The sequence below is a fragment of the Argopecten irradians genome, chromosome 5, assembly GCF_041381155.1.
Source record: "Argopecten irradians isolate NY chromosome 5, Ai_NY, whole genome shotgun sequence".
NCBI lineage: Eukaryota > Metazoa > Mollusca > Bivalvia > Pectinida > Pectinidae > Argopecten > Argopecten irradians.
Window position 1 is genome coordinate 37,329,437 of NC_091138.1, and position 111,479 is coordinate 37,440,915.

Sequence of the window (111,479 nt, forward strand, 5' to 3'; positions counted from 1 at the left end):
TTATCATATTCACAAGATTCAATGATAATAATTGCACAGGGCAATTACTCTTAATTGAATTAAAGTTGAAACAAGCTTATTTCAAACTTGTTCCAGATATTTCCAATGTAAGTGTATATGCAAAGTTTCATTAAACTCGGATCATATTTACTTAAGTTATTATGTTCGCAAGATTCAATAATTATAATTATAAAGGGCAATAACTCCGTAAGTTACATTTTCAAACTCGTCTGAGATCTTCCCAATGTAAGTCTGCATACAAAGTTTCATTAAGCTCAGTGAATATTTACTCAAGTTATCGCGTTCACAATTTAAACTAATAATTATTAGTGCAAAGGGCAATTACACCGTAAATTAGCGTTGAATTAAACTGATTTTCGAAATCATCCCAGATCATTCCAATGTTAGTCTACACAAAAAGTTTCATTAAGCTCGATTTATATTTACTTTAGCTGCAATATTGTATCTCAAAAGACTTTTAGAAAATGTTGTCGTCTTTAGAGCTACAATTGGTGCCTATTACTGCTAATGGAGCAAAGTAATGGTTATGCAAACCATTATTTAAACGTTTGCATGCATTTTATCGTACTTGTTTTATATCGGTTACCTACTAGGCAATAAAACTGAACCATATAAAATATCAAATTCTCAGCGAGACATTTTGTTTTAAATATACATATGAAGACCTTTCCGCAGTGAATTTATACAGCAAATCTACAAAGTATGAATTTGACGTTTTGTGAGTGGTACGGTAGATATTAAGAATGATAGTTATGTTTGTTATCGACAAAAACGATATATAAATGCTTGTATACGCACAAAATACTTGGAAACCTGCAAAAAAGTATAGAAAATTGTGCCCGAGTGATTTCCGGAGGCACTGCTGCACTAGGACACATAGGGACCAATTCGTACTTGCTCCATTTTTGGTCAAACTTTTTATTGCCATTTTTCATTCGGGCATATTTTCAGAGGCCTGGTCAACTGGTTCTATCACACTAGTTTTTAAGAAAGGTGATACTGAAGATATTAATAACTACAGTGGAATTACTCTTGTTAGCTGTATGGGTAAACTTTTTACATCCATATTGAATGAGCGTTTAGTAAAGTTGAGTACTGAAAATGATATTATAACAGATGCTCAATTTGGCTTCAAACCGGGCTATTCAACGATAGATGCAACATAATTAATGTATGTACTTCAAACCTTAATTAACAAGTATTTAAGTAAAAAGGGCGGGAGATAGTATTGTTGTTTTTGTGGATTATAAGTAGGCATTCGATCGTATTAATATATCTCAGTTATGAAGTAAATTGATTAAACAGGGTGTAAGAGGGAAAATGTTGCAATCACTAAATAGCTCGGTCAAATCTTGTGTTAGGCAAAATGGTATTATTCAGATTTTTTTCCAAAATACAATCGGTCTCTTCCAAGGAGAAATTCTCTCCCCGATTTCGTACTCATTATTTCTAAATAATTGTGAAATGCACTTAATTAATGAATGCTGTTCATCAATTGAACTTAATTTAATAAGTATTTTTTTTCTTTTAATGTATGCAGATGATACAGTGCAGAAACACCAGAGACATTACAGCAAATATAAGATGCTCTGAAGTCTTTCAATAATGAACATAGCCTTAATTTGAATATTGATAAGACAAAATAGTTGTGTTTAGGAATGGGGGCATTATAAGAAACAATGAAAAGTGGTTTTATAATGAAAGCGAATTACAAATTGTTGACCGAATCAATTATCTTGGAATGCTTTTCAATTATTAAAGGAAATTTTATGTGACTCAAATACATGTTGCTGAACAAGGCAATAAGGCTTATTATGCAATCAATAGTAAGTTCAAAAGTTCAAAAATCATCAATTTAAGTACACAATGTTCTGTATTTGACACATATATAAATAGTATATTATAGTGCGAAAGTTTGGGGTTTTCATAAACCCTTAGATATAGAAAAGTTTCATTTAAATTTTTGTCAAAAAAATACTAGGGGTAAAAAGAGCACTTGTAATAATTTAGTATATTGTGAACTCGGAACATTGCCATTGTCAACATTAAGGAAATTACGTATAATTAAGAATTGGCTTAATATTTGTTACTCAAATAACTGTGTACGATCTGATGACAGTTGGATTTTAAACATACGGGGGGGATATTAGGATTGACATATCTCTGGATTAATATGACAGTAGATGATAAAGTTACTTAAAAAATATTGAGAATAGATTTTCCTATGTTTATAGACAAGAACTAATTTCAAATATACAAACAATATCAAAGGGGTTTCTCTATAGACATCTTATAGATAAATTCACTCTTCAATTTTACTTAACGAAATCAATTAATAATTCACATAAGAAGAATATTGCACCTATAAGTCTAAGTTCACATAACTTAAATATTGAACAAGGGAGATATAGGAATCGTCAGAGAATTCAAAGATTGTGTGAGGTATGTAATGCTAATGACATTGAAGATGAATTTCACTTTATACTTATATGAAATTGTTACTCTGAATTAAGAAAAAAAGTATATTAAATCATAATATTATAGACGTCCTAGTGTGTTTACGTTGGTACTTTTATTATCAAGCCAGAATATAGGGGAATTAAACAGGTTAGGACAATATACAGATTTGGCTTTAAATCTACGAGATAATTTAATTTCTAATTTAAGTTGATTAATATTGCAAGGTTTTGAGATGTGCATTATAAATCATTGATATTATGTCTTATAAAATGGTATATTAATCATACAATGTACCTGTTTTGTAATGCAAAATGTAGTTATATGTTTGTCCAACACTGTCTGCATTGTTATATTGTATATGTTTATGTCAACTCTCCGATGTGTTAAAAACAAAGAAATAAAAGAATCTGAATTTGACGCACGACGGACGACGTACGACGACGGACAAAAGACTATCGCAATAGGTCACCATGACCTATGGTCAGGTGACCTAAAAATAGCACGGACATTTGTATCTCACGAATATAACGTGGTTAAACAAAATACCACGAACATATGTATCTTACGATAATAAAGTGGTTAAAAGTATATTTCTGTGCAAAATGCCGTAAAAACATACATGTCATAGCAAAACTTATCGCATTTCACGAGAATCAAAAAACCCGGTCAATCACAAGCCTACGGAATCTTCATTTGAATAATGTGAAAAGAGCAACGCCAAGCGTCAAATCCTGATACTGCATACCGGTGTAGTGTTATTACTTCAAAAGACCAAACTATCTGTCTCATCTGTTGTTGCACACGTAACCTTCAGCATTGCTATGCCATATTCTATGGTGGATATATTGACAATGATGTAACCCCTGGAGTATCGTGGATAAGAATGTGGATAATTTAACCTTACTTCGATGATGAAGAATTATCAAATTTGCTTTCGCGGTAGTGCATTCTGGTGCCGATATAAAGGACACATTTTTTTCGAATGGTAACCTCCCATTGATATAATACCCCGTGTGTAGATTGATCATGAAAGTGAAATCACACCCATATACATATCAATTTCTTTTAAATTTATTGGAATTACAGAATACTTATAAGACACCTAATTTCACTATTTTTTTGTGGCGGTTAATGAGTCAACCCCACTTAGGCTAGCATTATTTTGATATTTTTTATCGTTGATTTGGTAGTGATTTGTAGTTGCTAATTGTATGGTTGCAACTACTTTGCAAAGACAATCGTAATTTCTTGGTGGGTTATTAGTAATCAATTTAAATGTCAAGCTATTTTGGGTGTCCATTTCAATTTCATTTAGTTGTTCTTGATATGTGTGGAAAGGCATATATAACGCCTATAGTTTATGTCCATCAATACTTGACACCAAACTGACACATATCTGAATCTGGTAAGCTTCGCAGTATTGCGCCGTAGTGCATTACATAGTATACTTTATCACATAATCCGCCTGACATCCAGTGATTTCGCCCGTGTTGCAATACTTTTGCATATGTCACTAGTGTTATATGACATGAAACTATTTTATATGCTGAAAATTCATTGTGACGACAAGACAGAAACAATAAAATGACGTCAGGAAAAATGACGTGATGTTATGATTTCGAGGACGGCGGGACAAAATGGCGGCCTCCGATAGATTTTTGCAAACATTTTGACGTGAGATTCTTTGAAATGTAGGTTTTTGTAGTTGTGTGATAAAAACATCTTAAATTTGTGTTCATTTCATTAGAGATTTTATGAAACTTGTCTCGAAGTTTTAATTTTCGCTTGACAAGGCTCGCAAAGATAAAAACTTCTTAAACTCGTTCATAAAATTTCATATAAAATGAACACTCATATAATTAAGATCTTGTATTTATATTTGTTGGTGTTAGAATGCTTATTTTTGTTCGTTGACGTGATATATGTTTTTTTATATCATAGAAACGTAAAATATGTTTTGCCATGATATACTGAAGATTTTGTTGTAAATATTTTTTGTTGTTATCGTGGTGGACGATTGTACATTGTTGTCACTGAATGCTGTGTATTTGAATAGTACACTTTGTATTTTTTAGCGGTAGATATTTATTCGTTTTGTTTTGTACGTTCAGTTTAATCTTGCAATTGAATATTGAAGCTTTGTATTTATGCTTTGATATATTTTTTGGTTTGTTGTTGCTATGGAATATGCGTGTATTTCTTAATTGTTTTTTTCTGCTTGTTACTATGGTATATTTTTTATTTGTTTATCGTTTCTTAGGTATAATCAATGTTCCTTGTTGCTATGGTATACAATTGTACTTTGTATTTGTTTTTGTTCAGCTATGTATTTGTGCTTGATGTTCATATGGAATACTTTGTATTTGTTTTTGGTAAGGGATACTTTTGTGTTTTTTGTTGCCTTAGCATTCGTACTTCATCATATACCTACATATTACTGATGTAGGTCAACTATGCCCCAGCCGCGCTCGCTCTTTGTGATACTGAACACGATTTACTATTTATAGAAGCGTGTGCTTACATAAATACTGTACCCAGTTTCTAAAATTAAATGCATGATCGTGATATCCAACACAATAGAACAGTATGATCTCTGTAGAAAAATATCAGTACAGTATCAAGTGTTTTAAACTGAAAGGTGAAAGATACAATGATCGAGGACGGCCCCTTGTGACACCTCTCTAAACATGACTAAATGTGAACGATTTCTAAAATGTCAAGTACATTAATTCGATTATCTTTTGTTGATATTAAAAGACCAAATACTAAGGAAAATGTTTTTTATTCATTACAATTTTGGCTATGTATAGATAAGTACTATAGTAGTAGCAGTCTAAAATACAATCTAGTGATTTTTTTCTGAACTAGAAACAAAAAAAAACAAGCAAACGAACAAGAATCAGATAATAAATCAGATAAAATGTAAAACAATGTTGTAACTAGGTTTTTATGTTTACAAAGTCGGTGCTGAGTTCGATATAAGTAAGATCTTTGTCAATTACATCTACATGTTTATATGTAAATGTCCAAATTGAGGATTGTAACAATTTTAACACATTCATTTCCTTTCTTTTGCTATTTTTAGTATAACCAACAATCGATTTTACAAGCATTTGACAAAAAACATCAAATAGTACAAGTATGGACATAATCTGATATAAGTAAACCTATTGCTAAAAGTAACGATTACTGACGGAGTGTAACGAAGGGGGTAACTCTAACAGATTATCGATCATCCTTAAAATTGAATAACCCATCTTTAAGTTTATAAGTTATACCTAATCTATAGCTACTGTTGTAGCGGAAAAGATATCACCTTCTGACTGAGTTTTCAGTCAGACATCTTTTCCGCTACAACAGTAGCTACATAATTTGTTAATTATTGCACTGTTACAACCTAGCTCTATTTCAAGATTCATTACAAACAAGCTATTTTACTGATACATGATTTGTTCTTTTCAGACTAGATGGTCCAAATAAAGTGTTTGGGAACCATTGATTAACCCACAGTGGTGGATAGTTTATCTAATATATTAATACCATCCAATCGAACCCATGATGCATTGTTCAAAGGTGAGAATGTTTATGTTTTGTTACCACTTAAATACAATTGAAAATGTGCTTTACTTCATCTGATTGTTAAAAGCAAAAAAGCAGTATAAAATCCAAATAAAAACTTAAAATCAGTATTTCCATACCTGCATTTCTGGACACTTTTAGTATTGTAGGTGTATTCAGGGTATTATTTAATTCGTGCCTTAGCATTAACCGTTTGTACAGAAATAAATGTTCCTAAAACAAGTAGGCCTATTGTACAATATCCAACAATTATCAGTGCTTACAGTAATGCAGTGATATTTTTCAAAATAGTCTATACATAATGAGACAGCATTTTGCTAATAATTTACCCTTGCTTCTCCCTTTTAACTCGCACTATCAGACATCCTCTTTCTGGCTCATTCCACACCATTACTCACACCTCCAACGCTCACATACCGATTTAGTCCGCTAAACCTGCCTATATTATTAGGCTTTTTTATTTATTTTTTTTTTGCCTAATATATATATATATATATTAGGCAAAAAAAAATTTAAAAAGCCTAATAATATAGGCAAGTTTAGCGGACTAATACCGATTCAGCATCATCTATCATATTTCAAGCTCACTCGTCAGCTAATAGCCGACAAGGCACTCGTACCGCACAAAAAACGGGACTCCCAAAAGGAAACAATCGCTGGTAGGCCATGTGTCCAATGAGAAGTCAACTAGCCATACCATATCGATCTCTGATCCACCCACCAACGAAGGAAATGCTCAAACGTATATGTAATATAGTATTAGTTAGACCGAATCATCTGTCTCTTAAAATGAGCTTATTTTCTTTTTGTTGTCGTTTATTGATACGCTCATTAAATGAGGGTATCAATAACCGACAACAAAAAGAAAAAGTGGTTCATTTTAATTATCAGGACAAAGATACGGGAAGGGCAATCAATTAGGTTTAGGGGAGCTTTGATTACACCTTGGTACATTATGCACCTGTGTTTGAAAGAAGAAAGAAGCACAACACCAGGATTGAACTTCATTACATATAACAACTAAAATCGATCTTTTAAAATATTGATATTTTAATACATATATTTTTGCAAATCTGTCCAAAATTAACGTTGAACTATATATAACAGAACACCTTGAAGTAAGTTTAGAACATTCATAAATTAATTTGGATTTATATTGTCACTTACAAAATAGACTTGGGATTTCTTCGTTTCATATTATTTCACTGTGAAGGCAATCCCGGTAACTCTGATTTCTTTCTACTGTACCTGTATACCTTTGTGTTCTACTGTACCTGTATACCTTTGTGATACTAGTGATTACTACTACTAACACCTGTAATTATCGCCACCGATAGCGTCGACAATATGGGACGCCGTTGTACTATTTTCGCTGCTTTTTGGATATCCAAAATTCGAATTCTTGATATCGAAAATTCGATTTATTGATATTCAAAAGGATAATAATTTCTTGATATCAAGAATTCGAATTTTGGATATCAAGAATTCGAATTTTGGATATCAAGAATTGATTTTTGGATATCAAGAATTCGAATTTTAGATATCAAGAAATGTTTGATATTTTTGGATATCAAGAATTATATTTTTGGATATCCAAAATTCTTTTATTGATATCCAAAATTCGAATTGTTGATATCAACAAATGATTGGGTTTTTTTATGTAAAAAATCAAACTTTGGATATCAAGAAATTGAATTCTTCTTTTACAAAATAATAAATTCTTCATTTTTTTACCTATGTTGAAACGATAATTTTGGATATCAATAATTCGATTCCTTGATATCCAAAATTGAAATCTATTTATTGATATCCACAGTTCGAATTACTGATATCCAAAATGTGTTTCTTGATATCAAAAATTCGAATTTTGGATTTGGATATCAATAATTTGAATTCTTGATATCAAGAATTCATTTTAGGATATCAAGAATTCGAATTATTGACATTCAAAAATGAATTCTTGATACCCTAAAATGAATTCTGAATATCAAGAATTCGAATTGTTGATATCAATAAATAATTTAGAATTTTGGATATCCAAAAATGGAATTTTTGATATCGATAAATCGTATCCTTGAAATCTAAAATCTGGATATCCAACATTATGCTTTTGGGTATCAAAAAATATTTTGGATATCAATAATTGATTTTTGGATATCGATAATTCATTTTTGGATATCAAGAATTCGACTTCTGGATATCACTAATTCGAAATTTGGATATCCAAAAAGCGGAGAAAATAATACAACGGCGCTCCATACGACAATGAATTAAAAAGCTCCGTGATAGTTCGGCTTGTTACAATGATGACATATGATAAAATGTTCTTGTACTTATACATGTATATTATATATGGAGAGTTCACTAAAAATCTTGATTTACGTATATCATATATATATATATATGAACTGTTTCAAGAGGAAAAAGATTACACATTAATGTATACTGTACATGTACACTGTAGATACATGTACATGAAACATCACACAGAAGTCTAAATTTGGTAAAATATAAATCAGTGATAGACTAGTTAAGATGATAAAACAATTAAATAATACACCAATATCCACCAACAACAGAGATGATGAATGTGGTTGGTAATGTCTGTACCAGAACGGTTTGCCAGAATCGGTTGTGAAGGCAGAAACCACGAAAAACTTTGAACCGTGTTCAGTAACTGATACTTTTTTGAACCTCAAATGTACTTTACCATTCACAGCATATAATACAATGTATGTGTATTATGGCTTATGATATGAACATAGAGACTGTCAGCCTACGTCCATAATTTTTCAATATGTAGTACTGTACAGTCAGTACCATGTTGTATTCTCTGCCGATTCCCTATCGAACCCAGGTACCCAGCCCTGCAAATTATAAATAGTATTTTTCTAATCCTTTCTCTAGCAATTTCATGGTATTACTTCATCTGTATAAAGTTCAATATCATGACAATTTCAATTCACACTTTGTCGGTATAACATGGTTATCATCAGAAACATATATAGGGCCTATATATGTTTCTGTTATCATACATTAGGCCTATATATATATATGTAATAACGTGTCAAAAATCCACGACTCTCGAATGTTGTAAATACCAAATATTTCAAAAACAGTTGCATATGATTTTTATTTCTAAGCTGCCGACAACATGAACACATATATCGAGTCTATATTAAATGCAATATTATTAGTTACACGCATATTTTTAGCAAGTGCTTTTACTCGAACGCACCGGAAATGACGTCGACGTCCATAGTAGCCAAATTGTTTCAAAATGGCGGATGGCGTACAGTCTCGAGTGGCAGGTGGTGGCTTTTGGAGTCAACCACAAGTTCAATACAGCAAACAAACACATGCTTTGCTGAAAGGTTAGTGTAATTTGTCAGTTCTACATACATGATTTTTATTTTCGGTCATAAACACCTCATGTATTACAGTACATTTGATTTGATGTCAGATCGCGATCGGCTTGTAGGCCGAGAACAATGTAACATTGTACGATGTCTACTGAAATATTGATACAACAATTTATATAAATCCACGTGAGTAAGTTACTGTAATATCTATGCTTTAAATAGATATTTAAATGGAAATATTTTAAATAATCTTAACTATTAGGTTTGTTATCTTTTTACGTGTGCGTGTAGTATTGTGACAAACATTATTTCTGTGATATTGACAATAACTTTGAAATTAAAAACAATGAAATAACAGTTATTTTATATTTTTGTATATAATAAGCTTATGTCACTATTATTTCACAGAAATCGTATAAGATATAGTCACAAGGATTTAATAATGAACACTACTATATATCATACAGTACTAGTAATTTACAGTACACGTACTTTAATATGCACGACATCACCGACAAAGAGTATAAACGATACCCATCACTCAACAATAACTGATGACCAGTAATGATGTATAATAATGTTTATATGTGGTTTAAGGCAAGTGGCATATGAAATTATTTAACAAGTTTGATAAAGTCAGTAAATCACAAGCTCTAACAAACCTCTGGCCTGGGGATCAACAAATTTGCGTTGTTATAAAAATTATACACATATTGCAAAGATGTAAGAAGCTTGACAAGGAATGAAGATTACTTACTAGTATATCAAACAACTATAATTGTTTAAGAGTGTTCGTTTAAGACATTTTTCATTGTATATATGTTATTGTGTGTATTAGAATTTTTACTTAGAGGTAAAAGGTTTTGTACAAAGTACAATATTATAAATAATTTTTTTCATTTAACATGTATTTGACTAGCTATAAATAACTGTTGGAAAGTGCAAATCGGGCCTGAGTTTATAGATAGATTTCAATTTATCATATGATCATTATGATCATTATGATGCAAGCTGTTACATGTAAATTGTTTGCAGTGACAGCTAGTTTAGACAGAAACATGTATACATAGTCTTATAGAGATTGGCAACACCTCCAATTTTACGATCGGCAGATGTACCTCTGTATGAGCTAGGGGTTTTTAGATAAACTCTTAAATAGTTGAATATAAAAGAATAACTTTGATATGTTATAAAAGTTAAGTAATTTTCAGATGGTTTTGAGTACGATTTTGGGAAGAAAAAATGATATTTTAACTTGTATATTAATAAAACAAAATGCACTTCCGGTTTTGAATGCCTGATTTTCGAAAAACCAGGTAAAATTGCTTATTTTCAAGCTTTCAAAAATCATGTTAGATAACATCAATCGGGAAAACTAATCACATCAAACCATGATATAATGTTTAAACTTTGTTTTGATGCAAAAATATCATGTTTGAAAGAATACACTTAAAAGTAGTTAGCCAAGGCAAAATGCTTATAAACCGGAAGTCCATCTGCCTGTCAACAAAGACAAAGAAGGAGTTTCCAATCTCTATGTATTTATGTTTCTGGTTAATAGACCTACGTCTTTATGCAGATTAATAGAATGCATGTGGATGTATCTCAAATTAATTTTTACAGATATGATGAAAGAATCAAAACTAACAAATTTTCAGCAGCGACATCTGGAAAAAACCTTGAGAGGTAAGTGCATTTATAAACTCACTACCTTAAAATTACATTGTGAGTCATCATTTGACTCCAAGTACCATGCTTCATTTGGTATTTTCACTACATATGTAATTTTTTATGTATATATTTGTAAATGTTATAATTTGATATACTTTGTGCTTATTTTTTTTCTTTGATTGGACTTGCATAATTCTCAGTAATTGCATTACATAGCTCACTGTTAGACATCAAGTTGATCCTTGACATGTGTTTCAAACCAAGAGTCAAAAACATCCTCTCAGGCCAGTTAGGGGTCTACTGGATGACCTTCACAAGCTTGGATTCTTTTACTAATGGGACTCATTCACGTACCGCGAGATACCCGATAACGTTTGTGCGGGACTATTATTTCCATTGGTGATGGAATGACGTCAAATGACATTTTCACGGGATAACGTCATTTCAGCAGAAGATTACAAAGAGTTCCATTCCATCACCACTGGAGATACTAGTCCCGCACAAATGTTATCGGGTATCATGTGGTACGTGAATGAGTCACATTGCCAATGCCTCATGCAGTCATATACAAGAATTATGACTAATGCATGTACATATGTAGATCATTATACATAATGACATGTCATTTATATGCATTCATAGCAACAGAATAATGTTATTTTTTCTTGATTCCTATAAATTATTTTATTTATGAAAATGTTGAGTACTTATTAAGATATCTGCAATAATAAATGTGTTCAAAGAATTATGGGAAATACAAAGCTATTACTGTATAAATGAAATGAGAAAACTGAGGAATACATGTATTTGTTTAGGGACGAAATCTAAAAAAAAAAAGATACCAGTAATCCAGAAAATACCCAAATACATTGTACATATATAGATCTCAATAGAACATATGACACGCTACATAATTTTGGGACATCACTCTATCTGTAAGAGCCAGCTGATTTATACATTAACATTGTTTTAACAGGTGGAGGTTCACTTCCTTCTGCATGTCCTCCAACACACAGTGCTCAAAGGAAAAAGACACCAGTCGCTGCTCCAGCTCCCCGTAAAGTATTCAATGCAAGGTATATAGTTATGACCTGCTGTGCCCACTGTCCAGATAAATGATGCATTTCATAGACACAAACTTTATAAATGGAATCAATAAAAATTATTAAAGAAAAAAATCATACAGGAAAAAAAAATGTTCTCATTCTGTAATTGCACACATACGTACTGTATGATCAGAATATATTTCATTTATATATTTCGACATTGATTGTTTGTAATTTCACATTGACATGCCACAGAAATCTGATCCTTGAAGTAAAATGAAATATTTATTAGACTAAGTATAAGTTACTTAACTCCTGTAGTCAAAACATTAAAATTTAGAAAACTAAAATCTTAAGGAAAGAAAACCCTAAATTCTCCTTAATCCTACTGTATCTAAAACTTAAAACTTTATAAGAAATTTTTTTAAGGTTTACAATTATATTTTGCTTGTTTTTAATACCTTAGAAATTATAAAACAACTGTCAGAACAAGGGAACAGATGGAGAAAATGGGAGCATTCGAAAAACCAGACTACACTCCAGCTTACAATAGCAGTAAGTTATTTATTTTAGACTGAACATTTGAGATCAATTAATTGACTTGAATTAATTGTATAGTATGTTTTATGTAATTATTTTAATAGTAAAAAGTTAATGGCTTAAGCTGAATAGGCAATTTATTTAATTTAATTAAAAGAAAACCAACTCTATCACTTTAAAGCTGTAGTTAAATCAGTAATTCTAGTATCAATCTTCTGTGAAAATTAAAAACTATTATACTCATTTCAATTTTCTGTTAAGTGAACTGTTATATTTATGTAATATTCACACAGAAAATATTTTGAATTATAATGTTTTCTAACGCCTGTCTATCAATTGTGGTTTCATGTTTACAGAAGGTGCCTCAAAAGAGAAAGAGAAATTAAGACTTGCTAACATTATGGAGTTTGGCCAAGACATTCCACCACCTGATCAACGCAAACAGAAAATCATAAGGGAGCCAGCACCAGAGGTTGACAGATTTGAAGAATGTGAGTGTTTTACAACTTTCTGTTCAGTTATGTGATTTCATTGTGTCAAAAATACTCTAAATAATGAAATGCTTAAAGATGCTCCACCGCCAACAGAGCATAAACAATACTCATTATTTGAACAATAATTGGTGTTTAATCGTGTATATATTATATGTGTCTAATTAACACAAAAAATAACAAAGACAAATCATTTTGTTTGCCTCTGGTGCATGCACAATCAGTGCTTCATTCCATATAGGACATAGTGCCACAGTATTTTTTCGGGATGCAATTTTTGATAGTTTTATCTTGAAGTAAAATTAGAAGCTCAAATTTTTCAAAGGTGGTAATTGTGTAAAGTAAGTAACTTTTGTAACTGAAGAAAAATACTTATTTGTCTGCTCCTGTTTTTAATAGAGAAAAAATACTTTTTGTCAGCGTTGGACCATCTTTAAAGGTGCCACATCACCAATGAATGTTAATATTTAGGTTACCTGACCATATAGGTCTTGGTGACTTATTGCAATAGTCTTATGTCCTTCGTCGTGCGATGTCCATTAACATTTCCTTGTGAACGCCATAACTTGAGTAAATATAAATCGAGCTTAATGAAACATTGTTTGAAGAATAATATTGGAAAGATTCCGGAAATTCGAAAACCAGGTTGATTAGACAGTAATTTACAGAGTTAATGCCCTTCACACTAAAATTTATTATTGGACCTTATTAACACAATTACTTGAGTAAGCGTATGCACCAAGCTTCATGAAACTTAGTATTTAGACTAAAATTGGAAAGATCTCTGACAAGTTTAAAAATAGGCCTGATTAGATCATACCTTACAGAGTTATTGCCCTTGGCAATTATAATTATTGCTTGTGAACATGATAATGTGAGTAAATATGAACCGAGCTTCATGAAACGTTGTATGTAGACTAACACTGGAAAGATCTTGGATGTATCTGAAAATCAGCTTGATTCAATTGTAACTTATGGAGTTATTGCCCTTTGCACCTTTGGACCGTGAACATGATAACTTTCCTAAATATAGGTGCTGAGCTTAATGAAACTTTGTATGTAGACTAACATTGGAAAGATCTCAAACAAGTATGAAAATCAGTTTTATTTGACGGTAATATACATAGATATTGCCCTTTGCACAAATAATAATGATTGGACCTTGTGAACACGATAACTTGAGTAAATATGCACCCAGCTTTATCTTAACTTTGTATGTAGACTAATATTGGAAAGATGCCGGACGAAAATCACTTTTATTCAACTGTAACTTAATTTCAGAGTTACTGCCCTTTGCAATAATAATTATTGAACCTTGTGAACACGACAATGTAAGTTAATATGCACCAAGCTTATAATGAAACTTTGTTTGTAGACCTATTAGATCTATGTTCCTATTTCATGAACATCAGTAGCCAGGCTAGTAAATGACATAACTAATTTGTATAAAAAATCAGGGGACTGTTAAGGCCCATGGGCCTTTTGTTATCTATTAATAACAGGAACAGCTGCAGACAAATTAGTATTTTCTTCAGTAATAAAATTGACCTACTTTACACTATTAATATCATTGAAAAGTTTGAGTTTCTTATTTTACGTTAGAAAAAAAGTATCTAGAATAATTAATTTCATTCCGAAATTAATCCATGACATTATGCCTTATCTGGAATGGGGCACTGATTTCACACAGACAACAAAAGCAAAATAAACTACCGGTATTTTATATATAATTTTTGTGTTAATCAGACATTTTTATATTCTGTTGTAATTGGAGTATCTGTAATATTATTGTTTAGTAAAATTATATAAAACTCAAATTTTAAAAATATGTGTTACGATGATTTGTTTATGTTGCAGTGCAATCTGAGATAGAAGAGAGGCGATCTTTCCTGAGGGAAATGGAAGGATTGGGAAAAGGTGCTCAGTTTAGGACTATAATTGCTACAGAAATATCTCAGGTAAATTTCTACTGGTGTTTTATTACCTTGTAATGCGTAATGGTATTGATTTTAGAGTGTTCAATCTTCCTTTAAATCAACAAGAAAAAAATATAGACTAAATGTAAGATATTCTTAGGCAAAGAAGTATCTCCTGTAATCTATTATCTTGTCTGAGAGAAAGAGGAAAATATATTGTATAATGTATCAGATCTTTCATAGGGTTGTATTGAGATATGCATACATAGTGTATATGACTATTACAGCGTATATACATACCGACGTAGAAGGAAATTACTATTCTATGAAACTAAATGGGAAAAAACGGTTCCAAAATAAATTTCCCCTTTCTTAATGTAGCATCAAGTTTTAAAATTAAATTTCAGCATGTTTAATGTTGCAGTTTACTTATATATATATATGTTGTATTAATTTCATTTATAGCTTATTAGAGAAATGGAGGTAATTGACAGTAAGAAATCAGCAGAATTGGAAAGACTTATAGAAGCAGAGAACAAACGAGCTCTAGCGAAAGAGCAATCCTGATGTAACTTTACACAGACTGATAAGTATGTAAGGTTGATGCTGTCTGCTACACATCCTCAACATTCCAGGGGTTACCATCACTCATGTTATATACATCCCTAGACTATGTCGGAGTAAAACTGAAGACATTTCAGGAGAAAATAAGACAAATCACAGACTTAAAGTGTTTTCTTTCAAAGATCACAGATAGCGACGTCCAACTTCAAAGCCATACATATACATTATACTGTTACCAAACTACTTGTGTCATCTATCGCCACATACAGAGCCTTCAGTTTTTCTATGACTTAGTCAAGGAATTCATATAACAACAGTGATAGTAACTGTTGGAATATTGAGGATATCTGTTATATAACAGTCATGCACAGTGGTATAGTCTTGTGTTCATCCAAACAACTCACTCGTCCAAGTGAAACTTTGTATTATACACTCCAGTTCAGTATGGCATAGTAACTTTATCTTGGATGGGTGTTATACACTCCAGTTTAGTATGGCATAGTAACTTTATCTTGGATGGGTGTTTAAAGTAATAACAAATCTACTACAAGTTGTAGATTTTAAATGTATGGATGTTGAGATGAAAATTATCACACGCAAACTTAATCAACGCGGTAACAACATACTTTCTATCATACAAAATTATTTGGACAACAAAAGAAAACCGGATGATTTGGAAAAAATGCTTTCTATTTCTTTATTTTTTTTTAAATTGTAATATCAACCCTTTTAAGATCACTAGTTACATCAAGTGATTTAAATTTTACTAAATTTATCAACAAAATAACGTTTAAATGATAGCTTAAACCAGTGCAGTTTTTGTTTTTCTTCCATTTTCAAAAAGCAGTAAGGAAACGATTACATTATTTTCATACTTAAAATTCTCATTTTGTGTTTGCTGTAGAAAGAATAAAATATGAATCATTTATTATTAAATACATTGCTAGTGGCAGTTTGTGTGATTGGCAATATCAAGAAGAAATTAATCTTGATTTAATGCACTTCCATTTTTTGTGATAAATGTTTCCTCTTTCCGTCCATTTTTCTATATATTATTTAACATGTATTAAACTGTACTGGATGCTTTATTGCAAACAGATTTCCAGCTTTAAGTTTTAAAGTGGGTATTCAGAATGAAGTATATGTACTTGATGAAAAAGCTTTCATCTGTAATCTGATTATATTCATTGACACTTAGTACTTGTGTAAAAATGGCATGCATTATGACAATAAGTATACCAATTTTACACAAGTAAAACCATACTTCAAATATCGCATTGTTGATCAAAATCGATTGTCCAAACATTCCAGCTATTTCATTTCTGAAAATGTTAAAGTTCTGTCGATGTCAATGTTAATGTGTACTTTGTCTATTCATTTTCATAACCTTCTGTAATACATACAGTATAGTATAACAAAGATGAAAAATCAAACAATATGTCTGTTGATGTAGATTGCTAACACATGTGGTTTAAACTTTCATACATTTTGAAGGATTGTGTAATCGTGACATAACTTATTCTAAGTACATTCATGTATTAAAGCTATTCATTCATGTTTTTGAATGTCATATCTAATTTGATACAGTAATATATGTATATTGAAATAATTTATTCATAAAATGAGAATTGTCTATGTGATGCCGATTGTTAAATTTGAATTGTAGTAATTTGAAGCATTGTGTTAATTTTGCATATTATATATATATACATGTATATGTTATTTTTATTATATACATGTAATTGCATTCGTTACTCAGTTCCAGTAACTTTGTAGCTTACATATCGATTTTGCATTGTGTTTACTAAAATCATGTGTATAATGTTTATCGTAATTAAATATGATGTGATAATTTAATTAAATATGATGTGATACTATTGACCAATAACATGAATACAATGTATTTTTCTTATTAATATGTTGTAGTTATAAATGGGGGACTTTTTCTTTTCCATTCTTCTAATAGAAAAAATAACTTGCCTTACATTAAAGATGCTCCACCGTCGAGGGAGCATAAACGATACACATTATTTGAACAATGTTTAATTGTGTTTAAATGTGTCTAAAAAAACACAAAGATGCATATAAGATAATTTCCTTTGCTTTTTGTACATGCGCAATCAGTACTTCATTCCATTTAGTGTCAAGGATTTTTTTTCGGGACGCAATTAATTGTCTTTAATATTTTTATTTTGAAGTAAAATAAGAAGCTAAAAATTTGAAATGGTGGTAATGGTGTAAAGTATGTAGTTTTTGTAACTGAAGATAAAATACTAATTCGTCTGCTCTCGTCTGCTCCTGTTTTTGATAGAGAAAAGATACCATTCGTCAGCGATGGAGCATCTTTAAGTTGTTTGATTTCAAAATTATGTTAATTAAGTGCAATAAATAACACAAAATTGATGTTTTATGAGAAATGGGTTTAATTCTGCATTTTGCTTTAACGTTTTGATGATATACTGGTATGGAAAATATGTTTTTTTTATCTAAAACAAACGATAAATGCATTAGCCTAATATGTATAGAATATAAGGCATATGTATAGAATATAAGGCAGTCGCCAACACATTTTTCTTCTTTTACATGTACGATCTTGACATTTGGCCAAAACCAGAAATGATTCTATATTCATGTATACGAGGAAGAAAGATCGTCTCGAGATGTTTTCTAGAAATATTTGTCATAAACAAGTTTTAGATGATGTGTGAGAAAACGACATCTATACTTCGAAAATGTAAAATAAAACCGTCTGTCTCGAATCTCATTAATTTGAACCGAAATAATTAGAAAGAAGACCATAGGAATGAAATCCAAATTACGATTTTACATGGAAGATATCATTTATTTTATAAATTCAATTATGCACTCATTTGTTTGAATGTGTGTATAAACCTCATATGCCGTCCTATTCATTAACGGTTGAATTGTTTTATTTGCCAGTTTATGTAAACTGAAAACAAAGTGTGTTGTCTAGCACAATAAATATTAATCAGCCACGTTTTTTAGTTTGTATTTAATTACACCTCCGCAGCTTTAACGAAGTTGCCGTGGGGATATACCAGAATCTTTATTCCTCGAACAACTCCAAAATTACGGGATCAATTTCAATGTAACGTCACTGTAGTGTTGGGGGTCGACCATCTGAAGATGTGTTTAAAGGTTGTATTTTCCGTTGTTGTTGTTGCTATGGTACATGTAACTAGGTCACCATACACCGGTATGTAAAACTGGTAAGTAACCGCATTATGACACTTTTTTTTAGTATGGATGGTTTTTGTTTAAACTTGATCAATTGATGTAATATGGATGACTTATATTTTACACATGGTATGGTATGATAACGTTTACCATGTAAACACAACGGAGCTTTCTTAAAAATAGGCATTGTTGGATTAAGCGGGATATTAGTTAACCATTGGCATACGGGTCTAGTTACCCTTGAAATGCGTTGAATATATACACAGTGTTGATATTAGGGTTTTGAGGAATGACATACACAATGATAACTGCGGAGACGTTGGCGGGACTTTGTGACATTTTTTATGATTTAATGAGATATCATCTTTGAGAGAGGCTGGACACATTATCATTGTCCCTTGTAACGGTTACAGTTTCAGATTCCAAATGTTTAATAAGGGAAGTTCTTTCATTGATAACTAGATTAGCTCTCTTGTTCTGGAAGTATGACAACCCGGGGTTCAGCAAGTTATCCTGAAATAAAACATAAAGGACATATTTACATAATTTCTTTTTTTTTCAAGTTTCTCTTGAATATTAAACTCACAAAAGAACTGTCAGGTTTCATTTCCCGTCAAGGTTCCCAAAATATATCTGCATTATCTGTATAACGAACTATGCTTACAACGAAGTGATATTTTGGCCTTTTAGAGGTTCTTTATAATCGAGTCTTACTGTATGCTATCAAAAGTATTCAATCTGCATTCACATGTCTTATAGATTAAAAATACATCGTAGTTGTCCATTTAGTTGCATAGACACGTATACAATGTATTTTTTTCTTACCAGATTAAATCTTACTGATCCCTGATGTATAGATAGAATGAGAGGAAACATACTGCAAATAGTCAATTACAGATAGTATAGCGTGACATGTACACTGCATAACGGTTTATAGACTTACCTGCTTCATATCCAATGTATTGACAATGATACTACAAACCGCAGATAAACTACACAGACCCAGTAGTACCCAGAACATGATGCTATAATTGTCAAGTTGCTCTGTCTTGTCTAGGCTGTGGCAGCAAATAAACACACAGTGGAAAATCGTTAAGACAGGTTATTTACAATTGTTGGTGTTTTGTAAACAATTTTAAAATGACCACTAGACAGATTGTACTATAGCATGATCATACACATAGTGTTGTGATTGTAACTGTATTGTCATGTCACCATGTACCAATGCTTATTTTTCAATTCATCATATTGGCAGCAGGCTTAGGTCTTGCAACCAATAAGTACATAATACACGATGCATAATAATGTTGAAGAAAATGTAAGTATAGTTTCTGATCTATTCGATTTACTTCCCTTTACTTCATTCAGTCTGTATTGACGGAGTGACACGAAAGGAAACGGGAGTCAAAAATAAGATTATCTAAATTAATTTTTGACAATATTGTTTCTCAATTGTTGTTGAATTCGTTTTGACATTAAACGTCTTTTCAAATAAGATCACAAGCACCATAGCCTCTTTCATATTTTCTTATGTAACTGCTTTTTACATAAAGACTTGATTTAAATTTGACTGGGCCAAAGTGGCAGCCTGAACATTTGACATTTTGAAATCTGCACCTGATGAACACATACCTTTCTGTACTGCCGAGTATCTTTCCTATCCCCAAGTTAGTCAATCCTACACCTAGTCCCTGCATAAAGATGGTGATTCCCTGAGCGGTGCCCAATATGTCTGTTGCTACGAGAACGGAAACCGACGGCCATAGACATATCTGTAGGGTGGAGAATAAATTATAATGTTCATAATTCAGTATACCGGGGTTTGAGCATTTATTTGTTAGAATTGATCTTCGGCATTAGTTTAAAGAAAACGACGTTCCTTATACAGTATACATAATGACGTAACAACCAATGATCATACCCAAGCATTCTCGATACATCAAAGAGTTACTTTCACAGTTGTATATTCACGCCTGTACTATCTCATAGAAAAAACTGAAGATTACAGAGTACAGAGAGTGACACTTAGCTTCAAATCAACACAATTAACTATAGTTTACCGTTATTCGATTGTTTTAACGTACATCAAAGGGAATCTCAGCAGGCGTGTAAATGTAAAATTGGTCAGGTTTTTTTTCTTCTAAACTGCCTTCAGATTTGTGGTGGATAGAGAAAGTAACCCCTGGAGTATCGAGGATGGTAACCAAGGGAATATAGAAATGTTTACAAAACGAATAAACATTATTGATGGGATATCAATTAAAATGTTTTAGCATACAGTAATTTAGTATATAAATCTTTGTATAAGAACTTTCTCTGTAAAATGGTTAAGTTGATGAAATGAAAGTACTGTTTTATAGTGTCAATCATTTGCTAAAACGGCTTTATATAGAAAAGAAATACTTACAGCAAATATGGTATAGGTTATGCCCAGATACACTGTCAGTATAAGTGGATGTATCCCCGGACAGAATGAGAATAAAGGGAATATTGGAACAGTAAGTATAGCACAACAGGACATCACAATTCCCGTGATATTGATCTTCCTCTGTCAAATACAATACGTCATGACATGAGGTTAATTCACCATATTCGTATCGTTTAGTCTCCCCTAAGTTAAACATAAGTTTTTTTGTGTGTTTTTTGCTATGCCATTCTGTTATTTCTAAGTGTTTTTTTGTGCTAGGCCATTCTGTTGTTTATAAGGTTTTTTGTGCTAGGCTATTTTGTTATTTATAGGTTTTTTTTGTAAAAGGCCGTTCTGTTATCTATTTTTCGACCGCGAGAATATTATGTTAACTAAAGCATTTATCACTTGAATGATAGCCTCATTATCTTGCTACATAATTACGTTTAAAACATCATGTCGATATAAATACATCGCTCGATGAAAAAATTACCATATTTGTATCTTATTGTCTCACCCGGAATTTTGGTTAGTTATATTTTAAAAGTTTTTTTCCTGTTTTATGCCAAAATCGAGAAAATATTCGACCCATGATAATAACAGGCTATTCAGTATCGTTTGATCACTTGAATAATAACCTCATTCTCTTGCTACATGATTAATTTATAACATTATATTGACATTGTTCATAATAAGTTAACAGATCTAACCAATAGGATCCCCGCCAGTGGCGATATGAGAACGGACACGTCGTATACGGCTCCATTGAAGTAGGAGGATGTCGTCTTGGAGTAACCATATCTATCTTGTATGTATTTACTGTAATCGAAGGAAGACACTTAGGCTATAAAATAAATCTTGATACTTCTGCAAAAAACAATATATAACTTTAACTTTAAACAAATATGACCAACCAGCTTATGAGCAGGTTTATGCACTAGTCACTTTATAAAGTACTGATATGCGAAATGAAATGGTGAACCACAACTTGGCTTCTTGTTTTGCGAGTACACTCATTTTACTATACCGTAGACGTAAATATTGGCAATATTGGCAGTATTGCCGAATTCATTTTGAATTTTTATTGGACTTATTAAGTACTAAGTATTATAATTCTCAAAATGTTGTTAACTGTTGGTCCTGAATAACATGAATAGCTCAACTTGATTCGTGAGAGTCCAAATTACGGCATATACAAAATATAACAAGTCATAAACAATACATTGCTTTTTAAGACACATATTCAGTTCATTGATATAATACGCACCTACCGTTTCCTATCAATGGGAGATAACAGGCGTAGAAGGCCATAATCACAATACAGTGAAGCCAGTAAGCTTTAGGAAGAAGTCGGATCTCTTCGAACGTCTGCAATGTTTGAAAGCAGTTACATATTTTATCTATTACAAGATCAATTATTTTTATATCGTGGCCAGAAATATAAATGTAATTATGATAACATGCAGAAATGAATAGGAAATATATCCAACCGGATTTCAGTATCATGAAATAATATTTGGATTATATTTTAGCTTAACAAATTAAAATGACATCATTCTTATAACCTCATTTGGGGTTGGCTCAAAAAATCTATTTTCAGTTTGAGATCGTTTCAAGATCTTTGAGTGTGATATTTTACAGTTTAAGTGGTTTATGTTAATCAAACGTCAAATAATACCAAGCAACACAGTAGTTATACAATAAACTTACTACAAAATTTGACCTCTTGTCTAATTTCAATTCAACTTTCATTCGAGATTGTCCATAATAATCTAATGCTGACACTGATATCGCACACACGACACTCAGGGAACAAATAGCAGCAGCTAAGATGATATATAAGGCCAATAGTTAGTCATGAAACAATAAGATTTTTTTTCAAACGTAATACATAAACATTCAACAACCAAATCTCCCACAAAGTTATATCAAAACGTTAATGTTGAAAACAACGAAAATAACTTTGTAATATCCAAATAAAAAGATGTTTTAAATGTAAATGAATATTTACATTATAATGTTGATTTATAGTTGTTTTAGGTGTAAAAGGTGTAGTAAATTATTTCAATTTATTAGATACATATTACTATTTTTAAAATGTTATCTTATTATCCGTATATAAAGCAGAAGAAATAATCATACTTATCCATAAAGTTGTTGACAAGCCGATCAAATTTGCCATGTTAGTAGTGAGGAAGAAGTTAGAAACATTACCAAGCCGTAAGACAACTACCATCAGACTAAATACTACCAATAGATTATCAGGAAACCAGGAGGCTAGAAATCTATTCTGGACAACTGAAACATAATAAAAGGGTCATTGAAATCTGGAATTAAAATTAGGTGCATTGTCCACTGTTTACAAAAATTTGTTAAGCCAAAATAACAGAGGATCCTTTTCAGATAATTTCTCAAATTTAAGAACCGAATTGTCACGTTTATCATTCAACATATATACATATGATACTACTGCTGATTCGTTTGATACTTGTACTGTAACCATGGAAGTTTACACGAAAAGAAATTTATGTTTTTTTATGCTGAAATTTTCCCTGCGTGTAATATTTTGTTATCGTATGAACTGTGTTGCTAAACTTCCAAAGTTTTTTTTTATCTATCACGAAAATAACAAAGCTGCGAAAGGTCTACACCTGTAAATTACAAAATTCAGCCCTTACGAACAAAACCATGTTTACAGTATAGCATATGGTCTTGGACAACATTCGATCGTTCTAAAAGAGCGGAGAGTAAATTTGCTCATTGTATCACGCATGAAAATAGGAATTTATTATCAAGTGATGTCATTGTTTGTTTGTTTGTTTGTTTGTTTGATTAATATACGTCCTATTAACAGCTATGGTCATGTAAGGACGGCCTCCCATGTATGCGGTGTGTTGCGTGTATGTTGTGCGAGGTGCGTGTTTTCGGAGACTGCGGTATATTCATGTTGTGTCTTCTGGTATAGTGGAACTGTTGCCCTTTTTATAGTGCTAAATATGACTTTATGACCTGAAGAGTAAGACCAATTCTAGGATCGCTCGCTTGAAATAATGGTTATTCCCGCCATTCAAGCATCATCAAATGACAGAGCAGTTGGCGTATTGAAATAGAGAAATTGTTTCTTTTACAACAGGGTGCATCGGATCTATAGTTTATGACCAGTAAGGATCATGTTTTGCGACGAAAACCTCTTATATATTAAAAAAATGCAGTAAGAAGCTGAAAAGTAGTTTAGTAGTTTAATAACATACTTAATGAAAGCACATTCGTCCCTTTATGAGAGCTGGACTCCCGATACTTGAACTTACTAAGAGCAGGACTTGTTCCGGCCCCAAGGAGTAGACGACCACAGAACATGAGTGGAAACATGGCAGATGTGCTCCTTATAGAATCAGTGGCAGACACTGCGAACATCAGGGTTCCTAGGCATGCGACTGATGTTGTAAGAATTGATGACCCTACAAGTTCATATGTAACAGAGCTAATTATTTGATATAAAAATAACCCGTTCCTCCGCCAGGGATTGAACTCGGGACCTTTGGATTACTAGACGCTCAACTGATCAACCTAAAGAGAAGTTCCTTCAAGCCGAGATGTATTTTGCAGCTACGATTCACCAGGGTTACAGTTGTAACATATTATTGAAAAGCATGCGTGTGATAGGTAACCACATACATATCAAGCTTACTCTTAAAGTTATCATATTGAATAAGACATATCTTACCTCTGTTTCCAATTTTGTCGATGAAATACCCTCCAGGTAAAGCGCTCACTGCATTCCTGAAAAAAGGTTGTGTTGGTATAAGGATGGATGCCAAATATTGCACAAAGTGGTGTACTTCTTCTGCCAAATCTATTTTTAACAGAAATCGGTCACGTTGTTGGTCAAGTCAATCAAAAGGAACCATTTGATATGATAAATTTATTTGTTTAACAAATCAATTTGTTTAACAAATCAATTTGTTAAACAAATTATTTTTTGGTAGCAATATCGAACTCTTATACTTTTACATCAACGTACGCGTAGTTCTCAATTAATGTAAGCACTAATATGGGGTAACTTTTGTCTATGTACATATTTCAATAATCTTCAACAGAAATAAAGTTTGTTTTAGTGCCAAGATAAGCTATACATACATCCATGAGTACGCGGCATACAACTGGTTGTAACGGTCTGGTCCCAAACCAAGACAGTCAGTGCAGCACGTCGTATTGGCAGTGAGGCTACTACAGTTTTCCGTCTAATTGGGTCCAGAAAGCGAGTTCAGTTTTTGAAGCTGGGAATTATTTAAAAATGCAAGAGGATGCTACCAAAGATAGCATTACTCGTAACTGTTTATTTTTGATGACAAGTGATGTGCTCACTATTTTTTTATTCCTCATTTCACAAGAGTTGTCTGTACAAATGAACTCTTAAACTTGATGGAAAATATCAATGAAAATATCATTTTGCTGTATAATTTGAAAATAATTTTATTTCTGTTTGTGACTTATGCAACTGTTACAAAAATATTGAAAATACGATATTCATATTGTTTTGTGATGCAGCTAAAGTGAATATATATCTTACAACTTACATGAACACCCTGTAGGTCTTTTTGTAATGCACCCAGGACATCGATATTGAAGTAACAACCAAAGGGAAGGAAACAGGCAAATACAAGCAAAACATAGCGTGTTCTCCCTGATAAAATGATAACACATATGTACAAATAGGCACAGACTTTTACCTTTGCTCTTTAGTTACATGTTAGTTTCCCGAGATATAATATCAGGAGGAAGTTATTTTTTTCGATATATTTTTGTGTCTATAAAATAATAACTTTGCGTCACATAACGCTATATTCTTCATCTCGCAGGACTCTTCATACATTCATTTCAGTTAATGTTTTGCTTTCAGTATTCTCTTTTTTAGACATAAAAAACCATCACCCTTTATCAAATATACTGTCATCAAATTATTGAAATTGTTGTATTTACGGTCTTTGGCCACAATGAGGATTGTTCAGACCAGCTTCGATATCACCTCAAGTCGTTTACTCATTCAATACAAAGTAATACATACTCACATTCTGTTACATCCATATCAGACCTGAAATCAAATCAGTACAGTGTACTTGATATAGGGTAATGACGTTTGACTGATCGAGCACTGTTAGCAACCTATTAGGTACTTGACACTGAGGGTCAAAGACGACCAATGCAAGTGACCCAGGGTGCGGTGTTCATGACCAAGCCTCTTTGAACTTCGGTATCATCTACCCAACAATTTGAAAGTGGCTATGCATCACCTGGAAACTGGGCTTCGTGAAAGGAAATTGTCTGATCCATTATGATACTAAAATGATGTGGTATTTATTATGCATTTTAGGAAGAATGTAAAAGTATAGCGATAAATATTAGGATAAATCAAATAAAATGGTAAAAGTACATGTATTTGGGGTTTTTTGTTTTAAATTTAATTGATAAATGATGAACGTGAACTGATAGCCTCTATGTCCATAAGATATATTACACAAATTATATAATGACAATGGTAAAGTAAAATGGAGATTAAAAAACAAAATAAAAAAAATGCATGAAAGCTCATGAATACCCAAAGGAAATGCGTGCTTCCTACATCCGTATCCAATAGGCAGTGAACTGGTAATTAAACACGTGCATGTGCAATTGTATATTGTACTGTATATTTTTCTATACGGAGAAGGCTTTATAGGAATGACCAATCAGACAGTAAGATAATTCTTATATGAAATTCACTCACCTTGAAGTCGGAAAATAGATGGCTTCAGTATTGTCTTTCTTGGGGAAAGGAAATATTTTAGTAAGATAGTTATTTGTCCATTGATCAAGAGTAAAATTAGCCAATAATGTTCTATTTATAGCTATTTCATAGATAGTTAATCAGGTCAACCTTGTTATTTGGTATCTATGATTATACCTTTGATTATACATTTGTTTATTTGTTCACTGATAGTTATCGTTCGATGGTACATGCGCTTCACAAGTGATTAAACAAATAAAAGCATAACGAATTCAGAATTTGCAAAAGGTGAATTCCACGTCCTACTGTGTATAGTGTTATGTTCGTTGATAATAAAAAAAAACTTACCTCATATAACCGTAAAACTGTAGTAAACGGATGTTTGATTGTATGACCTTTGTCGTGGTCAATATTTAGCAACAGATTATTTATGCATTCCCATGGTGTCTAGCTCTTAGAAAAACTATACTGTTATCAGCCAGAATTAGATTAGAAGTTATCCACTACAATAAGATGTGTGACATGGGATTGTAGTTCTACGGTTAAAAATAATATACAATGTGTCTCGTTTAATTTTCTTATTTCAACCCGTTCTCCCTTATTACCGTTTTGTTAGATTTACATCAAACTGTGAACTAGCAAGAATGCTGAAGATTACCTTCAGTAGATAAAGTGTTTGCATTGTAAACAACCGTGGTGATTGATAAACCAAGAAATTCAAGGTCACCTGAACGTATTCTGTATGAGTTCTTACCTTGATCCTGACTTACAGCAAACCCTGCATGTAATTTATAACGTAGTTCAACCGTATTGACATAGATTTCAAAATATATTTCCATTACAATATTGCTATTACAGTTACCTGAACCTTACTTTTTTATAATCATGGACGGAGGAGAGCTATCAATATGTTATTCAGCACCAAAAAATCCTCTAAATTTGCATACGGCATACAAGAAAGAACTATGCATAAAGTGCATAAAGTATGTGTGTTGTGATTAACGCTTTTAAGTCATACATTTTTATTTGCCCATTTGAATGATTTACACGGCTCAATTCATCAAACCTTATGGTTTTTATGAATTAACGAAGTAAAATTAGCTTGTTAAAATGTTCACCCAGTTATGGTACATATCACTTAAACTGTTTTGAATTTGTTTTTATCAATTGGCGTGTGACACGAAAATATATTGTTTACACTTACATTTGCATTAAAGTCCTCATATTCCATATTTGTGACATGGCTTCTGGCTGGGGAATTACAGTAACGTACCAAAAGTCTTCGTAATTTTTATTTTTTTCCCATATCTTCTTTTTTTACATTTTTTCTTTAATTTAATTAAGTTTTAATGTGCAGCCGTGACATTCAGTATCTTTAAAAGCAATACAATAATTCTTCTTAACCGTTCTTATTCTGTAGCGGTTTGTCCCAAATTGACGAAGAACCACATGGACACTAAATGAGTTAAGAATTCTGTGAACTTTCCCAACCAATCAAATATTGTTTTTTATTTTTACAAAATACATATGTGAATCGACCAATAAAAACTACTTTTACATGGTGGTCAGTAGCAACCGTCTGTAGACCATAAGCGACATGCCAATAACTGTTTTGCACATTCTCAGTGTTACCTTCAGTTATTATTATGTAAATAAACTGATCACGAGACTCGTTAATTGCAGTATAGATAAAAACAGTTCTTTCAAAAATATCCCTGATACGCATACCAATACAGTGCGGCTTACGGAATACTCTAGACACTGGACAGCGTAGATCACTGTTTTGTTTTATTCTTATTGAATAGCTTATCAGTAGAAAACGAAGTAAATTCTACTTTAAACCTGTGTAAAAAATATAACATCTTTCTTTTTATTTTATTTGAATTTACTTATTTAAAACTTAAAGTGTAATTTACAATGTGGCATTACTAACAACCGTACATCCAACAGATACGGAATTCAAGATGAACTTACAATCTAGGTTTTTCCCAACATTCAAAATTATTTTCCTTGGATATGTTAATTGCAGAAAGAACGGTTAAAAAAGACTGTAGGAAACGTTTTATGTCTATTTTTATGATTTCATCGAGAATCATATCTTTTAAATTACTGAATGAAATAAAATAAGATTTGCTTATGTGGTAGTAATATTTATGAATTCTACCCACATCTCTTTTGCAAATATGACAAGCACGGATTTGTCCTAGGTTTGTATGACGTGTGTCATTGACAGAGTAAAGGACGCTGACACTTCTGAAACGCATGTGTTATTCTCCTTGTATTCTCTGTACAAGGCTTTTACCATTTTGTCTTGTTCAAATCTATTTTAGAAAAAGAAGACAACATTTGGTTTCTGTGTTCGTATACCTTATTTTTTCAAACGGATAACACACTGAAAACACACATATACTAAAACAAAAACTGATTTGTTCTCGGATCTGTCAGTGATGCCCATGGCTACAATCAAATGTGAAAAAAAATAGTTATTTTAAATTTGAAACATTTTTCTGACTTTTCCATGTAGTGATATCAATCAGACCTGAACTGGCACGTGAACATGTCGCATTCGTTTATCCATTTGTTTATGGTTTTTAGATTTGACAAACTGAATCATCACGCAGTATGTGTGAATATAATTACATGTGGTATTATGATATTGCATTCGTGTGGAGGGACATTAATATGTTATGCTGTATTTATTGCCTTATGTGGTATCGTAACCAAGCTTTGAAATTAACGATTAAATGACACTCAATCATGAACAGCGCAAAAGGATTTACCCTCCCATGACTACTAATGACTAATATTTCAATTATGGTGGCAATGAATGAAAGTCCTTCACAGAGTCAACTTTTGTTCACTATATTTAATTAAAGTTAAAATGTACTGTAACGTCTTTCTCGGTGGATTTTCAAGATTGAAGTAATTTCGCAAAAGTTTTTATCTTCAAATTGATTAAAACATTACTTTTGTTGAATAGCATTTCAATTCAACTTCTATTCCTCGATATCCTATTTGAACGTTCTTGTTTTTAAATGGATATCACCTAGGAAGTTGACTATTTTACCGTGTAGAATAGTATTGAAATTGCATTATATATTAGTATCTAAGGTCAAACAATGTATGACAATGATTTACATCCCCTTATACATGTTATTAAAATGTATCGACTACTGTATGTTTTATTATTGTTATTTCCCAACCCCCTATACGGCGTAGCTTATCACACAACCGTGCTATCCCTAGTTAGATTGCCTAACATGATAGCTCGTGGTCTCCCTATCGGTACACAATATATGTCATTGATAACCCATCCGATTGCATCTATAACGCTTACAGTAGCTCCGTCCTGTATACAGAAATAGATTAAACCTCTATTTATTTTTTTCTGTGTTGGTCACTTGATTAGTAGTTTAAAAAATTGTCGCGCATAGGCAATAAGAATTTGCGAGTAACAAGATGAATTAATATAGAAAAAAAAAGTGAAAACGCGAAAGTCACCACGGAAACAAGTTGATTTACAATAATTAGCCGTTCCAGGTCATTAGTTAAAGGACTTTGCCGGGCATGTGTTCCTTGTTTAACATTTTTGCATGATAGTTTTATTCGTGCATGAATTAATTTATGTGAAAAGCATTAAAGACACATACAAATTTTACCAACAATATGCTTCATTTCAAAATTTGCACCAACATAAAATATTGTTGTTATGTGTGCTTAAATAATCTGTCTAAAATAAACAAATGACACAAACAAAGAAAAAGAAATTCCTACTAAAACACTTCAAAGAAAGACAAAAACAAATAGCAAAATGTATGCATATTAAGTGAATAAATATAATGAACGTTACCATTGGTCTGAATGCTACAGTCTTAGCTTGTTTCCAACCATAAACATGTTCATATACAATGTAATTATGAATGGCGCCGACTCCCTCTGTAATTTCAAATTACTTAATTGCCCTATATATACTTATCTAAAACACTCATCTTTATAGTTATTAGCCATTTCTTTTATTCAATGTAATATAACATGCAAAGATATATTTTGCAGTACAATATCATGGAACGTAAAATACACGAATAATGTGTAATGTCCATTCGGGTTAGAATAAACTAAAACGTTTAAATTAAAATAATGTCTTCCTCTAGATCACTGCTAAATAGCATAAGTGAGGGAAAACTAAATCTAAAATCTCACAAAAGGAGTCTGATTTCACCGTTCCACACATTTTTACTGATACGTGCCATTTGTCGAGCAATTATTGTCAAGTGTTGTGGTATCATACCGTATGATTGTTATAACAGCCTTCACTGACTTTAATGAATATTAGAAGTTTATCAACATCGAATTCACTACTGTATTTGATGAGAGTTGTGTATATACTCATCAGTTCTCTGACACTATGGTTATCATAAAATTCCATACGGAGTTATATTCCATGCAATGTTTACAGTATGTGGTAGGGGTTTTTCCAGGGGTACATCATTCCTTCATCTTTGTACTAATTCCATGACACAAAGCATATATGATTTGTGTGGTGAGAGGTTCAGTATATAGTCTGTATCCACTGCTAGGTCCTTACTGTATCCCTGGAATAAGATCACTACTACTAGCGTCTATGGAGACGTAGCTCTGTACACTAGGGGCATCAGTCATCAGTGACGACTTCTCATCCACGAACGTTTTCATTTCTTTGGCATTCTTCTTTGCAAGTCGCCTATTTAATAATCTTCCCTGAAAGATAAAATAAACGACGCATACACTTATACTAGTATTTAGATGTAATTTGAAAATAATTTTAGTGGGAATTATTTACCTGGTGAAAAGTGAAATGAATGGTTTAAAGAAAAGAACTACGGTATATATAGTTGCTAATATTCGCGGGGATTTAATTTCTTAAGATTCGCGGATTCACCTAAGTTCTCAGAATTTAATACATCGCGAAACTTTTCATAAAGATGATTTTATATTTAAGCCTCTTTGAATAATTTGAAATCCACGAAATTTAAAAACTATTCTTTAACTAAGTGTTGTATAATATTGAATGATGCGGATGTTGGAGATGGATTTACATATTATTGAGACCAGTTTATTATAAAATGGCAGGGGTGAAACTGTGCTACGCATGGTATTTTGTTAACGCATGAACCTGATTAACTGTCTTCATTTAACTCATTCACCCCTGAAGACACATTTAGGATCTTCTAAATCAAAGATCAGATCAATCTAATATTAAATTGCAGGGGTGAATGAGTGAGCTCCTCAAAGAACCTACCTTTGATAGATCGAAGATGTTTAGGGTAATAGAACACGCTGTACAGAAGAGAAGCATTCCTAGCAACAGCCAAAGCATCGTCTGGTACTTATGTATAAGGGATTCCCTATTGGGACTGCAAAACAATGGCGGTAGCAGTGCTTAGTATGCATAAGGGAAAGAACAAGAACAAGAGACAGCTAAGATACTCATTCTTATTTTTCTTTTAAACTTTAAATGAATCTAAGATATGTCCTTAAAGAAAACTATGCTTCGGTGTAAATATGGCTATCGTAGAATTTAAATAACGCGATATCTTCATATAATTAAGGGTTACAATTTTTCTTATATGAGAAAATAACAACAAAGACCGTACATACTGCTGATTTAGGTTAGTTGTATATAATGAGGTAGTACTTACTCTTCTGTAAAGCCGAGAAGCTTTCCTGTGACTAAGTTCGTTAATCCAATACCCAAACCTTGGACAAACGTCGCAATGCCTATAGCTGTGCCTATAGCTTTCTTTGGTACGACAATCATGATACACGGCCATAGACACACCTGGGAAACACGATAGGGAGGATCCAGAAATAAAAAAAAATGTTTGACAATGTTACATAAATATATATGCACAATACATTTAAGGTTTTAGGGTCGACCAAGCATAAATATATATGGAATGACATTCAAAGTTTCCCAAGTTGAACGTCAAATTTCTGAAGTCCTGAAAACAGTCATTCTAGCTTAAGTACACCTTTACGACGTATTTATAATAAAAGTACAAAACTACAAAAGTATGAAAGATTTTTTATCGAATTTACAATACTCATCCGATTGTTTAATCAAATTCCAATTCTAGTTGTTATGTAAATGTACTTACCCCCGCGAATGTGTAAGAAATACCAATCCAGACTGTAAGTATTAGTGGGTGTAGTTCTGGGCAATACGACAGCAATGGAAAGACAGGTAAGGTGAATATACAGACAGCAAAAAGGACCATCCCGTGGCAGTCTATGGCTCCCTAAAACAACGTATTGAAAGCACAATAAGAAAACATGAATACTTAAAATTTTTGAATAGTACGCGAAAAATGATCTTCGGGATTTTCCGTTTTAAAGATGCTCCACCGCTGACAAAAAAAATTTTCTCAATAAATACAGCAGCAGAAGAATTAGTATTTTTCGTCAGCTACGAAAGTTACTCACTTTACACCATTACCTCCAAGGAAAAATTTGAGCTTCTTATTTTACATAAAGATAAAAATATTAAAAATAATTAATTACATCCCAAAAAAATCCCTGGCACTATGTCCTATACGAAATAAAGCAGTGATTGCGCATGCACCAAAGACAAAATGAATTATTTTAAATTATTTTTGTGTTAATTAGACATGTATATACATCATATAACGTGATATAAGTATTATTTATGCTCTGGCGGCGGTGGCGCATTTTTAAAGTACTTAGTATATCTTTTTGTGTAATAATATTTATATACTGTACTGTTTATTTAACAAAATGCCCTGTAGAAATGTTTTGTCAAAAATCTACTAATATCAGTTGAACAAACTCACCAACAAACTGCCAATGAGAGGCGAAGTAACTACTGATGTGTCGTATATAGCTCCAGTAAAATAAGAGGAGGTGGTTTTAGAGTAACCATACCTATCCTGGATATACTTCCTATAACAATACATCGAAGGATACAGTGGTCTTAAAGGGGAAAAATATGTAAATATAAAAGATATTATCCTAATTGATAAGTATAACTTAAATTGTCTCTTGTCAGCTAAAACATGTGGAACATATATATAGATGTACTATATACCAGAATACCATCATTACTAATTTAAAAGATCAACTTAAATATGTTAAAAGATATTTTTGTCATTTTCCTTTACACGTTACGCAAATATCGACAATTTAATGCCTTAAATGAACTGAGATAATATCGTACTAAACCTTCAGACGGATCCTTATTTTAAAATGCTTACGTTCCGTTTCCCACGAAGGGAAGGTAACTGGAGTAATATGACATTATCATGAGGCAAACTATCCAGTAGGTCACCGGAAAATCCCGAATGTCCTTCCGAGACTGTAAACGTATCGAAATATCATGTTTATATTAACTATTCAAAGAAATTATTCACGAGGTTTTCCTTAAACCACAAATGTTTTAGGACTTATGCAGGAATGAAGGTAAGACCATGTCATCAGCCTTTATTTCAACAAATTATTATTATTATAGGTCAAGGTCATCGACGACGTCCTTGTGATAATTATCAGAAATCCCAAAAAATAGAAATACTGTACATTATTTAAAAGGAATTTATATGGAAAACGCTTTCCGCGTAGATATTACAAAAAAAATAAGAAGGTAATAAAAAATATTTTAATATAATTTTTAATATTCAACTCACCACAGGCAAAGCTTTCATATTTATTTTGCAGTCATCATCGAGTTGCTTTGTGCCGTAATAGTCAACCACGGCTAGACTAATAGCGGATATGACCCCTATCACACAAGCTAGTGTTCCTGTAAAACAGTGCATACATCTTGACCATTATAGAAGCTATCGTACTAAAAGATGTCTTATGGAATAGGACAATAGTTAGTTTAGAGCATTATTTTTACAAAACTTCTAACGTGAAATTTTGTCATATCCATACAATTGAAAAACGGGGATAAAGAAAAACATATATAGCTATTCTGTATTCTACAGTAATAAATACTTATCTCAATACCAAAGTCAACTAATTACATAGAGTGGCGTATTATTACATGGAGATAATCTTTTGAGTTAAATGTGTGTATTATTATTGAGACTTGTAAAATTGTTATGGATTATAGACATTAGTCAATCAAAATTGAATTGGTTTTATGTATGTATATTACTTACTGGTCTGAATCACTACACGTCTAATAAGATAACTTACCCGTCCAAAATGCCCATCTTATTCCATAAGTTTTCGCTATGTTTGCGGTTACGAGATAATTTGAGACGTTCCCCACTCGTAATGCAAATATCACAAATCCATATACAAATGAGATTCTGTCTTTGAACCAAAAGGCAACAACACGATCCTGAACAACTGAAAATATAATAAATTAAACCTGAGATAAGATAAAGCATCATTAAAAAGGACTCCAGTTTATGCATCCAAAATACCATTGTCTGATAAATCATGAACCGTCCTCGATTTCCAGGGGTTACGGTCACCTACACCACTGGAATACCACAGGAAACGTAGGTACTCTGCGTGCGATATCGGATGAACAGCTAAGTTGGTTCTTTCATGAATATCAACAGAATCGAACTGTGGTACAAAGTATGGCTTTGATGTTAAACGTCGCACTTTGCAAATCTTCAAAGGAATTATATGTAGGCCTGTGATTGGACAATTTTGTTTTTCTCATGAACTACCTTCAGTTTTTTTCTATATGTTCCAGGGGTAAATAGATCGTAAATGATCGTAACCCCTTGAAATCGAGGATGGTCACAAATACGCACGACTCTGTTCAGGTACAAAAGTCATTGGAAATAATTCTGGTATTACAATGTACCACTTTTTCAGAGAAGGAGAAAAAAATAGATTTTTCATAATTATTACACTTTTTGAACGTAAAATATCTGCAGTATTTGTGTGGTTTATATGGAACCATTAATTAACGTTTTGTGTTACATTTCTACCAATGATGCATTTTAAACCTCCAAAATACATATAGAAAAGTATGGCATATAGAAATGTTCATGACCAGTAACGGTAGCCCCTGGACTAACGAGGATGACAGGTGCCTAGTTAACCTACTTAGTGACGATCCGCTTCCTGCACCGATTAACAAACGGCCACATATCATCAAAGGGAACATGGCGGTCGATCCTCTAATTCCCTCCATGGAAGAAACAGCAAACAACACTGAACCAATAGTTGCCATCGATGTCACGATAATCGCAGATACTGAGAAAAAATATCAACCATTCGTTTCAATATCAAATCTGAAATTTAATTTTTGTTATTTTTATTGTATATTTAGGTATTGTAATTCTATCTCCAGTTTATTTTGCGTATATAATCTTGAAAGATACGACTTTTTTTAGTCAAATGAAATGTGTGAAAATCTGTACAAGTGTACAAGGTACATAAGGCACATGGAAACACCAAATTGTACAAACAAAAATTTAACCACACCCCATTTTGGCACAAAACGCCAAATTTTTCTGACGCCAAAGTATACTAATTTACGCTAGCGTTAATCCTGACTGATTCCGTATGAAAAAAAAACAACAAAACATACAACTTCTATTTTTTTCTATGACTGCGATATAGATATTATTTTATATGCAGCATTTCGCTATCATATTGCACTTTGTTATATGCCTATTTTCATTATCAGTTCAAAAAAGTTTTTTTCATATTCTACGGTTAAAGTATACTAATTGTTATCAAGAGCATGGTATCTGTTGTTATATCAACTGATCGCTCGCTCACATGGGATTGGTCGATCGCGTGTAATTACAGTGCACCTTGTCTAAAATTCATGTCACCCGCGGGACCGGCATTTTTGACCAGTAAATGTTGGTTTAGGTTTATAAAGGTTTTAACACTACAAATAATTACAATAAATCAAGACGGAAAATGCCATACCAGAATATACAGGGTCGATTTTGACAAGCTATATACTATATATTTTGTAAACCTCATGATCAGTTATATACAGTATATACAATAATTTAATTACCGCTGATTTTTACCTCTATTCCCGATCCTGTCAATCATGTATCCTCCCGGTAAGGCAAACAGTGCATTCCTGTTTACAACAGAAAGTTCACTCAGCAATCATCATTTATCTTATAAGACAAAATTAATATCAAGTCAAGGTTGGCACTGAATAACATTTCGCAGGGAGACACCATCGAAATATCCCATTGGTGCTCTAACTCGCATGGATAATTGGTTATGCATTGTCAGTTTCTAAGATTAATAAGTCATAAATGTTATACCTCATTCTACTTTTTTCAATTTTTATCTAAATTCACGGAAATCATTTTGACATCGAAAATAGTTACTTTCTCCAGCAAATATCCCGTAAAATAAAAAAAAACCTCCAGTGCACATTTATGTATAAAGTATAATTTTTGTCAGAAAATTATTTAAGATGCAAATTGTTGTTTCGGTTATGTTGATGGGATATGTTCTATAGTTACATTATACGTACATCCAAGAATAAGCTGTGTACAACTGGTTATATCGGTAGGGGCCTAGCCCCATACACCCATCACAACAGGTCGCATTGCTAGAAATATTCATACAAGGCCCAGTCTGGAGTTAAAAAGAAAACCAATTTTACAAATAATTAATATATACTTTTTAATACAAGATTACAAGAACTTAAAGTATTTATGTGAAACTTGGTTGATACGAACTCGGGTAATTCGACAACCCGGCTTAATACGAAGTACTTTGACGGTCCCGGCCGAATTTCCTCTTTATATTTGTTAATAACTCGGATAATTCGAATTCGGAAAATTCGAAGAACTCGGATAACACGAAGTAAATTTTGGGTCGGAATGATAAAAATCATACATAAAACGTTCGTATAACTCGAAATGAGATTTTTTGAACAACGAGATCGCCGAAAATGCCGATTTCTTTTTCATAAATCTGCCGTAGACCGGCTTTTCAAAATATATATCTAGATTTTCTTGTTATAATTTTGCAACTACAATCGGTGATTTTGACATCTCTCTTTTTCGCATCGTTTTACGACATGAAACTAGTCTATATATACCAAAAGAGTAAAGAGATAGTCAGTGGACATAAGAACTCGCTTAATTCGAACACTCGGATAACTCGAAGTTTTATCTCGGTCCCTTCGAGTTCGTATTAACCGAGTTCCACTGTATCTATTATAGCATACTCATGATAAATTCTATTAATGTAAGCATTATAAATATATAGATAAGGCCATAATGATGACATCTAAAGACGATGACGACGACGAGGATGATAATGACAATGATGAGAAGAGGATGTACTCACGTCCTGGCCCTGTATATCCGCCTGAACGGCACTAATGATATCAATGTTGAAATAACATCCAAACGTCATAGAGCAGTCGAACACGAGGATCAGATAACGCCATTTCCCTGTAGAATAAAGAACACAGTGATCAGATAACGTCATTTCCCTGTAGTATTTAACAATAGGATAAGATAACGTCATTTCCCTATAGAACACAAAAACGTGCATAAAATGTAAATTACACAATTCGTTTTGTATACAATAGATATTATTAACAGAATAAAAATTATCGACCATGTGCTCCGGAAGACAAATGCTTCTCTGCTACCGTCTTGCAAATATTGATTAAACGTAATAAAGCTACAACCTCAAATAAAAACTGAGTGTTGACATCGGAACTACACAAACCCACATATATGACCTCATTGTGGAAAGACAATCGGAATATTTTCAAAATATATTATTATTTTATAATGTTGACCAAAAAGCTTTCCCTCTGTCTTCGTTAACCAGGACAAAACATGGACTCAAGATAATGGTTATATGGCCTTGAGGTCATCACAAGGAACATATTAGTACCAGTAACATTTCGTTACTTTTAGTGTAAAAATGTCAACTACTTACAATCTTCGACTTTCATTTCGATTTGTGAGTACTTCACCACGCAGAAAAGACATCATCCTGTAGAAATTATATAGTAACGTGTATAATGAACCAAGTTCGAAAAGTATTAGGATCACATATGGATGTATATCGTTATGTTGAAAAATTATGTATTTCACGGTTCAAATTTTCATTTGCATATGTTTCCTTTTTTCCACCATGTCATCGATTTGTCTTCAATATGATATTTTCACTAACGTGGAAAACTAACAAAGATAACTAAGGTATTAGCCCTGTTTGGATATTTTGTATGATTTCTTAGGTGTACTTGAAGTTAACCTGCTATAGACACTGGTAAGCATAACGGTATGACGGCGTGCTATCTTATGACAGAAATAAGTTCTGAACCCAGTGGACTTCTTTTCTGCAGAGTATATTTTTCGCATATTTTGTCACAATTTACAAGCTACATAACAATTTACGAGTCTACAGCAAAATCTAACACTTTTTGTTAACTTATTTGTGTTCATGTACACCTAAGATGTGATATATAGACATAGACATGCAGAATACACAGACTAATACCTAAAGATGATTCTTATAATTGTGACGAAATTAGTTGAACTACATTTAACACCAAAAGAGCCGATAATAATACAATATATAAAGAACTGACTAGATAAACATAGACCGCTGACGAGACAGAATGCAAGTAGATACGAAGAAAGAATAAACGGAATTAGCACTGAAACGTTAGAAAATATGCATGCATTCATATAAAATAAATGAACATTAATGAGGTATGTAAAGACATTGAAGAATTGGTATTAGATTAATGTGTCTTGAATGTCATTTTTAGCAGATTATTTTATAGGCATTATTAGGCAACTTTATGTTTGCATTTCCTGGCATTACATTTATTTTATTAAATATGAAACGAGAATAAAAAGCCAAATTGGCTAGTCGGTAAGGCAAAGTTTCTCTCAATAAAAAAAGTCTTTAAATTATGTTTTTAAAAGGCGAAAAACATGAAAACAAACTTAACGTAATTATACATAAGGTATACATGAATCTTCAATTGATGGAGAAACGTACAGTGCCGATTGCTATTGTCAACACTGGCTAAATTACGTGTATATATTTGGAAAATGAATTGCCAAATTATCGTATTTTTAATTTGATTTTGAAGTGATTCATTCATAAAATCAGTAAATTCGTATCTAGAATATAACTTTTAAATTCGTATCAATTTCTTTTATATTTACTATATCAGAATTTCAATTGTGGCATGCTAATGGAGTTCTCTATGTTATGAGTTTTAAAACGAAAACAAAAAAGTATATGTTCAATCAGCATCATTAACATGGCATAACACACATGAATATTATAATGTTCTCAACATCGAAAGAAAATATCATACGTTTATCAGAAAGTAAGTTTACAAAATTCCTCATTCACATTTAAATAATTTAGACACTAAGTTTAAATCATCATAGACTTACCATTACTGTTGGAGCTATCCAGCTAAAACCTGTGTACATCTTCACAGAAAGTGACATTTGTTTACATTGAATAACAGGACATTTAGACCGTTATGTTATCAGACTGACGATATAGACAATAGTTGCGTGTAGATCACATGTTAGATAAAGATTCGTCTAGTGATCGACATTTACTCCCGAAAATGTGTCCTTCCGCCATATCGGGTCCAGACATGGACTGTCGTTATCTATGTAAATAGGGGTGTCTTACATGTAGTAATATATGTTTATTAAAATTGTATACTGACCGGGTTGTTTAAAAAATTGTCGTTAAATTATTGCTACTCACATACATAAAATAAACTTATATGGATCCCTTATTACAATAAATAAAAATAAGAAGAAAAATAAAGCTTTTAATAATGATGTAAGTATACACCTAATATTTCAGTGCTTTTTTGTGTTTTTAGGTATTTTTTTATATTTTCTTTCGCGTTTTTGTATAAACTTTTGCATCTATTATATTTTCTAGATATAAAGTGTAAATAGGGTAATGTGAATACAGTAATTTTCATTACACTGATTTCAAAATGCGCGAAAATTTGAGTACGTCAAAATCAGTAAGATTAATTACAGTAAGGTTACAATTTCATGCCATAGAAAAAAAACTGCATCATCGATAATGAGAAAGGATCATGCAAACGATGAGTTGATGGCTACATACAATATCATCAATGTTGAATACAACTGATATTCTATTTCTTGATCTTCACCTCAATAAAGCGAACTTTTAAGAGGCCAATTAGGGGGTCATTGCTAGGTAGTGTCTGTATATACATATGTTTTTTCTTTTGCATTTTCTCGCTTAATTACGTCAGTTGATGAAGTGACATAAATCACAAATAACACATAGCGTGAACAGTATAAAATCTACTGTAATATTATATAAAACCTGAGTATAAAAATGCCTTATTGTTTTTATTGGTATCATCCGTAAGCGTAGCCCCTCTATCAGTTGATGTTATATTTGTATACTTGATAAAGTAAATCGGTGACACGAACTTCAACTGCATAGACACACACAAATGTAGCTATTACACGTGTATTTAGATAGTTACATTTTTTGCACCGATGGCCAAATGTAATCAAATTAGCAAACGTTGCATAGTGGCTGGTTCGCTTTGGAGTCATTTCAAATTATTGTGTGTATGATTTGATAGTTGATATCGTATATATGTAGAAAGTTATGTGCGATTTAGCCTTGAAATCGTAGAATATTATTATACATTTAAATTTACATACACCGAAACCCGATGTATGTAGAATTATTGTAGGATATTGTCCCGGGGTATTACAAGTATATATAGATGTACCATACTCGATATTAGTTATAATGGTATAAACTCTGCGTCTGACTGTGATATGTTTGTTTATCCATTTGCACCTATTAAAACCGATAAAGACAATCTTACTTCTGTATCTCTTTTACCTTGTACTTAACTGTGATATTATATATTTATGTGAATCTTAGGTGGTCAACATAGCTAGCTATATACAAATTATGCCAACAACAGGGTCAGTATATTGTGATAATATGTAAAGTAACGTGTATAAATTTTACTCAACGGTTTACTAATTTTAGTGTCTCATAAGCCGAATACATCGATGGCTGATTTGTACCATTTCGTCACCCACCAGAATGACGAAAATTATCAAACCATAATTTTTGTCTTTCACCCCGAAAAACTTCGCGTTATTGAGGTGAAGATCAAGAAAAAGAATATCAGATGTATTTAACATTGATGGTATTGTATGTAAACATCCACTCATTGCTTGCTTGAACCTTTCTCATTATCGATGATTAAGTACTTTTAAGTTATGGCGTGAAACTGCAGGCTTACTGAAACCTTACTGATTTTGAGGTATTTAAGTTTGTCTGATTGTGTATTTTTTTTTAAATATTAATTTTGTGTATAAACGTGGCTCTCTTGCTGTCGGACACCTTCACTGACTCCAAGTAAACGACCAATCAGAATGGGAGGGAAGGGCTTTCAACCAAAACCACAAACAAATCGTCACTTGTATTTTGTTCACGGTTACTTTAAAGGAACGTGGCGATCAGCAGAACGATCGAAAGAAAGGCAGTGCGTTTATACATGACATTGTATACTATTTGCTGTGTGTCTTGGTTAGTCATACCTTTAAGTTCCATCTGTAAGTATCTGAGGTATCTCTGATTTGATATCTTCTAGTGTATGATTAAGCTTCGGGAATAAGGTCAACAAAGAGCACTACAGCTCCTGCATATTCGATTTAACTGGCATGCAACTTTAAACAATATTTTAAGATTACTAAGAGAATCTCATTTTCGTAGAGAACAGAAAGAAATGTTCTGTGAAGGCGATTTAACATATATTATAGCTGTGGTAGGGTATTTTTATTATCCTTTTAGCGTTTTTTTATGTTGAAATATCTCACGTGCTTTTCTGTTTAATTACATGCAGTCTTTATCATTATGTTGGTAAGAAGAAATATCAGCTTTCAGTCGTTTTTCAGTGAATTGTACTGGGAAATGATCACAGCAGGTAAGCTATCCATAACGCTCAAAGTGAGGAGGTGGGCTTTATCTTATGGAAAACACATACACCTCCATGTAATTTCGTTTTCACATTCTTTTGTATGTCAAACGTACATATACTTATATAACCTTAACTTATAGGCTTGGTAAGTTGATGTCTGCAAAAAGTATACTGAATATGAAATAATAATTTAATTTTGTAAGATATGAAATATACGTCTCATAGCATCAAGGGTCACATATGGTCTCTGTAGAATATTTCTGTTATTGAATTAAAACAGAAATCAGATTTTTCGAAACAAAATTGCAGACTTTAGTCAAAACTTAAGTTTTACGCCTTATGTAAGTTCTATCTGGTAACATATACCACTGTTATGTATCTGGTAACCTATTCCACCGTTATGTATCTGGTAACCTATTCCACCGTTATGTATCTGGTGACATATTCCACCGTTATGTATCTGGTAACATATTCCACTGTTACGTATCTGATAACATATTCCATCGTTATGTACGTATCTGGTAACATATTCCACCGTTATGTATCTGGTAACATATTCCACTGTTATGTATCTGGTAACATATTCCACTGTTATGTATCTGGTAACATATTCCACCGTTATGTATCTGGTAACATATTCCACCGTTATGTATCTGATAACATATTCCGCCGTTATGTATCTGATAACATATTCCACCGTTATTTATCTGATAACATATTCCACTGTTATGTATCTGGTAACATATTCCACCGTTATGTATCTGATAACATATTCCACCGTTATGTATCTGATAACATATTCCACCGTTATGTATCTGATAACATATTCCACCGTTATGTATCTGGTAACATATTCCACCGTTATGTATCTGGTAACATATTCCACCGTTATGTATCTGGTAACATATTCCACCGTTATGTATCTGGTAACATATTCCACCGTTATGTATCTGGTACATATTCCCTTTATGTGTTTCAGTATCTGTAATATCATATTCCACCTGGTTATGTATTGGTAACATATTCCACGTATGTATCTGGTAACATATTCCACCGTTATGTCTGGTATCTGGTAACATATTCCACTGTTATGTATCTGGTAACATATTCCACCGTTATGTATCTGGTAACATATTCCACCGTTATGTATGTACTATCTGGTAACATATTCCACCGTTATGTATCTGGTAACATATTCCACCGTTATGTATCTGGTAACATATTCCACCGTTATGTATTTGGTAACATATTCCACCGTTATGTATCTGGTAACATATTCCACCGTTATGTATCTGGTAACATATTCCACCGTTATGTATCTGGTAACATATTCCACCGTTATGAATCTGGTAACATATTCCACCGTTATGTATCTGGTAACATATTCCACTGTTATGTATTTGGTAACATATTCCACCGTTATGTATTTGGTAACATATTCCACCGTTATGTACGTATCTGGTAACATATTCCACTGCTATGTATTTGGAAGCATATTCCACCGTTATGTATTTGGTAACATATTCCACCGTTATGTATCTGGTAACATATTCCACTGTTATGTATTTGGTAACATATTCCATCGTTATGTATCTGGTAACATATTCCACCGTTATGTATCTGGTAACATATTCCACCGTTATGTATCTGGTAACATATTCCACTGTTATGTATCTGGTAACATATTCCACCGTTATGTATCTGGTAACATATTCCACCGTTATGTATCTGTATCTGGTAACATATTCCACCGTTATGTATCTGGTAACATATTCCACCGTTATGTATCTGGTAACATATTCGTTATGTATCTGGTAACATATTCCACCGTTATGTATCTGGTAACATATTCCACCGTTATGTATCTGGTAACATATTCCACCGTTATGTATCTGGTAACATATTCCACCGTTATGTATCTGGTAACATATTCCACCGTTATGTATCTGGTAACATATTCCACCGTTATGTATCTGGTAACATATTCCACCGTTATGTATCTGGTAACATATTCCACCGTTATGTATCTGGTAACATATTCCACCGTTATGTATCTGGTAACATATTCCACCGTTATGTATCTGGTAACATATTCCACCGTTATGTTGTACATATTCACTGTTATGTATTGGTAACATATTCACGTATTACGTATACAACATATTCCACGTTATGTATTGGTAACATATTCCACCGTTATGTATATTGGTAACATATTCCCACGATTATGTCTTTCACGTATATCCGTTATTTTGGTAACATATTCCACCGTTTGTATCTGGTAACATATTCCACCGTTATGTATCTGGTAACATATTCCACCGTTATGTATCTGGTAACATATTCCACCGTTATGTATCTGGTAACATATTCCACTGTTATGTATCTGGTAACATATTCCACCGTTATGTATTTGGTAACATATTCCACCGTTATGTACGTATCTGGTAACATATTCCACCGTTATGTATTTGGTAACATATTCCACCGTTATGTATTTGGTAACATATTCCACCGTTATGTATCTGGTAACATATTCCACCGTTATGTATCTGGTAACATATTCCACCGTTATGTATCTGGTAACCTATTCCACCGTTATGTATCTGGTATTCACTGGTAACATATTCCACCTGGTACTATTCCACCGTGTTTATGGTATCTGTAACTTAGATCGTAAATTCCACGTATGTATCGGTAACCTATTCCACCGTTATGTATCTGGTAACCTATTCCACCGCTATGTATCTGGTAAACTTTTCCAAGGAACAACCATGATCAAAGCAGTTAGTGTTATTGTGATCTGTAAAAGTTGGAAAATGTGTCTCGAGCCTGACTTGATTTGCCTCTTCTAGATCTGCTTCAAGATTTTTCAACCACACGATTTGTATATCTTCTGCTTTGAAAATAGTTTATCCTGAACGAAGGGAGAGTACTCTATGTATATGTAAGAAAAAAACCACAAGTGTCTTGTTTATTACAAATTACTTTATTTACGTTGTCATTCCGAAAAAATAGGCAACACAGTGATGATATAATCTGTTACGGCTATACTGTGTTTGTAAATGTTGGTTAAATCTGACGATTGGTGACAATGGGAAGGACTGTCAACCAACAGCATAAACCAAATTATACCAGCGATATTGTACAGGGCCATGCATGTTATTGATTTGAACATTAACAAAACATAATTTCCATTTTTAGATATGTTCTACCCACGTCGCTGGTATTGTTCCACCCAAATGTGATCATTCTGTATCCTTTTCAATCTTCAGATAAAATTTAAAATTTATTAGAACTTAATTGTCGTTATTTATCATTTTTGTAAGAATTCATGATAAACTTATACTTAATATGTCTTTAGTTACATTTTGGTGCAGATCTTATTCTATGAGTCGTCTTTCCTTTTTTATAGGAATCATTAATGAGTGTTTGTATTTCAATTGAACTTGAATCAAATACCAAAAATATTATATTGAATACTAATAAACAATATTCAAATGACACATGATTCAATTATCAACCAATAACATTTCCAATGAAATCTTTACTTACTTTGAATACAAATTAAACACAAATTAAGTAAAATATGATAAATTGTTAAACCTAATAATTGATAACGGTGAATGTATCACCAAAGTTGACTAAATACATTCAAAAAATCCTCAGGGGAGATAATTAGGGTATAGAATCCCTATATGGTTGTCTTGTTTGAGGGTCTGTTTATTGTACAGAAAGAAATTATACTTTCTTTAATTCCACCAATACCATTACATTATACAGAGTTAAATGAAATATCTCAGCAATTCTTTTCTTTGAATATTCATGTAATATTGACAATGCTTCACAAAGCTCAATTACATAAACCACAACATATTAGTGATGTTAATACCATATCGATGTTTCTCCCAAGCCTGGTGAATTTGATAACAGATATGATGAAGTATTTCAGTAAACTCTATAAATGATCTACATATAAGCTGGTTAAATACGTTTTGTTAAATACATAATTCGTATTTGCAACATTTTATTTGAAACATTAAAGCAATCAAGATTTTTGGAAGTAACATCATACAGTCCATGAGTTAATAAATATGCTTAATTACGCTTTAATATCAAATAGTGGCTTATTTGATTTCTGTCTTACTAAATAAGTGAAATTATATTTGAATATTTTCACTGATGACAGAAATTCATGGAAAATTATAATCCCAAGATGACATTGATATTAAGTTTTATACTGGAGATGAAATGTCAACTACTCCAGTATCTTAGAAAACAATTGTTGACGTTTAGTTCGCATATCTTTTTTAATTTTCCAGGAACAAGCCTTTTCACAATTTTCTCTTTGTTTTCCAATTTTAGTTAGTATGAACAGAAATGTGATCTTCCAAATTCTGTAACAATATATCTTTTAAAGGTGTTAACAAGTACGTGAAAAAGTATTAAACATTATGATATGAAAATAAAGTTATGTATTACAACAGGCAGATTCCAACAAAAGTATCGGAAAATTAAAAGTAAAACCCGGTAGGTTAAAAAAAGATAAACAATTGCCATAGGTTTGAAATATTCTGGAAATAGCCACAAGAAAAAATGAGAATATGTCTGTTCATTCATCACATTGGTACAACATTCATACACACCTCACACCAAACCTCTACCTATATCATACACATACAACTGTTGGGGTCCTCGTCGTATAGTCCAGGTAACTACCATTCCGACCATCACAAATACATGCAGAAGTTGGTTTCTTGTCATTCTTATATCCATCCAAAAACAATAAAACTAAAAACATTCTGTCCTAGAGTCTGTCTGTCTTAATTGATATACTGTGCCAGCCACCTGAATCCCTCGCCGTATCCCTGTCGCTTCAGTACTGAACACATAAACAGCTCCATCGGACGGCCAGGAAGTTCTTTTCTTGCGACTGTACCCTGTGTAAAAATAAATACATTGACAATGCACTTTAAAGATAAATCTTTTCTTGTAACTAGTACTGTACCCCATGTAATGTAAAATCATTAGCAACACTTTTACAGAACATGTATTAAACATTTTTTTATAAAGAAGTGTCATCTCACACATTATAACATCAATACAGTACACCATATATCAGGGCCTCTTATTAATTGAGCAAAATTTATATCCTCACTATGTATATATTTCAGCTAATTTCACTTCATTGACCTTACATTGTACACTGCCCTCCAAAAGTTGTGTTACACATGCAGTTTTACAAATATATATACATATAGTTCAGAAATCTGTACAATGTAAATCTTTTTAATACAAGCATCAGTATATATTATTAATCAATTTATCTACTTATTTATTTAACTGGGTTTTTTTTTTCTTTTTTCAAGAGTTTCTTAAGAGATAAATTGTTAGCAAATTAATATATGTAACAGAACTTTTGGAGGGCAGCATAGTTCAAAATCAGAAAATTGATATCAAAAGTTGATATCAGATAGCCAAGAGACATGTCACATTACGGTCTTGTCCTACAGTTAAAATTACCTACCTTGCCTGTAGTCTGTCCATGAAGACCAAACCAGTGTCTGATTTCATCCTCACTGGCGGCACCAGCTTTGTCGATCTTGTTTCCAAGGACGAGTACAGGGGCGTGAGCTACCTGTTCATCTGTTAATAAACTCTGTAAAAACAAATACATACTTAAAATATATAATATTTCATAATATCTATATTTAAAGATGCTCCACCACCGACAGAGCATAAATGATATTCATCATTTGAACAATAATTGGTGTTTAATCGTGTATATATATGTATAATTAACACAAAAAATAATATAAAATAATTTACTTCGCCTTTGGTGCATGCGCAATCAGTACTTCATTCCATATAGGATATAGTGGCACGGATTTTTTTAGGGATGCAATTAATTATCTTTGATATTTTTAATTTGAAGTAAAATTAGAAGCTCAAACTTTTTAATGCTGGTAATGGTCTAAAGTAAGTAACTTTTGTAACTGAAGAAAAATACTAAATCGTCTGCTCCGGTTTTTGATAGTGAAAAAATACCATTTGTCAGCGGTGGAGCATCTTTAATATTCACTTCATATATAGTTGATGGTTGTTTTTTTAAATCAAGGTTCAGCTTTACCTCATTCCAAATTTCTCATCTCAATACCTGCCCAAAAGTGATTTAGCATTTATTTATAAGTACATGAACTTTTAAGGAGAATTTTGAAGTCTATATGCCTGCCATTTGATTGAAAATATAATATGAATGTGTACAGAAACCCATGTCCTAAAACAAGATCAATGACAGAAATTTTTATCGGGTCTCCAAACACGATACAAATTTTCAATCTCGTTTCCACACTTACATCTAATTCTGCTTTGGCTTCTGCAAATCTTTCTTTGTCACACACATCTACAAGGAAAACAATACCATCTACGGCAGGGAAGTAGTCTTTCCAAACACGTCGAGCTAAAAAAAACAACAATCATATTCTTATCTAAACTCATTCCAGTCCACTTCAGGCTAGAAAATTACCACATCAAATAAGTAGTTGTTATGTCAAATTGATTCTAAATAATAAATTGAATCCTAGAGATTAAATGACATAATTAGTTCTGAATTTATCTAAATTCCAATTTTCATTCTTTTTTAAAATAAGACATATAGCTATGCTGGCACTCTGACACCTATTTTTCTAAGATTCTACATATAAGAAGTTTTGTTAAATTTACAGCAACCTTTTTGTAAAATGATGAATATTTCAAAGGAGTTTAGGGCAGTTCTACATTGTTTGTAGCTGTACGTAAATTCCTAAATATCTTGAGTTGATAAAAAGTGTTGCTTTGGTTGGAAGGTTACATCAATTACAATGATAGATGCTAGCTACATGTAATGTAGGTTGGTTAAGAGTTTTGATATTTAGTAAATTGTTGAATGTATTACCTTGCTGATGGCCACCAAGGTCAAAGGTCGTGAACCTCATACCACCCATGGACAATTCTTCTGATGCTGAAATAATATATACAAAGAAAATGCTAAGTGTCAAATTTAAAAATTACATTAATTTCTTTAGTACACTGTAAACACAAAACGATATTTAAATATTTTAGTAAATATTCAGTTGTATCAAAACATGTTTTTAAACCACATATGTAGGGTTGGACACCACTATTAATGAAACGATACTGGCATTTTAACTATACCGATACTGATACTTTTGAAGAAATACACTGGTTTTCTAACATACTACATATATATTGCATTTGCTTTTACATTGTAATTATATAAGAAAATACAAAAGTTATATTATGCAAACAATGCAGTTTACATTACAAAACAGAACTGCAAGACTTTTGAAGATCATTTTCTTACAAACACTGCCCGTCTCCTTCATTTAGTCACTTTTTTTTCAAGTGGATTTCCTTAGAAAATCATGTGTTTATTTTTTCAAAGTACTGATAAGAGTACCAGGTATTGATACTTTTCAAAACAGGTATGTACTGGTATTTTTTTTAAACGAGTAACGATACTAATATCGGTATCGAGTTCCGTATCCAACCCTCCACATATGGCATTATACTGAGATTATCATCAAATCAATAGTCCATATGTTGATATATATTTTATAATGCAATTATTTTGCACTGCTGCTCCTAATCTCAAGATACTTTAGATAACTCATGATATATTGATTATTTGATACATTGAGCTTTTAATATTTCTTTGTGATATATTGATTGTTTGCATAGATATATCTACATTAAAATTTTAATTTAAACGAATAGAAATAAGGACTGGAATTATCCTGCATGTATCAAATATTAAAGGAAATTCAAATTGTCTGCCGAAAAGCCAGCCACACAGGTACAACGCTCTATTGAATCCTTAAACAATATTATTACAGGTATACACCTGTGTATGCTAATGACGTAAATACATGCAACAGGTGTTTCATTGTCATTATATATACTATACATCAGTACTAAGCTTCATCTGTAGGTTGTAACAAGAAGTACATAAATTATAAATATAGTTTAAAACGTGAAGTTCGAGGCATAAAATACAGACAACTTTACAATTTTATGTTAATCACAATAAAATAGGATACAAGACAATTAATATACAATCCAATTATGGATTCTGATAAATCACAAGTTTAAATCACTCAATGTGCATGCAGGATATGAAATATTCACAATAACACAGATTCTTTAAAACGATAATATTCATAACTTGTTAGTTAATTAGTTTTGTATACACTTTTTTGAATGCATATGTTCATCATTGTTCGAAAGTAAAAAGCTGATATTACTGCAATACATATGATACATATTTTTTTTCCAATCTGCTGCTTATAATAATATTCAAAGTCACATGCATATGCCTGTTGCCAAAATTTCACACTTCAAATCTACAAGTAACTCTATAAATCAATACATATTTCTGGGCACAGTCAGCATCTGAATGGATAGAAGAACCTTACACTAGTCCATGCCATGCATTTCTATTTATTGTTTTAATTTATTAGAGTTTTATATTTCATATGACAACAGTTTTAGTCAATCTAAAATAGTAACATATGGATTATCTAATGATTGGGTTGACTTGTCTTTATAAACATATTATATATATATTATATGATTTGTAGGTGTCATTTTTACTGTTAGGGAACCATTACGGTATTTACCTGCATGGTTATATGATGGCACGTTTACCTGGGAACTGCATTTAATAATTGATCACATGGATTCAAACTGGCAACTTTGTATCTTAATTCTGCAGTAAATGGGTACATTATCCATGAGCCTTAGCAGTAATTTTATTTCATTATATACCCGGTAAGTTTATCTTGCTGCCATAGTACCTGACAACTTAGCAGCCCTATGATTGTGGGCTTGTAATATACCGGTATGTTAGGTGGCTTAACATTATCCAAAAAACTCCTTCAAAGCAACCTTTATGTATTTCATTATTAGTAACATTCTTTTTAGTAACACTATTTACACTTGCAGCTCATGCAAGAGTTTAAGAGAAGCATTTTGCATTTTTGAGTTTTAATTTGGACACCGAAACAGAATTTTTTGAAAATGAAGACAACTCTGCAATCTGGAGAGGAATTCAAAATTTTGATTTTTAACCGTTTGAAGAATTCAAACTATAGTATCTGTTATGAAAGGCTGTTTTATATCAATCCAGCTATTAGTGATCATGATCAATAACAATGATTTCTTTCCTTGACATCACTGATTTAATGAAGACACTGCCATGCTTACTTGGGTGCAATGTGGGAACGTGCTGGGCCATTCGGTCATCTTTGAGCATGTGTAGTAATGTAGTCTTTCCAGCATTATCGAGTCCCAGGAACACAAGCTTACCAGACTTTTTATATAAACCTACAATGACAAAAGACCATGCAGTTTTATGTACTATATATGTATATATTTGGCAACTGTGAACTAACTGTGAAACACAGCAACAACATGCTGTTTTTGCAACATTGGAGAACAAAACATGTACTGTACAATGTCAGGAGTTACCATCAACATTTTTTAAGGAATTTACTTTCGTAAGATATATATATGTGTTACAATATGTTCTTTCTGATGCTGAAAATTCAGTCAATTTGCACAAACACAGAAACTTGGGATAAGTCAATCATACAAAAACAAATTCAAAGTTTCAAATACACTGTACGTACATGCATGCACAGTGACAGAGTGGCGATCAAAGTTTTTTTAACTGACATTTCTGTACATATATTCTGACCTGTCTACTCGTGACATTGTACATTGTAACACAAGCTCTCCATGCACCGAGCCATGATGCCGTACTGTAACACACTATACTCACTGGGATGGAGAGTAGGGACTGGCTGAATTAAATGACCTTCTTTGAGCACACTTAATAGCGTGGTTTTCCCAGCATTATCCAGACCAAGAAACAGCAGTTTCCCGGACTTTCTTGTCAGTCCTTACATGTAACCATATACACATTGTGAATTGTAATTACTGTTCAACTTCATCTTTATGTAACTACGACAATTTTATTATACATTGATATGCCAATAGACATTGACCTAGGTCAAAGAGACAATTAGCAGAGCTACGTTGGCGATAAAGCAGTAACTATGATATAACTACATGTACATATAAATATATATTGACATCAGAATTTTCAGAGGACATGCTGGTGACAAAGAACTGGAGCACTTTTATTTTATATGCTAATTAAATATGTTCTTCATAAAACTGAATTTACAACTTTTCTAAAAACAACTACCCAGTAAAACTTTTATAACTCATCAACAATTACAACTGGTAGTTATACACTTCCATCTTAATTGATATGCAATAAGCTTTTAGGCGAGTGGCATATCAAATTATTTAAAGAATATTACAAAGCCACAAGATAAGATTCTACCACATTAACTAGTACCTATGTAAATACATGTAAAGAAAACTTTTGATTTTGTTTCCAAGATAGGTAATGGCTCCATTTGATGCTGTAACTTACACGTGACATTTTATTATATCCACCCCTGGTCTATCTCAAAGTTAAACTACCAACCACAGGCCTTTAGAGATTTTCCTTTGAAGTTTACAGGGAGAGTAATGCTCAATTTCAATACAACGCATGGTCAACCAAAGTGTTTTTTAATAATTCAATTCTTTATAAGTACATCAATGGAAATCTCTGCAGGACTGATTGGTCAGATTATTTTTCTCTTGATCATGGATGGCCTTCAGTATGTAGGATGACAAAAGCATTGAATATGCTACCATTTTGTTTCAAATGTACATGTGCCCTAAATAAAGTCATGTGGTGATGAAAGTCACCTGATTTGATCAACTGAACACTGTATTCCAACAGAAATACCTCACAATACTTATGACTTTGACATGCGGCCACATGACATGATTGGAGCCTGGAGGGGCCAATACTATGTGATCATAAAACAAATTAAAATACATTTTGGTTTCATTTTAACCTTCAAGTGAGTATGGATCAGCAATGAGGTGGGATATTTAATAATAATCACCTAGATAATTTAAAATTCCTGCAAACCAGTCCCACAGAAACATCTCTGAAATAACCTGAAAAGAGAAAAGGATTAATTCATTAAGATTCCATACATGTTTTAGTAATGTTATGAACATCTACACACTAGCCTGAACCCTTGGTATCTTTTACACAAATTTAAAACCAGCAGTATTGTTTTATAATACACATTTTAATGCAATATTTGTCATCTTATTTGTTTAATTAAGATCGCTATCAGTTTTTTTTTTTGCAAAGAATTAAAACAATACAGATCAACTGAACATCTGTAATGTAACGTTAATAACCTTTATCACGTTAACGTTACGTTACTGCATTACATGTTGTACATCAACTGTACAATTGCATAACTACTTTCGAACTCATCTGCATTACTCCATAATTTAGTTGATAATTGTTGCATTTATTTTTTTATGATACAATTAAACATATGTGTATGACAACAGCATATGTGTATTGTAAAGTATGTAGTCATTTATTTGACCAGTGAATCACTGAATGACAACTGCAATGTGAACCATATTACGTTTTCTGGCAAGTTCAATGGAGTGTATCACTTTTAGCATGATCCCTTCGTCAAAAAAACATCGAACATAGTCTCCATATAATTTCAGTATTTCCTGGTGTGGTTCAAATTGAATGGACGTGAGAATTACCTTTCCTACAGCCTCTTTCTTTTCGTACAAACGTAGAGACGAAACTGCACTTTGTACACGAAAGCAAGATGGAAGAAATATAGCGATGTAAGAAGAAAGTTGATTGGATAAATGAAGAATGTTGACCAATCAAAATGCTTTTAACAAAGCGCGATTACATGTGAACTTCCGGTGTAAAATTCCGGTCAAGATCCAGGAATGGCATCGGTGCTATTGGTGCGTAAACTAACTTATGTCACTATATATTGATTTTTCATAACATCTGTTTTTCATTACACCACAATCTAAACTAATTTTTAAGATATTGATTTGGGGGAATATCCTTTATGAATGGAATATCACTGAAAGTAGAAGACCGACATTCGGCGACTGTTTCGGCACCAAAAGCTAAGACATTTCGGCAATCCATTTACATTTATCCCCACACTAACCAGTAACCACCGCCTAATTCTGGTAAATAATAATTCATGATAAATAAATACCTACGTAACCAAATTTCAAACACAACAGTATATGTCACTAGTTTAAATCGAAGTCATGTCTGTACATTACATTCAAATAAAAGTTTCCCCCAAGTTCGTTTCGGGTCAAAAACGTCGCCATTTCGTACCCAGGCATTTGTTATTCAATAAGCTACAAATATAGGCTTCTTCTTCAAAACCGATGACCACAATAGGCTATATATATGAATATATAGGTATTTGAATGAGTGTTCAACTGTTCATTCCATATGAGGTTTTATAAAACTAGTCATTAAAGTGTTTTTTTGCTCTGACTGAAAAAATACGGAATTCAAAAATACAGGAACTGAATATTGAGCTCGGTCTGCACATGTGCATGCCTCGTAATACTGTACAATTCTCCAAATTTGATGTAAATCAAGTTCTGTATGTTGGACTCGGTCTGCACATGTACATGCCTCATAATACTGTACAATTCTCCAAATTTGATATAAATCAAGTTCTGTGTGTGGGACTTACTTATAAGATATTCAGGAAAATATATATTTTCACTTTACATAAATTATAGTGTATAGCACCGACCAGCAATCAGTACTTGACAACTATGTACTGCCCCATATGGGTTTGAGCTCTCAACCTGGAGAGCGAGGGCTTGTGTAGCTACTATTGTAGCGGAAAAGATGGTGATATCATTTCCGCTACAACAGTAGCTAATTGGTTATATGTCTGGACATCTTAACCACTCAGCCACAGCAGTCCTCAAAAAAATAACACAAGGACATGTATGCAGGTAATTAAATCAATTATAATACTATTAATTATTAATAATTGGTGTTGAAGATCTAGCTATTTTGTTTTACTTTCAGAACCGGGTTGCTCACCACAACAGACTAGTTCAACACTGTTTCCACAGATGTCTTCAAACCTCATCTGTTTACCAGAAAAATTTGAGATCTGGTGTTCCCAAAACTACTGTGAAAAGATCAGTCAAATTGTCTTATGAAACTGCACAGTATCCCTACCAAATTGGAATTACAAAATCATGGGGGACCTGTAGGGGTGCAAGGGTGTGAAAGGATTAGATTTGTGATTTTTTTTTTTTTTTTTTAGTATATAGATAAAAGGTGTGTGCAGAACTATTTTGTGAGGGCTTCAAGGGCTACGTTGGAAATATGTGCCTTGAAGTCCTCGAGTGTAGTGCATTGTACATGTACTGCTGCTACAGGGAGGAGATTCCATTGTGTTATTGTTTGTGGGAAAAATGAGTATTTGTATATGTCCTTTGCAGCAGAGATTTGTCTGAAGCAGTGTGGATTGGAGTGTCTGGTTCTGTGGTCTACTGGTATGAGTATGGTCTGGTATTCGACGGCAACTATATTGTGTATTATTTTGTAGAAAAGTATCAATCTTGTGTGTAGCCGTCGTGTCTGTAGTGTTGGCCTTTTTGAGTTGATGTATCATGTTTGTAACTGAACTGGTGTCGTGATATTTGTTGTGAACATATCTTGCTGCTCTGCGTTGTGTTTTTTCTATCTGTTGAATTTGGTGTGTGTTGTGGGGGTCCCATATGGAAGAGCAGTATTCCAGTTTGGGTCGAACTAGTGCTTTGTATGCGTGTGCTTTTATGTGTGGTGAATTAATTTTTAAGTTGCGCTTTAAAAACCCTAGTGATCTGTTTGCATTTGCAGGGTGATATTATTTATGTGCATGTCCCATTTTAGATTTTTTTTTTGTAGTGTTAGTCCTAGATATTTGCTTGAGTTTACTTGCTCGAGTGTATGATTGTGGGAGTGTGTAGTTTGTGATGTGTATTATGTTGCGTTTTGGTGTAACACTGATTATGTTGCATTTATCTGGGTGAAATTTCATTAGCCAGTCTGTTTCCCATTGTGCTGCTGCGTCCAGATCTTTCTGTAGTTTTATTGTGTCGTCTTTGTTGTTTATTGTTTTGTATATAATACTGTCGTCTGCGAATAGTCTTAGTGTGCTGTACTGCATGTATTGATGGAAATCGTTAATGTATATGAGAAACAGAATTGGACCCAAACATGTTCCTTGAGGGACTCCTGAAGTTACTTGTATTTTATTTGATTGTTTTCCCTCAAGTACTACTGTTTGGGTGCGTTGTGAGAGAAAGTCTATGATCCATCTTTTGTGTGTGTTGCCTGTTATTGCCTATAGTATTTTAATTTGTATTGTAGGCGTGTTGTGTGGGACTTTGTCAAAGGCTTTGGCAAAGTCCATGATAATTAATGTCTGTCTGTTTGTTGCTGTTTTATTGTTTGCGAGGTTCGTGTATGAATGTAGCAAGTTGTGTCTCGCATGATCTGGATGATCTGAAGCCGTGTTGTAAGTTGTAATAGTATGTTGTTGTTCTCCAGATGTGACATTTGTGGCGCTTGTAATGATATGTTCCATAAGTTTGCATGTGATACAGGTGAGTGATATGGGTCTGTAGTTAGTGGGGTTGGTGTTTTTGTCGCAAAGCTACCCTTATTCACTCAGTAGGGGTGTCACAGTTTATCTGAGTGCCCTAAGACCATTTTAAGACGTTTAGCAGAAACAGTGATAATACATTATATATATATATATATATATATGCGTGTAACTTTATGGTTTTAAGGGCCTAGATAAAAAAAATCATACTCCACATAGTACTCTGACATAGAACTCTGGTGTGTCCACACTGTAACTGGGCTAATTATCAGATCCCTATGTGACCATGCATGACCACGCCCACCTTCATCAAGTTCAGCATGTTCCATGGTGATTACGTCTTAATTCGGAAACACATATTTTTTTGTATTTTTGTGCACTTGACGTTCCATGTGGTCAAGCAAATGTATTTATTTCGTTCTATGTAATGACAGTTGGTCAAAAATAATTTATAGACCCTAATTAATCATATTGTTTTACTTTAAAGATGCTCCACCGCTGACAAATGGTATTTTTTCACTATCAAAAACAGCAGCAGAAGATTTAATGTTTTTCTTCAGTTACAAAAGTTACTTACTTTACACCATTACCATCGTTGAAAAGTTTGAGCTTCTAATTTTACTTCAAGTTTAATATATCGAAAATAATTGATTGCATACCGAAAAAAAAATCCGTTGCACTATATCCTATATGGAATGATGTACTGATTGCGCATGCACCAAAGGCAAAATAAATTATTTTACAGTATATATTGTGTTAACTAGACATATATATACACGATTAAACTCCAACTATTGTTCAAATTATGAATACCATTTGTGCTCTGTCGGCGGTGGAGCATCTTTTATCGTAACAGGAATTAATTTGTACCCGGCTCAATTAAGTCTTAACACATATATGTGATGTTTGCATTGATATATGAATATTTTACTACATAAGAAATGCCATTTATACCAATTGTACAATAGTTCACGAACAAAAGCATTACTAAGTTTTATAACTCGTGCTTAATCTCATTTGAATGTTTCAACTAAAAACATAAATAATCATCTCCCACTAATTCGATAAACAAATTATACAAAATCTCCTTTTCGAACCATGTTTGAAAATGACCAGTTTTAACTGTCAGAGAATGTGCAGACAAACGTTATTTTTATCAAGCACTTTAAACCAATATATTCTAAAGAAAATGTCCTTGCTGTATTTGTAGGCTACTTTATAAGACAGACAGACAGACAATCTTTATTTCCTCTTAAAGAGATTTACATGGTCATTTCATGTCAGAGGTTATTTACAAATCAATTAAACAGTTCATATCTTGAATCATTCTATGTATAAAATCTGAGACAGTTATCATTACAACTGGCCATCGTTCATCGTCAAGTAAAATGTCTTGTTTACTGCCGAGTAGAAAGAAACATTTCTCATGATCTTCTAAATTGTCAAATTTGACGTATTCATAAACATCCAAGTAGTTTACCAGAAATTCTAGCATTTTATCTCGTGTTTCGAACAGACAGTAGCACTGTATAAGGAAGTGAACAGTTATATTATCGGTTAATTTGTTACATAATTTACAGAGTACTGGTTCTTTTTCATGACGAAAGCTGAGCTTGATCATTTCACTTAGTTGCCATGTGTAGTTCGGATACTTTAATGCTAGAGTCCAAAGAGGATTTGGGCCATAGTTTTGGTGAACCGAGGCGTAGATTTGAAATGATTCCAAATGGACAATTTCACCAAGCCATTTGGTTTGATAAAAGCTTTGCACAACATTTTTGCAGAATGATTTCCAGGAAAAGCGAGATGGTTGGAAGCCTTCAAAAATGTAGTCAAATAGGCTGTCTGTAATGTCAAACTTGGAAGCAATAGCGAATATATCAAATACAAAGCTTTTTTCGTTTAATGACTTCTTGCCGAAAGCAAACGCGCATAAGCGTACTATAAATAGTAGTTTCCAGACAAATAAACTACTTGCGGAGCACAATTTGTTCCAGAAAATCAGTTTTTTCTGCTCAACTTCTCCACATATGTCGAACATTCCAAGCGCCCGGGTTGTAGCTAGAGTCGGCGATGTTTTTTCGAATCCTTGACACCGTCGTGCAGCATATCGTTGTGTCTTGCGTAGATCCTCTTGTGATTTCAGAGTAGGTGCTCCCCAGAGTTCTGAGCCGTATAAAATCACCGGCTGAACGATGGTTTCAACCAATTTTGAGCTGGTGATTGGATTCATACCACTATCATGTATTCCTACGCTGATTAAAGAGTTCAGGGATCGCCGTCCTTTTGCACACGACCGCTTAATATCTTCATCACATTGAAGGGTTGGAGTAAGGATGATCCCGGCCATACTCTTTTTGTGTTACCCAGGCTATTTTTTGATCACCCAATTTACACTGTATTTCTGGGGTGAACTTTTTACGACTGTTACAAAATCGAAGAAGCGAACTTTTAGTAGAGTTGTAGTTTAATCTCCATTTACATGAGAATTCAAACACAATGTCAAGTAGACGTTGAATATTGCCGACTGAACAGGATAGCAGTAGCGTATCATCAGCTAGAAAAACTGACGGTATGTGGATATCATGGATGTGTAAACCTAGCAATGAGGAATCAAGATTTGAGATTAGTTCATCAATCATTATCAGAAACATCCAAGATGACAGAGTCCTACCTTGACCGACGCCTTGCATGACCTTGGCAAAATAAATTATTTTACAGTATATTTTGTGTTAACTAGACATATATATACACGATTAAACTCCAACTATTGTTCAAATTATGAATACCATTTGTGCTCTGTCGGCGGTGGAGCATCTTTAATCGTAACAGGAATTAATTTGTACCCGGCTCAATTAAGTCTTAACACATATATGTGATGTTTGCAGTGATATATGAATATTTTACTACATAAGAAATGCCATTTATACCAATTGTACAATAGTTCACGAACAAAAGCATTACTAAGTTTTATAACTCGTGCTTAATCTCATTTGAATGTTTCAACTAAAAACATAAATAATCATCTCCCACTAATTCGATAAACAAATTATACAAAATCTCCTTTTCGAACCATGTTTGAAAATGACCAGTTTTAACTGTCAGAGAATGTGCAGACAAACGTTATTTTTATCAAGCACTTTAAACCAATATATTCTAAAGAAAATGTCCTTGCTGTATTTGTAGGCTACTTTATAAGTAACCGGCTTACAAAAATAAAATGTGTTATTTTAAGGCCAAAAAATATGTCTGTTTAGGGTTACATTGGCAAAAAAATAGGGTCAGTAGGTCGGAGTGGTTAAGATGTCCCGACATATTACCACAAGCCCTCCACCTCTGGGATGCGGGTTCGAATCCCATGTGGGACAGTTGCCAGGTACTGACCGCTGGTCGGTGGTTTTTCTCCGGGTACTCCGGCTTTCCTCCACCAACAAACCTGGCACGTCCTTACATGACCCTGGCTGTTAATAGGACGTAAAAATAAACAAACCAAACATTGGCAAAAAAAATAGGGTCAGTAGGTCGGAAGGATTTTTTTGTGCCTTTCTCTCTAAAATAAATGCCGGAATCGGAGTCTGAGATCGAAATCCCGACTTTTAATTTTGTTTTCGTAGAAAAGTGGGAAAACAATTAGGATCGGGGTAAAGAATTAGGGTCGGTCGGGTAACCCTAAACAGACATATTTTTTTGGCCTTATAAGTATGTGCAGAATTTCTCTTTAAATTCCGTACAACAAAGCTAACGATCCACTGTTTGTGCCAGATGAATCATTAATCATATAACGACACAGCAACAGGTACCTCGTAGTCATAACAATTTTAAAGAACAGCAGAGGTTTTTTTAACATGCTACACCGAAATTTCCAGAGTATTGCTACAGATTTCCCAACACAATTTTCCTACAACGGAGTTTTCGCTGGATATACGCCGTGGAATAGGTCCTGCTGAGTCAGTTAATTGTGTAATGTGTATATTTAGTATCGAAATACACATATGTTGCTTAGTCATGTGTAACCATCATGTTTTACTCTAGCTTTATCGTATATCGTGTACATATATATTACAAGCCTCCTTCATACGTGGATATGAAGGATAGGGATATCCTACCCGAGGGTTACCCGAGGGTCACAAAATGTAGTAAAACCCGAGTCTTGCCGAGGGTTTTGCAACATTTTGTGATCCCGAGGGTGGAATATCCCTATCCTTCATATCCACTTGTGAAAGAATTTCTTTCATACCTCGACGTTTTATTGCAATTTTACAACTATAATATCCAGCCATTTTGAAATAAATTCTAAGGAATCCACGACTGACAGTTAATTTGAAAATTACTTGATATATTCAACACAAATTCCGTTGTTTGCATCTTTTATAGTAAAACCAGTCAAATTTGTGAAAAAAAATGTTAAAATTTTACCGAGGAACTAGAAATTTTGTTGACGTTGTGACGTCACGAGGCTTTATTGCATATTGCTTTATCAGCCAGTATTGCACCCGTAGGTATGAAAGAAACATGTTTATATACCTACGTTGTTTACTATCTTAACGACAAGGTTAAAAATAATTGCAGTTTGGAGATAGATGACCTTAACCATTACTATAATTAAAGGGTCACGTCTATTCATGGTTCATACAGAATTGAACCTAGTCATACGGGTTGTTCATCGATATATTAAGAACATAGACACCGGTATTGTATATAGTATAAATAGCCGAGCTGGCCATTCAAACAGAAACGGACCGGATAGTACCTACGTGTGATTAACAGGTCAGAGGACATCATGGCTGAAGGAAAGATGTGCGAGATGTTGGGGATGACTCTCCAGAAGAAAGTCGGAGACGAGTTTGTCAATGTGGAGACAGATAAATCAGAGGGTCTCGGTGGCAAGGAGTTTGTTGGATTGTATTTCTCTGCTCATTGGTGTCCTCCATGTAGAGGTTTCACACCACAATTATGTCAGTTTTACAAACAGTTTAAGGAAAGATTCGGTGCCAACAAATTTGAAGTCGTCTTCGTCAGCTCTGACAGGGATGAGAGTTCATTCAAAGAATACGCATCTGAGATGCCGTGGCTGTACCTGCCTTTTACAGATCGGGATCGTAAGGTGAGTAAATTATGTATATACCACAGGGACTTGTAATATAAAAGGTATTACTTGTAATATAGATGGAGGTATAGGCGGTCTGCTGCATACATGTATATTCGTCATATTATATAAAATAATATATGACTTGTAACTTAGTAGAAGGAGAGAGGAGGTCTGCTCCGTATATGCATACTATATAAAATATATTACTTGTAATATAGAAGGAAATAGTGTGTGTGTGTGTGTGTGTGTGTGTGTGTGTGGAGGGGGCCATGCGTATATCGATGCTATAAAGGAGGGGGGTGTTAAATTATATATATAAGACTCTTTCATATGTAGATATGAAGGATAGGGATATTCTACCCGAGGGTCACAAAATGTTGTAAAACCCGATATGCAGGTTTTCAGCAGCATATCGAATATCGAAACATGCTGTATATCGCTGTATCGTTTTAACAACTCAACCTTCTGCTTTTGTTGTAGAAATAGGAAATTCCAAACAAAATTTATTCTAAAACATCATTCAAGTAAGAGCATTTCAATCAAAATGAAGTGTTTAATACATCTGTGTCACCTAGATGGATTAGAAATGTCTTTTCATAACTAAGAATACGAATTGACAGAAATTAATTAACATGTATGATATAAACCGAATCAAATTTTCGGGAGATTTTTTCAAGGTTAATAGAATATTTTATCAAAATTGTCTTTTTATTGTCATAATATTTCAAAACACAATGGTCAACTGAATTTGAAAAAGAGGTGCACAGTATCGTCAATACGTATCGTGTATTGTTTCAGTGTATGGTCAATACGTATCGTATCGTTTTAGACCTTCCAATACCCATCCAGCCCTAGTTTATATATGTGTCAATGTAAACTGTAACGAATTTTCATATCTCTGCTGTAACACTATTCGCCCAAAATTGTCATAACAATATTTTTTTGTTCATACACAGGCTCAGCTTTCCAAAAAGTTCAAGGTCCAAGGAATACCAACATTTGTGATACTAAACGCCAAATCTGGACAACTCATCACCAATAAGGGTCGAGAGAACGTGGGTACTGATCCTGAAGGAGACGATTTTCCTTGGCCGTCACGTTCGTGTAAAGAAATTTTCAACGGTGATGGCGTCAGTCCGAAAGACAGACACAAGTTTGTAAAGGGCGACTATCTTGAGAAATTAGAGGGCAAAGTCTTCGGAATCTATGTCTCAGCGAAGGTAGATGTCCTCAACTCGTTCACGAAAACTAAAATCTAGCTTAAAGATGCTCCACCGCCGACAGAGCATAAATGATATTCTTCATTTGAACAAAAATGGTGTTTAATCGTGTATATATATGCCTAATTAAAACAAAAAATAATATAAAATATTTTATTTCGCCTTTGGTGCATGCGCAATCAGTAGTTCATTCCATATAGGATATAGTGCTATGGAATTTTTTCGGGATGCAATTAATTATTTTTCATATTTTTAACTTGAATTAAAATTAGAAGCTCAAACTTTTTAACTGTGGTAATGGTATAAAGTAAGTAACTTTTGTAATTGAAGAAAAATACTTAATCGTCTGCTCCTGTTTATGATAGTGAAAAAATACCATTTGTCAGCGGTGGAGCATCTTTAACGATGTACCCGATCTCTTGTTTGACAAGACTTTGTACATAGACGATTTCAGTCCTTTGTACCCGATCTTTTGTTACAGGTGTTCGTTTCTAATATAAGTATACGTATAATACTGGGTCAAGGTCTATAACTCGGCGGGCCATATAACACTACCCAATATCAGAAAAAGTATGATAATTAACCAACCGTATAGAATATGACAATAGGAATACTCTCAATCGACAGCCAGATAATTTATCTTTAATTCTGAAATTGGGTAGTGTTATATGGCCCGCCGAGTTATAGACCTTGACCCAGTATTATATTTATACTTATATTAGAAACGAACACCTGTGGTTAGACACTCTAACAATGTTAGAGGTATAGCATAAGACACTTTAGAATCAAATAAACGTCGATTCAGCAAAATAATGTCCGATAAAATAGTATGGTGGTTGATTACGGCCATCTCGTGTTGTCGTGTTGTCGCCTTGTCGAGTTGTCGGGATCTCAAATTGAAATTGCGACAACCCGAGATTTAATTAGTAGTTAAAATGTCGACTTGTCGCATTTTCGAACCGCGACAAGTCGACATTTCAAACACGCTAATTAGCACGTACAGAATCTCGTGTTGTCGCGGTAAAATTTCGACTTGTCGACTAGTGACCTCTCATGTTATGAGAGTATACAGTCTGTAGTTTGTATTATATCACTTTATTCTTTGTTCCAGAGTGAGTATTGCAGTGAATTCAAACCACAGCTGATAAAAAAGTATCGGGAACTCCAAGATGCCGGCAAACCATTCGAGATTGTATCCGTATCACTTTGCCAAAGCGAGGAGAAATATAAAGAAGATACTGGGGACATGCCGTGGCTCGTTTTACCATTTCAAGATCCTCGCGGAGAGAACTTCATGAGGGAATTAGAGTTAAGGGGTAAGTGTTAAGGCCTAATCACCCCTACAGCATGTGTAATCTTTCAGGAATTTGAATGCACCCATTCCACTTAGCTTACAAACGTGAACCTTGTTGGTTATAATTGGTGGTCCAAACCTATTTGAACATGACATTGTTCTTATTTTCAATTATATTCACTCAGAAATTAAATTTCTTTCACAGGAAAAGATTCCAACGCCTCCCCGACTCTGTCTTTGATGTTACAAGGGTTACTATCACTAGCGTTATATCCACCCCGGATTATGTCATAGACAAGATAAGACACAGGTTATTTAAGAAGAATCGAATGCTATCACTGTCGTTATATTCACCCCTGGACTATTTCATAGTCAAACTAGAGGCAACTGACCAATCGCTGGCCTGCAGAGACTTACTTTGAAAATCACAGAGAGAGCGGCACCCAACTTAAAAGCCACACAGTCAACCAGTGAATAAACAGTATAATATTCTTTACATGAAAGGACCGAATTCTGCTGAAATTACCTGTGTATATGTTACTTTCAATTTTTCTATGTAATAGTCAAGGGGTGGATATAACGACAGTGATAGTAACCCATGGAGTACCGCGAGGATGTAATTATCTGTCTCCCCTTCTCTCTCCCTCTCTCTTACAATCTTTCACTCTGGTAGACCATAAAAAACAGATGTGATTGCTCAGTATCATTGTGTTTTGATATACTAGTTATCACGATTGTATAATATGGCTGCCATCTGCATATTGCTGATAAACGGTTGTAGTTTGTGTTGGGGAGAGCTTCATTTAAGCATTTATGTCATTATTTTATTAATTTCATCGGATTAGTAGTATGAAAGAACTTTTGTTTGCAAACTGTGTGAATACGCTTAGCAACAACAGATGAGACAGATACTTTGATCCTTTTTATGTGCATCAAAGAATCGAATAACGGTAATCTCTATGGCTTTGAAGTTGGTAGTCGCTCTTGTAATTTTCAAAAAAGTCTCTGTGATTGGTCAGGGTTTTTTCCTCGATATCTCAGGGGTTCTGCCACTGTAGATTTATCCATCCCGGAATATTTCATAGCGAAACTAAAGGCACACCAGGAGAGGAAAAAACTGACCAGTCACAGCTTATTTTTATTTTAAAGAAAAAAGGAAACGAAAAAGAAATAGAAAAAGTACTTCTTTCTTAACCTAAAGTTACATGGAGTAAGAATATGTTCCATTTATTATATTTAACACCGTTTTGTTGTTCACTGTGTCCAGGTTACCCCAGTCTGGTTTTGATAAACTCGGACGGGAAACTTATCACAAAATCGGGGAAAGACGAGATCATCAATTCGCCGATCGAGGTAGGTATTCAATGTTACATTAATTTGTATTCTGTTATGGTATTTCAATAACAATTTAAGAATACATTTCGGTTATGATTTTATTGCTTAGAACGATTTTAGTAGTAATGGTCTAAGACATACAAAGATAAAAAAAAACAACAGTTACAGGTCAAACGTCTTTCCACACTTCTATTTTTCTCTATATGTATTGATTTTACCTGCTTGTATACAAAGCATAATTTGTCCATGAGTAATAAATATTACAATAAAAATGATTTTAACAACTATAACGTAAACCCCTTTAACTCGAACTGCAGGGGACCAGGTCAATAATACCGGGTTTTCAAGTCATCCGAGGTTTGCCACCAATAGTCAGAAATAGGCATATGTACTGATCACAGCCTTTGACAAACTTTGCATACCAATAACATTTTAATTATTGTTATCGAGTATTAAACATATTTATTAGGGTGAATTTCAATCTCAAAGTTGATAAAATTTGTATTTTATAAAACTCGAGGAATGCGAGTTCGAGTTAGATGGGTTATACTGTATTGTACAGCTGTATATATATACATTGTATTCCAGTTCTAACTGAATTAGTTTGGAGTGTGTTGTTATTGTTTTAATTTTATTTTACCATTTTACAGGATTTCCCCTATGGTATGAAACCTGTAAACCTGCTGTCTGAAAGATACATTGACATCTTGAATGAGAAGAAATGTGTTGTTTATTTTACAGGTAAGTGTGTATCACAGCTGGTAAATGTGTGTGAGGGTGTGGAACCAGTATTTGTGCTTTGTGATTTTAACTTCAATAAAAGATGATGAGTTTAAAATATTTTTTATTCAGATGATCTAAGAACTTTGATATCATTATTCCCTATAACTTTGTAATTGACCGATTGACCGATTGACCAGTACCTATATTTACATGTGACTCTTCATACCTGTAAAATGACGCCCTTTGTATCTCCAGAATCTAAAGAAGACTTGGTCAAGGTCAAAGAGACCATGTCTGGACCAGCCAAGAAGTTCTTCAAAGATGGCAACGACAAGGACATATATTTCTTTGTAGGAAACACCTCGGTAAGTTTTTTTTATTAGCAGACAGAAAATGAAATAGGTTCATTGAGGATAAACACCAATATATTTTTTATGTTATGGCGCTATACGTCGATTTTGCTTGTAACGAGCATTTTCATTGGCTTAAAAATTTGCTTTATCAGCCTAAATAACATAAAAATAAGAGTCTACTATACAACTAAATCAGTTTATGACGAGAATACACTTTGGTATTTGTGCTTATCTCCATAACATAAACAATCTATTCATGACTAGCTAATCCCTGTTATTCAATCAAATGCAATGAAAGTTCCTAGTTCTATATGATGTCAGCTATTTTCTCTTAAATATGGCTTCGTCGGTGTGTCTCCCAATTAGATGCGATATTACAAAATGCTGATCTCAAGCAAGATTTAAATATTTTTTGGTATAAAGCAAAACTAAAAAGCGGAAGTTAAATAAAATGTTGGGACATTTTCGGCGTGGATGTTCTTTCTCTATTACTCTATTAAGCACATCGAATGGGTATGGAAGGTCCACCCACCGCTATGGGCCCGAAACTCGCGTCAGATATGTAGTAAAAATAACATGAATATGCTGGTATTACGTTAAGTTACGTTATAGTAAAAGGTTGGGATAGTACTGAAAACGAGAAATCTCATGGTATTTAAAATAGAGAGAAAGCGATTCTTAGTGAATCTGAGAACCCTAACGACATTTTTATAATCTAGGAATTATTTTTAGCCTTTATTTTGATTTATAGGACGAGTTATGCGAGAATTTGTACAACTTCGCTTTGAGGTCGGAGAAACGACGGTGTTTGATGACGATAGACATTGTTGAACAAGTGATACAAAAGGCTGCGGCTGACATGGAAATGACAGAGGACAACATCAACGAGTTTATCAAGAATTGTCGGGAGAACAAGATAGAAGCTAAACCTTTCGGTCAATAAGACAATTTGGGAGAATTTATAGACAACTACCTACATAGCAACTTCATTTCCTGTACTCTAAAATAGCTATATCATTCATTTATTGACCGACCCACTTTTTCATTTTCAGACTAATGCCGCATATTTGATAATAAAATGTTTATTTTTTGTTTATTATTTGTTATTTACAATTGCTGTGATATTTGGAAATTACTTTGTTGTCCCAGTTTTAAATAAATTTTTTATAATTCTTTTATTTTTAAATCATATTGGTATTACAATTAATCATCTATATTTAATATAATTTAATTCAATATGTTTTTTATGCGATCACATTTTCACACATACCTTTGTATATCTACACATACACGATCATACATATATATATTCCCTTACATACACACACAGATACACATACATACACACACTTACATACACACACACCTACATGTATATACACACATGTATACATACATACATACATACTTAAACACACAATCAATCACACCCTTACATACATTATGTATACCCAAACATACATGAACAAGGTAAATACATAATTTACATTTTAATGTTCAGTTTTACATACATTTATAAGAGGCATCACTCCATAGGCACATACACACACACATATACACACAAACACCCTCACACATAAAACTGTTAGAGTAAATACTTGTGATTCCATGCATAAACATACTCATACACACAGCCTAGCACACTCACAGTTATAATAATTCTCTTGACAAAACAATGAAAATAAATTTTTAATTCTAGAAAATTTAGAAAAAGAAGAAGAAGAAAAAAAAAAGAAAATAAGAAAGTAAAAGGATGAGGAAAATGAGAAGTAGAGAAAATAGAGGAAAGGTGCAGAGGAAAGTGGTTAGAAATGTATTTGTTTGAGATGTGGCTAGTAACATCACAGTTGTTTCGGATATAAAATTATAAAGGAACTGTCAGATAGCTTTGACAATCATATGTCAAGGTGGATAAGATTTATCCACTTACTCCAGGTATTGGCAAATTTTGTTCTTAAACTGTCATTCTGTCCATTTGATATATATTTTAGTATGTTGTAATACTCTTTTATATTGTTTACCAATGCATGAACATTTAAAGATTTATTAAAACATCTGGTCCTATAAATATATTGTTTAATAATAAGAATTATAACATTATCAACAGCAGTATTTATACCATTGTTCGTAAGTCCAAAGATAAAAGACGGCTTATTTACGGCAAACGGAATGTAAAGTACATCTAAAAGAGTCTCAAATTTTTGTAACATATTTTGCACCTCTTGGCACTCCCACATTAAATGTATTATTGTTTCTCTTTCGGAGTTACAAAGTGTGCACATAGGACTGGGCACAGCACCATATTTAAATAAACTAGAGTTTGTAGTAAGAATATAGTGGGATAGACGATATTGGAGCCATTGAAGTTTTGTATTTTTAGTTATTTTATACGGAATATTGAAAATTTTGCTCCATTCTCCGTCAGGAAATTCAAATTGTTCTTGCCATTTGAGTTTACCTGTGGCTACAGTGGTTGTTTTATTAAAAACATTATAAAAGAGTTTAGAGTCCTTAAAACTTTGGAGTACAGGTACTATGTTTGGAGGTAAAAATGGACGAACAACTGATGGAGTATTAAGGGGCAATGGATTTGGCAAACATTTCCGAACTACTGATGTTAATCCTTGAACTTGGAGGAAGTTTGTACGGAGTGAATATAGTTGTGAAAGCTCTTCTAATGTATAGAAGGAAAATATATCAGAATTCTTTACAAGATCTGCGACAGAATGAATTCCTGATTTATACCAAGTTTTGAAAAAAAAAATGGGTTTACCTGCTATAGTTATATCCTTATTATGCCAAATGCATTTTGTTAAAAATGAATTTTTCTGCAACTCTAGCATTTCCTTAGCATTATTAAATTTATACCAGGTATTCAAAACATCTCTCCAAAACCTGTTCTTGCATAAATTACTACACTGCAATATATATTCACCACCAATATTTAGTAATATATCAATATCAATATTTTCTTTCAAAATCAATTTCCATTTCCCTTCCTTCTTGTACAGTCTTCTAATCCATCCTAATTTTAAAGAATTTATGAAAGCATGTAAATTAATCATTTTTAACCCCCCGTTACAATAATCTTGGACAACAAATATTTCTTTTTACTTTGTCAGATTTACTACCCATAGAAATTCAAATAGAAGTGTGTTTATTTCCTTTATCACCTTTTCACTTGGATTTGGAAGAGATATAAACAAATGGTTAAATTGAGATAACATTAATGATTTGATAATGTGAACCTTACCAAAAGGTGTTAGTTTCCTTTTCTTCCATATATTAATTAAACTTTTTAATTTCACAATTTTCTTATCAAAGTTCATCTTAGGCATGTTATCTAGATTTACATCAAAGTCAATCCCAAGTAATGTGAATTTAGTGTTTCCCCAATTGAGATGGAACTCTGGGAGCATAGTCTCGTTACTGTACTTCATACTTCCTATCCATATTATTTCAGTTTTATCTACATTCATTTTAAACCCGATATATGTTTGAAGGAAATTAATTCTGTTAAACTCTCACTAAGTGACTTTTCTAATCCGTCTAATGTAAGAAATGTATCATCTGCATATTGGGATGTAAGAATATCAGTTTTATTTGTTTAATTCCTTTTATATTAATGTTTTCCTTAAACGAATTGCCAAAACTTCAGCACATAGTATAAAAATGTATGAGGCTATTGGAACGCCTTGACGACAAGATCTTTTGACTTCAAAAATGAAGATAAATTCCCACCTTGATTAATTGTAGATGTGACATTATTGTGTAAAGTATTAAACCATCTTAGAATGTCATTGCCAAATCCAAAAAAAATTCAAGACTTTTCTAATATAATTCCAAGATACAGTGTCAAAGGCTTTTTCGAAGTCTACCATCAGGATCATCCCAGGAATATCATTATCTTCTGTAAATTTCATAGTATCATAAAGTAAACGTGTGTTCTCGCCAATATACCTCCCTGATAAAAAAAAACCTGTCTGATCATGCTTTATAAGTTTATTTAAAACACTTTTCATTCTGTACGATATCACATCAGAAGCAATTTTATAAGTTATGTTCAGTTATGAGATTGGACGCCAATTCTTCAAAAAATGTCGAGGCTTATCACCTTTTTGGTATACAAGTAATTACATCCTGACGCTAGGTAACTGATAATTCTTCTTTTGAGAAACCAAAATTCAAAGAACGTACTACAAATTTACCAATATTCATCCAGAAAAAATTAAAAAAAAAAAACCTCAACAGTAAAGCCATCAGACCTATGGCTTTTGTTATTTTTCATACTTTTTAGGAAGTTACTAGCTTCTTTATAAGTAATTTCACCTTCTAGAGACTGAGACTCTAACAGTAAGTTTGGGTATGTCGTTAAAATTCAAGTATGTATTAAGATCGATGTCATGTAAATGTATGTTCTCTTTATACAAGTCTTCATAAAAATGTCTGATGTTTTCCAAAATATCTTCTTGTTTCTCTATTATGGTTCCATCGTCTCTTTGAATTTTGGGAATAATTTTGGAGGTAAAGTTTCGATTCTCTAGACCAAAAAAATAACTGGTAGGTTTAGTTTTAAATAATTTACTAATATTGTGACAGTTGCAATAATCTCCAATACTTATTATTGAAACAACTTCAATGTACTATTTTCTATCAGTTTATAATAATGCAAGACAATGTAGTCTCATAAGGCACATATCTGTGTTGATGAATGTTACGGAGTAGACTCTTTCAAACTTACACGTGTGACGCAATCGAAGAGAGTAATTTAATCTTCCTGTTCCAAGCTTTTCAGTCCAAAACATTAAAACGTAGAGTGAACATACAATTCATCTTTCTACCGAATAAGGGAGAATTGCATTAGATATTGTGTGGAGTTTTTTTTTTTTATTTTAGCGAAAATGCGAAAAAATGAAAATTATGATTTAATGTCAAGGAATTAGATTAACACAATTCCATGGTTTTGTATCATTTTACAAAATACTGTCCTATACATGAATTATCTCTTCAAAGAAGCGAAAAACGCTAAAATAAAACTACCACTAAAACAAAACTACCGTTAAAACAAAACAACCACTAAAACAAAACTACCGTTAAAACAAAACAACCACTAAAACAAAACTACCGTTAAAACAAAACAACCACTAAAATAAAACTACCACTAAAATAGAACAGCCACTGAAATAAAACTACCGCTAAACAAGTCCGTTTTCAGTAAGTGGGTGACTTTACTCCTAAAACTGCATTCTTGTTCAAACCCTCAGTAAGCCTCCAGTTCGTCTACATTTTGACTCATCTGTTATAACATCCCTATTCATGAAACAGAAATTGTACTCTTTAGGGTATGTAATACAATGGTGGGGGGGAATCCCAACATTGTGCTTAATATCAGTATAGATCTCAATCTTCGACTAAGATCAGCAACCAAGTTAAAGGAATCAAATGAAGCGTATTTTAGACTAAGAATTACGGATAACTAGAATCTTGGAGATATGCGAGAAAAATGAAAAAAAAAAAAATCCACAAATTGTGTTTAACGCTAGTATAGATCTCATCATTCGACTAAGATCAGCAAACAAGTTAAAAAAAAAATGAAGCGCATTTTGGCTAAATTTAGACTAAGCACTAATATAACTAGAAGGTTTCTTATAGTGTGGAAGGGGTCTAGGGGATCTACCTCAGAAAAGTTTGAAAATCTAGATGCTTCCAGATGGCATTTTAACACATGCTATTACTGAAACCAATTATTTCTGATCTAAAAATGCCGAGAATTGTTTTCTTTAGGTAAGACGTAAGCTGAGGTACGTATGAATTTCCCATTAACAATTCAAATTACACGAGAAACCTAATGCTTATCAAAGTTTTCTGAAATTGTCAAAGACATAATAAGCAATTAAGATCGGGGTTGGCCAGCAGATGTATAGCAAGTTTCCAAGTAAAGCGGCGCTCAAGTTATTTTACCATCTGCTTGGTCTCTTGCATGTATGGCTAACAAACTGCATGGAGGTAACACAAAGCAAATTCCTGTTTAACCCAGGTAGTTTATTATTGTAGATAATCTTATGTCCTATTGTGCAGTGACATTTAAAGAACTACTTTAAACTTGACATGTAGATATAAGACTGTCCGTCAAAGTTATAATCTTCTATTTAATAATGTATACGTATATTAATGGTACTTGAGAATGCTTTTACTACGGTATGAACATTTCATGATTATCAAAGATTTTTAAACAAGATAACCATTGATGGTAGGTATTCCGTCTTTGCATATTACAGAGTTAGCTCCCTTGTGGGAAGGTATCGATTGTTACGTCATTATTTTGTGAGCGCAATTCCCGTAGTTTTCTCATAAAAGTATGACGTTACGCTCGCAAACAAATGACATCACAATCAATACCTACCCGCTAGTTCGGAATACTGTTAGACTGGCCACCAGGCCCTAAGTTGTTGATAAAACTTTCTCAGCAGTGTTCTTAACTAGATTATCGCCCCTTAGTTTGAAACTTGTAGAGACAAAATAACCAAGCTAAATCGTTTTGTAATTTTTTTAAATGTTCTAGAGCCTGGTGGTCAGTCTAGTACACTTTGTAAAATAAACAGCAAATAAATCGACAGCTGCAGTTAATGAATATGTTCTTATTGTCGGACTGGAAATTTTATTTTTCAGACGAAATAATTCATATAAATCGATTGAAAACAAAGTTTAAATAAAAAACGTAAAACAGAATATTGCGAAATATAGTACGTAACGTTAATGTACGCATGCTCCACCCATGTGAAATTTGATAATGAAAAGGGATAGCAAACATTAAAATGTAAAGGCTATTAATAGCTTGGAATACAACGATCTAGACATGGTGTGCAAATAGTTTTAGTATATTCTGCACACGGTTTACTGTAATGCCATGGCTGAAGGGAAGATGGCCGAATTGTTAGGGAAGACCCTGCAGAAGAACGTTGGTAGAAAGTTCGTCGATGTGAACACGGATCATCCAGTAGGACTCGGTGACAAGGAGTATGTTGGGCTGTTTTTTTCTGGATATTGGCGCCCTCCGGGTATAGAATTCACACCAGAGGAAGACAACTTCCGCAATGGGGTCCTCTATAACTCCGATCGATTCTTCGCACCGAAGTTGATAAAGTTCTACAAAAAGATGAGGAACAGATTCGGTGGCAACAAATTTGAAGTCGTCTTCGTCAGCTCTGACAGGGATGAGAGTTCATTCAAAGAATACGCATCTGAGATGCCGTGGATGTACCTGCCTTATGTGGATCAGGATCGCAAGGTGAGTGAATTATTTCATTCCAATCGAGACATAGCGGCTACTACACGACCAAGTATTTTTAAAATTCCACAGCTTAAAAACTCTACAAATATAAAAATATTAAGAGATTTATACGAATTTATTAAAACTATATTTAAAATATGATATAATGTGTCCTCCTTTGTTGAATGTTGTAAATATGTTTCTCAACACAATGTATTTTGTAAAGAAACCAATAAAATTTGTAAACAAATGATGTATAGGCTCTTAATAGAAAATACAATAATTATGGCCGTATTCTTTGACTTTGAAAAGGCATACGACCCAACTTGGCAATATGGAATCATGAACGATTTCTATGATATCGTTATACGTGGTAATTTGCCTCTAAACTTCAAAAACTTCAAATTATATGTGACAGACATTTCAAAGTTTGAACGGGTTCAACTTATTCAGAAACAGAAAAACAGGAGATTACATGACATGACTTGTAGTTTGGCCCTAAATGACCTTAGTTGTCGATGGGCCGTAAAACTGTAACAAACAACAAAACAAACTAGAAATTGCCATAGACAATTTGGCGGGCTTTTCACTATATTTAGTTTACAATACCGTCATTGCCAGGTAAGTTAAGAACTAGGTAATGCATGGGTTTTGAAGTTGTAACCAATAAATGACCTTGACTTTCAGCCCTGAATAAAAGTGTTTTAGTGAAGATCTGCATGAAGTTTGATCAGCCGAAGAGAACTCTCTGCAAAAAATATTATTGGATGAAATCTGTGAAAAGAACTGTTAGTGAGTTATAAGCATTTTTAAATTTGGCGGGAATTTAGCAAAGATCAAAGGATTGTTTTTCAAAATGGCATACAGCATTAACCGGAAGTGCTACCGAAAAATAAAAGACACCAAATTCATCAGAATGACATTCTGCATCGATATGTAAAAAGAAATTTCGCAAAATCAAAAAAAAATAAAAATTCGCGAACGTTGACCCCATAGCGAACTTTTTTGTTTGACCTCTGACCTAATTGCTGTAATTGAATAAAAGTTAGTCTTTTATACGATCTACATAAAACATCAAAAATATTTGCTGTATCTTAAACGGTTTTTGAGTTATGGCTGTTTTAAACTTTTTAGGTATGACGTCATGGCGGCCATCTTGGATTTTTGACCTACTTAAAAATGTTGCGGTCACCCCTTCAACTCATGCCATACAATATAACAATAAGGCCATTGGCATACCTCTTACCATTTTGAAGATCTTTTGGACACAAAAAAAGTGTAGAAGAATAATAATAACAAGAGGCCCAAAGGGCCTGTATCGCTCACCTGTTTTTTTTTTTTTTTTTTTTTTTTGTAATTATCACAAAGACTCTTACAATGAGAAAAATTAGTACAATTGACTCCAAAATTTGTTTAATTTTGAAACACAACCATATAATGATGCTATAGATACCATACAAATATGCTATCCAATACAAAGGTTCAGAGAGGAAGTAATTTATATGAAAATAGTAGCCTAATTGACCTTTTTGGCCCCGCGTCTAAGGCCCCAGGGAGTCAGCCCATATACTTTGTACAATTTTAAATCCCCATCCTATAAGGATGCTACTATTGCATTAGAGTGCTCTTCCATGCTGAGTTGCAGAGAAGAAGTCGTTTATATGATAATAGCAAATATTGCTCCCTTTCGACCCCGCCCCTCAGCCCCCCCCCCCCGGGGGGGGGGGGGGGGGGGGGTAAGTCCTATCCTTTGTACAATTTTGAATCCTCACCCTATAAGGATGCTACCATTGCATTATGACTGTAATGCCATGTTTAGGTACAGAGAAAAAGTTGTTTATATGGAAATAGCCAAATTGACCCCTTTTGACCCCACCCCTCAGGCCCCCGGGGGGGTCAGCCCTATCATTTGTACAATTTTGAATCCCCACCCTATAAGGATGCTACCATTGCATTTTGGGTGCTATCCCATGCTTAGTTTCAGAGAAGAAGTCGTTTAAATGGAAATAGCCAAATTGACCCCTTTTGGCCCCGCCCCATCATTTGTACAATTTTCAGTAAGTAGCCCAAAAGGATGCTACCAGTCAAATTTTGTTGAAATCCGACCAGCGGTTATAGAGAAGAAGTCGATTGTTGACGGACGGACGGACGGACGCCGGACGACGGACGCCGGACGCCACGGTATGGCATAAGCTCACCTTGGTCCTTCGGACCAGGTGAGCTAAAAAAACATAACAAAAACAATAGGTCTTTTCACCACATGGTGAAAAGCCCTGTGGTGAAAAGCCCTAATTATGACTCGAGATATCAAAATATGACCAAAAAAGCTGTAACAAACCAATTGTGCTGAAATTCCCACCGGGAATCGAACCCGGGTCTCCTGCCACATAGTGACAATTGTGATAACCACTTCACCATAGGAATTGCTTTCAACACTACATGGTCTTTCACAGTGTTTGTTCGGTTTTTTTTAAATGAAAAGAAAAAATGATGCAAATTTCACATAAAATTACGCAATTTAATTTGCAAAATGACCCCAAAATGAAAATATCATATACAATTACACAATTTAATTCGCAACATGAACCAAGAATTTTATCTTTGAATGATCCTTCATATAATTATGACTCGAGATATCAAAATATGACCAAAAAAGCTGTAACAAACCAATTGTGCTGAAATTCCCACCAGGAATCGAACCCGGGTCTCCTGCCACTTGTGACACTTGTGACCGTCTGTGACAATTGTGATAGCCACTTCACCATAGGAATTGCTATCGACACTACACGATTTATCACAGTGTTTGTTGGGGTTTTTTCAGTGAATACAAATATTTCCCCTCTGCTTTTTCAAGGGCTTGGGACCTTCTAGCAATGTTGCTAGGCAGCATTAAAATATTTATATCCCCCCTCGTGCCTTGTTGTTCAGCACTTGGTATATGTAAACGGAGATCAGGGATCCCTTAATCTTGGGATTTCTCTGGTGGTGTAGCTTCTAGCCTTCATCGTCTCTGTCCATTCTTCAAATGATAATATTGCGGTCCTCACAACCCTGCCTTTCTCGACCTCTTCGTTTTGACGTTTGTAGTACGAGTTGCTGCTTCGCGATGGGCCAGGGCTGGATGGTGACGGACGAAGTGGTGATGGTAGACGCGACATCGTGGATTCCTGTGGTACAATCGAGACAAACTGCTGTGATGGAGTGGTGCTTTGAGGAACCACTTGGACAGGACTTGGTAGAGGAGGGGATGGCAGTATCTGTATAGGGACGAACTGCCGAGTCGGAATGGCATTTTGAGGAACCACCTGGACAGGACTTTGTTGAGGCGGGATGGCTGTATTGGTATCGGAACAAACTGCTGACCAGGACTAGGCATCTGTAACAGAAGAGGAACAGTCATCGAAGGGGCAGACCCAAAGTATATCTGGTATGGCCCTTGAGGAATCGTGGCAAAGGGAGCAGGAACAGAAGTAACAGAAACCGGCGCAGAGACAACGGTCGTGGTATTTTGATATTTAAAGTTGATTCAAGATCAATAAGTTGAATAACGTATTTTCCTGAAATAAATGAAGTAAATTTATTTCAAATTTCTTATTTCTGAAATAACAATTTCAACACTAATAAATCCAGTATAAATCAAAGTGCCGTTTCTTAATCAAATTAATCATTTCTATATTCATATATTAATTACTAAAATTACCAATGTCTCTTCAAAGAAAAAAATTAAATAAAAAAGTAAATATATCCATATCTTAATGTTTACTTAATTTGAGAATATTTTCGAAAAAAATAACATTAGAAGTATTACCATTTCCTTTTTAGAAAACCAACATGGCTGCTTACATGTGTATCACTTTGATTTGCCGTTGTTTGACTTATAAATCATGGCCAGATACTTTTGCCAAATAAAAAGTACATAAATTGGTTACTTATAACACTTTTTATGAAATGAAACATTTCTGCAAGTAATACACTGTGTATTTTTGTTTAAACACAGCTTGAACAAGTCGAACAACAAGTGCTATGCACTGTTACTAAATATTGGAGTATTACAGAAATAACACAAAACGTTCATTCTCAAAAACATATACCTGGGAAAGTACCAATTTTAATTTTAGTCACTATCCAGGAATGTCTGCCATCTGATGGCCGTCACTATCTTGATGGTTGTCATTATCCTGATGGTCGTCTGATTGGCTATGAATGCCAACTGAAAGGTATTCATTACAATGATTCCAACATCAATGACTTCTGTTACATCATCTATGACTTTTTCGTGTATTGAATCATTTTGTAACTGAAGAATGTGTCTGATAATTGGACTTGAACTTTTCATCAAACATGTTCATTTCCACAAGTTTCATGTTCCCTCCATTTTCATCAGTACCTTGTTTCTCTGACATTCCTTCATTATCATAATTTCCATATTTCCTAACCCATTCCTCATCGTTGTAGCAGATCTGGCTTACCTCATTATGGTATCAAAGGCTTCGTGTTTGTTATTTTTTCTTCCCTCGAGTCTTCATGTCTTCTCCATTGTTACAGGCTACATGCAGATGCTTGTTTTCTCCGCCATCAGATAACCATACCGTCCTTGTGGAGGTAGCCATATCTTTGCCAAACAGTTAATTGGGGGCTATGAGAAGGTCTCCTCACAAGATGTAGGTCCAGATAATTTCCTGTAATTTTTGGATATCATTGCAAGACTTATAAAATGTTTTATAAATTCAAGTAATTATATCATAGAATAAACAGATATTTTTTATAAATACGACCAATTTGTGAATGGCACACTCGTCGGTCCAATCGGTCAGAATAGCTTTGAAGGAAGGCGCGGCCCAAGTCCCAAAATATCACGTCTGCCGTGGAAATTTACTGGGAACCTGTGAAATACCACTCATTTCCAAGACCGTCTGTTCTTTATAACATTTTCAAATACCGTTTTGTTCAGAATTACTTTTAATGTGTAAAATCTCAATTTGTCAACTATGAGTGTTTGTTTGCTAGAACTAATTAAACAGAAACTAGCGATGAAAATGTCGACTTTTGCCTGTTTGACCCAAAATTTCTCCCTCAAATGAATTTTCGCAGAGTCAACATCTATCTCAGTCGATAGATCACGCCAGGATTTACTTAACTTTAAAATATCGTTACAAAGAATCTGTCAGTTTCCTTATTAATTAACTTCCGGTTATAAGCGTGTTGGTAGGTAAACGTTGTCGTGTTAACATGATAACTCTGTTATCGCACCTTACGTCTCTCATTTCATACTAGTGGGGCGACACCTGAAGGAGTGTCGCAGATTAAATGAAGAGACTTGCGAAAGGGAGATAACTCTTGGAGCTTTTTCATTATGTTAGGAAATCATATCCCAGTTTCAAGAAAAATTAAAGTAAAGGAATGTCACAGATGAAATGAAGGGAAACGAGCTATAATGTACAGGTCCGAGTCAAAAAAATACATTTTATGGAAAATTGAAGAAGACTATTTTATGGAGATTAGCCACTTGACAAAAAACGCTACAGACAATCTGTATCGGTCTAAATGTCCAGTGTTTCCAGGTGCGCCACGTGGAGGCCCTCCAATTGCACCCTATGTTTATGTGTGTTTGTTGCATGATTGTACAGGTTAAAATGTGCCAGAATATAAAACGGTATAGTAGTATTTAAGTCAAAAGATACACTAATGAGTGTCGTGTAGGGTGATATAAAGGTACTTGACTGACAGAAGCCAGCAAACCTCAATTAAGATCTTTTCCATCAAAACACAAATATTATATCGGAGATAAGCAATTAATATCTACACAGCAGGGGAGGCACTCATGAAATGGCCTCGGCAGTCAGGGACAAGGATTGGGTACGAACATCAAATCTAATTTAGCATGTCATCATGTCATTTGGTCATTAACAGGACATATGGTATTGTTATGTCTGTTAGTAAGTAGGAAATAAAGGACAGTTCTTAACAGATAATTCCTTATATATTGAATGGCAAAAAATAAATAGACAAGAGATCCCAGAGGGATCTTGGCGCCCACCAAAGAATGATCTATGTCTGACAATGGAAAGAGGGATCTTTTCCCTGCTTTTCAAACTTTTTCAAACACACTACATATAAAATTTGAGACAGATCGCTATAGTACTTTCTAAGAAAAGTGGTAACAAACTTCAACAATGAAATCTAAGATGGCGGCCCGTTGGCCATATTGTTTACCAATCAGTCCTGAAAGGCATTATGCATCAGTCCTAAAAGGTACTATGCACAACTAGGGTACAAGGGGAACCTATGCATGGAATTTGAGAAAGATCCCTTCAGTACTTTTTGAGAAATAGCGGTAACAAACTTTAACTATCAAAATCCAAGATGGCCGCCTGTCGGCAATCTTGTTGCCCGATCCGTCCCAAAATGCAATATGCACAACTAGGGTCCTAGTAGAACCTGTATATGAAATTTGAGAAAGATCCCTTCAGCACGTTTTGAGAAATAGTGGTAACAAACTTTAACTATCAAAATCCAAGATGGCCGCCTGTCGGCCATCTTGTTGCCCGATCCGTCCCAAAATGCACTTTGCACAACTAGGGTCCTAGGGGAACCTACATATGAAATTTGAGAAAGAATTCTTTAGTACTTTTTGAGAAATAGCGGTAACAAACTTTAACTATCAAAATCCAAGATGGCACAGTCTGTCGGCCATCTTGTTGCCCTGATCCGTCCCAAAATGCAATATGCACAACTAGGCGTTTGTGTGTTGTCCTAGTAGAACCTGTATATGGAATTTGAGAAAGATCCCTTCAGCACTTTTTGAGAAATAGCGGTAACAAATCTTTAACTATCAAAATCCAAGATGCCTGTCGCATTCATTAGTGTAATATGCCGCCTGTCGGCCATCTTGTTGACCGATCGGTCCCAAAATGCAATATGCACAACTAGGGTCCTAGGAGAACCTACATATGAAATTTGAGAAAGATCCCTTCAGCACTTTCTGAGAAATAGCGGTAACAAGAATTGTTAACGGACGGACGGACGGACGGACGACGGACCACGGACGAAAGGCGATTTGAATAGCCCACCATCTGATGATGGTGGGCTAAAAAATCGAATAATTTGAATCCATTATCTTGCAATGTTATTGTTACAGGCTTACAGAAAATGGGCTCCCCCCCTCGTAGTTACAAAGACAAAATATGTTAAAGCGTTTGTGTGGTAGCTGCATGTACTTATATTTAGGTATGTAAAAGTGAGAAGAGTATTGGTGCAATGTTGTTGCAGCTGTTAGTAGGAGTTGGGGAAATCTGTCTCCATCATTTAAAAAAAATGAACAAAAAACGTGTCACTGCTATTGAGTTCAGTCTGTTGATTTTTTTCAATCCAACAATAGCAATATTTATTAAGAGACGACAATTTTAATGGAAATGAAAACAATATTCAATTGAAAAGATGAAAAATGAACATATTACGTTAAACTGACACATATTCAACCTGTTATTTTTGGTGTGTTACAAATGTAGTGTACTGTCTATTGTATGCGTTAGACATCAGTCTATCTCGTAAATGATATATATGTACATGAATTTTGTAGTAGAGTATGCCTGTATATATTGGCCATATTGCAAAATGACATCAGCAATTAAGCGCATATCAAGATTCAATAAACAATGTATGGTTATGTCAGCCCTCCACTGGTCCATAACCATTTTCATTTATATACTCATCATATTTCATATTCCAAGTGTTTATTACGTATCCCAATTATAACTTTGCGATGGTTATGTCAGCCCTCCACTGGTCCATAACCATTTTCATTTAAATACTCATCATATGTTATATTCCATGTGTTTATTACGTATCCAATCATAACTTCGCGATGGTTATGTCAGCCCTCCACTGGTCCATAACCATTTTTATTTATGTACTCCTCATATGTTATATTCCATGTGTTTATTACGTATCCAATCATAACTTCGCGATGGTTATGTCAGCCCTCCACTGGTCCATAACCATTTTTATTTATGTACTCCTCATATGTTATATTCCATGTGTTTATTACGTATCCAATCATAACTTCGCGATGGTTATGTCAGCCCTCCACTGGTCCATAACCATTTTTTATTTATGTACTCCTCATATGTTATATTCCATGTGTTTATTACGTATCCAATCATAACTTCGCGATGGTTATGTCAGCCCTCCACTGGTCCATAACCATTTTTATTTATGTACTCCTCATATGTTATATTCCATGTGTTTATTACGTATCCAATCATAACTTCGCGATGGTTATGTCAGCCCTCCACTGGTCCATAACCATTTTTATTTATGTACTCATCATATATTATATTCCAAGTGTTTATTACGTATCCAATCATAACTTCGCGATGGTTATGTCAGCCCGCCCCTGGTCCATAACCATTTTTATTTATATACTCATCATATGTTATATTCCATGTGTTTATTACGTATCCAATCATAACTTCGCGATGGTTATGTCAGCCCTCCACTGGTCCATAACCATTTTTATTTATGTACTCCTCATATGTTATATTCCATGTGTTTATTACGTATCCAATCATAACTTCGCAATGGTTATGTCAGCCCTCCACTGGTCCATAACCATTTTTATATTTGTACTCCTCATATGTTATATTTCCATGTGTTTATTGCGTATCCAATCATAAACTTCGCGATGGCTGTCAGTCCTCCACTGGTCCATAACCATTTTTATCTATATACTTCGCAGTAGGTCATTCAATTTGTTTCAAGAGCAACTCAATTCATCACCCCGTGAAATCGACCAAAGCAAGATTCAATCCTTAAATGCAGTTGGTAGTTTTTCACGACTCCAGTTTACCATTCATGGAGGTTAACCATGAGTCCACATCCAAGTGTGCTTACCATGTTGCCCTTCCTGTCGTCACTCGGGTCTCAGAAACTGAAACATATAGTCTCTAAAACGGCCACCGTACGTGGTTACCATTTGCGAGAGAAAGAAGTATATTATTAGTGTGATAGCAGTGTATATGATGTGCTTATTTCGAAACGTCAATGAATACGACAATGAGTCATACGACAGTGCGCCAATATGTCATGTGACAGTGAGACAAATTCCATATTTATATCAGTGTCTTTACAATTAATCATGTGCAGATATTCTGTGATATATGTATGTCACGTTTTTTATAATTCCCTAAATGCCGTTTGTAGTACGTGACGATTTCAGTTTTACCATTCATGGAGGGTGAACCATCCGTCGTCATCTAAGGATGCTTACCATGTTGCCTTTCTGTTCGCTCACTAGGGGGTCTCGGAAAACTAAAAACATATGGTACGGCCACTCCCGTGAGTTACCCATTTTGAGAGAACAGCCAGTACTATAATTTACGTGCGATAGCAGTATGTATGATGTGCTTATTTCGAGACATCATATCAATTTACTACAATGCGCCATGCGACAGTGCGACATTATGCCATGCAAAAGTCCGACAATGCGCTATGCGACAAGACACATTGTACCACATGGCCAAATTGGAATTACAAAATCATGGAATTCCTGGCATACAAGTAATGTATATTACCATGTTGCCCTTCCTGTCGTCACTCGGGGCTCGGAAAACTGAAACATAGTTCCAACAACGGCCACGCTTTCATATTTTCATGCACATGTTCATGTCCAATATCTCGAAACAAAGTCTGTTACTGATTTTTAGATAAAAATATTTATACTGATGTTACGTAATGAAGTGACTTCAGGTTTGACCTGTAAAATGTTGACAGTGACACTGTGGTTTTTTCCCCAAGAAATCAGGGCCTAATATTCTGTATTTGCATATTACAGAGTTACCTGCCCTTCTGGGTAGGTGTTGATTGTGACATCATGTTTTAATTTTGCAAGCGTAAGTTAGCTTTGGTAGAAGTGAATTACAGCTCTAAAATGATATCTGCTCTGAAATCTTCCATACAAAGCAGACTATCACACTACAAAACAAGTGAAAACTACATTCTAGCATCACTTTTAGACCCAAGGTTTAAAACTGTATGGTGTAAGGGAACAGATCTTCACAACAATGTCAGTCTCTCTTAAAACAGAAGGTAGATCACCTGATTAGTATATCTAAGGAAGGCAAAACTATAGATGATAGCTCAGATGAGTCACCGCCCCCTGCCAAGAAAATTAAAACAGAAGACTTTTTTAGTTTTCTTCCAACTACACCCTCACGAAAGAGACATCACTCAGGTCTTAAACCAAATGAAGTAGACATCTACATTGGTGAAGATTGTACAGAGAGATGTTGTGACCCATTACAGTTCTGGAAAGATAATTCTTGCAGATTTCCAAATTTGTCTATTTTAGCTAGCAAATACTTAGCTATACCAGCCACTTCAGCTCCAGTGGAGAGATTGTTTAGTGTTGCTGGCAAAGTATTCCGACCAGACAGAAACAGACTGTCTGATGATAATTTTCAGACTCTGATGATGATAAAATGCAATTCAAAAATATGAATACCTGGTACTTAAACATTTGACAATATTACTGCAAGTCCAATAAAATTGTACATGTAATACTAATACACTGTATAAAACTTACCAGTACACTCAATTTTTTTTGTATTGTATGTGGTTTATGTGAAGTGAACATGTGTATTATTAGACAGAATTTACTGATAGTGACATATATATGTATAAATGCTTCATTGTATGACTATACAAATGTGTATATGTTATTAAAAATAAACATATTAAGAAAACGTAATGTGTAATTGTAATTAATTACTATTTGAATGTAATTGTAATTGTAATTAATTACATTTACAAAACTGAGTAATTGTAATTGTAATTGTAATTGAGTTTTGACCAAGTAATTGTAATTGTAATTAATTACATTGCAATGTAATTGACCCCAACCCTGAGTGTAACATCATACTTTTCGGAAAAGACGATGTGAATTGGGCTCGGAACATAATGATGTAACAATCAATACTTACCCGCATGGGAGGTTACTCTGTAATATGCAAACATGGAATAAGATAATTTTTAAGAGTTGATAATACTGTTATATCTTAAAACTGACATAGAATTCTACATTAATCTATAGTAGTATTGTGATATGTTAGTAGAAACACCCATTTTATGAAGAAAATGCTAGATTTTAAGAATTACAAGAGATGCAGTGGGCCTAAATTATCAGTTTAAAGTTTTGGTGCAAGTGTTAAGATATTTTTATATGCAACAACTAACATTGATTTCAACAATGTCAATATATAAGTTATATAGGACTACAAGTGTTGTCATTGGTATAAAAAAACATTTTAAGGAAGAAAATGCAGGATTTTGAGAATTTCAAGAGGCCCAATGAGCAAAAATATTCTCATATGATTTAGATTTTAGGTCTCGATACGGAATTACCAGAGGCAAACTTAGCTGTTCAAACCAACTTTCTTTGATCATGTGCAATTTACTTTTGCAAATTTTGCAATCCAAGTACAGTTGCGATAGTTAATCTCTGCAAATTAATATCTACATCATCTATATTGATAGGAATGATCATGGAATTGTTAAATCTGCAAATTATTATCTTTGTGAACTTGTGTTGAAATGGAAATCGCGAAATTTGATAGCTGCGAAAGCAGGTTGGTTTATTGGGAAACAACATGTACTTTAATCAATATTGTTAAAAGATATTTGATGAAAAAAATAGAATGGGATAAACTCAGATTATTTTTTCGTATTACACACTTTACAGGTAATTTACATGAGGAGGAAGGAGCATCACAAGCGGCATTAGAGGATGAAATGATTAGAAAATTCCTCAAGGGAATATGGGGCAACAGGCTTATATCAGAGTGCATTATAAAACGTCAGTACAACACCATAACATTAGCTTTTATATCTAATGGTAAGGCAGCCATTAAAGAACTGAATTTCCTTACTGCCTTTACAGAAGAACTCTTTTCTCATATATTTAAGCGTCCAGTGAAGATTGAAACACAGACTTTTGTTGAAAGTGATGATACAGTTTTCAAATGGGTATGATGGTAAAGCTGAATATTTGGTATTAAATGTTATTGATGTGTGATACCATGTTGGTTCTTTTAATCATCAAACTGCCTTTACAAAATAAATACACAGGTAGTTGTAGACATAAAAACAAAATGTAGTGTAAAAGTTTCAAATGTATCTGCAATGTGTTGCTGGTCTGCTCTTTAATTTTATAACTGGTTAGATCTTCCTTTTTTGGTACACATATATAACCTCCATGTGTCACAATGTGTTCACAACTCCTATCAAGTTACCCAATCCTCTAGTGATACCAGGATTATATGGGATTACCATGCTATCCACCACAAGACCATCAGTTATAATAATAGCGACCTCAACCTTTTATCTAATGTAGCGAGCTTTATTGAATATGACGTTTTCCAGTTGGCATTCAAACTTCTATAATTGATGTAAATGAAGGGGGTGGCGGTGGTATCCAACGTCCTGATGGTGCTTGGCCAACACCAACACCACGGATTCCGTACAAAACTTTTATTTGGTTTACTTGTTTCGGATGACTAGGCTGACCATCATCAGAACCTAGAACCTATGGTTCTGATGACGTATGACGAGACAGTTGTTAAGCTTACTAAATTGTCAACTAAAAACATAATTTATTAATTCAATCCATAGCAAGAACATCTAGTAATCATCGACACCCAAAGCAGAAACATCTATTTTACATCAATACCCAATTCTAACTATAGCAGGACCATTGAGTTTACATCGTTGCCCAATTCTAACCATGACAGGAAAATCAAATTTTCATCGATACCCAATTCTAATTATAGCAACAACATCTAGTATACATCGTTACCCAATTCCAACCATAGCAAGAACATCTAGTAAACATCATTATCCAATTCTAACAATTACAGAACATCTAGTTTACATCGTTACCCAAGTCTAACAATTACAGAACATCTAGTTTACATCGTTACCCAAGTCTAACAATTACATGAACATCTAGTTTACATCGTTACCCAAGTCTAACAATTACAGAACATCTAGTTTACATCGTTACCCAAGTCTAACAATTACAGAACATCTAGTTTACATCGTTACCCAAGTCTAACAATTACATGAACATCTAGTTTACATCGTTACCCAAGTCTAACAATTACAGAACATCTAGTTTACATCGTTACCCAAGTCTAACAATTACAGAACATCTAGTTTACATCGTTACCCAAGTCTAACAATTACAGAACATCTAGTTTACATCGTTACCCAAGTCTAACAATTACATGAACATCTAGTTTACATCGTTACCCAAGTCTAACAATTACAGAACATCTAGTTTATATCGTTACCCAAGTCTAACAATTACATGAACATCTAGTGTTTACATCATTACACAAGTCTAACAATTACATGAACATCTAGTTTACATCGTTACCCAAGTCTAACAATTATAGGAGCATCTAGTTTACATCATTACCTAAGTCTAACAATTACAGAACATCTAGTTTACATCATTACCCAAGTCTAACAATTACAGAACATTTAGATTACATCATTACACAAGTCTAACAATTATAGGAGCATCTAGTTTACATCATTACCTAAGTCTAACAATTACAGAACATCTAGTTTACATCGTTACCCAAGTCTAACAATTACAGGAACATCTAGTTTACATCGTTACACAAGTATAACAATTACAAGAACATCTAGTTTACATCATTACCCAAGTCTAACAATTACAAGAACATCTACTTTACACCATTACCCAAGTCTTACAATTACATGAACATCTAGTTTACATCATTACCCAAGTCTAACAATTACAAGAACATCTAGTGTTTACATCATTACACAAGTCTAACTATAACAGGAACATCTACTTTACATTGTTACCCGATTCTTACTATATCAGAAACATCTAGTTTACATTTTTACACTACATGTAAATAGAACTATACCTTATTCTACAACAAGACAAATAGGCTTTCGATTGATGTTGGACTGGTGAGATACATCATTACCCGATTCTAAACATGGCAGGAACCTTCAGTGTTTACATCGTTACCTTATTTTAACCATAGCATGGAGATCTAGTTAACAGTGATCAATAAAACAACTCCATAGCATGGAGATCAAGTTAACAGTGATCAATAAAACAACCCAAAAGAACATAGGATGGTTAACTTTCTAGTTAGTCTATACTGCAAACCTACTTATCTTAGCGATAATTTTTATTTTAGCGCTTTTCTCGCTGTCTTAATTTTGTAAAATGGTACCTGTATTTTCTTGTATTGAATCACTAAATTAGTGTCAGCTGTGTGCGGCATCCACGTCGAAATAACTTATACTACTAGCTTGAATAATAACAAAACAAAGACATTTCCTTCATGGCTAATTTAATTAGTTAAGTTGTTTAACCAACAACTATGTGTGGTGAGAGGTAGGATGGACAGGCACTCTCAGAAATAACGTCAACGGTCTGGCTGGCATCTGTTGAAAATATAGATAACAGTATAATGACACCATCTGATCATCGCTCTCAACATTAATATGAGCTTTCATTGAACAGTCAATGTAATTATTATCGAAAGTGATGATGCTGACACAACACGAGTAAAATGTTTGAATTTAATGGTGGTTCCCCGTGTATCTGCACTAAATTTCGATTCTCCACAGACATGTTTTTTTTCTTTCTTTTTCTTCCTGGATAGTTTAAGTTATGATCTTTGCACAAGTACCGTTAATATCAATTTATCAAATTGCTGGACTTAAGATTATTATATCAAACATCAATAATTCACAGGTTTTTTTTCGCAAATTCGTAGTTAACCTGCAAGTTACTTTACAAATCCTGTATTAGGGCACATGCCATAAATTATGTACAACCCAATACGAAAAAGAATTTTTATACTGAGACCGAAAATTGAAGGTAATTGTGTTGTAACATCTTTAAGAATATAAAATATGATATTATAATTAAGAGTGATATTACTTTTGTTTAATGCTTGAGTTTAGTACGGTTACGAAGTACTGACCAAGTTTGTGTTGTGCGACCATACTGTGACAGTAGGTACACAGATTGCTGTGGGTGCGGAGGTCAGAGCCACAGACTGGGTTGTAGGTGCGGTCACAGTTCTTCAGTAGGGTCTGTGTGTGTCCACCCTCCACAGCGATCTGGGAGTGGATCTGGTACGGACTGCAATCCATCTACCAAATACATTAAGGCAGGTATTAAATCAGATAAATGTTTTGATACTGTTAACCAATTTATTTTCGCGGCGACTAAATTTCGCGTTTTCATGTTTACCGACTCGCGATTTAGATCCATGTGATTCTACACTACATTTATTATAAAGATTTCTGCGAATTCTTGTCCGCGAAAGACACAAAATTTAATCGCACGCGAAAAAACGTTACCAGAGTTTCAGGTTAACTTTATTGTTGGGAAAAAAGAAACTAGTTTTAACAGCTAAATTAATTTTATCGATACAAACATGAGGTTGACCAAAAAACATACAAATTGTAAAAGAAGAGACATTTGTATTGTTAAAGTGTATTCTCTCCCTCTCAAGATAATGGTTTGAAAATATTTTAGTTTTGTTTTCAGCAATAAAGCTTAATACATCCGTACACTTTATGGGTATTATGCCTTGGTTTACAATGGACTTGATACACATTGGACTCACTAACCTGGTGAGTTTTGGTGATATCGAGACCGTCACATGATCCGTTGTGCGCTATGTCGTAGCGTTCTGCTAGAGACGAAATGTGGACATACCTACACTTCAGCTGCTGCAGGTAGCACGAGTTCACTGTTCAAAAACAACCATTGTCTTTAGAAGTATATTGGGTCAAATTTTAATTAATCCTTTTATTATTTTTCTGATAAAAAAAAAATGAACTGATAAGCACTGATTACACACGGTTGAAACTGAAAGAAGTACAGTGGAACCTCCCAAAACCGAACCTTCTCAAAACCGATCACCTATAAAAACCGAACCTGGATGTCATGTACGGAATGAATTCCTCTTTATTAATAGTATTTAAAACTTCCCAATTCCGAATACCGGACCGATTTTGAGATCGGAATAGTCAAATGTAACTAAAATACACTTCTGAAAACCGGCCTTACCTGGGCGACACCGATAGATTGCATTGAGGTCTGATCAACCGACCGTGAAATACACACGTATATTATCATTCTTTTTTGTTTCAGCCGATGTTTAACACAGAATATGTTGTTTTAAATAAAACGTTCGTGGTGTATTATTTCGTGGTTTGCTGACATCTTCTTGTGTATCATGTGTGTATATGGTCAAAACGGCAAAATTCCCATAAAATCCAATATTTTATCAATAAGGTATCCTTGAGGGTCATTAGCTAAAAAGCAAGTACACGGACATATGTTTTTTTTCTTCCGTTTTCTTCTTTGGCATTAACTCCTATTTCCAAAAATCTATATGAGAAAAATTGCTTAATTCAAGAAAATTCTCACTCCTCAAAGGTGTTCATCCTTACGATTTCCCTTAAAGTTATCCATATGAATTAAAGCATTAAGGTATAAGGATATGGTCCTTAATTTACCTTGAAAATTCCTATCCTCTGTAATGCATATATAGGATAAAATAAGTCTAAGATATACCTTAAAGCTATGTAAAATCGATGAAACTCTGGTCTTGGGCAATTTTTGCGAACATAATCCTTGACTCTAACAAATTCCTTAACGTAAATTCCCATAGGAAAACATTACAAAAGTTAAGGAACATTCCTCGACTAAGATTTTCCTCTTAACTTCTATAATGCTATCTTATCTGTTTATCTCCCATGGAGAAAATTCGAAGTAAAGGAATTCTTTAATGTTAAGGAATGTTCGTGAAACTGTGGTCTGGTGACTTCGGTTACTACCAGTCTGTCTCTGAATAGAGTGTTAGATCTTCTAGTCTAATGGATACGATCAGGCAATCGTTCAGTGGAAGAGACAAAGCTCTGGCAGCAACACATCTACATAACTTTAAAGGGACAATTCAGTCTAAGAGAACATTAAAATTTGTACATATATCAGAAAAAACCAGTTCTAATGGAAATTAGACCAGTCGGTTTTACTGTGATATGCCAGAAAAACCCATGGTGGTGAAATGCGTGTGAAATGTTCATACTCGCTCGCTATCCGCCATTACACATTGTGGTCGAACATCAGAACGTTATCAGGTCTACATTTGTATTACGACATCTTATATACATACTTACGATAGGTGTGATTTCCCATGCTACAAACTGGACTCACGTCCTGAGGGTCACAGTGGAGTGGACAGTTGATGTCCGTCTCAGTACACTGACCAGTATGGCGTATGCTCAGAGTGGAATGCTGTCTTGCTGCTAGGCACCTTGCATTGTCAAAGTCACAATGACTATCTGAAACGATACAGATGTCCTTGATGTTGAGCTAATAATTTTATTATGATCCTATTACTGTCAAACCTGTCTAAGTGACCATCTCTGTATTAAGACCACTTGTTTAATAAGACCAGTTTCTTAGGGTCCAAATAGATCAATTTCCACACAATTTGACCTGTGTATAAAGAACACTTGACCATAAAAACCATTTCCCTTTGTCGTTGGATGATCTTTATAGACAAACTATTTTATTTTGATCGTTTTGCTTGTATCAGCCACTTACGCTTTTGCTTTAATACCAAATTGATTATTATTAATCTCTTCAAAATAATTCTAAACCCATAATAAAAACAAAATGATTAATGAACAGACAATTGATGTTTAATGTTTGTAATTTATCAGTTATGTTGTGAAAATCAATAAAAGGGAGAGAATATAGAAAAGCGAAGCAGTACCGTATGTGATGCCATCACTACCACAAACAGCGGTGTCAGCACTCTCGTCATCACAAATGTTATCACAATGAGTATTGGTTGACGTATAATGAGTTGTAGAAGAGCAGCTTCCGGTATGGGACAGGGTCAGGTGTTGACCCTTTAGTCGAGCGTAACATTCAGCAATTTGTAATCTACACATGTTACCTGCAATGTGGCATAAATAAAATAGTTTCATTTTTATAGCATATGATATAAGATATGCACAGCGGCTGGGAATGGATATGAACTTGAAAAATAATAATAAAGAAAAATTATTTCGCTCGCACGCAAAAATGTTACTGCAATAATACTGCGTGTTTACGTATTACGTGTGAACGCATTTTCCCATGTCCTTTCCCAGCCATCATAAAGCCGTGTATTCAAAAACATTGTGTTCATTTACATCATGACAATACACAATCACTATGAAATAGCAAGGATTTATAAGTCTCATATACGTCCTTGGAAATAGTAATGTCAATTTGATTTCAAGAAAAATAAAGATAAAAAATGAATGGTGCGAAGAAATGTTAAAATGATGTTCGCATGAATTATCTGGAACATCTCAAAATATCAAAGACAAACGTCATTTATAACTTCGACAAATGTTAAGGTAAGAAAGTACAAAATGCATTTTTTCGGCGAGAGTTTTAATAGGCAAATTTGGTGAATCTCCCTTTCTTTCGCAAACCACGTTAAAATATTATGGTCTTTTGTCCGTAATCATAATCTAATTTACGTTTTTTTTATTATTTATCTGTTTACTGTTACAGGGTACTCGGTCAGAATACTGTATATATTTTAAGATAATGACCACATGTATTCGCCGTAATTGGCATACATGGCGCTTAAACAATTGTAACAAAGAGGGTGCTCATTAATAAACCAAAATGTATGTCGTGGTTCACAAGTAAAGACTCGCAAGTTCATGTAATATTGGATACATTGCTCATGTTCGAGGCATCACATGTTGTAAAACATTGTTAAATCCATGGGATGAGGGCGTTTTATACAAAATGTAAAGAGAGGGGCGCTAATTACGGTGAAAACGGTAGTAAGTTGTAAATTGATAATTGCTTCTTAATTTACACGACAAACCGTTTTAGCGCTATTATTTTCGCTTTGTCTCATTAAGTTTGTGAAAATTAAAACATCTTGCATATTGCTGGTGATATGAAAATAGACTTACTGTAGGTGTGGCGATCGGATCCGCAAACTGGACTGTATTGGGATGTACACATCTTGTCACAAAGATGTGTTTGTCCAAAAGCTGCGCCTACAAATAAAAATACCATCGTGCATCTCTTTATATATTTTGTCACAAAGGTGTGTCTGTCCAAAAACTGCACCTACAAATTGAAACACCATTAGGTATTTCTCTATATAACTTGTCACAAAGGTACAAAGGTGTTTCTGTCCAAAAACGACACCTACAGATAAAAAACACCACTGTGTATTTTCTCTATATATTTTGTCGACATCAAGGTGTATTTGTCCAAAAAAGGCCCCTGCAAATAAAGACACCGTTGTGTATTTCTCTTTATATAACTTGTCACAAAGGTGTGTCTGTCCATAAAAGGCGCCAACAAATAAAAACACCACTGTGTATTTCTCTATATAACTTGCCAAAAAGGTGTGTTTGTCCAAAAACGGCGCAAACAAATAAAACATCATTGTGTATTTCTTTATATAACTTGTCACAATGGCGTATCTGTCCAAAAACGACACCTATACATGAAAACACAAGTGACCGTGTATTTCTCTACTGAACTTGTCACAAAGGTGTGTTTGTCCAAAAAAGGCTCCTACAAATAAAACATAATTGTGTATTTCTTTATTATAACTTGTCACAAAATCGCTTCTGTCCAAAAACGACACCTACAAATGAAACACCACCGTGTAATTCTCTATATATCTTGTCACAAAGGTGTGACTGTCCAAAAACGACACCTACAAATAAAACACAATTGTGTATTTTTGTATTTCCTTTTGACACAGTGACTAATTACAATTAAACAGAGGTTCAAAATTTAATGAATGAACTTACCAATCAGCGTGACGACAACGGCGAGTGCATACATGGTTGAAGGTTTATGTGGAAAGGTTGCGTTCGTGAGGAATCGTACTTATCACAGGTTTGCTACTCCCTCGTCACGGACAAGATAGGGATGACCTTCACATAGGTCACACTGCTTATCGTGCCAAAGTGTCCAGATCGTCATTATTAGCAATATGTATATTACCATTACAACTTCTACATACTTTCAGTATTTTTCTCCAGATTAATTATAATAGCGACTTATTGTCAAACGATAGAACTCTAAAATCACTAATCACAAGGAGGCAATTGTATGATGAATAGATTATTGTATCTTTAGAATAATCATAATTATCAATAACGTACATGTCCATATTCTAAGCTCCAAATGTTTCATACAATATGTTCATGGTTGTCCTTACATTTCGCCAGTCAATCACTGTAGTACACATTTCTCCATCTTGGATCCATGTTTGTGAAAATTACAAGGCTAAGGTTCCCACTCCAGCGATATATTTTTTAATTTCCCATCAACTTTTCATTTTGTATAGTAACATTTTTGCATTCCTTGCAAATTTATCTTTTTCACATCCCAAATTCAATGACATCCTAGAGCTAATATTTTGGTGACAAATGACGGGTATTGACGCCGGAGAAATCTACAACACATGTGCCCGAATGACACAGATTAGTGAAGACTATGTGGAAGTTGTATGGTCGACATAGTCATTTCAGTTGGAAATGTTTTCCCCTTTATGGTACAGAATCCGTGTTATATTAGAAAGTGTGTTGTTTTCATTAGGAGTCGCTTGACTAGGATGTCCCAAAATATTACAACAAGACCTTCATCTCTAGGTGACGAGTTCGAATCCTGTGGGGCAGTTGCCAGGTACTGACCACTGATCTGTATTGTATCTCTGGGTATTCCGGCTTTCCTCTACATCCTAATCCTGTCATGCCCGTAAAGCCCCCTGGCTGTTAATAAGACATTAAACTAATCAAACCAAACCAATTTCTAATATACCTTTTGTTCCATTGTCTACACCAGATTCTCGTTTCAGCTAGTGACCTAAACTAGATTTGACTTTGATTGCAATACAGTACTTAATATGAATGGTTTTTGGTCTGTTATTTCCAAAAATGCCACTTGCCTAAAACGAAGATCTTATGCTAAATTCTTATTGTCATTGCTAAGTGTATAACACAACAAAGGATTTCATTCATGATTTTTTTATTGATCAAAGTCTGATTATCAAATTACAAAAATATCACATTATAATTAAACAGGTGCATTAAATCACATTTGTTTTGCATCAATAAGGCCCAAATGGCAAGTTGTTAAATGATTACAATATAGTCATTGATGTAGGATTTCATAATATTCCACAGTTACAGCAACTATTTGTGTTGTATGGTTGATAAACAGAAACAATTAGCTATGCGGTGCAAAAAATTACTATAATGATAGCGACAATAAATACATGTACATAGAAAATTTTAATATAGTTCAATAAGCATTGTACTTTGTGATTGTGAAAAAATATACCCCAGAAAGGTTGATGTAAAATATAAAGCAAGTAAATACTATTCTGTGTAGCAAAATGTACACAATATAGATTACTAGTATCCATCACAAAATATAGCTGATATAGAAGTTAGCTCTGAGATGGTTAAATGCACTTATACAATTTCTATATTAGAGATTTGGCATATGGAAATACAGGTGGTTTGATGTCATGATTGTTAAGCCTTGAACTTCACTGACTTGGGTATGTTTACATCCATGTCTTCAAAAGTGATTTGTAAAAAATATATCGTAGATGTAGTTTTGTAATCAAAGTAAGATAAATATAATTACAACAAAAATACAAAACCTTTCAAAAATAGATTAAAGATGCTCCACCGCTGACAAATGGTGTTTTTCCACTATCTAAAACAGGAGCAGATGATTTAGTATTTTTCTTCAGTTACAAAAGTTACTTACTTTGCACCATTACCGCCATTGAAAAGTTTGAGCTTCATATTTTAATTCAAATTAAAAGTATCAAAAATAATTAATTGCATCCCGAAAAAATTCTGTGGCACTATATCCTATATGGAATGAATTACTGATTGCACATGCACCAAAGGCAAAATAAATTATTTTATATTACTTTTTGTGTTAAATAGACATATATATACATAATTAAACACCAATTATTGTTCAAATGAATATCATTTATGCTCTGTCAGCGGTGGAGCATATTTAAACAAAAACAAAATATATTGTATGTGTAATAATTTTTTCAATCACAGATATTTTTTTTATAATATGGACTTGAACCAGTGGAACACAATTTGCACAATTATTTTTCAAACTACAATTTGATCTGTTTATTACATTGAAGTTTGACCATCACCCCACCATGCAACCACAGGATATTTTGGAGCTTGACAATGTGATTTAAATTAGTGAACTGGGTATGTTTGAAAACAAAGGTTCATGCTACAAAGGGGCATCAATAGCAAGATATCATTGATAAATGCAATGTAAGAGAAAAATGTGTTATAAGACAAAAATGTCTAGCTATATATTGTTTTAATTTGTCAGTACCGACAGAGTGAAACAAAGGGAAATAACTGATAAATGTTACAAATTCACAAATTCCAGCAACATATGTCAAATTCAAAATAAATACATGAAAAAGTACCTGTACACTATACGCAAATGAGCACTATATGCGCAAAAATATGGTAATAATAAAGATAAATATATGAATATATACATGTATACAAAACATTAATTTGAAATGCAAAACAAATAAAGATTTCAATGAATCAATACCGATAACCTTATACTTCATGTAGTCATATGAATGACAATTCTTTACAATATGAAATACAGACTCCAGAGTCTATCCTTTATCCTATGTCTATTTATAGGTATTAATGGTGACAACGTCTTGGACCGCACATTATAATGAACTGATGTAAGTGACCAGGTGTTAATTCCAGTCACGAACTTTTCAGAGACAGAGAGGTGTGATTATCAATATCTAAATCACTCAAACAATTCAGCTTCTAATATCACAGTAGAAATTCACAAAGTTCAAAAATATAACATCAGAATCTTTTTCTGGAGATTAGTTGAATCTGGTGGAGGAATGTATAATGTTAAAACAAATTCTGGACTATTCTATATTTACATATTACATTGTTATCTGCCCTTGCAGGTAGGTAGTAAAGCCATATGTCTGTGAGCGTAATATCATACTTTTAAGAGAAATGATGTTAGTTACGCTCACAAACTTCTGTCGTTATAATAGATACCTACTCACAAGGGAGGTAACTCTGTAATATGCAGCGACCAAATTCAAATTGTCTGTGGAGACAATGTATGCCAAGTGTTTCCCTCAGTTTTGTACACCTGTAAATTTGAACACCCACGCCCACTTCACTTTCAGTTGATTGGGTGACATTGGTGGTATAGTGACGGTCACACCAGATCCAGCCCCACGGGAAAGGGTCAATTGTCCATCAAAGCCGAGCATGGAGACAGTAGAGGTAGGGGAAGCAACTGGTGCCCCTAACTTGAGGACATTGTTTTCTGGCCAGTCCAATACAATAGCATATACCATTGTCCCATTGAGTGTCTTCTGAGAGGTATACCTGACAACATTAAAAGTAAAAGATAATTTAGGAAACATAAACACTCACTTACAAAGGCAGACTGAATGTTTAGGAACTGAATGTTTAGGAACTGGTGAGAAAATATTACAGACTTTCAAAAACTAATCATTCTTATGATCTTAATGATGATTACGATGTGATTAAGGTAGTCACCACCATTAATGAGAAGTATCACATCAAGAAGTGGCGTTAATATTTTTAGTTACAAGATTTTACTCAATTAACAGATTGTTACTTTTGCTATCATCCTTCACAAAGCACAAGAATAAAGACATTACATGTACTTAGATATCAATACATATCAATTTAAATATCCAAATTTTTTTCTCCTAAGTAATTTTTAGGCGTGGGGGTATTGGTGGAGGTGGGCTCATTTCTTAATTACTATAGCAGTAATTAATATTAATTTTGTACAATATTTGAATATGTGTCCTACCAGACATCACTTATCAGTGTATCATTTTGATGAGACCAAGGCTTGGAGCCGTAGATTGCTTCTCCATTAAAACCTAGCCACTCTCCCATCTGTCGTAGCCTTTCTTCAAATATGGGAATGATTCTGCCATCATGAGTTGGTCCGATGTTGATGAGCAGATTTCCTCCACAACTAGAAATAGAATGCAGAAAATTAAATATTGATTCTAACAAAATGAGAATGACATATTATTGAAATGTATTGGTAAGCTCTTACTAGAAGGTTACTAGAACAAATTAATTGTTTGGTGTAGGAATTTCTTTATAAGCAATGCAGGAACTTACATAATATAAAATCATGTTTTAATACTTATTTATTTTCTATTGACAAACAAAATCTATTTACACAAGAGAAACATTGTAAACCAGTTATAACTCATCCTTGATATTCTATGGGTTACTGTCACTGTTATTATATCCTCCCCTGAACAATGTCTTCGTAAAACTGAAGACATTTCAGGAGATAAAAAAATACAAATAGTAGGCCTACAGAGACTTCCTTTGAAGAATACAGAAAGCCATAATCAACTTCAAAGCCTCAAATTGTACCATTCTTCGATTCTGTTGATGTAAATCAAATGACCAGACTACCTGCCCATCTGATGTCGCCCACAGAGCCTTCAGTTTTGCTATGCCATAGTCCTGGGTTGGATATAACCACAGTGAAAGTAAACCCTGGGGTATCGAGGATGATCATAACTGTACAAAAAACACTTTCATCATACTATACCTGATAGTTGTTGCTATTGTCTTGGTTATCTCGTCCATGGTTAGAAAGTCGGCCAGCCTGGCCCTACGACGGTATCCCCAGGAGTACTTGTCAATGGTCATGCTGTTTTCCCACTTTCTTTTCTGTAGTACACCTATAATTATTAAAATATTTATTTAGTTTTTACCCCTGAAATTTCATAATAGACCAATTAAGTCTTTTATTTAGAAGAGTCTAAATGTGTCAATATGGGTTAAATATTATAAAGTAGAACCAACTACTGCATAGAAAACTAACAGAAACCATAAAAGTATATTAAATTTGGTCCCATCCAAACTTTACATTATTCTATCTTTGCATACATAACTGATTTATCTGTGATTGAAGGTAGGTAAATATCATGCATTTTCGGGTGGCACTTAATACGTTCAGAGATGTAATATCTTGACACAAACTTATAATGTAAGCATTGCTATCTTCTCGCAAGAGCAATTAACTCTGCAATATACAGAGACAAAATTAAGGGCATGAATTGATTCACTTTCCTAGAACACTTGTCTTCAAGAGTAACCAATTCTTACTGACTTCAAGATAACAAGAGTTTGACTGTATTATAATTAATATCAGAAGAAATAACAAATTTTCCTTGAAACTACTACAGCATACCTGGGTTATACCTATCGTCACAGTTCAGGAAGCCACCATGTTTACAACGGATGTTCTTTCCCCATCTGTCATTCACCACCACGCTATCCTTGACTGGGCTAAACCACAATTAATATCACAAAAAGTAATTAACATTGTCAGTGGTCCTGTGTGTCTTCTCCTTATTCAAACAGTTTTTTTAATGCTTATTAAAAAGGCAAAAGTTTTCTTATCAGGCTTCAGATCCTTGTACCACAGAGCCTATATAGACTCTGTCTCATGAAAAGTTATCTTAATTAACCATCACTTTCGATTTTTCTATTTTGCTTCATATTTTGCGGTCCTATTACAATTAAAACACAGGTGATAATATATAGATAGATATAATACATCATCAGAGATTTAATGGTATAAGAAAATATAGGAATTTCTGAACAAGACAAGTACTGAGTTTATTGTAGGAACCTTTCATTGTAGAGCCAAGCAAGAAACTCTGTGGCATTCCAATACACGTCTGTAGTCTCCCAATCGCCATCAGACCAAATCACATCAGTTTTGTAGTTGTTCACTAGTTCATATAATTCTGGCAATGTCTTCTCCTGTCAAACGTTATACACAGTAAGTTATAAATCAATTGAAATATTTTTGTCAGTCTAATAAAAATTATGAAGAGAAATATTCTGTAATACGATCACCCCGTCCATAGATAAAACGGAATGCTGCAGAGCTTATCTTAAATACAATTTATAACTTACAGGTAGTGTTACAATACACCAATTGCTTTTTTCCTTCTTAAATTCTGTCTTTTCTTCAAATATTTAGGCTTTATTTATAATTACTAATATAAATGTCAATAGGAAATCGAAACAATGACATCATAATTATTATCTTGGCCCCAAAGATCTAGACCAATTTGGCTTACAAACATATTATAATTTAGATTTATACAGTCGAATCTCGTTATCTCGAAATTCAACAGACCAACGAAAATAATTCGACTCATCCGGAATTCGACTCAAACGTAATGCCATTAGGTTTGGTCAGAACATGGTTTTCAACGGTCCTTACATCTTATGACAGCCGGATACATGCCTATTACCGTGATCAGCATATTATCGTGATTTTCCAACTTATAACCCTTATAAGGTTTGTATTAAATCTTTTTAGTTATATATGTTTTCAGATGCTTTTGGATTTTTTTTTAAATACATTTTGTAAAAAAAAAATAGAATTACGATACGATCGTCATGATAATAGGCATGCACCCTGATTTCCGGTGGTATACGTATACTGACTTCAATGGTTCATACATCAAACTTATACGGAATATAGAACCTGAACAAATAAAAACAAGCATCTTTCTTATTTCAGAATTTAATGTTATTTCAAAATAGTAAAATAAACAATAGTTTTCACTTACCGTGAGCAGACTACACTCTCCGTTTCTACTGGTTAATATAATTTACGGTAAATGAAACGAAAGTAGATTTCTATACCAACGCAGAAATACATTTCATGACTAAGATACTAGTACATCTGCAACGACTAGTTAAACATTTAATATTGTGGGCTTGTTAAATTATTTTGCACTATAAACATTCCATACAAACCTTAGAAAACACTTTCGTTTCTAATGATTCCTAAACAAACACACTTCCGGTCATGATCAGCCACGCTGATCGAGCCATGCTGAGTGTGATTGTGTAAACACGCGTCGTGTTTATGTACAGGTAAGTCACAATTGTAAAGTGACACTAATTAGGAAGCCAGACTTGAGAGAATTATTAAACAATTATTAATTAGCAGTCATTGTTGTAGTATGTTCCCATAGGCCTGAATCTGCATATACCGATAGCGATATGTGCAGGTACATGTAAACTAATCACGTGTTACGACAAACCACAGGTGAATTTCAATTGTTTGTATCCATGTTGTATTAACGTGGGGATTTTTTTTTATTTAAAATTTTGACTAAAATTAAATTCGAGATAGCGACTATTTTTTCGCTGAATATCCGTTCTAAGGACCAGTAATTGACTTTGACACAATCGGAGTTTCGAGTCATCGAAATTCGAGTCATCCGATCTTAAAATACATACACAAAGAAGGACAAAAAACGGGACTTGAAAATTAATTTGACTCAACCGGAATTTCGACTCAAGCGATTTTGAGATAACGAGTTTCGACTGTAGTTTATATTTTAAAACTTACTCTTACAAAATCCTGAGTTTTAAATCCATTCGCTTTATCGCTGAGGTACATAGGGTTATACCATTCAAACAGAGAATGGTAAGTTCCAAACTTGATTCCCTGCTTCTTGCGGACTGCTGTAGCAAGTTCTCCTGTGAAAAAAAAAGATTAATTAAGACACATTATTCCATCTAAAATACGGAGAATATCTTTATTTATTCTTGAGCATTAATATTACACACAAGTAGGTAATTTTTTAGTTTCAGAAACTCAAATGGTCAAGAGATGTGTACTTGATGCATAATATAAATAATACTGAATAATTATTACATACATAATTTATCATAGGTATATAAACTGCAAAAACATAACTTCATTTTGATAAATACATAACATCAATATCAAAAGTTTTCTCATGTCATTTGAATAATTGATATGTATATACCAGTAAAAAGAGTAAGAAATTACTTTTCATCATCTAGTGAAGCAATAATTGAAGGTGCATGGGCAAAACCTAATAATGTACCAGACCACATTATCTTACTGTATATGTACAAGGAACATATTTTGCTTCACAGTCACAAGAACATATCAAGCCCCTGTGTTATCTAATTATAAATTTTACTACGGGTAATTACCAACAAGATCCCGCTTTGGCCCGACATCCATAGAGTTCCAGTTCCAGGAATATTTGGATGGCCAGTTGGTATAGCCTTCATGATGTTTGGTCACCAAAACGACGTATCTACAAAATGCAATTCAAAATGTAGGCATAAGGTTACATACATGTTTAAACAAAAATGTATACTTAATTATGAAAAGTGATTTCTACATGTACATGTATAGTATATACATGTACACATTGTAGCTATTACAATCAACACATGCAATTATTTGCTTTTAATCTTGTAATCTTATCGGAGTCGTAATATACGTTTTATTATTAACAATGCACTATACCCTATTCCCACGAAGAGAGAAGTGTAACAAGCTCTTTAAATTTTCAACAGCCATTTAACAGGTTGGGCACAACCCTGCATATGAGTAACAGTTACCCATTTAAGTAACAGTTACCTGTTTGAGTAATCAATAAGTTACCCGAATGAGGAATTCTGTGTAAGAAAAATGCATGAAGTTGTTTTAAACTTTTTGATCATAAAGGGCGTAATAATTTTGACATGGCACCATTACTAACATAACTTAGTACATTATTAAAGATGCTTCACCGCCGATAGAGCATAATTGGAATTCATCATTGGAACAATTAATTGGTGTTAAATCGTGTATATATATGTCTAATTAACACACAAAGAAATATAAAATAATTTATTTTGCTTTTGGTGCACGCTGAATCAGTACTTCATTCCATATAGGATATAGTGCAACGGAATTTTTTCTGGATGCAATTAATTATTTTTCATATTTTAAACTTGAAGTAAAATTAGAAGCTCAAACTTTTCAATGGTGGTAATGGTGTAAAGTAAGTAACTTTTGTAACCGAAGAAAAATACTAAATCGTCTGCTGCTGTTTTTGATAGTGAAAAAATACCATTTGTCAGCGGGCAGCGGTGGAGCATCTTTAATCAAAATGGGACAATTTTGGTAAAAGGCACAAACTAAATCACCTTCATTGCTTATGGTGCTAAAAATAGAACACAGGTAAAACTCATTCAACCATGACATTTGCACTGAATTGCCCTGATAGCTATACACTGTATTCAATGGAGGGCACCTAAATTGTCATCTTACAACAAAGTTAGACAACAAAATTTGATATCTTTGACACCCACAGATATATATATATATATAGTCTAAGATCAGTTGTAAGGCATTCTAAAAAGTATGACAATGACTTTTAAAACAACATTATGTGTTTTCTTTTCACTGAATTCCTCAATTGGGTGACTTATTGATTACTTCAAACAGGTAACTGTTACCCATTTGAGTAACAGTTACCCATAGAAACGGTTTTTAATTTTTAAGATGGGACTGTAAAACGAAATTGAAAATTTTATAGTCACAAAAGTTATTAACTTATTGTTAATATACCTACACATATGATACATTGTACCATCACCTTCTTATAATTTAATTTTGATAACGTGGGTCGTTTTACAAAGCAAGTTAATTTATATAGGTTGTCTCCCTTTTGTTACATAATTACTTTGCTCCGGACGCTTCGAAAATGTTTGCCCATTCGTCGGCGTTGTAGAATTCTGTTGTAAATTGTGGCGCAAAGTCGGCGTAAGTGAAACCAGGCTTGTAGTTTTTGTTCATGAAATCAACAACACCCGGAATCTTCTGTCCTTTCCATATATTCCCAAAACCACTCCGACGAAAAGCTCGGTACGGAAAACACACCCCAGTGGATGAAAATTCCTATTTTAGAATCGTCATACCAGCTCGGTAAAGGGCGGGAATCTATGGACTCCCAATTTGGTTGGTACTTAATGCTCATGCAACAACATATTGAGCATATTAAGACAATAGCACTGCGTAAAATATGAGCATGCATTTTTCTTGTTTATGCATCGATCGACTCACATGATTAAAGTCCGTGTCACAAACACGCTTTGATCTATCTTAATATCAACGTTGCAGACACGCTTGAAATATCTACGGAAGCCTTAGAGGCACATGCCGGTTAGGGGTTTTATCACATGGTGGCATATTTCTGCCATCGAGTTGCCGACTTACGACTTTATGATGTCGACATAATTAAGGCATTAAGTCGACATCATATCGGAAGATGTCGACATAAACAAAAGAATATGTCGACTTACCACATGTACCTGCCCACATAACGATTCCAAGATAATTATGTAGAAAGTCGGTAACTCGGCGATTAATCGTGTTATACGCTCTGGTTTGACACCGACTTGTCAGTTATTGATGTCGACATCTAAACTAAAAGATGTCGACATCTGGTCTTGAAAGTGGAATTCAAAGGCCACCCTTTCATAGGGCACTGTGTATATGCAGCAAGGCACCATACAGCAGAGTTCGACGTTGATTTTGTTAATTCAGAAAAGTTTTTATTTATTTGATTTCAAAATTAAAAATTGTGATCCTGCACATCCCGGCCATGCAGCTGTAGCCTGCGTGTATGTACACGTGTTGTAACATTGTAAGTTGTTCGAGCTGAGGAAGTTAGAGTGCAAAAGGACTCTGGTTTGTACAAAAAAAAACGAATTTCCATCCTACTTGGCCATAATCATTTATTAATATATATATAACCGTGGGTTGAAAATTCGTTATTAAAAGCTGTGTGTGTGCTTTGTGGATTAGCATTTCGTACCAAGTCCCATGTGGAAACATACCGTACTTTACCATATTTCAATGATTATTTTTCAAAATTTCATTTTTTTTTTGCGCGAATCACGGAAAAATACCAGTTACGTAATTTAAAAGCCATAAAGGTAATAGTACAGATACACAATACCCATTGATTTGGAAACCAGCTTTACTTGTTAGCTTGCCCTGTCCTTATATATACATAAATATTTACATCCCTCGATACACTTAGATAAAGGCACAACGATTTTTTTGTTACGGTCTTAATGTGCCCAGATTCAACCTTTGGGCTAAAAATCCTCCTGCGGGACGCCGGTTTTAGCTCCAAAATCGGGATATATCTGCATTTATTTTTTGTAGTAAAAACGTAGTAAAAAATAAGTCACGTGCTTATACCTCATTCATGCCATTGGCCGGAATATACAATTGTATTATGGGTAACTAGTGATCACGTGATTGTGTGTTTACTTCCAAATATGGTGATAGTTTGCTTGCCATTTCTTCGGAGAAATTGATTTACTTGAAAATATTTAGACTCCAAAATGTTATTATCCCCCGCCCAACGAAGTTGGCGGGGGATATACAAATGGGTTCCGCCCCGTCCGTCCGTCCGTCCGTACGAATGGTTTCCGGAGCATAACTCTAAAACCAGTAGAGATATTTCCACGAAACTTCATACACACATTGGTTCTTATGGTCTAGTAGTGCCTTTTGCTATTTTCAGGTTTTCATTTTTTGCATTTATTTCCATAACCATGGAAAACATTGCTGAAAATAACATATATTTTGTTACCTGGTTGTCGTTTCCCGAGCATAACTCTAAAATCAGAAGAGATATTTCCACGAAACTTCATAGACACATTAGTCTTATGGTCTAGTAGTGCCTTTTGCTATTTTAAGGTTTTCACTTTTTGTACTTTTTTCTGTAACCATGGAAACATTGCTGTGAAAATGGCAGATTTTTTGTGTAAGAAATCGTTTTCGGAGCACTACTCTAAAACCAGCAGAGATGTTTCCATGAAACTTCATAGACACATTGTTCTTATGGGTTAGTAGTGCCTTTTGCTATTTTTAGGTTTTCACTTTTTTGTGCTTTTTTTCTGTAACCATAGAGAAACATTGCTAAAAATATCATATTTTTGTACCAGGTTCGTTTCCGCAGCATAACTGGAAAACCGGTTGAGATATATGCACGGAACTCCATAGGCACATTAGTCTTATGGTCTAGTAGTGCCTTTTGCTATTTTAAGGTTTTCACTTTTTGTACTTTTTTCTGTAACCATGGAAACATTGCTGAAAAATATCATATTTTTGTAGCAGGTTTATTTCCGGAGCATAACTCAAAAACCAGCTGAGATATTTCCACGAAACTTCATAGGACACATTCTTTTTATGGTCTAGTAGTACCTTTTGCTATTTTTAGGTTTTCATTTTTTGCACTTTTTTTTCCGTTACCATGGACACATTGCTGAAAAATATCATGGTAAATGGTAAATGTTACTTTGCAAAACTCCACCCATCTTTGTGTATATAGTCTAATATAAATGTCAAGGCTGTATACCTGATTCAACAATTGCAGCCCCGCTCTACTTGAATTATACTCCATATTTCTTTAGCTCAACTTCCTTTTTCCTGTTTTTTTTTCATACACATAAGTCTCCACAATCAAACTTACTTCAGCTTTGATATCTCCATTGGCGGGGGATCTGAATGACTATGTCCTTGTTAATATTGCATGCATATCATTTTGACTTGCACATATGTATTATTTTACTATAAATAATGAACTGAAATGAGTTATAAAACTGTCATTTCCACGTTTTGTAAATAAATGATATAATGCGAATTGACCAATTCAATAGGTCTAACCGTCTAATCTAGGATCAGCGAAGATCGGCTACTCCCGGCTAAATTCGTAGAATTCTAAATTTTATATTTGTATATATTATTACCTGCTTTAGGGTTCAGAAACATATACATATAACACAGAGAAAATAAGATCTTCTTCAAAAGGCCTTAATTATGTATAAATACCAGGTCAGAGAAATCACTCTATTTGAAAGTAAACACACACTCATGTGATCACTAGTTACCCATAATACAATTCCATATTTATTTCGGCCAATGGCATGAATGAGGTATAATAACGTGACTTGTTTTACTACGTTTGACTACAAAGAACGCGTGTTTTGTACCATTATTGGGAAAATCCCCCGCGGATCGTGATTTCATTTCCACCATTTGAAACAGAAGACTTAGAGTAGACTTTGATTGTGAAACATTTGAGATTACATGTTGTGCCATGGCAGATGTCAAAGTTCATGAATATATACTAGATTACTTGAAACATCATCTAATAAATTTGTGTTGAAATTTATTGTTGATGTTGACCAGAAATGTACCAGGCTAAATTTTGGTTGAATAATGCATGGGAAGTGAAATAATCTTAACTTTTCCACTTTGTGGAAAATCCTTAAACGGATTTATCTCCCTTGATTAAAATGACAAACCATGTACCTTTGCTATGATATAAAGGTCAATAATGTGCAAATCAAATATATTAATCAAATATGTGTATTAATTTAATTTGAAACATGTTTGTTTTGCTGAAAATTTGCAAAAAAAATTAATATCAATACAAAATATTCATGATTGTAATTTGATTGTTGTTGTTTTTGTACTTGCTGTAAAATGAGAAAAACCGTGTTGTGGAGAAGAAGTTTAATAAAATTTGAATTGTTTACAAATGGATGAGAGTTGAGAATGAGCAGAAGGCAATAAGGATATATATGTCTAACAGTCACCTGAATTCCGATATGCACAGTTTAAAAATAATGTTTTGCTTTTAAACAAACAAATAGATATGTCTCAGCCCTGTGACTTGGCACATAGGTCAAGATCATTGATTTGAACAAACTTTGTATCCCTTCATCCCAGCATGCTATGGCCCAATATCATGTCCATGTATGAGGTTCTTGGTTATTAAGAAGATTGTAAATTGTTTACAACAGACACTGGATGATGCCGGCCAAAAGACAATTGCAATAGGTCACACAGGAGGAGATTAATTCAACACACAACCATATATACTTTATATACTTTTTCTCATAAATCATTACATATAATCCTTGTACACATCCATATCAATGGCGACGCTAACAGGAAATTAATGAATATGCAAAATGGCGTGCGAGCGTCGAAGGGTCGAGATTTTGGTGTTTGGAGGTCCGGGGGTCTCTCCCGGAAAAAAATATTACGATTTAGAATGGCTGAGATAATTTTTACGATGTATTTTGATGATTTTGCGAACGCCGAATGCGCGAGATTTTGGTGTTTTGGGGGTCCGGGGATCTCCCCCGGAAAAAAATTACGATTTTGATGATTTTGCGAGCGCCGAATGCGCGAGACTTTGGTGTTCTGGGGGTCCGAGGGTCTCCCCCGCGAAAAATATTACGATTTGGAATGGCCAAGATGAGTTTTACGGTGTATTTTGAGGATTTTAATTCGTTCATAACGTGGTAATTTTTCGATTTACATTTACCTGCATTTAGAAATTATAATTGTGAATGTCGTCATATCATTATGCAACCCTGCTCGATCTGAACATACGATTCACACCATCAGCACATTGTTGTTTAACTCAAAAAATAATGAATTGATTTAGTTGTCTTGCTTAGATATAAACAATTTAATATTTTAAGAAACATTTTTGAAATAGTAGAATCCCTTGATGGACATTTTTAGTCTAGTTCATGTGTATTGAATTTTTATTATTAAAGGTTTGAACATTACGTGCTTGAACTTTTAGGAAATGCGCCGCGCGGCAAAATTTTCTAAAATGAAGTACGAAAAATGTGCAGGAGGACCCTTTTCTTCCTACGCCCCTGCAGTTGCACATTTAAAAAGTTTAATGAACTTGGTACCCCACTACTGACTGATGTAAATCATGCCAATAAAAGATGGATCTTTTCTCTATTTCTGTAATTTTTTACCCTTTTTTTCCTCTTGGAAATGTTTAATAACATGGGAAAACTAAAAATGAAGTCTATATAGCAAGAATAACAAAACACATAGCTACCTGTCAGCCATGCATGTTTTTTTCTGATTGGTCACCCGAGTTCGGATATAGAATGAAACAAATACATACACTGTATATAAGCACCATATATTGGCCTATCAGGCCCATGAAATCAGCCAGTGATGATATCCATTTAACCTTTTAATATATGAAGAGTATTTGATTCCATTACATCTGTTTCCTATGAAAATTGAGCAAATAATGCTCATAAACGTGTTTCCTTATATAAACTATGGTAAAGACCCTATCCCCTTGGGAAAATTCCGAGACCCCAGGGCCATGAAATTCACAATATTGGTAGAGGACCTTGAGACCTTTCAATCTATAAAGAGTAATTCTGACAAACAAAATGATACATTTTCGTACGAAACCTACCGAAGCATAATGAGTTAGGTCCTAGTAGGTCCCAATTTACCAGGCGGGAAGCTGCCATGTAAGCACATAAGCCCGTGTTTCTTAGTACTGTGTACATACATGTATGTATTAGATTCCCAAAAAGCTAAGTGGGCTATGCGGAAGCTTATAACTATTTGTTTGGAAATGATATGGAAAATAAACTATGATATGATAGTATTGCTAACAATTTCAAATTGTGGAAATGAAACCACGATCCGCGGAGGATTTCCCCCATGATGGTACAAAACACGCGTTCTTTCCATTTCAACAAATTTTATTGCAAATAATATGCAAATGGATTTGGCAACAGGCAAAGCCTATATTAGCCATCTCCAAACAAATCCGGTATAGTACAATTATCAACAAAATATTTTAACATTTAACATTACATTATGAATGAATATTATTATTAGTGTATCTCCCCAACCTATCATAGTAGAAAAATCTAAAAAAATCTTTTAGTTTCAGATATATATTCTGATATGCATTGCAATAAATATGTATTTTTTTCTTCATCACAATTGTCACAGCCATGCAGTAGAGTTTTTGCGTTAAAATGCGAGTGGGGGATATTAGAGTTATGTATTTTGGTTCTGAGTGATGATCTTTGTTCATTAAATAAAGGACATATGAAAAGATAGTGTTCGGCTGTTTCATTACCAAGGCCACAAGAACAAATTGGAGAATCTCTCAAATGATCGCGAAATAGGTCAGAATTTAGATTGCTAGAGGAATTTCTGAGCTGGCACAGAGTAATATTTATAATTCGAGAACCTTTGTTTATAAAGGTATTTGTTATATCAGGTTCCATTTTATTAATGTTAAAAAGGAGTGTTTTAAATTGTGCAACAGTAGTAACATTCGATAAGTCAAAGTTTAAAGCGAAAGAATTAAATTCTCTAAAGGTACTTGGAAAAAAACTAGTATAGTAACTTGCAGTTCTGCACATAGGAATATTAAAATATCTTGTCATCCTTAGTGGATATCTCTCATTTTCAGGCTGATATAAAAATGGTTGTACAATTTCAATCAAATGCTGTGGAGCAAATCCACGGAGTATCTTAAACATAAGAATAAGTTTGTGTTTTTGACGCCGATCAGAAAGAGATTCCCAAGCTAGTCTTCATAAAGTATATCATGGGAGGTATCTCTGCGCAATCCCGTTATAATCCTAGCGGCTTCTAAGTGGACAGACTCTAACAGAAGTTTACATTGTTCAGTACAGTTATCCCATAAAACATCAGCATATTCTAAAATAGGTAAAATA

The 111,479-nt window shown here is 33.7% G+C and overlaps 8 protein-coding genes and 1 pseudogene across 12 annotated transcripts; 4 read left to right on the forward strand and 5 right to left on the reverse strand.

The window, feature by feature from the left end:
* The first annotated feature begins 9,283 nt into the window (after nt 1-9,283).
* Nucleotides 9,284-18,219, forward strand: LOC138323728 (UPF0193 protein EVG1-like). The gene is made up of 7 exons (XM_069268531.1): nt 9,284-9,434; nt 11,046-11,108; nt 12,070-12,169; nt 12,606-12,694; nt 13,036-13,170; nt 15,028-15,128; nt 15,552-18,219. The coding sequence occupies exons 1-7, from the start codon at nt 9,341-9,343 to the stop codon at nt 15,651-15,653; spliced, it is 684 nt and encodes a 227-aa protein (XP_069124632.1). The 5' UTR covers nt 9,284-9,340; the 3' UTR covers nt 15,654-18,219.
* A 954-nt stretch (nt 18,220-19,173) lies between these two features.
* Nucleotides 19,174-28,721, reverse strand: LOC138323726 (lysosomal dipeptide transporter MFSD1-like). Of its 5 annotated transcripts, none has more exons than XM_069268526.1 (14): nt 28,224-28,721; nt 26,325-26,347; nt 25,833-25,939; nt 25,393-25,496; nt 24,980-25,035; nt 24,564-24,713; nt 23,398-23,553; nt 22,966-23,081; nt 22,523-22,623; nt 21,966-22,074; nt 21,256-21,396; nt 20,481-20,620; nt 19,792-19,906; nt 19,174-19,361 (listed from the first exon to the last, which is right to left on the reverse strand). In XM_069268526.1, exons 1-14 carry the CDS (start codon nt 28,259-28,261, stop codon nt 19,209-19,211), a joined length of 1,509 nt encoding a protein of 502 aa, XP_069124627.1. In that variant the 5' UTR covers nt 28,262-28,721; the 3' UTR covers nt 19,174-19,208. The 5 variants fall into 5 exon arrangements, with proteins under 5 accessions (XP_069124627.1, XP_069124628.1, XP_069124629.1 ...); XM_069268527.1 differs by lacking the exon at nt 28,224-28,721 and adding an exon at nt 27,020-27,170; XM_069268528.1 differs by lacking the exon at nt 25,393-25,496 and having other exon boundaries at nt 28,224-28,717.
* A 658-nt stretch (nt 28,722-29,379) lies between these two features.
* Nucleotides 29,380-40,537, reverse strand: LOC138323729 (lysosomal dipeptide transporter MFSD1-like). The gene is made up of 14 exons (XM_069268532.1): nt 40,405-40,537; nt 38,924-38,980; nt 38,318-38,424; nt 37,494-37,597; nt 37,030-37,085; nt 36,086-36,235; nt 35,213-35,368; nt 34,696-34,811; nt 34,270-34,370; nt 33,850-33,958; nt 33,157-33,297; nt 32,698-32,837; nt 32,298-32,412; nt 29,380-31,756 (listed from the first exon to the last, which is right to left on the reverse strand). Exons 2-14 carry the CDS (start codon nt 38,937-38,939, stop codon nt 31,601-31,603), a joined length of 1,467 nt encoding a protein of 488 aa, XP_069124633.1. The 5' UTR covers nt 38,940-38,980; nt 40,405-40,537; the 3' UTR covers nt 29,380-31,600.
* Nucleotides 40,538-45,932: 5,395 nt separating this feature from the next.
* Nucleotides 45,933-54,761, reverse strand: LOC138323734 (small COPII coat GTPase SAR1-like). The gene is made up of 7 exons (XM_069268538.1): nt 54,669-54,761; nt 53,993-54,047; nt 52,227-52,346; nt 49,897-49,962; nt 49,319-49,422; nt 48,490-48,621; nt 45,933-47,902 (listed from the first exon to the last, which is right to left on the reverse strand). The coding sequence occupies exons 2-7, from the start codon at nt 54,033-54,035 to the stop codon at nt 47,786-47,788; spliced, it is 582 nt and encodes a 193-aa protein (XP_069124639.1). The 5' UTR covers nt 54,036-54,047; nt 54,669-54,761; the 3' UTR covers nt 45,933-47,785.
* On the forward strand, nt 54,746-86,919 carry LOC138323733 (small ribosomal subunit protein uS3m-like). Its single transcript, XM_069268537.1, has 4 exons — nt 54,746-54,884; nt 55,996-56,150; nt 84,367-84,407; nt 86,587-86,919. Exons 1-4 carry the CDS (start codon nt 54,867-54,869, stop codon nt 86,874-86,876), a joined length of 504 nt encoding a protein of 167 aa, XP_069124638.1. The 5' UTR covers nt 54,746-54,866; the 3' UTR covers nt 86,877-86,919.
* Nucleotides 61,668-68,753, forward strand: LOC138323730 (nucleoredoxin-like). The gene is made up of 7 exons (XM_069268533.1): nt 61,668-62,669; nt 63,611-63,874; nt 64,986-65,190; nt 66,436-66,521; nt 67,154-67,244; nt 67,482-67,591; nt 68,331-68,753. Exons 1-7 carry the CDS (start codon nt 62,346-62,348, stop codon nt 68,520-68,522), a joined length of 1,272 nt encoding a protein of 423 aa, XP_069124634.1. The 5' UTR covers nt 61,668-62,345; the 3' UTR covers nt 68,523-68,753.
* On the forward strand, nt 70,742-78,317 carry LOC138323732 (uncharacterized). The gene is made up of 2 exons (XM_069268536.1): nt 70,742-74,867; nt 77,937-78,317. The coding sequence occupies exons 1-2, from the start codon at nt 74,487-74,489 to the stop codon at nt 78,060-78,062; spliced, it is 507 nt and encodes a 168-aa protein (XP_069124637.1). The 5' UTR covers nt 70,742-74,486; the 3' UTR covers nt 78,063-78,317.
* A 2,309-nt stretch (nt 86,920-89,228) lies between the features above and the next one.
* Nucleotides 89,229-93,990, reverse strand: LOC138323731 (four-domain proteases inhibitor-like). Its single transcript, XM_069268535.1, has 6 exons — nt 93,909-93,990; nt 92,699-92,884; nt 92,097-92,261; nt 90,540-90,661; nt 89,885-90,056; nt 89,229-89,339 (listed from the first exon to the last, which is right to left on the reverse strand). The coding sequence occupies exons 1-6, from the start codon at nt 93,958-93,960 to the stop codon at nt 89,263-89,265; spliced, it is 774 nt and encodes a 257-aa protein (XP_069124636.1). The 5' UTR covers nt 93,961-93,990; the 3' UTR covers nt 89,229-89,262.
* Nucleotides 93,991-95,971: 1,981 nt separating this feature from the next.
* On the reverse strand, nt 95,972-105,019 carry LOC138323735 (alpha-L-fucosidase-like; annotated as a pseudogene).
* Between the last annotated feature and the right edge of the window lie 6,460 nt (nt 105,020-111,479).

Excerpts from the sequence above, each read along its gene's own strand:
- LOC138323729 (XM_069268532.1), bottom strand. Across the intron at positions 35,369-36,085 it reads AGGAAGCGGATCGTCACTAA|TTGTTCAGGATCGTGTTGTT; the intron begins GTAGGTTAACTA and ends TTATATTTTCAG. Across the intron at positions 32,838-33,156 it reads TTTCTTACACATTCGCGGGG|GTGTGTCTATGGCCGTGTAT; the intron begins GTAAGTACATTT and ends CGTGTTTCCCAG.
- LOC138323733 (XM_069268537.1), top strand. Across the intron at positions 56,151-84,366 it reads GAAACTGCACAGTATCCCTA|CCAAATTGGAATTACAAAAT; the intron begins CCAAATTGGAAT and ends TGTACCACATGG. Across the intron at positions 84,408-86,586 it reads ATGGAATTCCTGGCATACAA|GTAATTTACATGAGGAGGAA; the intron begins GTAATGTATATT and ends CACACTTTACAG.
- LOC138323728 (XM_069268531.1), top strand. The coding sequence starts at position 9,341 with ATGGCGGATGGCGTACAGTCTCGAGTGGCAGGTGGTGGCTTTTGGAGT. Across the intron at positions 12,170-12,605 it reads CGTAAAGTATTCAATGCAAG|AAATTATAAAACAACTGTCA; the intron begins GTATATAGTTAT and ends TTAATACCTTAG. Across the intron at positions 13,171-15,027 it reads GGTTGACAGATTTGAAGAAT|TGCAATCTGAGATAGAAGAG; the intron begins GTGAGTGTTTTA and ends TTTATGTTGCAG.
- LOC138323734 (XM_069268538.1), bottom strand. The coding sequence starts at position 54,035 with ATGTTTCTGTGGGACTGGTTTGCAGGAATTTTAAATTATCTAG. Across the intron at positions 49,423-49,896 it reads CCTTGGTGGCCATCAGCAAG|CTCGACGTGTTTGGAAAGAC; the intron begins GTAATACATTCA and ends TGTTTTTTTTAG. Across the intron at positions 47,903-48,489 it reads ATGGACAGACTACAGGCAAG|GGTACAGTCGCAAGAAAAGA; the intron begins GTAGGTAATTTT and ends ATTTTTACACAG.
- LOC138323731 (XM_069268535.1), bottom strand. The coding sequence starts at position 93,960 with ATGTGTACATCCCAATACAGTCCAGTTTGCGGATCCGATCGCCACACC. Across the intron at positions 90,662-92,096 it reads CATGGGAAATCACACCTATC|TGAACTCGTGCTACCTGCAG; the intron begins GTAAGTATGTAT and ends GTTTTTGAACAG. Across the intron at positions 90,057-90,539 it reads ATATCACCAAAACTCACCAG|ATGGATTGCAGTCCGTACCA; the intron begins GTTAGTGAGTCC and ends TGTATTTGGTAG.
- LOC138323732 (XM_069268536.1), top strand. The coding sequence starts at position 74,487 with ATGGCTGAAGGGAAGATGGCCGAATTGTTAGGGAAGACCCTGCAGAAG. Across the intron at positions 74,868-77,936 it reads ATGTGGATCAGGATCGCAAG|TACGAGTTGCTGCTTCGCGA; the intron begins GTGAGTGAATTA and ends TGACGTTTGTAG.
- LOC138323730 (XM_069268533.1), top strand. The coding sequence starts at position 62,346 with ATGGCTGAAGGAAAGATGTGCGAGATGTTGGGGATGACTCTCCAGAAG. Across the intron at positions 62,670-63,610 it reads TTACAGATCGGGATCGTAAG|GCTCAGCTTTCCAAAAAGTT; the intron begins GTGAGTAAATTA and ends GTTCATACACAG. Across the intron at positions 67,592-68,330 it reads TCTTTGTAGGAAACACCTCG|GACGAGTTATGCGAGAATTT; the intron begins GTAAGTTTTTTT and ends TTTGATTTATAG.
- LOC138323726 (XM_069268526.1), bottom strand. The coding sequence starts at position 28,261 with ATGTCACAAATATGGAATATGAGGACTTTAATGCAAAT. Across the intron at positions 20,621-21,255 it reads TAACCTATACCATATTTGCT|ATATGTCTATGGCCGTCGGT; the intron begins GTAAGTATTTCT and ends TCCACCCTACAG. Across the intron at positions 19,362-19,791 it reads ATACATTGGATATGAAGCAG|GATAACTTGCTGAACCCCGG; the intron begins GTAAGTCTATAA and ends GTTTTATTTCAG.